Here is a 144,179-nt window from a genome sequence, read left to right as displayed (position 1 = left end):
CGTCTGCCTTCTACACACGTATTTTGCCGGGGATTATTAGTTTTTGTTTCATACAAACAACTCTCTTATAGAGTGGAATGTCTGCACGTGTATAAATTAATGTGTTATCAAATTTTCTTTGCTGCATCTTTTGCGTATTTACGAGTGCACACCGTTATGGAACGTGTGCAGTAAAATAACTGCTGTTTGTTTCACATTCGAAATATAGTACGTTGTGCTGCTTCTTTCCATACCAACAGTTAGGCAACCCATTCATCACTATTGCATGCGGGATACTAATAAGTAGACAGTACGGGGTTGGCGGACCACCTGGTATATATACCTAGATAACGTCCGTAGCTTTAATGTGTGGAAAATGCCTCTGTTTTTGGTGTGGGTAAGCCGGTGAATTGCCACAAACTTCTGTGTAGGTGTACAATCATTTGTATTGTACATGTATACATCTTCATTATACCTCCTTACGACTTTCAGTGTTCAGTCTGCAAGCCTCTGCGAATTAACTATGCGTATTTTCAATTTTCTGTTTACAATGATCTCCTGCCTTATCGCCACTGCCGTTCATTCTTGTGATGGACACCACTACATTAGATCTGCATAAGCACATTCTTCTCTATGCTGATGATGTCACGTTGGCTGCGGAGAAAAAGCTTGATCTCCAGGACTAAAGAAAAGAGTGGAGCAACCGACCACCGCAATACGGCCTGCCCCTGAGCGGAAGAAGACAGAATACATGACATTAGATCTTCTATAAGTTCGAACAATCAACGTTGACGGTGAAGATCTACCACGTATAGCGAAATGTAATTATCTTGGCTCCACAATCTCTGACCAGGTCAACCTAAGGATACACACAGTTTGGCTGAAGTAGCGAATGACAAGAGGCGTCAGCTGGGACTGTCTGCACAATCTGAAATCTAAGATCTACCGCACTGTTATCCGTCCTGTTGCTCTCTACGGCGCCGAGTGTTGACCAGCTATAAAGAAGTTCGTGGACTCGAAAGCTGATATCACTAGAATGGATCACATTTCAAACTTATTTGGAAACGGTTTACCGTTAAATCGATCCAGAAGAAAATGCAGAATACGTTCGCTGGGGCATGTGTTGCGTGCAGACGACAAAGCATTGGCATGGTTAGTGTATAGTTCCAAATTCGCTGGAAAAAAACCAAGGGACGACCAAGACAACGATGGTCCGGTACAGTAAACAACGACCTGAATGCTGTAAATTTCCATCCAGATATAGCCCGAGACCGAACAAAATCGGGTCAACGAATCCACACAGTGGACCCTGCCACCATGCGGGACAAACCCTAAAGAAGAATAAGCAGCTTTGTGGCCGCGTTTAGTTAAACACCTTGTATCATTAAATAAGATGTACAATATTATAGGTTAGGATCCACCTTTCAATACTCCGTAATAAGATGGTAAAAAGTAGTTACAACCTGTTTAATGGGACCGGTTTCAACACATTTTAAGTGTCATCATCAGCCAATTTGCGAAGATCTTAAAACAACTAGCACATTGAATACAGGCAAAAAATTAACATTGTATCATAACGTAGCAATTCAGTAAATGTTCAAAACACAATAATCATTCAAAATTGGGTCTACGATTCGTCGTTATCTGTCCTATCCTTCTCCGTTTGCCTCACATGTTCCCACCACCCAAGCCCGTTTGTGCGTACAGTTGCATCTATTGAGTTTATTCCCAACCGTCTGTCTCCTTGGCTGAATGATCAGCGTAGTCGCCTTCGGTTCAGAGGGTCCCGAGTTAGATTCACGGCCGGGTCGGAGATTTCAACCTTAAATGATTATTTCGCCTTATTGAGGACTGGGTGTTTGTACTGTCCCCAATGAAACTCACACACCACACTAAACACTATCCTCCAACACCACGCAATTTCGCATACACGAAAGATGCCGCCCGCCGTCGTCGGAGGTCGGCCTTACAATGGCTGCACCAGGCTAGAAATAGCCATACGATATTATTATTATTATTATTATTATTATTATTATTATTATTATTATTATTATTATTATTATTATTATTATTATTATTATTATTGCTGTTCCGAGGTATCTGTGGAACGGCAGAGGTGAAATAAGGTGCGGGGGGTGAACAGGTCTCAAAATACGAAATTAAAGTTAAGATAAAATTTAACAAGGTTATATTTTCTTAACAAAATCAAGAAATAACAAGAATGGCAGGTACAGAGTAGCAAGGCACCAAATGTACAATTACAGTATTCACAGGATTTGGGCTTCGAGCCCCGGACTCACAATTCTTGAGCAATTAGCCCAACTTTACCCAAAAAACAAGATTCGACAAAGGGGCAGAAGACCCCAATCATGTTCAGGAGCACTTGCTCATAATTACAAATAAAGCCTCCTTGAGGCACCCAAAATCAATTTTAAAAGAGCAATCCGCTCTCAAAGTTTAAGCCTATCAAAGGCCACACCAAACTCGACTTTCAAGCTGTCCTCCAAGGACACAGACACAGGGGTAAAAAGATACCCAACCTACTGAGGCCTATTAAGTGAAGAAACAGAAATATTACATGGCCTCGACAATACCAATTTGAGAGGAGGTTAAGCTGCACTCCTAATACCTTTTGTTTAAAACCTACTTGGCACTAGGCCGTTAATGCAAGGGCTAATCCCATACTAAAGAGGTGACTTATATGAGAAGACAATTGACATTACGCTAGACTGGAAGAAACAGTTGAGAAAATAAGTTCACCTCAAGGCAATATGAGTGGGAGCTCGAGAGGGTTAAGCACTCTCTATCCCAATTTATAGTTTAAACAGATAGAATTGATACCGGGTGTCTTTACATTTTAAGGGAAAGTTACATGGTAAAAGGCTTCGGACCTGCCCCGAGAGTTAAACTGCTGAGCTAGCAAGAAAATAAGTTATTAAACGGCCATTGCCTTGTAGATGAACTGCTGCCCGAAGAAAGAGGCGCTTCCCGCCCCCTGCTACGTACTTTACACACTGAAAGATGTTATTGAAGTGGCCTGGAGACCCGAAACTCAGCAGTTTATAAACCCTTGCGGAAAGTTCGAGGCGTTTCAGGAATGAGAACACCCTCCCACAAGAATTTTATTGGCTAGGGTTAAGCAACATATCCAAGTTGAAGAAGATACACCTGATTGGTCATAAATTAAAGAAATTCGGGATTGGCTAAATTCAAAACAAGGGGAAGGAAAGGGTTAATATTGCCAACTTAAACAATGACTGAAATAAATTTAACAAAGAACAAACTTTAGAACACAAAATTTCTCCAAAAAGAACAGTTCTTTCACTTCGCACTAGGGTGCACCGTTGTAATTCTTCAGTAGTGTCCTCTAGAAGAGAATGTTCACACTTCTTACTATAGGCAAAACAAAATACGTCGAAAACGACATAGTTCAGAAACTTCAAAATTTCCAAGTAGTGACATCTTCTGAGAAACTTGAAAATTTACGCAGTAGATAAAGTTCAGACTTCCTCCAGTAGAGGAGTTTCAACTGGCGCAAAGTTTGAATTAGCGGCATGGAGGTGTACCACCCTGTACAATTATTATTATTATTATTATTATTATTATTATTATTATTATTATTATTATTATTATTATTATTATTATTATTATTATTATTACTATTATTCTCCAACTTAGCCTCTTTCCCCTCATTCCCCATATTCTCGTGCTAGTGTTCCTGCCTGTTTGTACAAGCAGTCACTCTCGCTACTTTTATGTTTATTACTTTTATTATTATTTATTATTTATCTAGTTAATCCATTTACCCTCCAGGGTGTCCGGCTCCATGGCTAAATGATTAGCGTGCTGGCCTTTGGGCACAGAGGTCCCGGATTCGATTGCCGGCAGAGTCGGGAATTTTAACCGTCATTGGTTAATTCCGCTGGAACAGAGCCTGGTTGTGTGTGTGTGTGTGTGTGATCTTCACCATCATTTCATCCTCAAAACCGCAACCAGGTCGCTTACGGGCGTCAAATCAAAAGACCTGCACCTTGCAACCCGAAAATGTCCTCGGACACTCCCGGCACTGAAAGCCATGCCCCATTTCATTTCATTACCCTCCATGGTTGATTTTTCCCCCGTACTCAGTGAGGAGTCACACCTCTACCACCTCACCGACAGTGTCCTGGAGCATGAGACATTTGGTCTGGGATACAACCGGGGAGGACGCCCAGTACCTCACCCAGGTGGCCTCACCTGCTATGCTGAACAGGGTCCTTGTGGGGTGGAGGAGAGATTGAAAGGGGTAGACAGGGAAGAGGGAAGAGAACGGCCGAGGCCTTAAGTTAGGTACCATCCCGGCATTTGCTTGGATGAGAAGTGGGGAAACCACGGAAAGGCACTTCGAGGAAGGCCGAGAAGCGAATCGAGCCCTCCTCTACTCACGAGGCTGCGTGGACCCCGTTCCAGCCCTCATGCCAGTTTCCAAAATTCGTAGCAGAACCGTGAATCGTAACCGGGTCTCCGAGTGTGGCAGATGATCATATTAATCACTAAACCATAGTGGCAGACCTTGTTTCCTTTAGTTTATGAATAAAACATCTTGATTACACTTAACTCGCACTCCCTTACAGCAAAGGAGAACCGATCTCCGAGAATACAATATTTTCTTAAGGAATTCCGTTAATGCAGTTGCGAGCTCAAAGGATTAACTTGGTTCCATCTCGCTCCAGTTTCATTTAGCCCGTGAAAACTGATATCCTAGGTACTTGAAATGTTGCCCTTGTATTAGTTTCGTATTCCCTAACTGGTATTCAATTCTGTTACATTTCTTCCCTGCTGACATCTAGTTTTAGAAGAGCTAATTTTACCGAGTGAGTAGCTGCGCGGTTTGGGTCACATAGGTGTCAGCTTGCATGTATTCGGGAGAAAGTGGGTTCAGACTTCATCGTTTTCAATGGTTTCGCATGTTCACACCAGGCAACTACTGGGACTATACGTTCACTAAACCTCCGGCACTCGAGCAGGCTACATGTGTAATAGCCAGCAGTGATGGGGGGACGTGGCTTCTAGTACCTTCCTTTCAACCAATCTTATGATGACTTATTGAGCGTTTGCACTTCTAAATAGTTGGATCTGTGCACAATTTCGTGTTCAAGTTGACTGCGCTACACCTGTAGCCTGCGCGAGTAGTTGTGATTCTATGTTGGCGGCTGGCGCTAGTAAAGATGATGTTATCCGATATTGGTTAGAAGAAAATAGTGGTGAGACCATTGCTGTACAAGGTGACGGCGATGATGGAGAGGGAAAATGTGATACGGAAAAGTTACAGTATTCTCGTGATGAAGAAGTAAGTGAGGATGTGAATCACGACGGTTATCAGACTTCCTAAGATGACCAGCAGGCTGATAGTGTTGGTACGTATGATTATGGGACGGAAAAAAATAAGTGGAGAATGATGCACTGCAGATCCCCCGTTTTCGAGCCTAGAACACCGTTCTTCACTTGATAGGACCTAAAGGGCAAGCTAGTGAGTGCAGACTAAGACGGAATATTTAGTACTGTTTCCAGGTGGGAATGCTGAGAAAATTGTTACGACCAGCCCTAATATATGAACTGAAGTGATAAAACATAGACATGGTTGCGAAAGAGATGCAAGGCGTAGAAAGAAAAGAATTTCGTGCCGTTTTTTTGTAATTTTTCTAATGAGGTGTTCAGTTTCGGGAGGAAGGCAACAATGTAGGCCCGTGCTATTTGTGTGGTCGGAGTAGACAGTTTAAGGAGGAGAATCTGCCCTCATCTTTCAGCTTTTATGTGAAGAAATGAATGAGTGACTTATGTTGTTATTCCTGTGTCTCTTGCATTCAAATATAAATATATCATAATAGGCTCAATAAAATATAAAGTAAAGACACTGGCTAACATAGTTTTCAGGCTGGAAAACACCTGTACTTTGTTTTATTATAGTTCAGCTCTTATTTATTTTATTCGATACTTTTGCACGAAACTATTTACAATACGCAGTTGTTCAAACTATGAATGATTTATACAGTTCTGGCAAAGCAAAAATCTCGTATACATCTTCAAAATGTCGCTTTCGCTCGTAAAATTGGAAATTACATGATTTTACAAATGATGGAATTAGGTGTAAGAACCTGAAAAGTGCCTTGAACTGAGTGTAAGATGTATTAGAGTTCAATGTTAATTAATTCCTAGGTATAAAATGCAACATGAAAATAATTTAAATAAAATAAATATTTGGTGTATGGATGTAGCCCAAGCGAGTGTTCCTGTTACACAATTTCTATCGAGCGCCGGAGGGTTAAGGCCACGGCTGCTTCCTTCTCACTCCTAGCTTCTTCCTATCCTGTGGTGCGAGGTAAGGCAAATGGTAAAGGAACCAAGAACATATAACTTTGTATCAAGAAAACTGTGTAATAATAAACTTCGTTTGCAGCGTAATCAACAAAAGAAGCGAAATAATTTTTGTCACATTTTGCTTATGTTCCTTTTTCTTTGTAGCTTGCTATTCCGGAGAGCGCCTCAATTATTAATTTCCTGTTTTGTGTCTGCTTTTCCCTGAAGTTTCCTTATTATCATGCGTATTGTCAGATATGTCTAATATTCAACATTTTAATGTGTGTGACTTCTGCTCAGACGTTGGTTTGTTTCAGTTAAAACCTGTACTTAGTTGGATACATAATTTATGGTGTTCTCTTACTATCAGTTTTAAGTTATGCTCCTGTATCCAAATATCAAAGATTCCATATTCATATTAATATAAGTGGAAAAATAGTTTCTTATTATATTATTGTTCACTAAATGAATGAACAAAAAGGCTCAGGTGGTGCAGCACCGCTGGCTTTCTTAGCTCAAGTTGGCGGGTTCGATCCCGGCTCCATCCGGTAATATTTGAACGTGCTCAAATACGTCAGAATCGAACAGGTAGATTTACGAACAATTAAAACAATAACATATCAGATGTAAGGCTTTTCAGGCGTTTGCTCTATTAACCAGTGTTTCTTCTTAGGTCTGACACTAGACTCATCAGAGTGGGATGTGTCAGACCCTACCCACTGACGCTGAGCTGTATGCAGATGAACTTATCAGAAGGCCTTATAAGAGGCACAGTCTTATAACTGCATACGGGAGATAAATCTCCACAATTGAATTATTGCCCGCCTAGCAATTCCTTTCCACAAGTAAAACCATAAGAAACCTGTTTTCGTCATCTCATCCCTTCCGAAACCGTAGAACTAGTTCGTTCGATGTAAAACAATTAACATTATTATTCAAGGGTTGCTCGGCTCCGTAGCTGAATGGTTAGCGTATTAGTGTTCGGTTGCGAGGTCCTCTCTGTTTTAATCCTCAAATGGTAAGTTGAAACTTTGTGTACGTAATGTGGGATTAATTTTGCTCCAAAAAATCTCATATAAATGTACATATTATAAATGTATGTGAAGAAACCAAGGAAACATTAACAGCGACACTTTGGACGTTATTGCAAAGTGCATGTGTTAACAAATTTGGTGATTTGATTAACGAACAGAATGACAATCCTCTACCAAGCTCGATAAAGAATTGAAAAATCCTAAAAGATACTAATTTTCATCTTTAAAGTGACAGATTATTCAAAACTAATACTGAGAAATTAATATCAAGCCCTGTCCGAGTCTAAATATACAGAAATTAGATTTTTTTCTAATTTGCTTTGATTTGGCAAGTGGTGTTCACATTCGAGGCAATAAGAATCCGGACGGCTGCAAGCGACACGGTGAGTATCGGATAGACCGATTCTGCTTCAGCACTTTCAAAATGAAACTCAGGTTCATTATTCACTGATCTCTTGCATTGCTCACATCGTAATCATAATTTAGTGCACAGTTCATAAACTCTGGAAAACTGGGATCGGTTATAGAAACTCTTTCTTGAGAGCTAAAGCTGAACACAAATATGTGAACTTCAATATTTGCACGAGGAGTTGAAGTCAATTTTGTAAAATATATACGAAAATAAAATACATTATACATACGCAAACTGTCACGTTGGGTCAATAATTGCACGACTATTATTTCAACACTGGGTAGAACTAAGACGGACAACATTAGTGAGCAGCCGCTTCAGGCCTTAGACTAAGGGTAAGGTACAAGGAAAAAAACAGTTAGTGAGAAAAGTGACTAACATGTTAGTGGTGTACAGTCTGACTGGTGCCATAAAGCACCTCACCGTTATGATGTTGATGGAGTGAAAGTACCTCATGGGAATCAATGTGTGTTAAGATTAGAAAATATATTCATTGGAATAATCCCGTAAAGAGGATCGTAAATAATGGTTACTGAGTTCTTCTCGTGGTTATGACGGTATTTAAAGTAATATTTCTACCTACTTTGTTCTATGGCTGTAGAATTTTGGCGTTGACTACCGAATGCCAAAGTATGTTCCAGGAATTTGAAATGAGATTCATTCACTAAATTGTTGGTAAAACTAAAAATAACAAGTACCAGTGTTCAAATCCCAACTAAGCTGGAGAGAGTTCAACCAAGGCAGCTGTGATGATCTGGGCATGGCCGAACAATGTAAGATACCTGACAAGCGAAGGTGGCTATCGACGCCAGGATGCAGGGAGTATGGCTACGTGGAAGGCGTAGAAGAACCTGACAGCAGACGAAGTGAGAGGTGGAGAGTGCAGAAGAGTGAAGGAGTGGGTGCCGCACGTTATTAGATAGCGGACTCTGTGGATTACCTCGACACCGCAAGGTAAAAGATTGAGTGAGACGGTAATAAATTAAGTGTTAGGATGCAGAGGGCTTGTGAGAACCCATTTGGAGTATAGTTCTAATGTTTGGGAATCTCACCAGGATTCCTTGATACGAGAACTGGACAAAGTCCAAAGGAAAGCAGCTGTATTTGTTCAGGGTAATTGCCATAAAATAATAATATTACCAAAATATTGCAAACTTTGGGCTGGAAAGATTTGGAAATAAATAAAAGCGCTGCTTGACTAAGCGGTATGTTTAGAACAGTCAGCCTGGAATGGCATTAGTAATCGAATAACGTTGAATGCAGTTATACACTGTAGGAAAGGTCTTGCATTTAATTTTTTTTTGCTATTTGTTTTACGTCGCAGCGACACAGATAGGTCCTATGGAGACGATGGGATAAGAAAGGCCCAGAAATGGAAAGGAAGCGGCCATGGCATTAATTAAGGTACAGCCCCAGCATTTTCATGGGGTGAAAATGGGAAACGATGGAGAACCATTGTCAGGGCTGCCGACAGTGGGGTTCGAACCCACTATCTCCCGGATGTAAGCTCACAGTTGCGCGCCCTTAACTACACAGCCAACTTGCCCGGTAAAATGAAAAGAGACTTGGAACTGAAAAGGACAAGTGGGCCGAATTTTGGTTTGTAGGAAAAGGAGTTAAGGGTTATAGTAATTTACTACGGAAGATTGTCGATAAATTTCCAACTTCTTTGAAATTATTTTGGAAAAGCCTTAGTAAGGAAATGAGTGGCGATTTGGCACCTGAATTACAGCCCTAAATGGAGGTCGGTGATGACTGATTGATTAATTACTTTCATGTTACAGCTAAGCGCACTTTGTCAGTATTGATGGTCAAATACAGGGCAGATACTGGTTTAACTGGGAGAGTGTACATTTTAATTTCTACACATTCATTTTCTTTCTAGTTGCCAATGTTAAAGGAATACATGAATAAATTGTGTACCTCGGATGGAATGGAAACTTAACAAGGTGTCTGATTTTAAATACCTAAGCTGGCATCTCACGTGTGACTGTGGTACTTTAACGGATGTCCAACAAAAGTTCCCTGCCACCTGGATGAAGCGATGGGAAATTACAGGAGTTCTCTGTGACAGTAAACTCTGAAAATGAGACCTGTGCAGCTCTAGGGGATAACGTTGTCCATTACTGGATACAAGGTAACAGACGTACCGAAACTGAGGAGCTACGTTGTTCTCTAGTTCATACGAGACTTGACCTCATGAGAAACAAAGAGATCAGAGCCCAAATATTGGATAAATTCTCAAAAAAAGATCTGCGATGGCATGGTCTTAGCCTATAATCCTGTTGTCGGAACTGCGATGAACATCCGTCCTCCGGAGTACCGACCAAGAGGATAACATGACCATTTAAGGCCACTACACACGATCCAGACTGCTGGGCCCGATCTGCTGGGTATGTAGGGCGCTAAATCGGCAGCTGCTCTACACACGACACAATTTGCTGCGTTCGGTCTGCAGTAGGCTGTCCGGCTCGCTCTGCTCTGAAAACACGCGTGATCGTGGCTCCTTCATTTTCTAGGAATCTAAAAATAGGAATTGCATTGACTTTGTTGTCACTGAAGTCGATATGAGAGAGAAATTATTTGGCTAAAAAGCGATTATTATAGAGAAAAGCATTTAGTCATATAAATATTATTAAAGAACTAGAACCATTCGATTTTAGAAACTTTCTACGAATAGACATAGATATTTTCAATGAAATGCTCGATGACAAATCGGCCCGAGTTGAGCAATTGCCCTACACACGGCCCAACTTCTTGCAGAGTGTCATACTAGTGAGTTGGGAATTTGTGTTTTCGCCCCGACTAACCACGCGACATGAGCTGTGTCGGCTCGACCGGCCCCGACAAGTCTACACACCACTCAATCTGTAGCGTCCCTGCAGATCGGGCCCAGCAGATTGGGTCGTGTGTAGATGCTTTTCTCAGACTCGGAGTGACATCTGACGACGCCGAAGATCGCGTGAAGTAGCGAGTCATGTGCAGAACAGTGGATCCTCTTATTCGGGGCAAAAGGCAAGACAATGAAAAACAAGAATAAATTCCGTACCTTACACCGAACGGTTGAGATACATACGCACTGACAGACTTTGTAACTACCTAGCTCACGCAACAAGTCATCAAGAAATGTAACAGACTTTGTTTTTCAATCACGACTGAGGCCAGTTTGATGATCTGGAATCGCGGCTAATGAGGACATCGCTGCTGATCAAAGCTCTTGCTGTTCGTTCAATTATTTTTCTTGCTGTAATTGGATGACTCTAACAGTAAAAAGACCTAACTCTAATTGGCCGATTGATGGACGAGAGCCAGCTTGTGGGCTACAGAGAGAAACAAACGAAGTAGATCGAATGCAGCTAATTACGAGGTATACGTGTGCAACATAAAGCTCCTGCTTCCGAAAGTGTTTTTTTCCTAACTGGGTGATTTTTGTGCGCAGTTCTCTAAATATTCATTCACGTATAGCATAGTGCCGCCATTGTATTTGCAATCAAGAATTAATAGACAAGGAGAAAAGTCAACAATGAGCTGGATACAGGTGAAGAAAGATTTAGAAAGAAAAAATAAGAGAAGAGGAAAGTAAAGAAAGAAACTATAAAAATAAAGTTTGAAAAGTGGAAGGATTCCTGGAAAGAATGTAAAGGAAACTCGGTCCAAATTGGTCTGAAGAGAGAAGTGCAATGATGAAGGAATACTAAAAAGAACGGAGGAGGAAACAACAGGGAAGAATGATTTTGAATCGACACGTGATCCCTAGCAAGCCTCATCGTAAAATAGGGAAGGATAAAAGCTACTTCTGAATCAATAAGTTTTTATTTGAGTTTTCCATTTGACTATTAGTTAAACTGTAGATGAGACAGTGTGCAGCTTTGACGAATACTGGTTTATGCTGTCATATTTTTCCCAATTCGAATTTTGGCTGGCTGTTTCCAACATAGATGTTTGATTATTCGAACGACTTTGTCATTCAGGTTACTTTCGCTCAGTCAAAGGCTTCTTTGCAGTCAATACAAGATACAGACATATTTCTTTTGTTCCGTACATCTTTGAAGCAGGACATTCAAATCAAGAAAGTTCCATGCATTCCGAAATATAAACGAAATTCGAACTACATCGCCTCTCTTATTCCTTAGTCTAGCGTGGATTATTCGTAATTCGTTTAGAAGCCGGCTGACATGACTGATGAGTAAACCCCGGTTTTTACGCAGTAATAGGTTAGAATACGAACTTACTGAAGCGAGTAACAAGTATACTCTAGTCCGCATAACCGTTATGCTATGAGTTTCACATAAATATTAGGTGTACGGCCCTTCACATCTCCCAGAATTTATGTTAATCTCGCTACATTAAGAACCAAATTAGTGTGCATTCTATCTGCCCAAACATCCCGTTCCTGCTGTCTGTAGCCAGTACAAGTTCTACGATGCATTTCGTTCGGAACGACTGCAGAAATTGATTCTGACCAGTCATGTGGAATTTCACCCAAGTTATATATCTTATTGTACAAGTGTTTGTTACTTTTATACTCTGCTCATTTATCAGCTTTAGAAATTCAGATCAGACACTATCATGTCTACACAAACAGTATTACTATTTTGTGAAATTGAATGCCGTAGTTTCCATTTTAGGATATCAGGATCACCAGTTCAGTTTCCATTCTGCAGCATCTTGTAATAATCATTAGGGTATATCTTGCGTACTTCCATTATTTCCTACTCTTCAGTTACTGGCTAACGGTTATAGATACGGATGGTTGTGTCTTGAACAATTTCTAACGTTCCCGAAAACATTTCTTAGCAGACAAAGTAGGGCTACGAAAGAAATTAAGCAATTTCCTCAGTTGTGCTGAAAGTTAGAGGACCGAAGAGCCCGGTAAGGTTTCGAATTACGAGTCTTGGATAGCTCTATCAAAGTAAAAAATTCGAAAATCACTTCCGGCCTAAATGAAGTTTCGGAGAAGCAGCCTGTAATCGCTTTTTCCTTTACTCGTTTCCTTTCTGGTTCAAATCCTAGCCAAATTAAATTACTTACATAATTATTTCTGTAATGTGATCCTTGATTCATTTCTCTCAGGAGATTTCTGATTTTTTGAAGAATATCCACTCTGAATGTAGTAATAAGGGCTTTAAGCGAAACTATGAATAGACTGACATTAGCGCTCGTAGTGGTAGAAAAGGCAATCTGCTCTTCTAATCGACCCGATAACGATGAATAAAGAAAGGAAAATTTTTAGGAATAAAGATTATATTCTCATACTTTATTATATTTTATTTATCTAAAAGTCGCAGCTCATATCCGTAGGATGTCTTGAACATTCCTGAAGGGCAAGAACCGTAGAGTTTTAATTCTTCGTCTAAAGGAAATGTGAAGAAAGTATAAACATAAAATCTAGTGATGGTAACCGAGCAAGTTGCATGCGCGTTTCTAGTCATGTAAGTATGAGCTTGCAATCGCTAGATGGTAGGTTCAAACTCTACTGTCGGCAATCCTGAGGATTACTTTCCGCCAGTTTCCTCCTTTCCACACTAGGAGAATGCCTTAATAAGTACTACGTCCATTCCCTTCTCCGTCCTAGCTCTATCGTATCACATCTTTGCCATAAAACATTTCAAATCACTTTAACGGTAGTGAACATATAGGCACATGACATTCTGTAATTTGATATAATCTGAGAATGTTCAGTTAGAAGGAAACGTCATTCAAATAGCGTGTATTTTTGACAGGTATGTTATAGTATTATATGTCTTATAATTAGTATTTTAGACAGACTGAAAATATTACAAGTTAGTTTCACTACGTTACAATGTGCTACGGAAGACTTACCAACGTTGGCGCATCAGACTAAACAACATGTCATAACAACGCATTCTATGTTAGCGAGTAGAAAAAGTTGGAATTACTTTCTTGCCGTGCGGAAACTCACTCAGTACATATCAAATTACCACGAATGAAATAATTAATTCCCTAGAGAAATTATTCTCAATCTGTGATCCGCGGACCCCTGGGTGGACACGACGATAATCCAAGAGGTCCGTATTAATAATGTAAGTTGTATGTATTTAAAGAGCAAATTTTTTTGTACACATACAGTTCACAGATAGTTATTTTAAATTTAGTAACTATGCCTTCACTGTTGTGTGCATACAGTATATGTAATTCTTTGTCGATGAATGGTACAAGTTGGCAGTATCTTGTGAAGATCCCCCTGTGGGTGGGGGCAATAGGATAAGACAAAAGGTATCCCTGTCTGTCGTAAGAGGCGACTGAAGTTGGCTCCAAGGTCTCTCAAATTTCGAGCCATTAGCAAATGACACCATTCTCGCAAAGGTGTTAATGTGGTATGGTTAAGTGCAACGAATGAACGATGTTCGCAGGCCTAAGAAAGTGTTAAATTGGATACCATCAAGAAGACAGAACACAGGAAGACCAATAACAACTTGAGAAGATGATGGTGATGTTAGAGAAGATATGGATGGAACGACTCTTCAGAACGCTGACTGGTTAAATTCACAGCTATGGAAAATAGGAGTTGAAAAAGGAATATGCCAGTGTGTAAATGGAAGCGCCAGTGACTCAGATGGCAGCGCGCTGTCCTCTCACCGCTGTGTTACGTGGTTCAAATCCCGATGACTTAATGTGAGGCCCTTAGCTGAGTCCTGGCATTGCTTCCACTTGCTTGTGCCAGGCTCCTCACTTTCGACTATCCTACCCGACCTCCCTTGGTCAACTCATATTCTTTTCCGACCCCGACGCTATTAGGTTTCCGAGGGCTACGGAGTTTTGCATTTTCACGCCCTTCGTGGCCCTTGTCTTCCTTTGGCTGATATCTTCATTTATTGAAATGTCGGATCCCTTCCATATTTTCTCTCTGATTAGTCTTATATAGAAAATGGTTGCCTAGTTTTACTTCCTCTTAAAACAATAATCACCACCACCACCACCACCTCTTGTTAAGACCTCATATCACAACTCCACGTCTCTGATCGACTTTTGGGTCCATGACATCCCCCATGCTCTACAATTTCTAGAAAGGAAACACTGCGCTTAATGCGCAACATACCTGTGTGGGTTTACCTTTCCTGCTCTCAGACAATTAAAAACGAAATACAGAAACATAGCTAATGTAAAAACTCATCTTCGGTTCGAGTGATTACGCTTATAAAATGCTTGGTCATTGGAAAGCAGCATCATTTCTCCCATTGATCCAACAACCGTAGCTAGTTAAATTTCTCAAGTCACTTTTTAGATCCAGACTGTTATAATTATTAGCCAAGTGACCACTTGTTCTATAATTTCTATGCGTAGAAAAAGTATCTTTATGTAAATGAAGTTAAATTATACGAATACAATCAAATATGGTAACGTTACAAAATTCTATTTTATATTTACTGAATTCTGAATTATGGTCTGTGGCTAGGGGTTCCACAGATATGCCTCAGACACAAAACGTATGGGAAGCCCTGCTCTAGTGTGTGATGAGATGAGTCATCTTTGATAAAATTACCTTCTATACGTCTCCCAATCGTGGCCATCCATCATTACTTCACATCACAGCCTGCAAAATCACATCGACCATCTGTACTCTAATGCCTCTCTTTGAGCCTTTCAGTCTTGGACATCCATCATTGCTTCACATCACAGCCTGCATGGTTGCTAGGTAACATTGCTCCCACACATTTTGTATTGTTAATTCAGTGACGCAGAAGTTGCAGATGACCCCCGTTTGCAAGATATATGCAAGTCAAAAGGGATCTTGGAGGCGTTACTGGCCATGTAAGCTGCGAGACAGAGTATGAAATGAGCATACCGGCCACAGTGTCAACAATAAACATGACACCACTCGCGCAACGTTGTTAAGGTGGTATCGTCAGGTGCAACGAATGAACGATGTCGCAGGCCTAAGAAAGTGTTAAATGGGATACCATCAAGAAGATGGAACACAGGAAGACCAATAACAACTTGCGAAGATGATGGTGGATGGAAGGAGTCTTCGGGAAGCTGACTGGTTAAATTCACAGCTGTGGAAAATAGGATTAGGTAAAGGACTATAACACTGTGTAATCGGAAGCCTCTGTGGCTCAAATGGCAGTGCGCTGTCCTGTCACCGCTGTATTACGTGGTTCAAATCCCGATGACTTCATGTGACATTTGTGCTGGAAAAAGCGTAGGCGGCACAGGATTTTGTCTCCAGGTACTCCGGTTTTCCCTGTCATCTTTCATTCCAGTAACACTCTCCTGTCTCATTATATTTCATCTGTCAGTCATTACACATTGCCCCAGAGGAGTGTGACAGATTTCGGCAGCCGGCACAATGTCTATCCTCACCACTGGGTGGGGGCTTCTTTCATTCATTCCATTCCTGACTCGCTCGAATGAATGGGAACAGGCTGTGGATATTCAAGAGAGTATAAATATCCGAGATGATGAAGATATAAGACGTAATGACTTCAACTAACGTGTGGAGTACCTAGTTATTATACACTGACTGACAGAGCAAATGCAACACCAAGAAGGAGTGGTTCGAAAGGGATGAAAGTTGGGGAAAAAACAGAGACGGCACGGATGAATAATTGATGTTTATTTCAAACCGATATGCAGGTTACACAATGCGCACGGCATCGACTCAGTAGGATGTAGGACCACCGCGAGCGGCGATGCACGCAGAAACACGTCGAGGTACAGAGTCAATAAGAGTGCGGATGGTGTCCTGAGGGATGGTTCTCCATTCTCTGTCAACCATTTTCCACAGATGGTCGTCCGTACGAGGCTGGGGCAGAGTTTGCAAACGGCGTCCAATGAGATCCCACACGTGTTCGATTGGTGAGAGATCCGGAGAGTACGCTGGCCACGGAAGCATCTGTACACCTCGTAGAGCCTGTTGGGAGATGCGAGCAGTGTGTTGGCGGGCATTATCGTGCTGAAACAGAGCATTGGGCAGCCCCTGAAGGTACGGGAGTGCCACCGGCCGCAGCACATGCTGCACGTAGCGGTGGGCATTTAACGTGCCTTGAATACGCACTAGAGGTGACGTGGAATCATACGCAATAGCGCCCCAAACCATGATGCCGCGTTGTCTAGCGGTAGGGCGCTCCACAGTTACTGCCGGATTTGACCTTTCTCTACGCCGACGCCACACTCGTCTGCGGTGACTATCACTGACAGAACAGAAGCGTGACTCATCGGAGAACACGACGTTCCGCCATTCCCTCATCCAAGTCGCTCTAGCCCGGCACCATGCCAGGCGTGCACGTCTATGCTGTGGAGTCAATGGTAGTCTTCTGAGCGGACACCGGGAGTGCAGGCCTCCTTCAACCAATCGACGGGAAATTGTTCTGGTCGATATTGGAACAGCCAGGGTGTCTTGCACATGCTGAAGAATGGCGGTTGACGTGGCGTGCGGGGCTGCCACCGCTTGGCGGCGGATGCGCCGATCCTCGCGTGCTGACGTCACTCGGGCTGCGCCTGCACCCCTCGCACGTGTCACATGTCCCTGCGCCAACCATCTTCGCCACAGGCGCTGCACCATGGACACATCCCTATGGGTATCGGCTGCGATTTGACGAAGCGACCAACCTGCCCTTCTCAGCCCGATTACCATACCCCTCGTAAAGTCGTCTGTCTGCTGGAAATGCCTCCGTTGACGGCGGCCTGGCATTCTTAGCTATACACGTGTCCTGTGGCACACGACAACACGTTCTAGAATGACTGTCGGCTGAGAAATCACGGTACGAAGTGGGCCATTCGCCAACGCCGTGTCCCATTTATCGTTCGCTACGTGCGCAGCACAGCGGCGCATTTCACATCATGAGCATACCTCAGTGACGTCAGTCTACCCTGGAATTGGCATAAAGTTCTGACCACTCCTTCTTGGTGTTGCATTTGCTCTGTCAGTCAGTGTACATGTATTGTTCAGCTAAGTGAATTTAGATAATCCGATATTTTTATTCATAAATTTCGTATTAGGGAAGAAGACTGTGTAAAGTAGTTCTGTACCTTTTTATGTTTCTTTTAATATTTCAATGTCTTTGTAGTTGTTAAAACTCTCGTAATAATCGCTCTTACTATACTTTGATAGTGTGAGAAGGAGTTCTTCCTTCATTCAATAACTTATAGAAGTTCCCAGTTGATGAGATTGCACAGACTTGTTGCTGTCTCCGAGCTAAGTTCCTCCTCAGCAAAACGCGCCTTTTTTATTACTACAGTCGTAGAGGATTGAATGCTTTTTTCAGTACTATTGCGTTCTGTGCCCAGTTAATATAACTTTATAGCTTGTCGGTCTGTCGAGAAATATAACACTATAACATATCTGTAGAAAAATGCGCACTAATGAACAAGGAATGACATGTTTTGTTCTACAAGAACATCCTCAGATTCTGTCATATAACTTTAACAACACTGAATATAAACGCGCATGATTTAAAGTGATTTGGTTAGCACAGGATACGGTGTCATGGAGAGATGCATCGAACCAGTATATGGACTGATGGCTAAACAACAACAATATAAAATACCAGCGTGCAAAATCGGCTATCGTAGGGATTGAAGACGAACAACTAACCAACCATTAAATTAGTTAAAAAGCATGATACATATCCTGCAGCTTCTCTCTTTAAAATAACCCCTTTGAACGAGGACAGTAGAATACTCCCACGGTATCCCTTCCTGGCTTAATAAATGGCCAAAAATCGAACCCAGGGGTTCTCAATTTGAGAAAATTGCTTGACGACTGCGGAGCCATAGCAGGGTCTATTATTAATTTCACTTATGAGTGCCAGGCGCCTTAGGTTAATCTTTCGTATCTTACGTATGTTCAGCTCTTGTTACTTTCTGACCACGAGGGTATTAGATTTGCTAAGCCTACGAAGTCTTTCACCTTCACACTCTTCCATTTAGTTTACCCAGAGTTTAGTTCTTGGAGGTTCCAGAACGTTTCAAATTTTCTTCTGATTAATATAAATTGATCATGGTTGCTCAATTGTATTTCTCTTTACATTTTTTTTTGCTAGTTGCTTTACGTCGCACCGACACATATAGGTCTTATGGCGACGATGGGACAGGAAATGGCTATGAGTGGGAAGGAAGCGGCCGTGGCCTTAATTAAGGTACAGCCCCAGCATTTGCCTGGTGTGAAAATGGGAAACCACGGAAAACCATTTTCAGGGCTGCCGATAGTGGGGTTCGAACCTACTATCTCCCGAATACTGGATACTGGCCGAAATTAAGCTACTGCAGCTATCGAGCTCGGTCTTTAGAATTCAAACAATGTCCGGAGACTACAGTCACCTCATTCTCATGTATTCATTCTCCTTTTCTACGGTCTCTCGTGCTATTCATACAACCAACCAGACCACGAGAATTCTGTTTTAGAGCAAAATCTCGTACGTGTGAATGTTCAGGACGAGAGGGAATACAAAGGATACATGGTATCTCTGTAGGGTCAGCCCAGCTGACACTGGCAGAATATACTTCACAGAAGTAATACATATTTAAAACCTGCCCAAACATAAGTTACAGACCGTGGAAGGTATTTGAATAACGCAGTGTGCCAGAGGAAACTCCACACGCCCGAGCCGAGCTTGTGATATTTCTGTCTCTTCACTTTCTCACAGAGCGTCTGCTCCCGTGATTAGGTGACCCGCCATGCACGTTAGCAAGGGTTTACACAGAAAGAAACCGAGTCTATTTGGAGAGTACACTTTCATTTGAGTACAAATCCTTACAGTTGACATTTTAACGATAAAATCCAGATACAGACGATGATTGATAATCACACGGTTTTGCAACTCATGAAAACTATCTCGACATCAAGCACCACCATCGCCAATTTGTTTGTTACCATGGTGAGCGAACAATATTTCCCCGCCTAAGTTCGCTCTTGATGGACTTAGAAAAAATCTGAATTCGAAAAATGTGTGTCGCAATTGATCGGAAACTGCAATCCCTGCATTGTTTATTACGTACGGCACGTTAAAGATCTATTGCGGGACGAAATTCCGATACCCCGGCGTCTGTTGATCCATTTGCCTTCCTCCAACATCTCTGAAAGTTTGTAACACCATCACAGATACACTCTGTATAGCTGTCTGAATATAAACATCGAGTTTTGAGAAATTCTGTTTCTACCGTCCTAGCTACGCAAAAAATAAAACACAAAATTATGTGAAAAACACACACAAAACAAAGAAACGAACAAACACAAAACACTAAACTGAGTGCGTTGGCCGTGCGGTTAGTGTCACTCGGGAGATATTGGGTTCGAACCCCACTGTCGGCAGTCGTGAAGATGACTTTTCATGGTGTTCCATTTTCGCACCATTCAAATACTGGGGGCTGTACGTTAAATAAGACCATGCCCGCTTCCTTCTCACTCCTATTACTTTCCTATCTTATCGTCGCCACAAGACGTATCTGTGTCGATGAGGCGTAAAAGAATTGAGGAAAGGAGCAAAAACAAAACACTAAACATACAAACAAACAAAGAAAGAAATACGCACGAAATAAAACGAACAGGAAACGAACAAACGAACAAAACAAACGAATACAGACAAAACAAACAAATAAACAAGCTCAAAAATAAACACAAGACAACATACACAAAACAAGAAAACGAACACAAAACAAACACACACCAAATCTAGGAAACAAATACAGAACAAACAAACAATAAAACAAAAAAACAAACACGAAAAACAAATTAACAATCGCAAAACAAAATAAAACAAACTAAGTTAACACAAAACAAACATACACAAAAAGAGACAAAACAAAGAAACAAACACTCAAAATAAAACAAACGCAGTATCAAAATAAACAAACTAAACAATGAATTGGGCAGAGAGGAAAATACAAATTGAACTGAAGCTATTTTCAACTTTTGTAGAAAACATGGTATGGTGTGTAAGTTCTATGATGCAGGAGGAGTACCATCTGATTTTAAAAGTTATCTTGTTATGAATATTCCCAAGAAAGCCGGTTCTGACATTCTGAAGGTTTTCGGGTTCAAATACTGGCAAGGAATATTTACAATCCGGTCAAAATGCAGTCTTTAGTGCTAAGCGTTAAGAGTTATGGAAAATAAAGCAGTAATCCAGAAAGAGTGAAGAAAGGATACCGTATATCACCTCTCTTCTTTATTCTGTACAGGTAGGAAAGAAATGAAAGGGGAATTTGAAAACGCAATCATAAACTAAAAAAGTTAATTTCTGAGATTTTCTGACATCATTATTTTATCTGAGTGCCCTCCTTCGCTTAATGGTAAATGTTGGAACCTTCGGATCAGTTACCAGCCGAGTCAGGGATTTTAATCAAGTGAGATTAATTACTTTTGCTCGGGGACTGAGTGTTTTTGTTTGTACAACAGTCTCCTCTTTGTATTCAAACAACACACCCACTACCAGCCACCACGGAACACACAGCAGTGATTACAACACTCCACAGGCGGTTGGCTTCGGAAAGGGCATCCGGTCGTGAAACAGAACCAAGACCACATGTGTGACTCTGTTCGCACCCACGACCCCAACATAGTGCTGGGGTAGTGATGGAAGAAATTTGTTATTTTACTTGAGTCTGCAGAATGTCTGGAGAAATTGCTGAAGAGGAATTACAAGATGAACATAAAACAAATCGAAATGAAAAAGTAGTGGAATGCATTCGGACGAACTCAAGGAAATATTAGATTAGAAAACGTCTTAAAGGTAGTAGATGAAACTTGTTGTTTGGTAAGTAAAATAATTAACGATACCAGAAGTACGGAGGACAAAATTTGTAGACTAGCACAAGCAAGGAACACCTTTACTAAAACAAATCTATTTATTTATTTATTTATTTATTTATTTATTTATTTATTTATTTATTTATTTATTTATTTATTTATTTATTTATTTATTTTTTATTTATTTATTTATTTATTTATTTTATTGTCTTGTTTTATATGGCAGGACTCAGGCTATGAGCCTGCTATTCTACCCGACCATACACACACCTACATGAAGAGTTAAATATACACTAAATAAATTATCTACAATTTAATATCTTAAGGTATCAATTAAATGTTTTAATTGACCTAATAACTTAGCTATGATATAATCCTTCGTGTGTTATGAATAGTCATTATTTATTAACCAGGTTTGACAGAGTTTCTTAAAGCGGAGCTGGTTTGACACGCTCTTAATTACAGCTGGTAAGGAATTCCAAATTCGACTGGCGGCGACTATAAATGATCTACTGTAGCCGGTTGAGCGGTGAATAATGGAAATGCTTAGTACTGAAGAGGATGATGATCTGGTAGGAATACTGGAAGGTGATGCTAGATAATGGAATTGTGTGGCAAGGTATTCAGGAGTGTTAAGGTTCAGTATACGATGTAACAAAGAAACAGTGTGTAAATTTCGTCACTCTCTTAATTGAATCCATGAAAGTCTATCAAATGGGGGAGAAATATGGCCAAACTTTGGTATATCTGAAATAAATTGAACATATGCGTTATGTGACTTTTGGAGCTTGATGGAAAGTGAGGCGTTCAATTTAATGTATACTACGTCACAGTAGTCGAATATTGGCATTACCATTATTTGGATAAGCAGTTTTCTTACATTTTGGGGGAGTAAGTCTCTGAGTTTCTTAAGGGAATGTAAGGCATAAAACACTCGCTGACATATACCTGTTACATGATCGTTCCGACTATCATTATCATCCTTGAGTTTTTAATTGTTTTAACATCATCACTTCAAACATAATATGCAATATAGGAAAATAATTTGAAGACTTTCTTTTGGAGAGTGGTACTGCATGGAAGTGAAACCAGCTCAGAAGTGAGGATAATAGAAACTCTTGAAATGTGGTGTTGCAGTAGGTGTGGTTTCTAGATCGAATCATGAATGAGGCGAGACTGAATTGGTGTGAGGAGGACGATTTGATGAAATTTGACGGGAAGGTAAGGTAGAATGATTGAACACATCTTAAGAAAGCCAGGACTTTTCAATTAGTTGCTGAAAGTGTAGTGGGTAAGGCTGGTGTGGGTAGACCAAGGAATGAATATTACAAGCAGAGTGGAGTAGATGCAGACATTACGTAGGAAGGAAGTTAGCACAGGGTACAGCGGCATGGACCGAAACAACAATAAAGACAAAAATGTTGGAGAATCAATTAATTTATGGAGCGAGAACTAAAGGAATATTATATAGGAAAATTATTTATCGAGCGCTACACTGGTTTGCTCTTCTCGTGCCTATGTTCAAGCAACATTCTTGCAGTTCTCTGAAATGGAGTTGACTTACAGCATTGAGAACGTTTAATGTGACATCAAAGAGAAAGAATTATACAAAAGAAACTCCTTAATACTTTTGCTCTTTCCATGTGAATGAAAAATACATGTGGCTCGGGATCGCTTTAGTAAGGGGATGTGTGCTCCTTTTGAGATGTAAATATCTTGTGTAAATACAGCTGAATGAAGCGATACGGAAAAAATACAGAATTTGATAAGAACCGATGACAGGGACATTATGGGTGAGGATGACATATCATAACTTCCGTCAGGAGCCATTCCAATGGACACGGGTCAAAATTCTCGTCTACGGCGGGCTGATTGGATCAGGCGGTTCTGAGCACAGATTGTCTGGGTCAGTCCGGTGTTATATGAAGTTGCTAAGATAGTGAACCTCGCATTGGTAAATTTGTAGGTACGTAATAGAATTCATGATTCAAGACATGTATGTACGTCCATCTACTGTGGTGGAAACATGTGACGGTGTTTCCGTGTGGATGTCGGTGTACATGAGGGTTCGGCACTGAGCCGATACTGTTCAACGTTGTCATCAACTCTCTCACGGAGCAGCTGATGACAGACCTGCCGTGGATCATAGTTTATGCGGACGATATTATTTTGGTTGTTGGGTCATGTCAGGAGGTTGAGGCAGTCTTGGAACGATGGCGAGTAATACTAGAAGCAAATGGATTAAGAATAATTCGCAAGAAGGCAGAATATGTTCTCCAACTTTGCGCAGCGAGGGCAAGCGGGCCCACACAACACTGTCTTCCTTACTGGAGGACTACTGACGATGACCAACAAGTTCAAATATCTTGGATCAGTCATCACAACTGATAGTAATATCGATACAGATGTCGAGCACCGCATCAGTGTTGGTTGGATTGAATGGCGGTCCCTTACTGGTGCTCTGTGTGATAAGCGGATGCCAGCCTAGAGGGGAAAGTGTACAAAACGACTGTCCGGCCTGCCCTCATGTATGACTCCGAATGTTGGGCAAGGCAGGAAAAAGCATGACCAGAGAATACATGTCACAGAGATGCGGATGTTGCGATGGTCGACGGGAGTCACTCTGCATGACAAAGTGTGCAGTGAGCATGTGTGAGGATCCTATAAAGTTGTGTCTATCGGCCATAAGATGAAAAAGGGCCAGCTCCGCCGGTATGGTCACGTTAGAAGAACAAATGAACACCATTTAGTACAGAAAGCTCTTCAAGAGAAAAGAGGGCGTCGTAAGGCAATATGGAAACGAACTGCTGAGGCTGCTGTAAGGTAACCGGAAAGTGTGACAGGCTTAAAAATGTCAGTTTTCGTTTTTGAGCTTAAAAAATCTCAATTTTTCCTGAAGAATTTGCTGTATCAATTATTGTGCTAAAGTTATATTTGAGGCAATAAAATTAGGTATAAATACAACTCCGCACGCTGAATATCATTAGGGGCTGCCTGGCCGAGGCGGTAAAGGCGTGCTCGGTTCGCCCGGAAGGACGTGGGTTCGAATCCCCGTCATGAAGTCGTAAAATTTAAGAAATGAGATTTCCACTTCCACCCTTCCACCAAAAATGAGTGTCAGGTTAATTCGTGGGGGAAAAGGTGGCCGGGCGTACAGCTAACCACTCTACCCCATCAGATGCCGAGGTTGTGGATAGTGGAAGCCTTTATCTTCCACCCCTCCAAGGGCCTTCATGGCTTGTACGGAGATGAGTTTGCTTTGCTGAATATAATTAGATGGCAGCTACCAGTCAAATATTCTTTTTGAATTTTCCCTAAGTCATATTCAGAAACTAATTACATTAATGTATTTGGAAATTGGTAGTCTCTTAGCCACTATATATAGATATGCTTTTGGAAGTAAATTTAATCATATGTCTTGATTAGTTCAAGGAGGCCAGCTTAAAGAGTACTGAAAATTTTACAGAAAATTTCAGTTTTCAACTAGGATATAAAGATAATTTCTCAACTCCTGTAAACAATAGGACAATAATTTTACTTCAGCAGCTCAAAAAGGATTTAGGTATTATGCATGCAAAGTTTCTTGAGTCTGGTTTCAGTATTTCTTCAGAAGAATGTACCTAAGTAAAAATAAGTCTTAATAATATTTTTTAAATATTATTTTTATTGTGTTCTTTCTGACACAAAATATTAAACATAGAAGCTTCATATTCTACCCAAATAATGATGAACGTATTCTAAATATGACAAAGGACATTCAAGGAAATACTTATTTTATTTTCTGAGATATTTAATTAAAAATCAGAAAATTTATTTTTCTTCGTTTCTCACTTCCCGTTTCTCTTAAGGAAAAGTGAAGTGTCATTAGATCAGGTGCAAGAACATACTCTCTCCGAGTCAGTAGAGCCGACCGTGTGTGGGTGCCCGGAAATAAGAAGTAAGAGAATTCATGGGGGACAAATGATTTTGTGGAGGGTGAATGTCACAATATTCAGACGGTGCTGTGCTCGTGCCTTATGATCTACATACTTACTAAACCCACAACGAATAAAGCTGACTGCGATTCTTTGAAATATTCATAATAAAAATTATTTGGACGCTTTTAATTGACGAATATTGAAAAGAATGAAGCATGAAATGACTAGAAAAGTTGTGCGCTGAGAATAAAAATACACGATTTGAACGTATTCTGTTTGGCATAATCAATGTGAACTTATTCATGATAAAAACGGGATACCTATGAATACTGTCATTCTCAGAAACTATGCCGCTTATAGTCCGCGAGTACGAACAACATTCCAAAGACTGTGGGATTACAGTCCATTTACATGTTTTCAGAGGAACAACTACGCAACTAGTACTGATCAAATGAGGAAATTAATAATAATGATCGAATGAGTAAGAGAATTGAAAGGGTGAAAAACTGGGTATGCTGTATCTAACAGACTGCAGGAAGGGGTATGTGTGATTACGTCTCTCGCGATGATATGTTAATGAATTCAAATAAAATGTCCCGTGCAAGGCTTAGCGCTAATATTAATCTCTTTAATTGCACTTTTAACTTATTCTTATTACTCCTTCTCAGACTTCCGTATTTAGGGGTCAATGTTCCTAACTGTCCGACTCGTTGGCTGAACGGTCAGCGAACTGGCCTTCGGTTCAGGAGGTCCTGGGTTCGATTCCTGGCCGGGTAGGGGATTTTAACTTTAATTGGTTGATTCCTACGGCACGGGGGCTGGGTATATGTGTTGTCTTCATCCTCATTTCATCCTCATCACGGTGCGCAGGTCGCCTACGGGAGTCAAATAGAAAGACCTGCACTTGGCGAACCGAACCCGTCCTGGGATATCCCGGCACTAAAAGCCATACGACATTTCAATGTTCCTAACTTACCATTTCAATTTCTTGCTGTCGAGTGAGTTCTCCTCTGCTAACCACCCTTCCATCTCTTCTTCGGCCTCCCTCTTGTACGTCTGCCCACCTCTTCCAGACTGTTCATAGTCTTCCTGTAGTCTCATGATGTGTCCAAACCGCAGCAGTCTTTTCTCTTGTATCTTCCTTGATACGTTCACAACATTGCACATTTCTCATATCGTGGCATTACGTATACTTTATAAGCGTGTCTTTCACATCATTCTTCTCAACATCTTCATTTCTTCCACATTTAATTCTTTTCATGTGCACTTTCTAGACTACCACATATCACGACCGTCCTCACAACCGATTTGAATATCATTCCCTTCGTCCTTTTCCAAATCCTCTGGTCACCAAGCACACTTGTCATCTTATTCCAGTTTCTCCATCCAGATCTGCATCCAATCCTCTATTCGATATGATGTACGAGCCAAAATAGTAAAACTTACTCGTGATATCCTTTCTCCTAGTATATTTATATTTCCATTTCTATCTTATTCTCCAAACCACATGATTTCGTCTATATACTCCTCTATATTCATATGCTGCGGCACAGGCGCGCTGGAAGTGCTCGCGTCCTAGTCGACTCACTGAGCCGACTCAAGTTTCTTTCTCTTTCTGTATTTTCTACATCTCTCACTACATTGTACATTGTATTTATTCATGAACATAACAGGCGTTCAGCCCCAAATACATGTTCACAATAAAATAATCCAACCTAAGCCACCACGTTCACAACAATAAACAGACATAGTTAATATACCTAAAACAAATAAAAGGACACCACAGTTTATAAACAAAAAGAAAAGAACACCACATAATAACCTACCGTCCGGCCAAGTCATCACCCCTGGTGAGAAGAAGGCCACCCTCCCAGTGATGACTCGACCGGTCCTTCCCGTGGAGACCTCCTGAAGGCCCCAAGATCTAACCAGATGACAATTTTTCCATCTCACCATTCCACTCCTAATCGTACTCCTTGGACATGCCGTGAAGTCCGTCGGATACTCCGGATATGTGGCCCCTTCAGATAGGGCCACCCAGTAGCCATCCTCAGTGTCTTCATGTCATGTCCAGTATAGGCATTTTGGTCTTGGGCCCTTCCCACCCCGACTTCTTACGGGTGAGTCCATCTTACCCTTTCCCCATTTTCCTTGCCATTTACACCATCATTTCTCCATACTTCTCCCTCATCGCCTTTCAACATACATAATAAAGATATAAATACTTAAAAATAAACATATATTACCACCTATGCAATTCCGGAGCAAGACTACACCATGCCTCCACCTGTCCTTGTTGACACATCACCTTCCATCGCCGCCATTGTTTATCTGTTTGACCTACTCCGGATTGCTGAGTCCAGACAACCTTGCCTCACCAGCCATGTCTGTGTTTACATTAACCATGCTTGATCTATTTCAATACTCAGCCATACTCTACATTAGATTTGCCCTATCGTCTACAAAACTACAATTTGTCAACTCTCACAATTACATATAGACCCCTGCATCTCTCACTATTGGTGACTTTGGGCATGTTCTCCTCCTCTCGGCACGCTCTACCATTTTCTATCTGTCGCTAATACTCCCCTATTTATTTACAATGCATATGCCTTGACATTATTAATGTTTATTTTACAAGTTGCTTTACGTCGCACCGACACAGATAGGTCTTACAGCGACGATGGCACATGAAATCGCTAGGAGTGGGAAAGAAGCGGCCGCGGCCTTAATTAAGGTACAGCCTCAGCATTTGTCTAGTGTGAACGTGGGAAACCAGGGAAAACCATTTTCATGGCTGCTGACAGTGGAGTTATAACCCAGTATCTCCCGAATGCAAGCTCACAGCTGCGCGACCCTAACCGCACATCCAACTTGCTCGGTTTAATGTTTTCTCTTTATTCAACTTGGAATGTTTAACTTATCTGCTTATGATTATTACTGCAATCTAACCTAGTCAGCGTTCGGAGACGGACGTATTGTGTGGAGGTGCCAGGAGAGTCAGCGTGGAATGTGAACGGTGGGTGGTATAGTAATTCTAGTGGGAAGAGGAAGATGATTGGAGTGGAGCAATATCGTGCAGCTATTGGGAGATGACAAAGGAAAGAGGGAAAGGAGATAGCTAGAAATAAAGGAGGTATAATGGAAGCAAGAATGATGGACGAGATGATATTAGCGGCAGCGGTGATATTGGTACTACTAACTATAGGAGGTGTAGAGGTAAACCCTGGCCCAACTTCTAGTGGCAACATGAACTGGGAAGACGTGGAGGTCATAAAAAAGTGGTGAATGAAGTGGTGGAAGAAGTATGCCCGTTTGAGCAGATTAAGAGTATGATGAAGGAGCAAATGAAGGAATTTGAGCATATACGACGGTGGATACAGGGAAAAACAGACGAGATAATGAGCAAAGTGGAATCCAACGAGAGAGAGATTATAACACTCAAGACAGGAATAAGGGAGATGGAAGGAGAGGTGGTGAAGCTGCGATCGGAAATTGAAGACTGTAACCGAGAACGGAGGAAGAAACACCTATTTATATATGGAGTACCGGAAGATAAAGCAGAAGATAAAGTACTGACAACATACAAAGTAGTGGAGATTATCCAGAAAATGATGAGAATTAACTTTAGCGAAGTTGACATTGATGATGTGGAAAGGATAGGCAAAAAAAGGGGTGACAGACCGATAAAACTGAAGCTGTTTTCCACCTTGATGGCGGAAGCAGTGTTAAAAGGTGCAGACAACATACGTAGCACAAAAATTTGGATCAAAGAAGACATTGGCAGAGAAGGGGTAAAGAACATTAACACACTGAAGAAACATTTGGCCAGGGCTAAATTACAAGGGTTGAGAGCCTATATTAAGGGTCAAAAATTAGTTGTGACTAACGGTATATGGACCAGAGTGTGGACTGCGAAGAAATTACGAGAGATGGAAAATGACAGCAAAGACGAAATGGTAGTGGGGAAAAGTGTGGAAGTAAGACAGACCAGAGACAGTAAAGTGGGCGAAGACGGACATGGAGGTAAAGAAAGAACCAAGGACAATAAAGCACCGGATCCAAGCTCGCAGCATGAAAGAAAGAAAGGGATGGATGCGATAGCTGAAGTATTCGAAGTAGCGAACAGGGAGGTATTAGCAGAGATGAGGAGGGAAATAAGGGAGACCAGGGCAATATTGAAGGAGTCCAGAACGGAGGCCAGTGGGAAAGAAGAAAGAAGAAAACAGGGAGCGATTGTGGGAGTAGAAACGCAGGATGTAACAAGAGCACGCAAACGAAGCGAAAATACGACTGGGAGTCAGGAAGAAGAAGCAAGAGGTGCCCTAGTGAAAGGGAGAAATTTGAGCCTAAGAGAGATATGGGGCAAAAAGAACAGAGAAGACGAAGGCATAGTGACAAGAAGTAAAAAAGGTAATCTGTAGTTGGAAGTAAATTGCTGCGTTCTGGAGAATAGTGGAGTGTGTGCATGTTATACATAGCCATGACAAGAGCGGTTAAATGACAAGTGGGTCTGAAGAGGCATGATACCAGATGGTGAAGTGTGTAGTGAATGAGGAAGAGAGTGTGTGTAACTAGGACAGGTGCTAAGGAGAAAGTGAATATATGGAGATGGTTGGAATATGAGCTGGGGCTCTAGTAGCCTAGTGATATGTGAGTTAATATGGTTTCATCTTAGTTGACGAATTGCTTGGGCTTTAAAGGTAACTAATATAGTGAAATACTAGATGCTGAAGTGTGATTACCAGTAGAGAATCTTAAGGTGTAGTAAATGGCACTCAGGCATTACAGTGGAGGTAACACGTAGTCAGGTGTGCAACATAAGTAGAATATAAGAAAGGTCAGTGTTCAAGAGAGAATGCGCTGAATGAGATCCCGGCCGGAAGCGATATACTCTGTGGCCTAAGTGCTGATGCAGCCCGACACAGCATTGTACTCTGCCCAGTTATATGTTGCCAGTTTTAGTTTCCCATTACTAGTATTGCCATATTGTCAAATAGATGGAATTACCTTATAGCAGTAGTTATATTAGTTTTCGTTTTATCCCTTTTTATCAATAGCAATATTGAGATCGTTGATTTCTGAAAAGACATCAGTGAAGCATTGACATTTGATTATTATTATTTTCAATACTATCAGTTTTCGTTTTATCCCTGTTCTTAACAGCAATATTGAGATTTTTTCGAGGTTTGGTTTATATATGAAAAGACAACAGTGACTTATTGACAATTGATTATTATCATTTCCAGTAACTTTTTTTTTTGGTATTAGTTATTTTTACTATACGAGCTTTATGATATGTGTACAGCAATTTAAGCAGACTAGGCTAGGCATTATTATTGCTGTAGATCTGGTAGAAAAATAAAGATTACGATTACGATTATTACTGAGCTGAAATTATGGCCTGGTTTGTTACAAATAGCTGGACACGACAGCGAATGCTCTATCGCTTTGCATTCGTGAGCTACACTGACTCGGCTGTTACATGAACCGCCAATTCGTGCCGTAAATTTCACCGTTCTGCGTATTGCGAGGTGATATCACTCGCTCCAACTCAATGTCACGTTGGATACACTGCTTCTTCGTATGTCGATTATCGTTCATTTCAATGGAATGTAACGTGGAGTTTAGAAATTAGAGCCGTGAAAATATTCGCCTGAAAAAAGTGACGGTCGACATACCGGGAAGGCTCAACAGTACTGGACTGAAGTTCTAGATGAATTTATGTAAAAAAAGTAAACAAAGACACCTTAGACCTTACATACGTAATGATATGTAGATTAAGAGAAGATTAGAATTGATCAAGGGAGGTCGGACAGAAAAGCAGACATTCAGAAGCCTGACATTTGTAAGTGGAAGGATCGCGAGGCTCAGGTAAGAGCACCGTGGTCACCAACCTATACTCGAGACGGGAGACCCTTTTATGACAAGCGGAGTATACGGTGGATGATTCACCACCCCACCCGTAGGAGGATTCACACTCTTGATGAGACCAAACTATTATCATTATGTGGGGCATTAATATAAATCCACCATGTGTGAGGATAGAATACATACGTGGAATGCCCTACGAGTGTCTGGTATAAATGGGGGACTAAATGGTAAGATCTGGAAATCTCAACTTGGAAGGCCTACAGGTATGTGCCAGCCTTCTTAATGTCATCAGTTTTCTTCCATCCAGCCTGTGCAGGTCAACTTTTCTGAACCCGATGGTGTTAGGTTCGTGAGGCCCAGGGAGACTTTCATTTTCACATCCTCCGTGGTCTTTCCTTTTCCTCTGTGAATATTTTCGGAACCGCACTTGGCCTGTGAGCTCTACAAAGTTTAAAAATAGAAATAACACGTAGACCTGAAGTGCGACAACAATGTTTATAAATCACTGTACAGAAGCAATGCACCAGGATCAAGTCACACAAATATCCCTTTATACGACAAATATTTCACGTTGCAAACAATTCATAGCAGACAAAATAGGGGTCTCCATACTCCGAAAAACGTAAAATTAAGCAATTCCTCAATTTTTCCAAAAGTTGAAGGGCTAAAGGGCTCTGGAACGTTACTAAGTATGATCCTTCCACCTTTTCAGTACAACATTTCTGCAATGCGATTTATATTACAAATACAAGTTATGCCCTGCTAGCTACGTCCCACACACCGCAGCGCAAGGTCACTTGTTTCACATTGAACTGCGGATCTTCACCACCTACTTCGTAGAAACAATTCGATCTTCGTGCGCAATATTCGCCTTCAGCTTTAAACTTTTCACGGCATCAATGTACTATGTTTATATATTATTCTCAGCGTGTGCATAATTTATTTTCTAAATGCCACTGCTACTTCGTAACGATTGGTATGCAAGTTTTCAAGAATCTTCAGCATCTAGATAAATCAACATGAATCATTCTTTAATGGCAGTCAAGTGCCTTATTTTAATGCAATTTATTCACAATTTAAAACCCTTATCATCTTTGTGACTATTCTTCATATTCAACTTTTAACTTTATAGTGTCAAACCATAATATTAAAATCTTTCTAATTTTAACTCTTACATGTTACTTATTAATGTTTACGGCATTGCACATTGTTTATGGACCATCTGATATGTTGTGTAATTTGTGTTATTGGCTGATGAAGACCTTGACTTTAGGTCGGAACTAGTACCAAATAAAAGTTTTGTTAGTAATGTAAACCGAATCGCAAAAATTTTGTATTAAAAAGGTGGAACTGTTAAACTCTTCTAATTATCTATGCAATCACAGTTCAATACGGACAAATCAACGTCCCATAATAGCTATATCAAAGTAAAAAAGTACAACTTCGAAAATCACTACTGGCCTATTTACAGTTCCGGACAAACAGATTAAAATCGCTTGCTTTTTACTCATTCTTTATAAAAAATCTATAAAAATTAACTTGTTTACATAATTCTTGCTGTAATGTGTTCCTTAGTTCAATACTCTCAGGCCTGTTCTTGATTTTTTAAAAATTTCCACACCGAATGTAGTTGAAAATCAAAACCTACAACCATTCTTCAGTCAGTGACGGGGTCAGAGACGTAATGAATGAAGCCCCCATCTTGCGGCGAGGATAGGAATTTTGCCGGCTGCCGAAGCCTGTCGCACTCCTCTGGGGCAATGATTAATGAAATGTTACTGGATAGTGTTTCTGGAGTGAAAGATGACAGAGAAAACCGGAGTACCCGGAGAAATACCTGTCCCGCCTCCGCTTTGCTGAATGTAGTTATAATGGCTTAAGTTAAAGTCTGCATTGAATCACATTAGCACTCTTAGCGGTACTTAAGTGAAACAATACAGTGACTCAAATTGGCGTTCGTAGTGGTAGAAAAGAGGCAAACTGCTAATCTAATCGACCGGGTATCGGTGGTTAAAAAGATGATTGTAATTATTAGGAATAAATAAAGAATATGTTGTCATAATTAATTATATTTTTTTTACTGGTACGTAAAATTCGTAGCTCATATTCTTTGGATGTTTTCAACATTTAGTTGCTTGCCTCAATAATAGAACCGTGGATTCTTTTTGAAGAAAACTATGTAGTAAGAGGCCCGAAAAAATATATGCCATGGAAGCCCTGGCCCTAATATATCCTATGAGTGCTGAACGCTTCAGGCAATAAGTATCTACGTAACGTGATATGAAACAATATTTCCAGTTCTAAGATTGCAGCAGTATTTCCACGTCGATGAAATGCGTTAGCACCATGTTTCGTTGTGCACGAGGCTGCTTCCACAAGTTAGAGATAATCCCCCATTGTAAAGCATCATCTTGACTGACGTGACAGTTAGTCGATATGAAATTAGCATAATTCTGTTCTCTTTCTGAGCCGAACAAGAATATCTGCAGATTAACCCAATAACCCGCGCTGCAATATGAGCCATATGGTAATGTTTGTGTATTCTTGGGCATTAATCTTCCTCACACTGTCAGCCAGTTCCCTTCAAGATTCCCTTACTCTGCAGTTCGTGGGGTTATCGGCTAAACAACACAGAGCCATTTAAATATTAATGGAAGCAGGAACAGAACTAGTTCACCCGGATCGTAGAATTAACGTTATTATTGTTATTATTAATTGAAAAGACGGAGGTAATGTCAAACATCAAAGACAACACGATTCAACTGAACACCAAATATGGAACAATAAACCTTGTGTATAAATTTAAATACCTTGGTGAGTGGTGCAAACAAATGGGACTAGATAGTAAAGTCTTACGGCTAGAGCAAGCAAAGAGGAGACAGCTATCCAAACCACTCGAAACATACAGTATATTAAAAAAGGTGCTTTTTTATAAATACCAAAATTTATCATTAAAACACTGTCATCAACAAGGTCTCTCTCTATGCATCAGAATATCCTATCCTGACTCAGAAATGTTCTCTCACCAAGTTAAAGTAGACTCTCTACAGCATTCTTTGTCCAAGCTATAAAAAAATATGTACATAAGAAAATCCTAACAATAAATCTACTGTAAGATACAGAAGTTCATGGACACAATGCACAAACGCAGGCTCACTGCTGCGCTCACTTACGAGGGATGGACGACTCTCGATGAACAAAACGCATTTTTAACAATTTAGACTCAAAACCAAAAATTCCCTGTTCATTAACGTCACGAAGTACCACGAAGAAATAGGCCCAAGACTAGGTGACGCGCACGAACGGGACCTTTCCAGAACAAGCACCGTGACTTTGGGGACTTTTCGGGATGTGAAGTGGACAACTGGTGCAAAGTGGTCGGATGAACGCCATAGTCGACATAGCGAGCTAATCAAAACCTACTGGATCCGACTCGTTGGCTGAACGGTCAGCGTACTGGCCTTCGGTTCAGAGGTTCCGGGTTCGATTCCCGGAAGGGTGGGGGATTTTAACCTTATTTGGTTAATTCCAATGGCACGGGGGCTGGAGGTGTGTGTTGTCTTCACCACATTTCATCGTCATCACGGCGCGCAGGTCGCCTACGGGAGTCAAATAGAAAGACCTGCACCTGGCCAGCCAAACCCGTCTTCGGATATCCCGGCACTAAAAGCCATACGACATTTCATTTTAATTTCAAAACCTACTGGGTCGATCGAAAACCGAATAAACGCCAGAATGTATAATGGCAGGCTGATTAGAGAATACTACAACATTATTATTACTCGTTCGGTATCAGCCACCCAAGGACTACATTAAACAACTGTGTCAGCTTTCTTCTTCATCCACCACTCCTCCTTCCTTTCACTTGCTTGTCTTCTCCTATCCTTATTCCAGATGTTGTTTCTCTCCGTAGACTCCTGGAAAACCTCCCACATTTCGAATCTGTGGTTGTCTGAATCTTACTCTGTTCTCTAGGTCTGCCTCTCGCATTTTGGCTTCTTTCATAATTGCACGTATCTCTAGTATCCAGGTGCCTTTTGTCTTTGTTTTGTTGTTGAAGGGGTTGAAAAATCTCTTGGTTACTCTATAGTTATTCGTTCATACTAAGTATCTGTAGAATATCAGTCCGGTTTTTATCATTATGTCCATTATTCTACCATTCTTTCTACATAGTTCTTTATTAGTTCCCATAACGCACATATGAACTACCTAACTTGCACCTAAATTTATTTTAATATTTCTCTTTCTTTCTTTCTTTCTTTCTTTCTGATATCTTCAAGTTCATTTTTCCATTTCATCGTCAAGCATTCTGGTGCGTATAGGAACTCTGCTTTGATAATCGTGTTGTAGTCTATTTTTGCATTGATTGATAGAGATTTCTTGTTGTAACCATCTTCGGCATTTGGTATGTCAATTGCATTCTTTTTGCTCTCATTTTCTTTACTTGTTTCTCGAAACCATTTGGCTGTATGACCTCTCCCACATACTTAAATTTGTCCACTCTTCGAATTTTCCCATAAAGTGTGTTGATATAGTTTAGTGCGCTTTTGCAGTTTGTTAAAAATATCCTCTGTTCGAAGGAGACGTGCAGTTCTATTTTATCAGATATCTCTTTCAGTGTGTTTATCGGTGTGGTGGCTCTTTTTATATCACCTGTCAATTTTGCAAGATTAACTGCGAAATCAAGGTTGTCGATCATAAGGTTATTTCATGCGTAACCTATCTGTATCCCACTTCTGTTTTTTTCTGGATTTCAAGTGTCCTGCACCATTCACGTTCTCTCCGGGCCGATGACCTTCGATGTTAGGCCACTTAAAACAACAAGCATCATCATCCTTCACGTTCTTCTTTTCTAGTACAAGTAGTAGGGCTATGTGCGTACTGAATTCGCTCAGTCAGCACTACTTTTGCTGCGTCAGCACCCGAGGTCATTGACATCGGTCACGTGACCATGACGTCATGCCCACGTGCTCTTGTTTGTAAACAAAGCCACGTGCTTTTTTGACAGGTGTCATCCGCCATCTTTAAACAACAACGCATCGTTAACCTCAGTGCTGCCATCTTGATGGGAATAAACCTCACTGTTGCAACCTTAGGCACGTGGGGGCGGGCAATTCAAAATCCACGTGCTTTTTTGACAGCTGTCAGCGGCCATCTTTAAACAAGACCACGTGCTCTTGTTTGTAAACAAAGCCACGTGCTTTTTGACAGCTGTCATATTTAAACAACAACGCATCCTTAACCTCAGTGCTGGCATATTGACGTGGCAAAATTCTCATGGATGCCAATTTATTCACGTGGGCGCGCGAAATTTGAAATTCCACGGGTCAATGACCTCGGGTGCTGATGCAGCAAAATGTGCTGACTCAGCGAATTCACTTCGCACATAGCCCTACTACTAGTATACATTTGAACAATATATGGGAGTGCAGCAGTAGTAGTAGTAGTAGTAGTAGTAGTAGTAGTATTTGCATGCAGGTGAATATCTTCTGAGTTCAACCGCGCAACTCTACTCAAAATAATTTTACGCAGAATTCTTAATCTCCTAATTACGAGGAAAGGTTACTGCGTGGGAAACTGCAACGAAAGAGGATCCGAGATATAGATTCAAGAAAGAAGAAGTTCAAGACTTTTGTGCAATAAACAATTTGTTCATGTTTGTTTACAGAGTGAACATTGAAGGCCATAAGAATCTAAATTAAGTGATTTGAAACAATATCTCGAGAAATTTACAGGACTATTTCCTCTTCGATGAAATGCGTTATCTCTATGTTACATGTTAGTTCATTCCAGGAGTGAGAAAAGAACTGATGCAAAATGGTTCGAAGAGGGAAGGACTGCGTTCTCAAACAGGATTGAGGAAGAATGGAAATCCAGAAAGGCGAAAAAATATTAACTGTGGTCCTAAGGGCCCACAAAGGTAAATAATATAAATATTTTTTCCTTAATCCGTTTTATCCTCCAGGGTTGGTTTTCCCTCGGACTCAGTGAGGGACCCCCACCTCTACAACCTCAAGGGCAGTGTCCCGGGGCGTGACATTTTTGTCGGGAGATACAAATGCGGAGGAGGGCCAGTACCTTCCCTAGGTGGCCTCACCTGCTATGCTGAATAGGAGCCTGGCGTGAGGGATGGTAAGATTGGAAGGGAAGGAAGATGAAAGGAAGTGGCAGTGACCTTAACACTGTACACTTATAACATAGTACCACCCGGCATTTACCTGATTGAGAAGTGGGAAACCACGGAAAACCACTTCGAGGATGACTGACCTGGGAATCGAACCCCCGTCTATGCAGTTGACCTCCAGATTCTGAGAGGAGCCCGTTCCAGACCTCATGCCACTTTTGAAATTTCGTGGCGGAGCCGGAAATCGAACTCGGGCCTCCGGGGATGGCAGCTAATCACACTAACCACTACACCACAGAGACGGACAAGAATATTAATAACAATACGCGGTTTGGGGCATAAGCAATGGCAACGTTTGTCTTCACGAATGTGGAATCTTCTAGACAAATGGACATTTAGAGACGGTAGTGGGAAGTGTAAGGTGCTATGGAATGTATGAATAACACGAAGTAACTTTACCACGTGTAGGATATAAAGCGTGGAATCCTTGTGCTACTCTCCTCAGTCCGTATGTAGCATATACTCTACGTGTCATTTGTTTTACTTGCAATAATACAAAACATATAGGGAAAAGATAAATAATGGTAGAAAAATTAACTCTTGAGTCCTGATGTAGCATGTATGCTACAAGTCATTAAAAAACTAGCAAAACGTAATTTTCTGTAGTGAACATTTTAAAGTTATTTTAGCAAAATATAACATATTAAATGCGAGAACAGGTTCGGGACTGAAGAGGCTACATAATGTTTATTCTCCGAGAGTACAGTAACCTATACGGTAAACCCTCGGAGTAGTCCCATAGATTATCTACAACACCAACGTCGGATAACAGACGCCTCACCATGTGCGAGTTTTGCAATGTCTTCTCGTGTCCCAAACGGGAAACAGTTCTTTCATTTTCGGGATGAGATCAAAATCACACGTAGGAAGTTCCTTCGAGTATGGTGGGTGTTCCAATTCCCCACCCCAATTCCCAGTAGCGCTGAAGTTAACCCTGTAAGATCTGGCAAATTTTACGATGTCACGTTGGTGCATGTGGCTGCTTCGTGCATTACAATGAAAGCTCCTGCAGAGGAATGGGGTAGACCACCCATTCTACAGTGGAGTGTTAACCCGCGAGTGGTCGCTATATGAGATTTTCTCTCACATTTTTTTAAATTGTAATATTACTTCGCAGTGATGAAAGGGAGGTAGCTGTTCCCTCTTCTAGCTGAGTTTATAACTATCGTGAGTAGAGCGATTCACATTTGAAGGGTAAGCACCCCCTCCCCTAGTCAGAAGAAAGGTTCCTATATGTCCGTGCGCGCTGCGTGAGAGTTTCTCTCATCGCGCGACCAATGACGTTGGTGTTATTTTGAAGTGGAGCGGGAAACTTACTTCTGTTGTACGCGTTAGTATTTGTATTATGAGCACTTCCTGTTTTTGAAAACGTTATTGTGTTCAGAAACCTTGCTTTGTATGCAAATATTACTAGATATAACGCAAGTATGGGATTTTATTTTTTACAACTTTAGGACGGAAGTTATTTTTATGTACATTGCATATGTTATTTTAAGTAGTAATTTGTGTCTTTAATAAACAGCTAATCATGCCCAGCTCCTTGGCTAAATTGTAAGCGTACTGGCCTTTGGTCACAGAAGTCCCGGGTTCGATTCCTGGCGGGGTCGGGAATTTTAACCTTAATTGGTTAATTTCGCTGACACGGGGGCTGGGTGTATGTGTCGTCTTCATCAACATTTTATCCTCATCAAGACGCGCAGGTCGCCTGCGGGTGTCAAATAAAAAGACTTACATCTGGCGAGCCGAACTTTTCCTCGGACACTCCCGGCGCTAAAAGTCATACGCCATCTCTCTCTGTCTGTCTCTCTCTCTCTCCCTCTCTCTCTCACACACACAGCCAATCATTTCATTTTTATCTAAAATATATAAGGTAGAACTTACGTTTCATTTCAGTAGTATATTACAACCTTACGCCCCACAAAACTGTGAAAATGTCATATTTATTTTATTGTGAGAGAAAGTCTCACGCGCGACCACTCGTGGGTTAATCGGAAACAACGATGCAAGTGTTACATAGAAATGATATTTGCTGGGATAATTTGACGTTTACGAGAAATATACCTAAAAAATCACCAGTATCTCTCTGCAATTCGCATGTCCGACGGAGTATACACAGAGAAAATTTCACCAGTATAGAAGTTATTTTATAATGAACGTTAACATAACACTTAGAATCGTTGACATTAATATCCCTTAATGTGTCGACACTTCATTATACTGTTTAAGTGTTCATATTCAGTCTCCCCTTAAATCAACATAGCATCCTCGCAATAGCCTATACCGAAACCAATTTAGTGAAATCTTCATCAATAAAATCAATTCTACTACTAGTCAGCGACTTACAATTGTGCAGAAAAGAGACTAAGTTTAAAAATGAATGTATTTGTTCCGTGGTAACATAATTAGAAACTGCATTATCATTTGTGGTAAAGGGCACGGAAAATGATAAAATAAGTTACCCTAATGATTGATTAGGAAGGCATTACATGCAGATTTGTCATGTTTTCTCGCAACGGACGTTAAGAAGTACAACTTGCTTGTAATACGAATATAATAAAACTGTGTTTGAAGCGTTTGAAGTAAGTGCTTGTAAAGTGGATTGAGAAGGGGAAGTAGTTGAATTCGGAAAATGTAAATTTGAAGCACTGCAAAGTTTAATTTTTGGCGTTCTACTTGTATTAACTAACTTAGGTGTCCTTTGTGGAAAAAAATCCCACTTCGCCTCAGTCAATGATTTATCAACACAGGTACGGCCAGTTGCGCAGTATGAAGTTGAATGAAAACCATCCGACAAAATCATTTAACTCCATCGAAATGAAGGCATTCCGCCGTGCGGTGGACATCTCTCAGGTACCACATTAAAACGAGACAATTTGATAACAAATGAGTGTTGCGCCAATTGTAAAAAAATGAGAAGGACGCACTTCCTATAGTTTGTTTATTTATTTTATTTATTTATTTATTTATTTATTTTATTTATTTATTTATTTATTTATTTATTTATTTATTTATTTATGTACATGGCGAGGCTCAGGCTATCAAGCCTGCTATTATGCCAAACGATATGACTGTACACCTGCATGAACATATATCTGATACAATTGCCAAATCCGCCCTCCGGTTTGACTCTGATGTCCAACACACCAGAGGACGACCAAAACAGCATAGTAAAGATATAGCAAATTCACACTTAAAAGATCGTTGGTCTAAACAACAATAAAAGACAAAATCGCGCAGAATGGCGTTCAGCGATCCACAAATCTGACTGTGAGCTATGTAATTTCAGTACTGTAATTACATTTTGGTGTCAAATCTAAGAAAGGTTAATTTTCAATTTATGATTTACCTAAGATCTAGACATACATACTGTCCCCTTCAAAAGTGGTAATAATTTAATAAAAGGAAATGATTTATTTCATCAGCGTGTTGGAACATTATTTAATCGCCAAGAGGGTGATATTCTGTATTTCCGTGCTAGTGCGAGCCAGCCACTTGCGGACCGGTTTTTCCCGACCTACTTGGAGAGCGAGGAAGCAGGGTGTAGTTCCTGTTATGTGGCCTTCAAACACATGTGTGCGTACCACGTGACCCGGCGAGCAGCCTGATCTCAATCGATCAATAAATGGAAAGTCAAGTGACGTAAAACTGGAGCAGCCAATAAAAATGACAATCTTCACAGGAATGCAACAAATCCACCAATTAGATGTAATTAAGGGGCGCACCTACGTCTTAGGATAGGAAATTAATGGTAATTCCAGAGGAAAATTATTGAGAGGGTTTTGTACTTCTGGACGCTAAATTTGAGCATTACTCTGACTGCAGCTACGGAAGAGACTGGACGTCGTTTGCTTCACTGGAAGACTTTACATTAGAGAAGGCAGCGAGGACCGTATAAACAGCAATTCAGACACTCGGAAAATTTAGCGACGATTTTATTTAGGGTTGTCCTAAGATAAGTGTCTACATCCAAATTATAAAGCATCGTGAGTGTATCCTGGGCTATTGTTAAGACTTTTGGTTAGTTTCAGCTTTCTACGAGAACTTGGAAGAAGGGAGGTCCTTGGTTCGAGTTCACTGCAAGATGGTTATCCAGTTCCGCGAAGAATACTACAAGTTCCTGTGTATCTTCAGCTCTTCCATGAGTCACTAAACATGTAAGGCGTCGGACATGGGCGAGACTTCGTTCGATGGAAGGTGATGTGACCACGTGCTAGGTCATCAGCCAAAATCCAGTTCACACCAGCCACATGAGTATTCTTTAAGAATTCAATTTCTTTCTATCTTTGTAAAATATTTGTAAGCGTAGCCTTACCTTATTCATTTAGATTTCTGTTAGTTTTGCAGTAGTTAGACTTTTCATTCTTCTTTCTTTGGTGAGAGGTAGTTAGTGCCCTGGAATGAGTGTGTGTTTGTTCTATTAGTTAGAAATGAGTGTATGTCATCGAGAGAGACCTCAACTGTCCTAAGAATTTAGAAGGCAGGAGAGATAAAAAAAATAAATGAACCCCGCGTTAATTTTGATTGGTTTTGAAATAATTTGGAAATTAATTGAGACAAATTAGGACAGTGTTCTAGTGTTTTTCTTAGTGTAGAATATCATTCTATGATTGTACGACATGTTTGTGGGTTCGAGTTTGTTTAGAGTCATCCGAGTAACTTCATACGACAGCTTTGCGAGTCAGATTATGCACGGTCAGGAATGTAATAATAATAATAATGAGTAAAAATAATTAAACCTAATTACGCGCTAAAATGATTTAATAAGGTCATGGGTTTAATGTTAGTTAGTTTTGGAAAAGTATTATCGTGTGCTCACTTTGTGTAAAGTAAGCCTGGGACATGGCAATTCTCCGGACGGAGTACTGACGAATTAGATGTATGTTTTCTGCGCTATTAATGTGAGTATGACTTGCAGATGGGCATTATATTTTGAGTAATAATTTATGCATCCATTAGAGTCAAATTTGGGAAGAGATGTGTCACTGGACATGATTTCTTCGAACTTCAGTGCAGAGTAATCGAGAGCCACGACATTATAGGTGAATAAAAATAAATGCCGCAACCCATGTACCGTAAGCGCGTATTCTAATATTTTGACCTGTGTTGTAGTTTTTTCTACTTGCTTAATTGGGATGATTTCTGTTTAAAATATTCCTTGAACATCGTTGTATAGTTATTTTCTACGTATAAGTGATAACCTTAATTCTATCACATTCTAAATTGATACCTGGGATGTGCGTGAGAGTGTCATCTAGAGAATGATTTCCCTAATTTGCAGTAAATCCTGAATTTAATAATAATGGGTTAGTGTTCGTGTAAATAGTATTATAATAATGCCGTGTACCCATGTGTGAATGTGTGATGTGTTATTTGATCATATTCTGTGTTTTTTTGAATATTTCTTATATGATTTTGTGACGATATTCTCCATTATGTGCGTCAAATTTTTGACCGATTTGTATTATTTCGCGTGTCCGTAATTGGATCAATTTTGAATCTTTAGAAGATTTTATTGTAATTTAAAGTAGATTAGGGCCTAATTCACTAAGTTAAAGTGAATAAGAGAAGGCAACGTCCGTGGACTGATGTCACGAGATTTTATTATTAGTTATTGTACAGTCATTTTCTGCACAAAATTGAGTAAAATTTAGGTTGATATAAGTTCAAGTAAAAATTTATTACAAGACGTTTATTCAATTGATAATTATAAAAATGAAGTCATTGTTAAAGGGAAAGTCTAAGGAAGACTTGCTAACCATAAATTGATGAATTAAATAATTTCCAATAATTTAAATAAGGAAGAGAAAATAATCATTTTCTTGTAAAAATAAGCGAAATCCAGATGGGATATTTTAATTTAAACAATTTGATTATCATCATAGGAGAATGATATCAGATATTATTTTGTTTTTCAATCAATTTTTCAGTAAATTAATGATTCCTATATTTATTATTGCAGAAACGAACAGTCGTTGAACTTTAATTTGAGCGAGATCCCTCATAAAAGATAGCACGAGGAGAAGATATTTCAAGAATCAAACCCAGATTTTGTGAATTTAATTGTTTTATTTAAAAGAGTGTCAGTTTTAATAAATGTGTAAACCTATTTTAGTTTCCTTTCATTTGTCGCTAGTCCTTCATCTATCCCTGCCTTTAAAAATTTCTGCACAGCCGATAGCGAACGGTCCACCACTGAGACCCTCGCTCTCCGGCGAGCTGAGCCCGGCATAAAGGGGGCAGGTATAGATTTGGCGGCCAACGTGGTTAGGCCCGATTTATTGGCTGTACCAATAAAAGGACTCGATCTTGTAGTCCAGAATTTGGACAAAAACAAGATGCGGCGACAAATAAAATTTTCCAGGTTATTTTTGAGACATTTATTAGCCCAAAATTTTGTGGCGAACTACACTCAGGTTAAGTTTAGGAAGGGCCTTGTTGTTTAATTACAAACAAAATCTGGACGATAGTTGTCAAATTTTTTTTTGTAGCGGCTATTTTCCGCATAATTTGGACTTAGGCTGTAGGATGGTATTTTGCGACGTTAATCTTCTCTGAAGGCTGTGACATCAATCCACTTGTGACTGATGAATTGGATTCTGGTATGTGGCCATCGAACTTAGTCCTCCCATGTCTGAATTGCCGTTTATTTTAAGGGAAAATGAGTACTGTAACAATGGAGGATTTACGTAGACTCCTAGACGGAGTAGTAACAGACTTACAAAATAATTTAAAACGGGAAATGAATGAGAAACTAAATTAGAGCAAAAACTCAGTGAAAATAACGAATCATTAGAGCAAAAACTTAGTGAAAATTTAGAGAAAAAACTTAGTGAAAATCTAGAGAAAAAACTTAGTGAAAATAATGAATTACTAGAACAAAAACTTAGCGAAAATAGTGTAAATCTAGAACAAAAACTTAGCGAGAATAGTATGTCGCTAGAACAAAAACTTAGCGAGAATATTGAGTTAATAAAAAGGGAACTCAAAGGTACTATTGAGGAAATTCAAAGCAAGACAGAGGAAAATATCGAAAAGTTACACATGGACGTTAAATTATTTAACGGGAAGTTAGCTTCAGTTCAAAGTGAATTGGTATCTGTGAAGCAAAATTTTTCAAATTTAAAGGGAGAAATCCAGGCAGGAATAGACAACTCCATGTCAGCTATGTCTAATGAATTTAGTGAAAGGCTAGCTAAAGTACAAACTGGGATATTGCAAGGATTAGGCAAGTATAAGGACGAGGTGCAAGATAAATTTCAAGCGATTGAGGAGAAAATCGATGAGAATGCACAGGACTTAACAGCAACAAAAACAGCATGGTCTAGGAAATTCACGCAAATTTTCGAAACTGTGAAACAGGTAGAAAAGGGCGTTATTGCTGAAATAAAAGTAGCTCAAGTCACCAACTCAGAGCGACTTGAATATTTTTACGAAACGATTGAGGAGACACAACAGAGTTTGCAAACTATGAAAACCTCAATAGATAAAGAAATAGGAGAGGTCAAAGCTAGTTCGGAATCTTATAAACAAGAACTACAGAATGAAATTAATGAACTCACTAAAGAGTTACAGTTGCTTAAGTTGCAAGGCAAAAGCCATAATATTGTAACCAACACATTGTTAGAGAGGCAAAGTAATTTAGAAAAGAAGGTATCCGGAGAAATCTTATCTTCAACTCCGAAGCAGGACGACCAAATGAATGTCAATAACAGTGTAAATGTCACCAATTCAGCTCCAGGATATAATAGCGGAGGAGTAAGCCAGCTTAATACGTCAGGTCAAACGCAGATAGTAAATATAATTCGAATGCAGGAAGACCATCCAAAAAAATTTAATAACGTAAAAGGGGTAACTCCCAGGAGTTTTATTAATGAACTACAGGAATATTTTCGGGACAACAAGATACCAGAAGAGCGCCAACTGCGAGTAACGGAAAGATATTTGGAGAATTCTGTATTGACGTGGTTCACAGCGTTCCGATATTCATTCGACAATTTCGAAGGATTTAAGAGGGCTATTCTAGAAAAGTATTGGAACAGAGACATTCAACATAACCTCAAGACAGAGTTGTATGCTAAGAGGTATGCCTTATCCACGCCAACACGATTTTCGGAATTTTTCTCCAGCCAGCTACGTAAGCTACGAGAGCTAGACACACCTCCATCGGAAGCTGAGTTAATAAAGGTTATTACCAGGCAACTTCCAGCAGAGACGCAACGAATTATGATCGCTTCAAATGTACAAACCGCAATTCAAGCTGAAGCCATATTGCGACAACTCGACATGACATCTAGAGAACCACAGAGGCGAAATCCCGGCCAAGAACAACAAGTTTTCCAAGCCAATGTTACCAGATCTGAAGAAAGGAACATTGTTAACCAAGGGAGAAATTGGGGTAGAAATGTCGAAGGAAGACCACCCAGAGACCGATCTCCGAGACCAGAACGCCGAGATAACGAAGAATGGAATTATTCCAGACGTAATGTCCGAAGAAGACCATATGAGAACAACAGGGACAGATGGAGAAGAGAACCAGAAAATAGAAGACCTGAGAGACGGAAGAGAAACTGGAGAGAGGAAGAGAGAGAGAAGTATTTGCGCGAACTCCAGCAGTCTAGTCAAGAGCGTAAGAAATGGCATCGGGCTATACATGAGCAGGACGTCAACCCTGATATTGTTGGAGCGGAGAGTTTGGAGTACCAGAGAGAAAAACAAAGGGAAGATAAAGGACATTCGGAAGATGACGGGTACAATCAAGGTGCCATAAAAAAAAAAACAACCCCTGAATTAGTAGGAGATAGTCTCGACACTAACCCTTATATTAAGAGTGAAACGCAAGAGTGGATTATTGATCAGATTGATTCCTGGATGACAAGATCAGATGACCTACTAGAAGAAAATTTGGAGTCGAACACAAACTACCTAAAAACACTACCTATAATTTCAGCTAGGATATGTGGTGTAAGAGTGAAATGCTTAGTGGATACTGGATCTACAATTAGTGTCATTTCAACTTCTTTCCTAAATGATTTAAAGGACAGACATGATATCCCGATTATACCAGTATCTCACATTAAAATAAAAGGAATTATCCCGGATAAGACTGTGGCATGCAAACTACAGACACTGTTGGATGTTGAAATAGGAAATACAAAATTTCAGAACGTATTCTTGGCTATGTCAAATATAAAATTTAACATCATTCTAGGAGTTGACTTTTTGACATCTTACCATGCCAATATTGATCTAAATTCCAACCAGATTCTTTTTCGATTGGATGAGACATTCGAAACGGCTATGGTTAACCCAGCCGATATGAATGATCAGAGTGTGTTTCTCATTAATAACGCTTCGACATCGTGGGAATCCGAAGACCAGGAGGCCACAGAAGAGGTAAATCAGGCCCTGGATAATATCATAGAAGAGGGCGACGATGCAACACACCCGTATGACATCATAAACTCTAAGGTTGACCAAGCTATAGGAACGGAAGAAGAGAGAGGCCGGCTCCGGGAGTTATTGTTAAAGTATAAATCAGTGTTTGATGATAAACCAGGCCAGATCCCTGACTTTAAATATTCTCTAGTAGTCACAGATTGGACTCGGTTTAAAAAGAAGCCTTATCCGATCCCTGAGAAATTTCATTCTCGTGTAGGGAAAATTATTGCAGAAATGGAGAGAGACGGGATTATCATGAAGTCCAGTACACCATTCATAAGTGCTCTAGTGGTAGTTTAGTTTAGTTTAGTAATGTTTTATTTTACCTGGCAAGATTAAGGCCTTCAGGCCTTCTCTTCCATCTAACCAGGAAGTACATAGTAGTACATAGTAGTACATAAACCAGATGGATCTCTGAGAATATGTTTAGATGCGCGAAATATTAACTCCAAACTGATACCAGAAAGAGACCAGGCGCCAGCAATTAAAGATCTCCTTAGAAAATTCCGTGGCATGAACTTGTTCACATCAGTGGATTTTACCTCCTCGTATTACCACATTCTTTTGGAAGAAAAGTCAAGATTATTGACTGGATTTATGTTTGACCAGCAAACATACGTTTTTAGAAAATTGCCCTTTGGCATTTCCAACGCCGCGGCCGCTCTTATACGTGCCTTAGATAGATGCCTTACAGATGAAGTCAAGAGTTTTACTACTAAATATATTGACGATCTGCTTATGGCGAGTGAAACATTCGAAGAACATCTTGTTAAACTAGAAAAGCTGTTGAGCAATCTTTCAAAATCTGGGTTCCACATAAACCTAAAGAAATCACGCTTCTGCCAGTCTGAAATATTATTTTAGGCCATATTATTGATGGAAAAGGGGTAAGGCCGAACCCTGTAAAAATTGAAGCTATTAGCAAATTTCCAAGGCCGATCCGTGTCAAACAAGTACGGCAGTTCCTAGGCATGGCCAACTTCTTTGCGAGCCATTGTCCCAACTATACCCAAACGGTAGCTCCACTTCAAGATCTATTAAAAAAAGGTAACAGATGGAAATGGAACGAAGAGTGTGACCTGGCATTTACCAAGACCAAGGAGATGCTGTTGAATTACGTTAAGCTAGGATATCCTGATTTCGGAAAACCCTTTATACTACAAACGGATGCATCTGGAATCGGAATAGGGGCTGTGTTATTCCAGGAAGACGGAGAGAAGCCGAAAAATAAAACTTACCTAGCCTTCGTTAGTCGGAAATTACGAAATCATGAAAAGCATTATTCCGTAACTGAGATAGAAATGTTATCTATAGTATTTGCATTGAAATATTGGCAGAAAATCATCTACGGATTTCCGATCATTATTAGAACAGATCATAAAGCTTTAACCTTCATGCTAAAGGCTACTATGGCATCAGAACGAGTATTTCGATGGACAATGTTTGTGCAACAATTCAACATTCAATTGGAACATTGTTCTGGGAAGAGTAATTTACTGGCTGACTGTCTGAGCCGTAATCCTAATGAGGAAGTACTGGAGGTCAACCAACTTGAACTAGTTCCCGAGGATCATGAATTCTTAAGAAAACTCAGATATATACGGCACGCTCAAAAAAGAGACAGTGACTTAAGACCTATCATTGATTTCCTAGAGGATAAAATTAAACCTAGAGATCCTGGATGCCGTAGAATAAGAAGAAGAGCATCCCGATATCAGTATTTAGATAACACTCTATTTAAATTTGTGGATCCGGAAAAATCGAAATTGAGAATTGTTGTACCTTCAAAATTATTTGAACCTTTAATTTGGCATGTACATCGAATTACCGGACATGGCGGTATCGATAAAACACTGGCTACCATACAAGAGAAATTTATATGGGACAAACAAAGATCAATAGTGAGGAACATAGTTCGAACCTGTGACACATGCCAGAGAGTAAAGCCAAGCTCCCATTTATTGCAACATAATCCTATTCCAATCATACCTTCCGAGCCTAAACAGCTGTACGCAATGGATTTGTTCGGTCCCGTTCCTACATCAAAGAGAGGTAACCGACATGTTGTCGTCACCATCGATGTATTCTCAAAATATGTGACTTTATACCCAATTCAAAAGGCCAACTCAAAATCTGTTATTAGGCGAATCACCCGTAATTTAATTCCGCATATGGGCAAGCCTAAAGCACTTCTCACTGACCATGGATCGCAGTTCACATCTGCTGAATTTCGTGAAGCCATGGAACAGCTTGGGATTAAACACATATTGAACTCGATCCGACATCCATCTAGTAACCCGGCAGAGAGAGTGATGCAAGAACTATCTAAATTCTGCAGAATATTTTGTGGAAATGCACACTGGCTTTGGATCGATGTTCTACCCATTATGATGGAATGTTTAAACAATACAGTACACGAGGCTACGTCACAGATTCCTGTTACTCTTCACTTCGACCGACAACCGCATCGACCTTGGGACGATATAGTCCAATGCCCTGGTAATCTGAAGCCTACACTGGAAGAAAACATTCGGAAAGCCGCCACTTCATTGCGCGAGCAAGCTGAGCGGAGACAACGCAGAATGAAGGATAAGAAGTTTCGCCGACCCCTCAGACTCAATGAGCATGTTCTTTTGAAAAAGCCAGCTACGTCAGAAACAACTAGCAAGTATTACGCCAAATTTGCACCTCTTTTTATCGGTCCTTATAAAATTATAAAAGTTTATGGGAATAACGCTTACAGAATCCAGAGTCTAGATAAAAATTATGAAGGTATTCATAACGCCCAGAATTTAAAAAGTTATTATTCTTCTAAACCTATAGATGGTCGTCATATCAATCTCATAATGGAAGAAGAAACGCCGCTAGATATAGATGAGGATCCAACCTACCGCCATGCTTCAACCCAAGTAAATTTACAAGACGAGATCTGTGAAGAATGCCGTGAATTGCAAGAGAAGGTAATGGATCAACTTCGACGGCTTGGTGCTGCACTTGAGGCAGGCAACGCGAGGCTTCGTGCTGGAACAGAACTCTAAATTGACGTGACACATGATTACCACTAAATTTTTCAGGGAACATGTTAATTGGAGATTTCCTGTAATAATGATTCCATTTTCAGATCAAATCATTATTTAACCAAGGGAGAAATATGTCCCCTTCAAAAGTGGTAATAATTTAATAAAAGGAAATGATTTATTTCATCAGCGTGTTGGAACATTATTTAATCGCCAAGAGGGTGATATTCTGTATTTCCTTGCTAGTGCGAGCCAGCCACTTGCGGACCGGTTTTTCCCGACCTACTTGGAGAGCGAGGAAGCAGGGTGTAGTTCCTGTTATGTGGCCTTCAAACACATGTGTGCGTACCACGTGACCCGGCGAGCAGCCTGATCTCAATCGATCAATAAATGGAAAGTCAAGTGACGTAAAACTGGAGCAGCCAATAAAAATGGCAATCTTCACAGGAATGCAACAAATCCACCAATTAGATGTAATTAAGGGGCGCACCTACGTCTTAGGATAGGAAATTAATGGTAATTCCAGAGGAAAATTTTTGAGAGGGTTTTGTACTTCTGGACGCTAAATTTGAGCATTACTCTGACTGCAGCTACGGAAGAGACTGGACGTCGTTTGCTTCACTGGAAGACTTTACATTAGAGAAGGCAGCGAGGACCGTATAAACAGCAATTCAGACACTCGGAAAATTTAGCGACGATTTTATTTAGGGTTGTCCTAAGATAAGTGTCTACATCCAAATTATAAAGCATCGTGAGTGTATCCTGGGCTATTGTTAAGACTTTTGGTTAGTTTCAGCTTTCTACGAGAACTTGGAAGAAGGAAGGTCCTTGGTTCGAGTTCACTGCAAGATGGTTATCCAGTTCCGCGAAGAATACTACAAGTTCCTGTGTATCTTCAGCTCTTCCATGAGTCACTAAACATGTAAGGCGTCGGACATGGGCGAGACTTCGTTCGATGGAAGGTGATGTGACCACGTGCTAGGTCATCAGCCAAAATCCATTTCACACCAGCCACATGAGTATTCTTTAAGAATTCAATTTCTTTCTATCTTTGTAAAATATTTGTAAGCGTAGCCTTACCTTATTCATTTAGATTTCTGTTAGTTTTGCAGTAGTTAGACTTTTCATTCTTCTTTCTTTGGTGAGAGGTAGTTAGTGCCCTGGAATGAGTGTGTGTTTGTTCTATTAGTTAGAAATGAGTGTATGTCATCGAGAGAGACCTCAACTGTCCTAAGAATTTAGAAGGCAGGAGAGATAAAAAAAATAAATGAACCCCGCGTTAATTTTGATTGGTTTTGAAATAATTTGGAAATTAATTGAGACAAATTAGGACAGTGTTCTAGTGTTTTTCTTAGTGTAGAATATCATTCTATGATTGTACGACATGTTTGTGGGTTCGAGTTTGTTTAGAGTCATCCGAGTAACTTCATACGACAGCTTTGCGAGTCAGATTATGCACGGTCAGGAATGTAATAATAATAATAATGAGTAAAAATAATTAAACCTAATTACGCGCTAAAATGATTTAATAAGGTCATGGGTTTAATGTTAGTTAGTTTTGGAAAAGTATTATCGTGTGCTCACTTTGTGTAAAGTAAGCCTGGGACATGGCAATTCTCCGGACGGAGTACTGACGAATTAGATGTATGTTTTCTGCGCTATTAATTTGAGTATGACTTGCAGATGGGCATTATATTTTGAGTAATAATTTATGCATCCATTAGAGTCAAATTTGGGAAGAGATGTGTCACTGGACATGATTTCTTCGAACTTCAGTGCAGAGTAATCGAGAGCCACGACATTATAGGTGAATAAAAATAAATGCCGCAACCCATGTACCGTAAGCGCGTATTCTAATATTTTGACCTGTGTTGTAGTTTTTTCTACTTGCTTAATTGGGATGATTTCTGTTTAAAATATTCCTTGAACATCGTTGTATAGTTATTTTCTACGTATAAGTGATAACCTTAATTCTATCACATTCTAAATTGATACCTGGGATGTGCGTGAGAGTGTCATCTAGAGAATGATTTCCCTAATTTGCAGTAAATCCTGAATTTAATAATAATGGGTTAGTGTTCGTGTAAATAGTATTATAATAATGCCGTGTACCCATGTGTGAATGTGTGATGTGTTATTTGATCATATTCTGTGTTTTTTTGAATATTTCTTATATGATTTTGTGACGATATTCTCCATTATGTGCGTCAAATTTTTGACCGATTTGTATTATTTCGCGTGTCCGTAATTGGATCAATTTTGAATCTTTAGAAGATTTTATTGTAATTTAAAGTAGATTAGGGCCTAATTCACTAAGTTAAAGTGAATAAGAGAAGGCAACGTCCGTGGACTGATGTCACGAGATTTATTTATTAGTTATTGTACAGTCATTTTCTGCACAAAATTGAGTAAAATTTAGGTTGATATAAGTTCAAGTAAAAATTTATTACAAGACGTTTATTCAATTGATAATTATAAAAATGAAGTCATTGTTAAAGGGAAAGTCTAAGGAAGACTTGCTAACCATAAATTGATGAATTAAATAATTTCCAATAATTTAAATAAGGAAGAGAAAATAATTGTACAGTCATTTTCTGCATAAAATTGAGTAAAATTTATTACAAGACGTTTATTCAATTAATAATTATAAAAATGAAGTCATTGTTAAAGGGAAAGTCTAAGGAAGACTTGCTAACCATAAATTGATGAATTAAATAATTTCCAATAATTTAAATAAGGAAGAGAAAATAATCATTTTCTTGTAAAAATAAGCGAAATCCAGATGGGATATTTTAATTTAAACAATTTGATTATCATCATAGGAGAATGATATCAGATATTATTTTGTTTTTCAATCAATTTTTCAGTAAATTAATGATTCCTATATTTATTATTGCAGAAACGAACAGTCGTTGAACTTTAATTTGAGCGAGATCCCTCATAAAAGATAGCACGAGGAGAAGATATTTCAAGAATCAAACCCAGATTTTGTGAATTTAATTGTTTTATTTAAAAGAGTGTCAGTTTTAATAAATGTGTAAACCTATTTTAGTTTCCTTTCATTTGTCGCTAGTCCTTCATCTATCCCTGCCTTTAAAAATTTCTGCACAGCCGATAGCGAACGGTCCACCACTGAGACCCTCGCTCTCCGGCGAGCTGAGCCCGGCATAAAGGGGGCAATACATACATACATACATACATACATACATACATACATACATACATACATACATACATACATACATACATACATACATCATCATTGTAGACCGTTATGCCTTTCAGCGTTCAGTCTACAAGCCTCTGTGAATTTAATAAATATCACAGCAATCCTCAATCTGCAACTAGTGTTGTGGCCTCATTTAGTTCTATACCTCTTATCTTTAAATCGTTAGAAACTGAGTCTAAGAATCGTCGTCTTGGTCTCCCTCTACTCATCTTACACTCCATAACAGAGTTCATTATTCCCCTATATAATCTATACTCCTCCATTCGCCTAACATGACCCCACCACCGCTGCCGGTTAATGCGTACAGCTTCATCAATCGAGTTTATTCCTAACTTAGCCTTTATTTCATTCCAAGTACACTCCTGCCATGGTTCCCATCTGTTTGTACCAGCAATCATTCTCGCTACTTTCATGTCTGTTACTTCTAACTTATGAATATGACCTGAGTCCACTCAGATTTCGCTCCCGTAAAGCAAAGTTGGTCTGAAAACAGACCGATGTAAAGATAGTTTCGTCTGGGAGCCGACTTCCTTCTTACAGAATACTGTTCATCGCAACTGCGAGCTCACTGCATTAGCTTTACTACACTTTGATGGAATCTCACTTACTATATTACCATCCTGGAAGAACACACAACCTAAATACTTGAAATTATCTACCTGTTCCAGCTTTGTATCACCAATCTGGCATTCAATTCTGTTGCACATCTTACCTACTGACGACAATTTAGTCTTCAAAAGGCTAAATTTCATACCGTACTCGTTGCACCTATTTTCAAGTTCCAAGATATTAGACTGCAGTATTTCGGCACAATTTGCCATTAAGGCCAAGTCGTCAGCACAGGCCAGACTGCTTACTACATTTTCATCTAAATGAATCCCTCCCTGCCACTTTATACCTTTCAGCAGATGATCGAACAAGAAAAGTGAAAGATACAGCTTTGTCTAACCCCTGAAAGTACGGTGACCAAGAACGCATTCTACCATCAACTCTCACTGCAGCCCAATTGTCAAAATTGATTGATATTAATAATCTACACTTGGCCCCATAGCCCCCCAGTATGGTGAGCATCATGTCCCGCAGTACCCTGTCATATGCTTTCTCCAGATCTACGAACCATAAACACAACTGTTTATTGCTCTCATAGCACTTTCCAGTTACCTGGCGCATACTAAAAATCGGATCCTGACAGACCCTATGTGTTCTGAAACCACACTGACCTTCATCCAACTTCCTCTCAACCACTGGTCGCATCCTTCCTTACAAGGTGCCAGTGAATACTTTGCCTGGTATACTAAACAATGAGATACCTCGATAGTTGTTGCGATCATTCCTGTTCCCTTGCTTATAGATATATGCATTTACTGCTCTTGACCAATCTGAAAGTACCTTACCAACACTCCATGCTAATATTACTACCCTGTGAAGCCATCATCCCTGCCTCTCCACTATACTTCACGATTTCAGGTCTAATTTCATCTATCCCTGCTGCTTTATGACAATGGAGTTTATTTACCATCCTTTCCACTTCCTGAAGCGTGATTTCACCAATATCATTTTCCTCCTCCCCATGAGCTCTGTTTTCGACTCCAACATGAATATTTCCTTTTGAGTTGGGAAGATTTTCAAAATATTTCCTTCACCTGTCCAGTGATTCCCTGGGATCTATTATGAGTTGACCAGAATTACTCAAAGCATTGTTCATTTCCGTTTCCCCTCCCTTCCTAAGATTATTTATTACTGTCCAGAAAGGTTTCCCTGATGCTTGACCTATCCTTTCCAGGTTATTACCAAAATATTCCCACGACATCTTTTTGGATTATAAAACTATTTGTTCTGCTCTATTTCTTTCAGCTACGTACAATTCCCAGCCCGCGTCACCACTTGTTTGGAGCCATTTCTGATTATCCTCCTTTTTACGTTTACAAGCTGCTATCACTTCATCATTCCACCAAGATGTTCGCTTTTTACCATTTTTACACACAGGTTTGCCTAGCCATTCCCTTGCTGTTTCTACTACAGCATCCCTGTTTGCCACCCATTCTCTTTCTATATCCCAAACCTGCTTACTATCCATTGTTAGGAACTTCTCACTAATTATATCCATGTACTTCTGTCTAATTTCCACGTCCTGGAGATTTTCTACCCTTATTGTTTTGCAAACAGATTTCATTTTCTGTATCCTATTTCTAGAGATACTTAGTTCACTAAATATCAGATAGCGGTCTGTATAATATCAAAAAGCTCGAAAAACCCGTATATTCCTAACAGATTTCCTTTATTCGAAGTCGGTTAAGATATAGTCTATTTCTAATCTAGTACCCTACATTCCCATGTGCAACTGTGAATAACCTTATGCTTGAGGAATATTTTCGTAACTGCTAAACCCATACTAGAACAGAAGTCCAGCAAACGCTTCCCGTTCCTATTAGCTTCCGTATCTTCCCCATATTTAGCAATAATCCTTTCGTATCCTCATGTTCTATTTCCAACTGTCACGTTGAAATCGCTCATTAGCACTATCCTATCCTTGCTGTTTGCTGTTGATCCTAACTACGATGTCACTCAATGCTTCATAAAACTTGTTAATTTCATCCTCATTTGCACCCTCACATGGTGACTACACTGAGAAAATTCTCGTCCTAGTTCCTCCAACTGCCCAATCTACCCACATTATTCCCTCGTTTAAGTGTCTAACAGAAACTATGTTTGTGCAATAATATTCCTGATGAACAGTCCTTTTTCCCTTTTTAGCACCCGTCAAGTACACTTTATAATCTCCTATCTCTTACCCGAATATCACTTACTCCTAGCATATCCATATGCTTCCACTTTGCTGACTCAATCAGTTCTACTTTCATTCTTCCATTAGCCCCATTAATATTGATAACTCCCCATCGAATTCCATTTCGTTCGCTAAGCTGTTACCAAGGAGTTCCTCGCCTGTCAAATGGAAGTGAGACCCGTTACTCCCATAGGTCCGAGGCTTGCTTAAAATGTTCTTAGCTCCGTAAATTCATGAAGCAGGATGATACTCTTCTTACACATAGTCCAAGTGGGGATCTCTCCTCTAACTGGTTGGGGACTTCTGGTGGATTGTACGACCCTAGCCGCCTGAGCACAAGGAGCGCCATTACTCAGAATATGTCCGAGATGCCCACTTTCATTTCATAGCAACTGGTATCCCGACTCTCAGGACCCACTTGCAAGGCCACTCATCCGTTTCCCATGGTTTAGGAAATAGGACGTGACTACAGTAACCCACACCATGAATGTGTAGAGTGTAAAATAATTATGCATTTTATTCTAAATGTTAAAATGTCCCTGCTTTATGATGTGTGCCGTCCTGGAACCTCGTCAGCACTTAATAGTTAAAACGGAGATAAGAAGGCTTTCCCTATCTAACATTCTTAAGAGTAATCTAAACCCTCAACGTTTATTGTCAGACTTACTCCATTTTTGTGGTTTCCAACCTCCTTTCTTGAATGTCAGTCTTTTGGGCTTGCCGGTTGTCATGAGAACCAAACACTCTACTGGCACACAAATGAGAGGCTTGTTTTTAAATTCAGGTAACATCTCACCCTTAATTAATGCATGCTGGTATTTAGTATATATTCTGATAACCAGGACTCTCAGGTATTATTTCAATAATGTGTCTAACTTTACTTGTTTATCCACTGATATTATCTTCCCTATCAGTTGATGCTAAATTGAAGGGTATAAAATTCTATTGGCAGTGTTTAACCATACGTTTTATGGGATAAAGAGTTTCCCAATTCGCTCTAAATGTAATCGCGTGCAGTCCATTGATTTGGAACGTACCATTTAATATAATTAATTTGAGCCAAACAATAGCACATAGGGGAACGAATTAGGTTCTTTAAAGTGGTGTAAAACAAGGGAGTGTTATTTCTAGCTAATTTGAAATATTCAAAGTGTTATTTCAAAACCCACAACAACAGCACATACTCTACAAGGGAGCTAATACAATTGCTGCTATTACGCAGAGAGTTTCATGTTTTAATGAAGCGATTTATATGTTCTCAATACTGTACACCTGACTTTAGTCTCTCCACCAGATGTAGCTACTGGCTAAGTGAGTATACCAGGTGGGCCTCCAGCCCCCCTTTTTCTACTTATAAGTGTCACGCATGCACTAGCGATGAATGGGATGCCTAATCGCTGGGTTGAAAGGAGCGCTACAACGTGCTGTATTTCGGATATGAGACACTTATCAGCCATTTTACTATACAAGTTCTGTAACAGGGTGCCTTTGTAAACACGCCAAGGATGCGGAAAACAAAATACACCAACTCATTAATTTATACACTTACAGATATTGCACTCCATCAAAAATTTGCTTCTATGTGGTATGGGCCTTGACCAATCCAAAAGCTCTTTATTGTTACTATGTTTGGCGAAATAAGTGTACAGAAGGAAGTGGCTATTTGGAAACTCCTATGCATACTGTCTGCGAGCTTCGGCTGCATTTCGACCAGATTCTTCACAGATTAACACTACGGTTGTGTATTCGTCGTTGCTGAACACAGCAGCCATTGTCGACATATATTTGTGGCTACTAAACCAAATACAGCCTACTACTGAGCGTTCAAAAACGAGGCTACTAACGCGAGGGAGCGCATTTGACAGGTAGCGCTGAGAAACGTGCAACGAGCGCCCGTCAAGTAGGCAACACTTGATATTCTGATGTATACAACCTGCAGGCAAGCTGTGAAAATCAGTTATTAGACATCACGTTAATCATTAGTGCATGAGGGCACTTAAAAGAGGAAAATACGGCGCTGAATGCTTTTTTATATTTCAAAACAAATGTTTCTTTATCAAATATCAATAAGATAGCTCCTTTCATCATGGCCAAAGGTGAGACCCTCCAATATGCAGCTTCAAATTTTTTCACTTATACCAATACCATTACACAACTACTTCACACCTAAACTCTTCTCTGCCGGGCTGAGTGGCTCAGACGGTTGAGGCACTGGCCTTCTGACCCCAACTTGGCAGGTTCGATCTTGGCTCAGTCCGGTGGTATTTGAAGGTGCTCAAATACGCCAGCCTCGTGTCGGTAGATTTACTGGCACCTAAAAAGAACTCCTGTGGGACTAAATTCCGGCACCTCGGCGTCTCCTAAAACCGTAATAGAGTAGTTAGTGGGACGTAAAGCAAATAACATTATTATTAAACTGTTCTTCTCGAGACATTTTCTAATAAACTTTCTGGCACAATGTGAACCCACTACCTACTACTACAAGATCTATAAAGGGCAGTCAAATGGAAACCGAACACCCATTACAATATGGCCATGGAATATATTTATTAAAAGTAATTACCAAAAGCGTTCATACATTTATCCCACTGGGAGACGAGATGATCATTTCCAGTTTTGTAGAAAGAGATAGGTCCCTGACGGATCCACAACTGCACCCACTCCTACACTTCCTCTTCCGAGTTAAACCGACATACACGAATGTCCTTCTTAAGGTCGCCAAAAATGTAAAAATCACAAGGTGAATGATCCGGGATATACGGAGGATGTTGAAGTGTTTCCCAAACAAATTGCTGAAGCGTTGCCTTCGCTAGATGGAGGTATGGGGTCGAACGTTGTCATGCTACAGGATGACGCCATCCGACAGCATTCCATGGCTTTTTGAATTTATGGCGTGTCGCAGTTTCTGCAAAGTGTCTTCATAGCGCTGCGCCACCAGGAAATGAATTACACTTCTCTGCTCTCCTTTGCTTGCCTCCATATCTACAGCTAAACAAACACACTAGACCAGTCCGCGCACCAACAAAGGCAACACCCAACAACTGCGTGCACCTATGAGGTGTCACTATGGAGTTCTCCTGCCTCAGCGATGGCAGTATCGATACGTAACAACAGTGTTGCCACCTTTCGCGTGGAATGTGTGCTATGGCAGGTGTTCGGTTTTCATTTGACTGCATCTTATGCATTACGTCCCTATTTCGTGGTTCTGGGGCCACACTGGGGAAATTAAACATCAGCCATCCTCGCAAAAACAGCCTCCTCATCCCATATAGACGCTACTACCAAAAATTACGTCAAGATTCGCAAAATAACAAATCAAAACATATTTAATAAGTTAGAGGAACAAAAACTCAACTCACTTACAAAGGGATCTCTCACAAGGAAACTATTCTTTTCCAACACAGTAGAATCTCGATAATCTGAGATAATTTGGAATAGCTTCGACTACACAGAGCAACACAGGGAAAATCGTAAAATATAAAAAGTTTGGGCAACATTGAAGCTAAGGTCCAGTGCTGTCATTTCTTACAGTGTTATGGCATGGATTAAGCTAACCTCTGGAAAAAGTCTTTAATTGTCTCCTGATTCTGAATGTTGCATTGTTTCTGCGCAAGAACGTCACGCCATCGCATGAAGAGCAGGGAGTTGGTGGGAGTTGCCTCTGGTTTTTGTTCTACAGAGCGTAGATTCGCCGCCACCAAAGTGAGACCCTCGCAATGAGAGATATTTGTCATCGTCTCAACTAAAACTTCTTCCCCGCTATCTTCTGTTGTTCATTCAACATTTCAATTATTGATGCCTGTATGTTCATAGCCTACTGTTCATCATTATTCATCCATTCCGAAACTTCAGTTTCACTAGCATTTTTACACACGTGTATCTGTGAGATTAGAGCTGGCAAGTTTGGTATTTCATCATCATTGCTGTCATCGGAGTTACTGTCAGTAAGCACATGATTCTGACAACCAATACACTACGTCCTTAACGGTTATCTGTTTGAAGAAGTTCGTGACGTTTTCCTCACGTTCCGTTGCTTCCAGGTGTGAATGTAGCAGGCGATGCCGGTACTCATTTTAGACATTCCAAAACGCCCTAATTCATAGGTTGTATCAAACTAGTTACGTTTGGGGTCAAAAGTAAAGCACGAGTTCCTGTTCATCTGGACGTGACCTAGCGTTGTCCAGCAATAAAACTACTCTAATAGGTAGAGCCTTCTTTTTCAAAAATGTTTTAGTTTCGGGCAGGACTAACAACACGGGCGTGATCTTAGTATATAGGAGCCACAGTAGGATGATAGGGCGGGAATAAGCAGGGAATGATATGCTGTAGAAAATTCATTTTAAATTTATGTAAAGAAAAATTGAAATAACGCTCGGCTTTGCGAGACTCTACTATACAGTGAGATTCGGCAGCCCCTTCCAATATCGTTTAATGCAGCCCAACTAACGTTCACATTGCTATAGGGGTGCTATTCCCCTGCAGACGTACTGTATGGTACTAATGTCCAGTGAGCACATTTTGCATACGATTCTGAACCCTAGCGAAATGCTATATAATTCGTGCGCAAAATATGACGCCTTGAAATCATGTAGCAACGTCCTTTTACCATGTACCTGTGTCGATGTGTCGTGCCTCGTTACCGGATAACGAAGAGGGGAATATATGCATACAGCTAGTTAACATTGCAGTAATTAATGCTTTAAACACCAAACAGGATGGTATATGTACTCTTCTCTCGTCGTATACCAGCATGTTTCCAGCAGTGTAGCGTAACGGATATGGTTAGACGTTCGCCTAGCAATCGACTGAATATGCCAGTTCGAATCCTGTATCGTTCAAATATTTTTGCATCGGTATGATATTTGAATACGTATACATGGGCTCAAATTTGCCACATTCAGACGATAGCATGAATCTGTTATTCATTTTGTGCCCTTGCACATACTCCGCTGGTTAGAGCCTGATTTTACTGTAATCTCTGCTGTCATTCGACATATTTCCGACAGAGGAATACATTGACATGCTCCGCATTTATGGCGAAGAAAACGAAACGCGTGTGGGGCACTAATTCTGTGCTAGGAACGTATCCCGACAGGTGACACCCGGCTGCCACGACATTCCATCGTGTTGAAAAACGCCTAAGGACAACAGGCGTGACTTCCAACCAGCCACCAGTCGGTGACAGGCCCGTTACATGGTGTGAAACAGAAGATGCCGCTCTGGAGGTAGCTCGTAATAATCGACACATTAGTACAAGGGCAATTGCACGACTGGTAAATACCAGCCAGCCATTCGTTTGCCGAATACTGCATGAACATAAATTTCACCCATACCGTCTTGAGCTGCACGAAGAGCTCCATGGCCGGGATTTGGAAGCTCAAATGGAGTTCTGTCGGTGGCTATTAGGCAGGCTGGACAATGATGCAGCATTCGTATCACATATCTTGTTCTCGTACGAATCACGCTTCCACAATAATTCGCTACAGCGTGCACTATTGGAGTCCGGACAATCTTCACTGGGTGCGATATGCGGTCCATCAAGTACGATGGGGAGTGAATGTTTGGTGTGGAATCTTGGGGGATCACCTGATTGGACCCTATTTTTAGAGGGCCATTGGACAGGCCAGCACAGGTCAAATGAGTAGAGGTGGGTTCGATTCCCACCTCAGCCATCCTCGAAGTGGCTTTTAGTGGTTTCCCACTTTTCTTCCAGGCAACTGCCAGGATGGTACATAACTTAAGGCCACAGCCACTTCCTTCCCTGTTCCTTGTCTATCCCTTCTAATCTTCCCATCCCTCCACAAGGCCCATGTTCAGCATAGCAGGTGAGGCCGACAGGGCAAGGTACTGGTGCTCCTCCCCATTTGTACACCCCGACCCGATGTCTGACGCTCCAGGACACTGCCCTTGCAGCGGTAGAGGTGGGAACCCTCGCTGAGTCCGATGGAAAATCCAATCCTGGGGAGTACACAGATTAAGAAAGAAAGAGAAGAAGCGGTACGTATTAAACAAATATTTCAAAAAACTTTTAATCTTCGCCCCGGACTCGAACCTCCCATCTAACATGCAAGCCCGCTCCACCACCCCTTTACCAACTATACTAGGGTTCCGTACGGTACACTGGACAGCTTATAGCAAGCATTAGGTTTACTGTATTCACAATATTTATTTATTGTTTCGCGGGAGTGTCAGGTGAATATGATTTAGAAGGCACACGCATGTCTTACAGTGTTTAATACGAGTATAAAATTATGGCGTCCTGTCATCGTGAGGAGGTAAATAGAAAGATATCCGGTTGTGTTGTCTGAGCACACCGGCAGGGCAGATGTTTTCAGGACGGAATGATTATTGTGTGTTTCATAAAACTACATTGGAAATGCCGGCTGAATCACGCTGTATACACAGCCGACTGCACTACAAAACATTAGTAACCGCGTTCATTCCCACTCAGTTTCTCTCCATCCTTGCAAACTTTAAGGGCTACTTAGACCGCTTTGAAAATACAGTGCTTTTTGTGGATCATCACCTTTTACTGTTTGACTGTGTCATGTTCGGATCTCGAGTATCTCCCCAACAATTGTAATGTGGAACCCTTCATCTATTCAAAAAATTCTGCTACAAAGCGTTCCTAAAATTCATTCACCACGTTCCAGTAAAACAGTTTCCTGATTTTAGTGTTAAGGACCAGCAATAAGTTAACTGATTTTGAACTACAACCACAATATATTCCTTTAGAACAGAGTTCCAGATATTAGGATGTTCAATAAATAGATAAACGAATAACGAGATAAATAAGTAGATAAATAAATATATAAATAAGTAAATACATAAATAATAGACTCTTTTCATATCTTAATTAGTTACTATTTTAATCTTTATTAACATATAATTTTCATTGTGTATTTATTCTCTGCCTTTTCATCTCTACTCACAGAATATTTATGACAACAGTTACATAAGTAATATAATCACCAACTCACTATTCTTCTCAGTTTATTTCATACAATGCTCTTGCTTACAACTTTTTAATAAATTTAATTTACAATATAACCATTCTTTTATGTTCTTCACAATTTGTATATATCTATTATTAACATAACCTTATCTCGCTCCATAAATCGCTATAACTAGTAGAAGAACTCACTTCGAGGCCCGGTAAAAGTACTTAATTATGGAGATGGGTAAGCAAAAGAGAAGTTTGTTCACCACAACGTGGCAAGCCGCCGTTTTCAAGTATAAGCCCCCGCTACTTGAAGGCCTGATTATGGTACTGTAATTAAGAATAACTTTGCTGCTTTTTCTACTAGCTGGTGTATTTAATTACGTGAGTGAACGAGTTTTACATAATAGGTTTTCATTTTCATCGATTGTTGTAATTTCAAATCCCCTTGTGTGAATAATTTTCCTTATTTCATTCCTATCCTGCAGATTTGGTGATCCTAATTCAGTGAGGTCTTTCTCCACTTGGTTATACCATTTTGTTCTCGTACGTTTGATTTGAAAAAAAAGTTGTGTATTTTACAACGGCCGAAGGACACAAAAAGGAATACAGTAAAACAACAAGGAATAACATTAGAGCACAAAGTTACTCACCTTGGAGCAGTTGCATACAAACATAAAGTGTGGAACAGGACCCAAAGAAAGGGGATTAAAGGCCGGGATCTTAAATTAACTAAGCGTACCAAATTAAAGCACCAATTTAAAATTGGAGTGAAATATTTCATTTAGAAGAAAATTTAAAAATTCATAAATAAATCCCATTAGATAAAAGTAGAACATACAGAAAATCTGGAACCTACTTGAATTATAATAATGAATTGAAACATAAGGAAAATGATACTCAAAAAAATTAATGAACAATATTAACTTATACCTATTCTTAAATGCTTACAATGTATTGACAAATGAGGAAAATCGTGTTTATATCTTTAAATGAATAAATAATCAATACTATGTTATACCTTTTAGAACAAAAACTGTAATACTGGCCAGTAACCTTAACTATGCCGACTAATAAAATTGAAATTTGTTTCTAATTAGGTTTTAAGAAAATCTTTACACAGAATCGGTCATACACACTAAGCACAAAACGTTACAAGAACAGCAATAAAAAACATTTTACACGGAAAATAATAAAGTGAAATAACAAATAAATTGCAGAAAAATTCCCCAAAGAAGTTACACATTACAAAGGAAAAACAATATTAATGTTCCTCAATTAACAGAACAACACACGAACTGAAGCTTGCAACTACCCAAGCCAAGCTATAATTAATTATAATAACAGGAAAGGCCTGCCAAGATCAAAGCGCACCTACGAGATAAGATAAAGTGTGACGCAACAAAGGATTAATGCAAAGAAAAAACAAAACACGGATGTGATTAAGACATGTGAGCGTTAACAAAGGAGGTTTAAGAACGGAAGGAAAACTTTCAATTTTCAACAACGGCGGTATTTCAGAAGGTAAATAATAATTTTCATTACATTAATCATAGGCTATAACTGATTGAATATGAAATTTAACTTAACAGAGGATTTGACAGATAACCAGAATTGGAATTTTTAAATTTAAAGGGATTAGGGTTTGGACACGGCATACTTGCGTATGACGTATAATTTTAACATGACCCCAGGATCCCATTACAATAAATTGCCAACACAGGGCAACACACCAAACATTTACAGAATAATAGGACAGAATGAAATCCACCAGGCAAAAAATAATAATAACCAATAATATATTATAAGGATCATACAATTTAACACGAACGATCATCTCAAATAAATTGAACAAATAGAACAACTCTTACTCTCATAGGCCCATATAACGAGCTTTCAAATTACCCCATGATCACATTAGTTACATGTGAAAATCTTAACAATACAGTTTTAACATCACTGATTTTAAGTACCGGAGAGAAAGTAGTTGTGATTAACTAAGAAAATCATTGCCGAAAAGTCGAGAAGGCCTAATTTTTAATTGCAGTTGCAGGGTTGGCTTGATAAAATCTTGAAAATATTGCCGAAAATTCCATGAATCAATAGGGTTAATTTTAATTACATCACATGGCGACGGTTGTAGCTAATGTCTTCTCCAAATAATCCACGGCAGTAGATATTCATCAAATATTAAGAGTTGTCAGTATTCACATTTTCATCGTAGAAGGTCAAAATCAAGATAATTCAATGGCACAAAACTTGCGATACAGTTAGAAGTTAGGCACACAGGCAGCGCTTAACATTCATATCATTAAATATTTCTAAAATAAGAAATTTATAGTTAACTTGGAGAACCCAATTAAAATTTTAAGGCATAGCCTTAGTTTTCTAACATCCTAGTCTGAAGTATTTAATTCCATCTCGGAAGCTCTCCAATATGTCTTCCAACGAACACGACTCGACTCATCCATGTTGGAGCCCGGCTGTAAGACAACCACGCACTAGCCGGAGCCCACAGTTCAGAAACAAGTTGTGCGCGTTAGCATTGATTTATCAAACGAATGGGATAATCGCAGCTATACGCAATAATGGCAGATCATAAATTTAAATATATAGATGTTGTCGATCATACCATTGAACATCACTTCCAAATAATGGACAATTAGAAGGGGAGTAAAATCCCAGTACACAAGCTCTTTAAATTCAAATAAATGCCTTTGTCATATTCATGTCACATATTTGATAAGTAAGTCTGTTGTTATCCATTCTTTCCAAATGGCTTAAAAATTGAATTCGACGCAGGCGCATTGTGTCAGTAAGCTTGATACATTTTAATATATTTCTGAGTTGGGTTTGGGATGATGTATTCCATTTTTAATTCTTGGCCCTAAGATTTTTTTCATGATTTTCTTTTCTTTAATCTCTAATTGTTCATTTACATGTTCGTGATGTAAATTGAGCGTTTCTGAAGCATAAAGAACTACAGATTAGATTACTGTTAATTAATGACGAATTTTACTGTTTCAGGACAAGCATATTTTGTTACAAACAATCTTTGTGTGATGAAAAGCAATTTTCGTTTTCTGAATTCTTGAAGCTACTGTTTTGTTTTCATTGCCATTTTTAGCGATCCATTCACCTAGGTACTTAAATTCCATTACTCTTTATTCTTTGGTAATTAATTGTGTTTGTCAAAGAAAGGCACTACGGGAACTTCGCCTTTTTTCGAAATTTAGAACACATAAACCCTGTATTTAAGAGAATTGTATGAATGTAAAGATTATCCATGTCAATACCAAGACTAATCGCTCGCCAATTAACGTCGGTGTAGCAATACTTTGACGAATTTCCAGTAACAGGACAAGAAAATGCTCTCAAAATAGGCACGATGTTTAGGCAGAACTATTGAGGAATGCTGAAGGTTCAATAGAAGGAGATTCTAAAACGCAAGGAAGGTCTACAGAGTGGTGATGACGTTGCCGTACGAAGTAGAAAATGTAATTCAAGAAATGGTGCGTAGCTCTCGGGAAAAGTGACTTACGTTTCAATAAGCGAGGCGGGGGCGGGAAGAAGTAAAGTGGAAGGAACTGTCAAGAGCATGTCGCTCGGCTTTAACAGAGGAGAGAGCTAAGAGCAAATATTGATGCTCCTTAATGGAGGACGGTCATGTCGGTACTGGCGTCCTATTGTCGCAGAGACAGAACACATGCAGAAATTAAAAAGACTGTGAAATGACACCATCTCAGCAGTAAATCACGGTATATTACCAGAACATTTAGTTTGATTTCAATATGAAATATTACACAAATTATTGTTTACTATATTTGTGAAATTTCCTTAGCTATAACTTTGAAACAGTCGTCCATGAGATGACTCCGACCTGGAAAATATAAAAATAATCGTTTCGAAATGAAAACATAGAATTGAGTACCCCGTTTAATTTCAGATGCGAGGACTGGGCTAGGAGGAAAGGTACATAGACATAACAAAATTATTTAATCCTTAAATATTAGTTTCATACTTATTTTTGCACATAATCACCAAAACGATTTAGGCATTTTCGGATCGTGACACCAGCTTTCCGACGCCCTCTGCAAAGAAGTCTGCCGCCACTGAGGTAATGTGCGTCTCGACAGCCTCCTGAACTTCTTCGTTTGTACGCCACAAATGGATGTTTACGATTAGTGAAGTTTTTGCAGCAATCCCAGATGTTTTAATATCTTTTCCGTAGTCAACTGTGACTCAACACTGGGGATACCGAATACTTCGTTCAAGTTGAGTCCCGACAATGTTGACTGACTATCAGAAAACTCACGGCGAATGGCGTCAGCCGTAATGTTCCTCACGCTTGAACATAGCGAAGGGGAAGAGTTTTTGAAGTTTATCATTACCGGCGATGAAACTTCGGGTCCTGTATGACACTCCAGAAACCAAATAACAGTCTAAACAATGGATGCATCCTTCTCCAGACAAGGCAAAATATGTTAAAACTGACACTGTGCAACAGGAAAACAATTTCTACCCTTTACTCGGACCATAAAGGTGTCTTGTTGATGGACTTTATTGAGCAGAAGACTGTCCAGACGCACAATAACTCACTGGTGGAAGATATCTTTGCCGAGAGCACTGGAAATCTGGTGTCATGGTACGACAAATGCTTGAATCGTTTTGGTGGTTATGTAGAAAAATAAGTGTGAAACAGGTAAACTTTTAGTGATAAAATAATTTTTTATGTCAATGTGTCATTTTTGCCCGTTGGAGGTTGAAAAAATGCAGCCTTCGCAGAAATCACTACAGTAGCCTATCTGATTGGGAAGTGCACTAAAATATTTTTTTAAATAAGCGTTGCAACTGGTGATTGAATGTGGTGAAGCACTACGTATACCAGATATAAGGAATGCAATTATATTTTTAAATTTATCGCTCCTGCAAAAACCACAGTGTAGCCTACATGGGGGAAATTTATGGGTAGTACATACATATCCATGTGGAGTGTGGTGACGAGCCTGTTTGAATAAGGAGGGAAGTATATAAAGTTCATTTGTTTGCCTACACGTTTGACTTGATGCTGTGTTTAGAGATATCATGTACTTTATCACATCAACATGGGAAGAAATACCGGTAAAGTGTGACAATCAACAGGTTACATAAGTATGTTCTTCTGAAAAGAAATTAGGTGATCTTGAACAGACTTACGAAAATTAACTAGAAAAGTGTGACAACATGCATACGAATGAAGTAAGTAATGTATTGTAAAACTCTTGTCAGTGTAAAGATAAAACTAGCCGATGAAATGGACCAGGGTCCAAATAACCCCACATACGGAGCCGGAATGCACTAGAATGTAATGCTGTTCTTTAAAATTTGATTCCCGAAAGTTAAACTTTTCCAATTCACTGCACTTTTTCTCTGAAACTACTGAAGGTACGAAACTAAGAAAATTTTACCACTTAAGAACAGCATCAATTTACACGCTTTAACAGGGGCTTTTTTCGTATATTAGTTTAAAAACATATTATATATGGAAAAGTGCACATTATTTATACAAAATGTTGACAGTTACAAAAATTATTTATTTCAGGAAATAATAAAGAAACTCATAAATAACAAATATATGGTGTTTATTGTAAAACTGTATCTGTTTTGAAATATCCCATTGGACTAAGTATAAACTCAAATTATTTGTAACATGAATTGTGTACAATTTGATGTACAATGTGATGGACTAAAATTTGGCACAATTTAGTCAGCACCATTTCGTCTGTAAATATTGAGATAATCTGAATTTCTTCCGAAACTATTCAAATAAGTTCGAAATAACACCGCGAGTCTCGATTTTAAGCCTAATACGTCCAGGTATTTCAGAAGTACCAAATTGTTGGCTCGTATATGTTCTTCTTCTCAGCATTTACATCTTCTGGCTGATTTCTTCCAGTTCAAGTCTAATTTTTGAGTTTATAATAGATCCACTTCGGGCGACCACTGATTATCCCGACATGTCTTTTCGTCTAGTGGAGCAGTTTGTTGCAACACGGGCAGGCCTGCAATGCAGGTTGGCCCGGGTATTTAAGGGGGTCCACAAAAAAAGAAAAATATTATATCCTAGCCACGAAATGATGTGGATGGTTTTGTAGAATCAGTCGAAATAGTTGGTTGTTTTTACAATTTTTACGTGTCAGAAGTGCCACTTGGTTGCATCTATACTCGTAATATTGAAAGAAGCATTCTGATAGATAGGACTGGAGGGAGGAGTATTGGACGGTGTTGCCACATTCCTGCATTCCGTTCTCCTTCCCGTCGTTTCCGGTTCACTTGTTCGTTTGTTCAGGCTGCTCAGAAGTGAGAAGTTTGGCAACTCCAAGCAACACGACCCGGCCAGCAGGCTTATCTAAATGATAACCGCAGTGGGCACGCCCGTGTTTCCATGGCAACCATACCCTCTACTCCCTTCATCCCACCCAGGCAGGCAGTGAACGGAACTCCCTCTAAGACCGTCAGAATGTATCTTTCAAAATTAAGTCCATAGCAGCAGTTTATTTTGTTGAGTGCAACACAGCAGAACTATAAAAAATACTTGCCTTTGCCATCTCTCGCACTGAACTATTTAAAAATAATTACAGCAATGAAAATTGATACGAAATTATCATATTTTTCAGCTAGGAAATTATACTTTCTTGAGGCGTAGCGCGCCTAAGATAATACTATGCGCAAATTTTGTAGAACGTTTAACTTTTGTCACACATTCATTAGACAAGAGAGTATAAAGCCAGTAGGAAGTTGGTGCAGTAGCAATCAGTCAATTCAGTTTCGAACGAGTTCTCTTTGCGCCAATAATAATAATAATAATAAAATTAATAATAATAATAATAATAATAATAATAATAATAATAATAATAATAATAATAATAATAATAATAATAATCCTTGGCAGATTACGTGAAAGGAACATTAATTTACAGTGTTTGGGCTTCGCTGATGACTTAGCAGTGTTTTCCAATAACAGACAAGAGGCGATTGCATCCATTGAAAAACTCCATGAAATTGCGTCCAGAGCAGGACTCCAGATCTCATATCAGAAAACTCACTACGTTGTAGGATCCCTTTAGTACCTGGATGGACAACCAATGAAAACCCAATATGGCAAAATATCCCAAGTGTCTAAATTCAAATACTTGGGAGAAGTCATCCAACCTTGAGGACTCAATCACGAAGCAAACAAAAAACGATCTCTAAACTACGAAGAGTATACAGACTCACTTGGAGCAGATATAATAAAAAAATCTATATCCCGAAATGCAAAAGTGAGACATAATAACATTGCAATCAAGCCTGAAGCACTGATCATTGGCGGATGATCAATGATTAAAGATGTAGAAAAGGAAGAAAGAAAAATCTTAAGGAATATTTTTGGACCAGCCTGTACAGGGGGAATTTGAATGCTATAGAAATCTCATGACCTGTACCAACAATGAAAGAAAATCTCAGACACATTGAGGAAAATACGTTTGAAATTTTATGGACATATTCTCAGAATGAGTAATCAGAGATGGAAGAAAAGTGTTCTGAACTTTGCCCTATCAATGAAAGTAAAAAACACTTGGCTGCTCGAATTTGGAAAAGATCTTCAGGAAATATGCATCACAGATGATTGTGAGTTAGATAGATATAGATCTAAGTTCAGAAAATTAGTCGACAATCACTGCTTTAAACACCATCCAAGCAATACCTCCAACAAAACTTGGTCAGAAGATCACAAGAGAAGCCACAGCGGGAAAATGAAGATATTTTGGAAGAAGAAAAAGCTACATAAGTTCAATCACGCTCCTTAGCTGGGCACAACGAAGAAATGAGGAATAATAATAATAATAATAATAATAATAATAATAATAGATGACGTGTGGCATCCGGAGGGTCCTGGTGCAGTTTCTTGGATTTTACGACTGTTGGCGACCTGATTATGAAGATGGCACATATACCAAGTCTCTGTGACAGGAGAATTAACCAATTATGTATAAAATTCCCGACACTGCTGAGAATAGAACCCAAGACCCCTATGGCCAAAGGCCAGCCCGCTAACCCTTTAGCCATGGAGCCGGAGATAATAATAAAATAATACGGTTTAATATTCTTCAAACTCAATTTGAACTGTTCATGATTACATTTCATTCCTATATTTTTCTATATTGTAATCGAATATAACGTATTTTATCCGAGACTTCGGTATGGGTTACACACTACAGTTTTGAGTTGCTGAAAAAACAAATTAATAAAAGTACGAACGTAAAAGTGGTTCATGACGGTTACCTCAGCAGCTTGGCAGTTAGACCACAGAGGCAGTCAAATAAAACCAATTAAACGTAACATTTTAATGTTACTACAATAACGAATAATCCCTTTGTTCATGTAACGACTATATATTGCATTATTTCCACCTGCTCTAATTAAATTTATGTTAAATTTGTTCGTAGGTTTTACCTTATATTTAATAGGGCCCGTACAGACAGACAGACAGACAGACAGACAGACAGACAGACAGACAGACAGACAGACAGACAGACAGACATGGCGGAAAATTAAAAAGTGCATTTCTTTCTTACTGTGTACACGACCGAAACAGAAATAACATGGTTTTCAAATTTTCAGCAATGAGAGAACAAAATTCTTATTTTATATATACAGGGTGGCCTGAAACAAGTGAACCGAGTATATGAGTGTTAGAACGTTGGTCATAATGATAGGCAATTTGAAAACATTACGTCGATATCTCGAGCCTTTATTATTGCTGAACTTCGCCAATCATATTGCTTCACGGGCGAATTCAAGTGGCCTTTACAAGGCGGTGTTGTTAAATCTGCACGTGGCTTAGTCGGGCTTGAGAGCCATCATCAAACACTAACACACCGTGGGTTTCAGCCACTTGTTATGGGCCGAGCCTATCAGCAGGAAGGTCCTTGTTCAAGTCGCTCCCCTGGAGAAGTTTATTTCTTATATTGGCGCTCTCAAGCCAGTCAAAAACCACGTGCAGGTTTAGCAACACCGCCTCCCAAAGCCCATCTGAAGTCAACTGCGAAGGAATCTGACTGGATAACTTTAGCAGATGATAACATTACAACGGCGTCAGATATCTAATTATTTAACAGTATGACCAACAATTTAACGCTCATATACCTAGTTCACGTTGTTTTTAATCACCCTGTATAGACGAACGGAGTACAGCATATACAGTAGCTTCCGCACTTCACCCACAGCAACACCAACTATGTATTCCGTATATACGGAAAGAAAGAGACCAAATTGCTTTCCTTTCTTTAGAGTTGAGGAAGCTGTTCTAAGTGGCTTAGGTGGTGACTTTTGTTTCAAGAGGAAGTAAAAGTAGGAGTATTACCCGCAGAGGAAAAGGACCTTACTGGAGTTTGAATGTGGCTGAGCTTTTTGACAAAGTAAGAAGGGTTCACTATAGCTGTACCTTGTATTGTGTTACTGAAATAATTGGGAGAGATACAGGAGTGACAAAGTCACTGCATGTTCACCAAGGTGAACTATTTAAATGGATTTTTGAAATAAAATGCCACCTCTTGTTGGTTCGGATTCTAAGAAAATCTGGACGTCCTATATCTGCGATTAGGATGTCAATAGCGTCATATAACTACTGCACAACCTTGCTGTGCACATAAATAACTGAAATTAAAGCCATGCGGGGTTTAGTAGTATACAGTAAGTAAAGTGCAATCACATTACTCTTCTGTATTCTCATTTTTACCATCCCCAGGGCTCTGTATCATACTTCATTTAATGGTGCCATAAACAAAGCACTTCATGGCAATATACCTTGTCTCCAGTAACATCGTTGTAAATCTTAAACGGGGTAAAACAACTGATGCGTAACATTAGACGGAACAAAGAGAAATACGTTGACCATGTGACTATCTTATTGGGAGGGATCTCACTTTCTAATATACAGGTTTCGGGATTGTGTCCCGACAATGAAAAGTTCATATTTTAATATCCTCGTCATTAGCCTTTCCGGTAGTTATATTAATAATAATAATAATAATAATAATAACAACAATAATAATAATAATAATAATAATAATAATAATAATAGTAATAATAATAATGATAATGATAATAATGATAATGATAATAATATCGTGTGAATCTGGAAAGGCTCGATCCAGGTGTTTCGATTTGACGCGTCATAGGCGACCTGCTGGCCTGTGAGAACGGAGCGCTACAGGTGACGAATTGTAATATTGAAGAGGGCACACACACCCAACCGCCAATGTATCGAAATAAACCAATGAATCACACCCATTGAACTTGGACCAAAGGTCAGCAAGCTATTTATCCATGGAGCCCGACTGCTGGTAGTTTAGAGACCTACTTTTGAGGACAGAGTACTGGGCTTCACGTCTCTTACAATAATAAAAAGTAATAATACTTTTATTGTAGCCAAATAGCCATAAATGAAGAGGAAGGGTGTACTAATATTGCGCACTTATGCCTTGCTTTCATAATCTTTCAATGATTTTGTTCTCTTTGTTGAAGAGCTCTAAGTGGTACCGTCCACAACTATGTTTAATTCACACATCTCTGTTGGTTCATGATAAGATGTGTTTGTACAAATAATATTGTATAAACCATTTACTGCCAGTCTTCTAAACACGTGCCCGAACTCATAGTTGGATATTGTTCATGTCCGTTCTATCATGGCCCCAGCTCTATTGAATTCAGGAGGTGTATCACCTCTAATCTTGTTCAGTGATGATAGTAGTTTTTGTGAGGCTTGAGTAGAGGAAAAAGTGTTGTGAGGTCTTCAACGACGAATGATTCTCGTGCGAGCCGGTAGACTTTGATACTACGATCGCTCTTTTGAATTATTACGATTTCCCAACTTCTAGTCCCGACAGGTTCTTTTCTGTGAGGTATGGCCGCATGATTTCCATCCCATACGTTAGTATAGGCATTACTTTAGTTATGAACGGCGCCGTTTGTGTCTAAATGCTGAAGAATCTGAGCCCTTACAGTAATTGAAGGAATGGTAAACATGTGCCTTTTTTAAGCCATATTTTCTAAAAATGGGAGCGAAGTTTATGATATCACTTTGTATGACTCCCTTTGCGTTTACCTCTTGAACGGATGTTCTGATAATGATAAAACATTTTGTGAACGAAGTATTCCTACTAAGTAGGATGCCCCAGCTGTCTTAAGACGTGCCCAAAGATATGTAAGAGCTGTTATCTTGTGAGACTGGCTTGAAGGTGATGGGGCGAAATCCATGCGTGGCGTTGATTACTATTACTTGTGTAAGTTTCATCATACAAACGAACTCTTATCAGTATCGAAAAAGACGTGTATGTTAATTTCGGACTTTTCCAAGAACTCCCTTTGTTCAAGTCCCCATGGGAAATTATCGTCACAGTCTTACTGGTTATCTGCTACCTGCTGCAGACATGTAGCTTCATAGGGATCATTTCTTTGAAAGATTTTCTCATTCGTTTTCTTCCTTTCTCACTCCGCCTTCTTAGAAAATTACTGATTCCAAGCTGGCCAGATATATTTTAATACAATGCTGTCAAGTAAGTGTAAAGGATATCAAATTAAAACGGGCCACCTGGCAGAAAGTTTCGTACCGGTACCTGAAAATTAATCACCAAAACTGTAAAGAGATTTATCTCACTGGCTGATGAGAAGGTCATTCCTATGCTTGGCTTTCTCTGGAAATTTTTCATCAAATATTACTGCTCTTTGTTTTTAGATTCGTTCCTTTTAAAATGTTGAGTAGTTCCAAATATTCTTTGGTATCTTTAAATAAGAGCTGGTTTGGTGTTTCATTTGTATAGTGTTGAACATTTTGTTTTGTTAATCTGTCTTCGTACATTCCGTTCAGGTTACCAAAGAATCTCAACCTTCATTCTTTGAATTCTTGCTGAGTCAGCATTTTTTGGTGCAGGCAAGGTGATTGAACCCTAGTCAATGACGTCAGGTCTATGTCATTGTGTTGTCAAACCTTACCTATGTGTATATTTTTTTCTGATGCTTTGTATAAATATTGTTTGGTCTCAATTTACATACGCCGTTCTTCCAAAGACTTTTCCTTAGGATATCTTTTCTGTTTTCCTTGTTCTTCCCTCTGGGAAGGTATTCAAGTACTCTGTTGTATATAAAGTTGCTAGAAGTAATGCAGCTTTGTAGTGTCACAATTTGCCAATCTTGGATACTGATGTTTTGTTATGTACAGAGTGGTAGGAAACAACGTGAACCAAAGTAGTAGGTCAAGGTGTGTTCTAAAACAATAGGTGCTACGTCAGCATTTTCCCACGCTTTTGGCGGTAAATTTGAATTTTTGCGGAGTGAGCATTTTTTGGTGCAGGTGAGGTCATTGACCCCTAGCCAATGACGTCAGGTCAATGAAGTCATTGTGATGTCAGACCTTAGGGGAAGGTCGGGAGGTATCGGACAGCGGGTGGTATCGGACAGTCACAGAATGTCTTTGTTAGCAGCATGTGGCAGAACCTGTTTAGTTACTCACAGGTCCGCCCGCATGTTTGAAGGGTGGGTACATTCTATTCAGTCGAGAGGCAGGGTCGTTTATGAGTGGTGGTGTATTTCTGTTCATTGTGTGATTTTCGGCCCGCACGGATTTATTTTTACCAAGAAGCAGCAGCAACAAGGGTTTGTTGTATTGAGTTTTAAGTACATTAGCAGAAACAGTACTCCTTACTCTGTAATATCGTGCTTTTAGAATCCGCTTCTTTTCGAACGTTCTCGTTCAGTTCCAGTTGTTTCTTAAGGGAGTCATTCGGGCGGTATCGGACACGAAACTGGCGGGCGGTATCGGACATCATAGGTTGCAGTTCCGTCCAGGTTACTTATGGTACTATCCTTTGTTTTAGGTAAACATGGGGAAGATACGAGGACAATGGGAAGAAGGCAATATGATATTAGCCGTGAATAGTGTCAGGGACAATAAAATGAGTATTAGAGAGGCCAGTCAACGTTTTTCTGTTCCAAAAAGCACGTTAGGTGATAGAATTAAAGCTTTTGGTGCTGGTAAAGAGATTCCTATCAAAGTGTGTACGGGGAACAGTGGGACGTATCAGAGAACGTTCTCAGATGAAGAAGAGAATGACCTGTTCATGCATATAAAAACACTGGACAGCCAACTCATGCCACTCAACAAAACTGAATTTTTAAAACTTGTGTATCAATTTGCTGAGGAATTGAGAGTTGAACATAGGTTTAATAAAACTAAAATGATGGCAGGAAAGGACCTTTATTATGATTTTATGAAGAGTCACCAGGACCTCAGTTTGAGAACGGCTGAGTCTACTAGCTTGCAGCGAACAGTAGGCTTCAACAAGGAGCAAGTGGACACATTTTTTGATAAATTAAATGATCTTGTCACAAAATATTTCTTTATTCCATCAAGAATCTTCAACGCTGATCAGACGTTAAATTGTTTGTATTATGAATGTGAAAAATATATTTTTGTTCGAACGATTGACTGTCCGATACCACCCTCCAGGTTTCTAACATGCGAGTTTGTAATGATCTCGTAATTTGTTAATATTGTCCGTGTTTTTCATTATGATTTAATATATTCAAGTGAGTACGTTAATATAAGACTATAGATGCATATAAAATGAATTACACGTTTTATTTCCTATTCAATAAAAAAATTATGGCAAAAAAGTTAAACTGTCCGATACCTCCCGACCTTCCCCTACCTACGTTAGCAGGCCTAACCTCACGTACGACAGGTTATGACATCAAGTTGACATCTTAACCTAACCTGCAACCACGGACGCTAAATCTAACCTCATTCGGTTAGGCTAGGGACCGAGGTTTTGGTTTCTTGGGAGGGTGGCTTGGTCGGGCTTAAGAGCCATGTCGAGAAATGAGCATCAAACATTAACACACCGTGGGTTTCAGCCACTTGCTCTGGACCGGGCCTATTGCTCAAGTCCCTCCCCTGGAGTAGTTTATTTCTTCTATTGGCACTCTCAAGCCGGTTATAAGCCACGTACAGATTTAGCAACACCGCCTCCTAAAGCCCATTTGAATTTGCCCGCGAAGCGATATAATTGGCTAAATTCAGTAGCTGAGAAAATGACAATGGCGCGAGATATCGAAGTATTTTTTTCAAATTACGCATTATTAAGAACATCCTTCTAACGCTCACATACCCGATTCACGTTGTTACCGACCACCTTGCATATTCATTCCTCGATATGCTTTCTCTAGTTTGTGACTTCGTACCTTCATGCTCTCCTCCTCTACCGCTGCTGCTGCTGTTACTTCGCCTGAGTATTTGCATTTGTAGACGTTTATTATTATTATTATTATTATTATTATTATTATTATTATTATTATTATTATTATTATTATTATTAGATGAACGCACCAGTCCTTCACGGGTAATGTTTGGTGATATGACTAATCACTACCATGATTGATCATTTTAGTGGTTGGAAGTCCTTCCATAGTTCCCGGTCTTCAGCAGGTCGTATCGTCTGTTTTCTGCCAGGTGGAGCCTTATCCTTCTTCTCCCTCTCCTTCCATTGCACATATCTTTAGGCAGTCTCCTCGCATACAGAATCCAAGCCACTTCATCTTTCGTCTTCAAATCTTTAGTATCATCTTCCTTTCTTCTCTCTCTTCTTAGTACCTCTCCATTTCTTACTCTTTATTTCCAACTCCCCTACCCCATCTTTCTTCAAATAAAAAGCTTCTATCTTTCTTGCATCATCTTTCCTAAGTTCCCTGATTCTGGTCTCTCCATTAATACACGCTCCAAACTTGGTGAGTCTCCTTTATAGATCTTCATTAAGTGGACCACATAGAACCTGCATAATTCTTCCTTTGCTATAGCAATTACAGTTTTTATCTTCTTTGAGCAGTACGTACGTTTGGTAACGTATCTCGGTAGGTGCTTAAAACTGTCCTCCTCGTCGATTCCCTCATCTTCGAATGTTACAATAATATTTTCCCGTTTTTCTCCCACCTTGCGGAGTGGCCGGGCTACGTCTATGGAACCAAGCTGTGCCCTTGCAAGACACTTGGGTTCGAACCACACCGTCGGCTGTCCTGAGAATGTTTTTCTGAGGTTTCCAATTTTCAATTCCAGACAATGCCGGGTCAGTTCCTCTACATAGGCCACAGCCGATTTCTTCAACATCGTTATTCAATTTCAATCACCGTCATTCATTTAATCTGCATTAGCTCCTCAGCTGAGGTTGGCGTCAGGAAGCGCATCAGGCCGTAAGAAAGCCATATAAATTCCTCTCAGCCGTTCAAGAAACAGAGCTAAGGAGTATGCAAACAAAAACGTAATCGTTTCGTGCTTTATTTTTTAAATTTTCATTCTATCTTTACACAGGAGTTTGCAGGGTAATTTATTTTTTACAATTTAGTTTACGTCGCACCAACACAGATAGGTCTTATGGTGACGATGGGATAGGAAAGGCCCAGGAGTGCGAAGAAAGCACTGGAGTTAATGAGCTTTTCTGTGGCTTCCTGATAGAGCCACTCGCTGTTCTTACGATAATGGCATGGACGACATCTTCCTGAAGAAGTCGACAAAAAAGACATTAGCACCGACCATACGTTCTGCGACTCCAAGGTTCTTAAACTGATATCAATGAAGATAGTACAGGATAAAAGGGTCGCATCGGTTCCCTGTATCACAACCCTCACGAATATGAATTTCCTTTTGAAACGATATTCAGTACACTCTTAGTTATCTACAACATATCAAAACATAGTCAGCCCTGTAAAACTGTCTATCGTCATAGTCATTCCGCGAGAAACAAGCAATTGCTGGAGTTTGGAACGTCCTGAACGATCGCCCATTAATGAGATCATTATTTCAGGATCTCAGTTTGAAATAAGGTTGTCCTTTTCGCTAAGTATCACGTTGCATAAACCCTAACAAGAGAAAGAGAAGAAAGGGAAATGATACGAAAGATCCGAAGACGAAAGATGAAGTGGCGTGGACACTGTATGAGAGGAGACTGCCTGATGATACATGCAATGGAAGAGCGGCTGAAGCTGCCTCTGTGCATCAGTGGTAGTGTGTCGCTCTCCGGACCTCAAGATAGTGGGTTCAAACCCGGCAGAGGTAGACGGATTTTTGAAGGGTGGAAACAAGTCCCTTCGACACTCCAGGTCATACGATATCGGCAAAAAATCTCTGGTGACATATTTAGTGTTTGCCCGACAAAATTAATTTAATTTCAGCCTTACACGTACAAGGGAGATCCAGTTTACTCGGTCTGCCATCTAGTGGGCCTAGAGTAAAACGGAACGTCGAAAATGACGAGTAGACAGCCAGGTAGCGTCAAATTGAAATGTCTGCACACAGTAGCTGAGGCCATTCGGATATTACTAACACTCAAATGGTGAGAAGGGATCATTTGTGGTTCCATTCAAACTGTACACCTATACCACATCCTTTATTTGACTACCATGACTTTACCTTGTACGTAAACTTCAGTCTATAGCTAATTCCTGCGTGAAGAGGCTGTTCACTGATGTTGTCCATCTTCGCATACCTAGTTTGGAATACTAGTGGTGCCATTATTGATCCCACCTCACCGTTTAAGTATAATGTATTTTCACTTTCTTCTATATTTTATGAATTTAACACCATGAACTTCAACTCTTCGTGCAAATATTGAAGTATACACGTTTCTATTTAGTTTTAGTTCTAGAGGAAAAGATTCCATTACTGACTCGGATTTTCCAGACATAATGGACAGTGTACTAAATGATGGTTATGGAGTGAGCAATGCAGGAGTTCTTGGAATCACCTGTCTCTTTAAAGATGAAAACTAGTGTCTTTTAGGTTCTCCTAATCACTTCTAGAGTTTGGTGGAGTGTATCATTCTGTCCTTTATATATAACAAATCTGTTAACACATTCCTATGGGCTCCGGGAAATGTCGCTTTGAATGTTTGTTTCTCCATTCCACATACAATTAGAATGTTGCCTCCGTGGCTCAGGTGAGAGCGCCGGCCTCTCGCCGCTTGGTTGTGTGGTTCAAATCTCGGTCACTCCATGTGAGATTTGTGTTGGACAAAGCGAGGCGGGACAGGCATTTCTCGGGGTACTCCAGTTTTCCCAACCATCTTTCATTGCAGCAACACTCACCAGTATTATTTCATTCCATCTGTCAGTCATTAATCATTACCCCAGAGGAGTGCGACACGTTACGGCAGCCGGCATATTCCTATTCTCGCCGCTAGATGGAGGTTTCATTCATTCCATTCCTAACCCAGTTGAATGACTGGAAACAGGCTGTGGTTTTTTTCATATATTTAAAATGTATATATTTTTATAAATATTCTTATGTTGGTTACAGTTTTGACCCTACTTCACCATTTAGGGTCAAGCAAATACATTTAAATCGTGGGATTTTCAGGGTCACGGTCACCATAAATTTCAATAGATGTTCACCTGTAAAGGACTGAGCAAACCTGCCTAGAATTTTCACCTCAGTGACTGCGTGGAATCTTTGGGGCGGTCGAGTAGAATGTGGGGATCACATGTTCGGCAGGTGGTTGCCAGTCTCGAATTAGGTTGGCCTTTGTCTGCTTAGTTCTTTTGGAGCTTCCAGCGTATTCCGATGAAGATAGTTACCGTTACTGGAGGAAAGCCAGCAAAACACGGCTGTGGTTCACGTAATGTTTATGAAAGCAGGAATTTCATGCGTACGTATGTTGAAAGTCATGTGAGGGCAGGCAAATCATACGCCAATGCCATATATCATGAAAATAGAATACTGTTTCAGAACTGAAGATTTCCTCGGAATAAGGATGAACCAACAAATTTTTGAAAAGTGAGATTTCAGTATAAATAGGGTGTACCAACCCGCCTCTATGCTGTGGTGTCATTTTATGTGTTACATTTGAACTTCAATCTGGTTTACATCCAGAAGAACTTCGTCCTCCGTGGGGTAAGGATGGAACATCAGTAAAATGTTCATTAAAGGTTTAATAAATCATTTTGCTAGGGGCTTTACGTCGCACCGACACAGATAGGTCTTATGGCGACGATGGGATAGGAAAGGCCTAGGAGTTGGAAGGAAGCGGCCGTGGCCTTAATTAAGGTACAGCCCCAGCATTTGCCTGGTGTGAAAATGGGAAACCACGGAAAACCATTTTCAGGGCTGCCGATAGTGGGATTCGAACCTACTATCTCCCGGATGCAAGCTCACAGCCGCGCGCCTCTACGCGCACGGCCAACTCGCCCGGTAAATAAATCATTTAAATGAAGGCCACAGACGGAAGCACATCTATAATTTGACATATTTTCTTGGCATTTTTATTTTTATTGTTGTTCTTATTGCCGTTTGGGCGTACTGGGGACAACGGGGTTCGTACCTTGTCGTCACTTGGACCTTCCGTTTTCTCCTCTTCTATTACTCCTTCATTTTCTGGCAGAGAGCCAGCTTTTTCTCCTCCATCCACATATGTTTGCCGGTCACAGTGTTCTTCCTACTAGTAAGTGATGTAAAAATTCCCCGCTGGATGGCTTGCCGAAACTGTGGCCGGTCATGTATGGACTAGTACGGGATTCCCGGCTGTTCCAGATCCGACTTGACCGAAGAGATCCATTTGTTCCTGGATGCCTTCCCTACCATTTATGTTCCAAGTAAATGTACAGGATTTATGGCCAGTTTGATACAAATGTATTACAAACTTGTAGAGTATTTTCCACGGCATCACTTTCATTTGTTAGAAACAATATTTTATTTTTATAAGTTAGGGTTCTATAAATAATTTCTTCGACATCCTAGAATAATAGATAAAGTTTGTTTTCATTTAATAGTAAATTATGACTTAGTATATATTGATGTAGTCTTTCTATATCTAGATTTATTGTACTCATACTTTCATCGAGACGATTCACAGGAAAATGGCAATACATCTGTAAACCATCGGCATATATATTTGTCTCGTTTGGCGTAAAACTCCAGGCAGATCGTGTATATACAGTAAAAAAGGGGACCTGAGACGGAACCCTGAGGGATGCCAGAATGTACACTAGACCATTTACATAAAGTTTGCTTGTCATACACTACACGCTGAGACCTCCGTTTCAAGAACACTTCAAGCCAAGAAAGAGCTGATAGAGATATGCCAAAAGTGTGTAATTTAGTCAGAAGGCATGATATATGAACTTTATCAAATGCCTTGCTAAATGTAAGAAATACTTGCAGATTATTTTCCATTGTATCACTTGTAGTTCATACATTATTTTTAAAACCTCTAGTTATAACAGTAATATATTGCCTTTAATAGATGAAATTATTTGCAAACATGCAATTGGTTCATGTTGTGTACACCATGAAATAAACCCCAAAAATGTTTTTCCTCACTCCTAAAATTTACTGATTTGTCGGTTATTCCGAGGAGGTCTTCAATTATACAACCACCTAGGCTGCTATGCTGAATATTTGCATAACAAGTTGGATTTCATTTCATTGACATATGTTCAAACAATCTCAATAATTTGGTGTTATTTTACCAACAAGAAAATCTTGTATAACTTAAAAATATAAAGGAAACAAACGTGTGATAAATCTGTGTATAAACAGCGTATGAGTTGATTACTGAGGTCATGGATACACGACTACCGGAATATCTGCTCCCCCTCAACTCACTCCTAATCCTATTATGCTAATGTGTGGGATGGTCGTATGCTGATTACACGAATAATGGCCAGAAGCATCAAGTTACACGAGGGTAATAGGCAGGAAATATCTTTAACATTCTACTGACCGGAAGAGTGAAAACGTTTGTTATAACACTTGTATGTAAAACAGTCATGGCGAAATTAAATTGTCCTCTGCATTAGACAGTTGAAATCAGGAGTAGACCTTCGTACAGTTAATACTTTATTCAATCCCTCACTATAATGTATTCGTAGGTATTACTTTGTTATTGGATTTAGGAAGCAAATTGTGCATTTATTTTTATATTGTGAAGTATATTTTATGTAAAGTAATATTTGATTTTTTCATGCCACTTATACTGTATATTCACTGGTTAAATGCAAGACATGGAAATGTGTTTCTAATATAGCCAGTTAAAACACATCGTTTATCTGCGCGTGAGTACACTCATAATATATCCCAGCCATCGTAAGAGACGATAAAAGGGCCACCTACAAACAAAACATCAATCCATGGTCAGTGTGATGGCATTCTTGGTGTCTATAGATAATAGGCAACTTGATGTCTTTGGAGTGTACATACCGGGAAATGGTAGGGTTGACGCTGATTCAGAAGTATTTGATAAGATAATAAGCTATGTGGGAAACGACATGACACAGGAATGACACTGTAGTGGGAGATCTCAATTTACCAAATGTCAATTGGGAAGATAATGCGAAGGACAGGAAGCATGACCAAGAAACGGAAATAAGTTGATGTGGGAAGGACGACTGACTCAGGAAGTGATTGAACCAACTGGAGGGAAGAATATACTGAACGTGGTGCTGGTAAAACCAGATGAGATCTATGGAGAAGCAGATGGTATTAGTAATCACGAAGATGTTTTGTGGTAGTTAAAAATAAATGTGATAAACAGGAAGGTCTTAAATGTAGGACTATTAGGCAGTACCATATGGCTGATAAATAAGCATGAAGGTATTTAAATAAAAGTAACTACGATCGGTGGAAAACCGTAAGTAAAAACGTAAACAAACTCTGGGATGGGTTTGAAGCAATAGTTGAGGAATGTGAAAACAGCTTTGTACGTTTAAAGGTGGTAAGGAATGGTAAAGATCCCCTATATTATAACAGAGAAATAAAGAGACTAAGAAGAAGGTGCAGATTGGAAAGAAAGAAATAGAGCTAGAAATGGCTGTGGAATTAAGGAGAAATTCAAGGAAATTACTAGGAAATTGAATCTATTAAAGAAGTCAGCTAAGGATAACATGATGGCAAGCATAATTGGCCCATGTGTAAAAGAAAATTAACCTTACTGTACCGTACTATAAGAATGTATGTTTGCATTACGTGTTTACGCACTCCTAGTGTATAATGCATGTAAGGTTCATTTTCGTTTCCTCGTCGGCATAGGAAAACGAACACAACGGACATTGTTCTGATGAACTGCGTATCCATACGTGGCTGGGAGGCGTGACCAGTCGTAAGGAGAATAATGGATAGTTTTACCGGTGTAGCGACGATATATATATATATATTAGTTGAGTAAACAAGTGGAGTCAGAGATAAGGCATTTTGCGGATGATGTTATTCTGTATATAGTTATAAATACGTTAAACGTTTGTGAGCAACATCAAAGTGACCTCGGTAATGTTGTGAGATGGACAGTACGCAATTGTATGGTGATAAACCGAGTTAAAAGTCAGGTTGTGCGTTTCGCAAATAGGAAAAGTCATCTCAGTTTTAATTATTGCGTTGACGGGGTGAAAGTTCCGTATGAGGGTCACCTCATGTACCTAGATATTAATAGGAGGAAAGATCTTCATTGGGGTAATCACATAAATGGGATTGTAAATAAAGCTTAGAGTTATGTGCACGTGGTTATGAGGGTGTTTAGGGGTTGTAGTAAGCATATAAAGGAGAGGTCATACAGTCTCTGATAAGACCCCAAGTAGAGTATAGTTCTAGTGTATGGGACCCTCAACAGGAACACTTTATTCAAGAACTGGGGAAAATCCAAAGAAAAGCAGCTCAATTTCTTCTGGGTGATTTCCGTCAAAGGAGTAGCATTACAAAAATGTTGCAACTTTTGGGTTGGGAAGATATGGGAGAAAGAAGACGAGCTTCTCGACTAAGTGGTATGTTCCGATCTGTCAGTGGGGAGTTGGCGTGGAATGACATTAGTAGACGAATACGTTTGAGTGGTATCTTTAACAGTAGGAGAGTTCAAAATATGAAGATAAAGTTGGAATTCAAGAGGACAAAATGGGGAAAATATTAGTTTATATGAAGGGAAATTAGGGATTTGATTAACTTACCAAGGGCGATGTTCAATAAATTTCCAATTTCTTTGAAATCATTCAAGGAAAGGTTAGGAAAACAGCAGACAGGGAATCTGCCCTGCCTTAAATGCAGGTCAATAGTGATTGAAGATTGATTGGCAAAATCTTTTCCTTCTGTGGTTTTGTTTATGTACCGAGGTTGTCAACACTTCAGCTGGTTCCTCCTCGATTGTAATCAACCTATCAGATGTTGGTAAATATTTTCTCTAGCCAATTAAAACCGGGGGTGTGTACAGGATTCCAGACAATCAGGAAAGCTTTCGGGAAGTTTCCCCTTAGGGTACTATGAAAGCAGGGAACTTCAGTGCCGTCATGTGTGAATCGCTCCATAGCTTGGGAGTGCGACTTGACTGATGCGGCAGGGAGGCAGGGGCTAGGCCTGCGTGAGAAGTATACAACGGCACAAGGTAATGGCATAATTTACCTATACGTGTAATAGCTTCTTCGGGTAGTTTGAGGGGAATGTTTCAACCTCTATTCTTTTAATGTAAGTGTGGAAACGGGTGGTTTGAATGTAGAATTTTCGGCAAGTCTGAGGACTCTGGTTCTATTCCCTATAGGGAAATATGTAATGTAAGAAACAAAGAGTGGTGATCCTCTGTTTTTTCCCATTCAAGCTTGCGTTGTGTGACTAAAATTTTTAAAACTTGAAAATTGCTTAAATCTTATCCAGGCCTTAAAAGTTCCTTCCTGAATGACACCTTATAGTATAGGATTAGCCTCTGCATCATTGGGCCCTAAGCCCACTTAGGGTTATAACAATTTCTATAAGAAGTGCAGGTGTTTCGCCTTCTTGCATTTTGTTTATGGCCGGTTATGTGCAACCATTCCCTTTTTTCATTGAGGCCGTGTAGTATGGACAATTATGATCCCTCATAATTCAGTACCTGTTTCCGTTTCTTGCTTCCGTTCAGGAACAGTGCTTAATGTTGTTGTAATTGTGGAGTAATTGATGAACTCTCTAAAGTGAGGTCACACGATACGTTTCCTAGTGTAAATTTATCTCTATGCAGGGAAACTGACTGCCTCTATGAGGCTAGCTCATACTCCTTAGTAGTGTAGCTTCTTGGAGAAAATCGTGCTCTTGTAAAATATTGTACCGATCAAGAGCACTAATAATGTAAATTAATTGCCTGCTAATTATTTCATTTTATGTACCTGATTTTCGGACTTTTAAGTCCCTGATACTGTTAGAGCTGACGACCTCATTAATGACCTGTGCTAGGTGTTTGTTATTCACTCAGATTTTCTATCTCGATTTTAACAGAACAGAAAAAATAAAATTTCCAAAATTGATGTGTTAAGTTCTAGTCTAGTTAATTCCTGGCGATTCTGATCCCTCTGAGAACTACGGAAACCCCGCATTATTATTATTATTATTATTATTATTATTATTATTATTATTATTATTATTATTATTATTATTATTATTATTATTATTATTATTATTATATAGGTAAGTGTGTAGAACCTAATGTTTCTTAGAAATATGCGTTCAAACCAAGCTTCAACAAGATGGAAATGGCCCACTACCTCACCAAAGATATCTATAACAAATGGGTAATATATTCCAAATTCAAGCTAACACATTACTGTGCAGTAATTCGATCTGAAAGCTCTATATGCAGCAGAATGCATCTTAGTGAATAAAAAAAGGTGTGGCGGAACAACTAGAAGCCAAAGAAAGGAAGAAACTAAGGAAGATCTTGGGCCCAGTAAAGGAAAATGGAGAATATAGGTAAAGACCAATCATGAGCGACATCTGCTTATGTAGAAAATAACAGACACTATTAGGAAAAGAAAGATTTCTTTCTGTCGTCACTTAACATGAATGAGACCTTAAAGATTGCCGAATCGCAACTTTGCCTACTTTCTAAATAAGAAAACTAAAGTTGTCTGGTTCACAGAGGTGGAAAACGATTCACAAGATTTGGGGACTTTACGTGATGACATCTTGCACCGGGACCCTTTAAAGAAGAAACTTGAAGGTCTACAGAGTTCTCGAAATGATTTTGAAACTTTCTCCTCAAACTATCTTTCTGAGGCTATTACATTATTACAAAATGCCTGCCATTACCTTGAGCTGGTGGACGTTCCGGGGATGAGCAAGGCTAGCTTCCAACCTAGCCTACGAACGCACACTGACTGGAGCGATCGAAAGACAACATGGCCCAAAAGGTCCCAGCTTTTATAGCGGATAGGAAGATTCCGTGCCAGAGAGTTCTGAAATCTTCCTATCCGCTATAAAAGCTGGGACCTTTTGGGCCATGTTGTCTTTCGATCGCTCCAGTCAGTGTGCGTTCGTAGGCTAGGTTGGAAGCTAGCCTTGCTCATCCCCGGAACGTCCACCAGCTCAAGGTAATGGCAGGCATTTTGTAATAATGTAATAGCCTCAGAAGGATAGTTTGAGGAGAAAGTTTCAAAATCATTTCGTAATGTAATAGTAATTTTTTCTGTAAATAATCAATCAAGTCAAAACACCTGAGTCTAATTTAGGGAATAAAAAGTGTGAACCTTCTTTTATTCCCCTTCAACTTGGTATTGAAGTGACAATAACTTTTGTAAACTTGAAAATGTATCTGTTTAATTTGTAATTGTCCCTCCTCCTCGTCGCCTCCGTAACTTCGGGCCATAAGCCCACATAGGGTTTAAAGAATTTTCAAGTGAAGTTGAAAGGAGTGCAAGAGCTCACCTCCTAACATTTCGATTTTCTGCCAATAAAGGTAATATTTTATTTTCCCACTAAGGTCAGGTAGAATGGGCATTTATTGGCCCTGTTAAAGTTTAACTTCCAACTTGAATGTAATACTGTTGAGGGGTAAGACAGGGGAACTGTTTGTATTGACCTTACGTTAAAGTTAGATTGTGCCTTGGAGAGGCTTGAATCTTGTAAGTTTGGAGCTCAGTCTCCTAGAGGATCAGTAGTGCTCTTGTAAAATTTGTAACTCAGGAGCTTCAAGCTCATTCGTTTAAATCGTTGTTCTCTGATTGTTCTAGGCTTTTCTGAAAAAATGAAAATGAAGTGCCGGGAGTGTCCGAGGACATGTTCGGCCCGCCAGGTGCAGGTATTTTGATTTGACTCCCGTAGGCGACCTGCGCGTCGTGATGAAGATGAAATGATGATGGAAACGACACATACACCCAGCCCCCGTGCCAGCGAAATTAACCAATGATGGTTAAAATTCCCGATCCTGCCGGGAATCGAACCCGGGACCCCTGTGGCAAAATGCCAGCACGCTAACACTTAGCCATGGAGCCGGACCTAGGCTTTTCTAATATTGTTCCTCGAGATCACAAGCTAACCGTTATCTATCCAATTGTTATGTGTTATTGTTTAAAAATGTTTACAATCTGAAAAGAGAGAAAAAAGGAAGGAAGTAAAATTTAAAATTTTAGAGTTTTAAATTAAAATATGATCTTTTGTCTATCCAGCCATTCATGCCCGCAAATTACTACACCTCTGCGTTCCACAGAATCGCCGGTACAATAATAATAATAATAATAATAATAATAATAATAATAATAATAATAATAATAATAATAATAATAATAATAATCTCAATTTGTAAATTTTATATTCATTTCTCTATTAATTTCATCAATTCTATAATATTTAATACGTTTATAAATGCGTGCAGCCTAATGTTTCAATTGCGATGGAAATTTACATTAGCTGCGTAACTGATATACAGAAGTAGTTAAAAAGGTATTATGTTCATCGTTCTGAGATATTCAGATCGTAATAATGTAACTGGCTTTACGTCCCACTAATTACTATTACGGTTTTCAAAAAAGCCGACGTGCCGGAATTTAGTCTAGCCGGAGTTCTTTTACGTGCTAGTAAATCCACCAACACGAGGCTGACGTGTTTGAGCACCTTCAAATACCACCGGACTGAGCCAGGATTGACCCTGCCTAAGTGGGGTCAGAAGGCCAGCTCCTCAACCTTCTGAGCCACTCAGCCTGGTGATCTTCAAACACTGTGTAAAATAATCCCGTTTCCTCTCTCCTCTGAAGACGGGGATTTCGTCTTTGTCACTTTCGGCGACGATGAAATTACCATAGCGCAATAATTTGTTCACGATTCATTGCAAGGCTCTCTTGTGCGACTAGCATCAAGACATGCATTTAGCATACACTAGGAGGAAACAGTCGCAGTGTGAAAACAACATCTCCACGGCAAAGAAACGTACGGCTTTTTGTCATGCGGTCGAAAACGTGCAGTGTGGAAAAGCGTTAGTTAGCTGTATTCACATCGTATTTAAAAATTTGAAGGCATTTGATCGACGGATCATTAAACAACCCGATTCCACTAAGTAATTGTTTGATTTAATTTATCATTTACTAACTTTTCGTTCCCCAATTCGCGCGCCTCCGGGTATTTCCCTAGTCTTCCCAGTTATATCAGCGACACTAGTTCTATCATAATAGCGATGTTAGAAACAACATCGAACATTGCTTGGAAATACTAAGGAACATAATTTACTTCCCGAAATAAAGGACTGCGTCATGAAACAACAGAGTAGATTTGAACAAGTCTGAACTTAAATAGTTTATAGAACCGTCTGGGGACCTGTAGTCTTTGAGCTTGTTTCGAGCCGTCCCTCGTGTCTAGAAAGTAAATAAGGGGCTTTTATGGGCCACAGAGGTGTTAAGATGTATAGCACAACGTCTGCAGCCAAGGGAATTACTGCTATCAGCCGCTACAGGTAGTCGCAGTGTTCATGAGGGAACCATTCACAGGGCTGATAAAGCACCATGAATATTTAAGTATCACTACAAACGATTCATCACCGAGGTGTTTGTTAGTTCACTTGCTATGGACATGGCCGGAGGAGCTGTTGACTATAGACAGAAATATTGAATCCCAAGAGTTGGGGCAACGAGAAAATAAAACAATCTTCACTTCACCAACAGCCCAAATGCGGGAGTGAGTTGCCTGTCAATAGACACGTTAAGCCCTTTCGTATACATATCATTAGCCTGGCTGGCATGAGCTATATATGACTCGGGGAAATTATTGAAAAAGACGACCGAGGAATTATCAAAGGCCCTAACCAGTGCCGACTCGACCTAAAATTTAACTGTGTGGCACAATAATCAAATAAGAAACTGAACATTTTTGTTAAGACAAAAGCCATATTTTCCAGTGCCGACTTTGTTATTGTAAGTTGCAAATTTTCACTGTCTCAAAAATACTAATTATAACACATGTATCACATATCGTTGCTGCACAAGTAATACCTCCTAACTCCCAATGCAATTCCTCTGTGTGCATTATCGTTCTTAAAACTGGTCTCGCCTCCCAGCAACATATGGATATGCAGTCCGTCGTAACGACTTTCAATGTCTTTATTTTCCTGTGCTTAAGCGTAAAGGAAAATCAACCATAAATACAGTACATGTAAGAGTGAGGAAATACGTCATTAAAATATACATTACTATAAACAATGGAATAGGAAAATGAACGCAACGAACATTGTTCTGATGGACTGCATATCCGTGTCTAGCTGGGAGGTGTGACCAGTCTTAAGAAGAGCTTAGTGGGATACGCGCACTGTCGATATACTGAAAACAAGAGTTTGAACATGAATTTATATTGTTGTCAGCAGTCCGCAGACGAGTAACAAACAGAAATCAACATTGGATGTTGTAGTTCACACAATTATCGGAATATGTAATACAAACACGTCGTTTTATGCGATGTATCGTTTTAAGCGCGTTTTTAAATACACTGTTAATAAATAATAATAATAATCGTATGGCCTCAGCTACCGTGTGCAGACATTTCGATTTGACGCCATCTGGCTGTCTGCTCGTCAATTTCGACGTTCCTTTTTACTCTAGGTCCGCTAGATGGCAGACAGAGTAAACCGGATCTCTCTTGGGCGTCTATGGCTGAGATTTAATGAATTTTATCGGGTAAAATACCAAATGTATCACCAGAGATCTTTTACATGTCGACATCGTACGACATGGAGTGTCGAATGGACTTTTTTCCGCCCTTCAAAAATCCGACTGCCTCTGCCGGGTTTGAACCCGCTATCTTGGGATTCGGAGACCGACACTCTACCACGGATCCACAGAGGCAGCTAGACTGTTTATATAGAAAGCAGACGGGGCCGTTAGATTTCACTATAAACGGTTTGAATTGTATTTAAAGAAAAAGAGCAGTATGTGTCATAATTCAATAATTCGAGAAAAATATCCTGACGTAGGTAATACATTTTCCTGCTTGTTTTTGCATATAATGCACATAATTTCAACGCTATCAATAAAGTAGGAAGTAATGCAAAATTATTTAACTTTGATCTCAATTTTCCAAGTTTCCAAGTTCGTGCCCTGTAGTTTATTTATTTAATCGGTTTACGCCCTAGGGTTGGTTTTCCCCTCGGACTCAGCGAGGAGTCCCACCTCTACCACCTCAAGGGCAGTGTCCCAGATCGTGAGTCTTTTGGTGGAGGGTACAACTTGGGAGTGGTCAGTTAATCACATTAACCACTATACTATAGTCATAATTTTGAAAGATAAATTATGACAGTTCTTAAAGGGAGGTCCATTTACTGCCTGCCTGGGTGGGAAGAAGGGAGTAGGTGGTATTGTTGCCATGGACACATGGGCGTGCCCACTGCTGTTGTCGTGGAGATAAACGTGTTGCTTGGAGTTGCCAAACCTCTCACTTCTGAGCAGCCTCAAGAAATGAACAAGCGATTCGAAAACGAGGGGAAGGAGAACTGAATAACTAGGGCAATACCGTGCAATGCTCCTCCCTCCAGTCTTATCTGTCAGATTGCTTCTTTCAATATTACGATTATACTGAGGCGATGCCCTTAGCATGGCAATATAGCAAGGAGGGACTAAGCATCCCCAACGTCGTGTGCGAGTCTGGATGCACGCAGCATGTTTACATGTACTGTTTACATTTCTGCTTGATATCACAGTTTCTCTGCAGAATTTCAGCGCGCGGTCATACTGCCGAAGACAAGCGAGCATTTCAGAGCTTTCCGTCAGTGTCTTTCAGAAAATGGCGCATACGGCTAAGGGAATAACAGTTTGTTATGTGAGATAGAATCTCGAGTGTGCTAGTCCACCTGACCATTATGATCGTTAAGGCGTCATTTATTTAATGGCCTGATACCGTCATTAACCGGTTCGAGTCTCTTTAGACAGAATATTGGTCGACAGATTAAGAAGAGATGGTGCTGTACAATTTATAATCATTAGATTGCAAGCCTAAAGACTGGATTCAACTCCAACCCTCTCCACAGTGTTCGTATAGAGAGGTGGAATATAACGCCCTTAAAGGTGATTCGCTGTCGGCTGGAGACGTTAAGTCTTGAGCGGATCCCTTAGTGTTCTTTGACAGGCAAACACCAGGCTTCACCCTCTTCCTATCTCATTATCAGGGCGAGGATTTTGATTAAATATCATATTTTAATTTGTTCACAACATATATTGCTAATTATACAGGAATCCTGATCATAGATCTCACATTATAGAAATCCTAATTTATTAGGCCACTCTTTTATCATTTCTTGCAATTTTTTATTTGTATGTTATTTTATGATATTTTATGATATTGTAATTTTTTCTGAGACTGCAGAAGATCTCAAGAAGATGCTGAATGGTATGGACAAAGTCTTGGATAAGGCGTACATGTTTAAAATAAATAAGCCCAAAACAAAAGTAATTGAGTGTAATCGTACGAAGTCAGATGATGCAGGAAATATTAGATTACGAAATGACGTCTTAAAGGAAGTGGATAAATATTTTACTCGGGTAGTAAAATAACCAAGGATGGCAGAAGTAAGGGGGACATAATATTCAGGCTAACACAAGCAAGGAATGCCTTTCTTAGGAAAATAAATTTGCCCACTTCGAATATTAATATGGGAATTAGAAATTTTTTTCTGAAAACTTGTCTGGAGTGTGGCATTGTATGGACGTGAAACATGGACGATAACTAGCTCAGAAAGGAAGAGAATAGTAGCTTTTAAAACGTGGTATTACAGAACAATGCTGAAAGTGCGATATATAGATCGAATCACAAATGAAGAGATACTGAATCGAATTGGTGAGAGGAGATCGTTGTGGCTAAATTTAACGAGAAGAACTGATAGAATGATAGGGCACATCTTTAAGACACGCAGGACTTGTGCAGTTGGTTTTTGAGGGAAGTGTAGTGGGTAAGAACGGTAAGGGTAGACCAAGGTACGAATATGACAAGCAGATTACAGCAGATGTAGGATGCAGCAGTTATGTAGAAATGAAAAGGTTAGCACTGGATAGGGTGGCATGGACAGCTGCATCAACCCAGTCTATAGACTGATGACTCAAACAACAACAACAACAACAACATGATGCCACTTTCTAAATTTATACTTCATTATTTGGTCACTTTGTGAAATTTATTTTGCCAATTTATACTTTTCGAGTTATTTTCTTACATGTTTGAGGATTTTAAACCATTTACGCGTGTGGTACGGTATTGGATATTATCACAATTTTAAGTGAAAATAAAAACGGAGACTTGACAATCTTCACAACACTTTGTCAATCTGGGCACTAAAGAACATTTCTTCTTGGAAATGTCCACATTCCAGGAGAGACGTCTCCAATTGGTGAAGTCTTCCTCGAGATTTTCTTCTGAAGATACGGAGGGGGTCCACCTCTGTGGTGTAGTGGTTAGTGTGATTAGCTTCCACCCCCGGAGGCCCGGGTTCCATTCCCGGCTCTGCCAAGAAATTTGAAAAGTGGTACGAGGGCTGGAACAGGGTCCACTCAGCCTCGTGAGGTCAACTGAGTAGAGGTGGGTTCGATTCCCACCTCAGCCATCCTGGAAGTGGTTTTCCGTGGTTTCCCACTTCTCCTCCAGGCAAATGCCGGGATGGTACCTAACTTAAGGCCACGGCCGTTTCCTTCCCTCTTCCTTGTCTATCCCTTCCAATCTTCCCATCCCCCCCCCCGCAAGGCCCCCGTTCAGCATAGCAGGTGAGGCCGCCTGAGCGAGGTACTGGTCATCCTCCCCAGTTGTATCCCCGACCTAGAGTCTGAACTCCATGACACTGCCCTTGAGGCGGTAGAGGTGGGATCCCTCGCTGAGTCCGAGGGAAGAACCGATCCTGGAGTGTAAAGAGATTAAGAAAGAAAGATACGGAGGGAAGTTCTCTGCGAAACGTAAATAATTTTACCTTGTTTGTTGACATAGGGGCTGCCTGGCCGAGGCGGTAAAGGCGTGCCCGGTTCGCCCGGAACGACGTGGTTTCGAATCCCTGTCAGGAAGTCGTAAAATTTAAGAAGCGAGATTTTCATTTTCAGAGGTGCACATGGCGCTGATGTTAACTCAGCTTACATCAAAATGAGTATCAGGTTAATCCCTGGATAAAAAGGCGGCCGGGCGTAGAGCTAACTTCTCTACCCCATCAAGTGCCGAGGTTACGGAGAGTGGAGGACTTTATCTTCCACCCCTCCAAGGTCCTCCATGGCCTGTTGCTTTCTTGACATGGAAAGAGCCGTTATAATATCGTCGCTGTACGGACAGTAACTCGTTCTTCCTTTACACTGGTCACGCCTCCTGGCCACACATGGATATGCAGTCCATCAGAACATCTTCATCGTGTTCATTTTGCTATGCTGGTGTGTAAAGGTCCGCCTCTGTTGTGTAGTGGTTAGTATGATTAGCTGCCACCCCCGGAGGCCCGGGTTCGATTCCCGGCTCTGCCACGAAATTTGAAAAGTGGTATGAGGGCTGGAACGGGGTCCACTCAGCCTCGGGAGGTCAACTGAGTAGAGGTGGGTTCGATTCCCACCTCAGCCATCCTCGAAGTGGTTTTCCGTGGTTTCCCACTTCTCCTCCAGGCGAATGCCAGGATGGTACCTAACAAGGCCACGGCCGCTTCCTTCCCTCTTCCTTGCCTATCCCTTCCAATCTTCCCATCCCTCCACAAGGCCCCTGTTCAGCATAGCAGGTGAGGCCGCCTGGGCGAGGTACTGGTCATTCTCCCCAGTTGTATCCCCGACCAAGAGTCTGAAGCTGCAGGACACTGCCCTTGAGGCGGTAGAGGTGGGATCCCTTGCTGATTCCGAGGGAAAAGCCGACCCTGGAGGGTAAACAGATGATGATGATGGTGGTGTGTAAAGGACAATGAACTTCATTGTACCGTGCTCTACGAATGTATGTTTCCATGACGTATCTACACACTCAGTCCGCCTCAGTAGTGTAGTGGTTAGTGTGATTAGCTGCCACCTCCGGGGGCCCAGCTTGGATTCCCGGCTCTGCCACGAAATTTGAAAAGTGGTGTAAGACCTGGAACGGGTTCCACTCAACCTCGGCAGGTCAGCTGAGTAGAGGGGGGGGAGGGCGCGATTTCCTTCTCAGCTATCCTCGAAGTGGTTTTCCGTGCTTTTCCACTTCTCCTCCAGGCAAATGCCGGGATGGTACCTAACTTAAAGCCACGGTCGCTTCCTTCTCTCTTTCTTGTCTATCCATTCCTATCTTTGCATCCCCCATCAAGACCCCTGTTCAGCATAGCAGATGAGGCCGCCTAGGCGAGGTACTGGTCATTCTCCCTAGCTGCATCCCTCGACCCAAAATGCTCACGCTCCAGGACACTGCCCTTGAGGCGCTAGAGCTGGGATCTCTCGCTGAGTCCGACGGAAAAACCAACCCTGGAGGGTAAACAGATAAAGAAACAAAGAAAGAATCTACGCATTCCTACACTATAATGCATTTAAGATTTTTTTTTACACACTCGCACAGGAAAATGAACACAACGAACATTGTTCTGTTGGACTGCATATCCATGCGTGGCCGGGAGGCGTGACCAGTCCTAAGGACGATCATGGATATGAAGAGCATTGTGGGTTACGAGATTTTACCTGTACAGCGACGATATTATTATAATGTCTATAACATAAATATAGCCTATATCAACTCGATTCGTAAATTGATTGTAAAATTTCATTTAAAATGTTCGGATCATTTTACGGTATTTTTGCCCACGTTTTACACATAATTTCTTAAACATATTTAGGTCATTATTATCATCGTCTTCTCACACTCAGACGCGCATATTGCCCACGAGGCGAGAGGTTGAATGTTTGGGGTGGCAAGTGTTCATGGGGACGCGAACCCGCCAGGCTCGTTATGACTGAGACGCCTCAAGTTCCACTGCAACAGCTGCAAGTTAAACCTTAGCTTGACGAATTGTTCAGAAATGTGCTCCACTACTTGCGAATGCCGTAATGAAATATTTATAAAAACTCAATGTGAGAGTGGAACATATAGAATGTAATTCGGACTTGTTCGCCTTGTTTCGTGAATTAATGAAAGAATACATTAAAACATGAAGTTACTATAGAACACAGTTGTCTATTGGTCTCGAGGCGATGAGAGCTCCAGTGTTCTATTTACATTAAATGTTCCCGTCTCACCTGCTGCTTTATGTTCTTGTTAGCTGTTGCCTGCATCTCTACCTCTGCCTCAGCCGCGGGAGATTTAGGTATCTGATGAATTTTATTTAACAACTACCGTACATCGAGGGAAGCCCTCACGGACTCAGTGTACCCACATAAATTTGATACTGTATAGAATAAAAAGTGTAGACCATACAATATACAAATATTTGTTACAAAACAATAATTATACTAAAAGAGTACATTAGTGAGAAAATAGTACATTTTAATTATAATTTCGTGTGGCTATTACAGGCCTAGTCCTGCCCGCGTAAGGCCTCCTCCGATGAGGATGGGTGGCATCTGCCATGTGTAGATAACTGCGTGTATTGTTGTGGAGAATAGTGTTGTGTGTGGTGTGTGAGTTGTAAGGATGTTGGGGACAGCACAAACACCCAGCCCCCGGGCCATTGGAATTAACGAATGAAGGTTAGAGTCTCCGACCCGGCCAGGAATTGAACACGAGACCTTCTGAACCGAAGGCCAGTATGCTGACTAATTCAGCCAACGAGTCGGACACATTCATAATTAACACTAGTACATAAGCTTGTCTTCGACAGTAAAAATTGCTGTCCATAAAGAAACTGGAAATTCTGAATCGACTATTAATTTATCTTATGAATAAAAGTTACAATTTCCAGGTTTTAGACGGCATTAGAATGGAATCAAAACAGGTATTGTAATATTTCCTTACAAACCACATTGAACGCATTTGTAGCACGGAGTTGTACTTTGACGTCTATAATGGATCTGCGTACTGTTGAGAAAGCTATATACGACTCTCCAAAACGAATCACCATCAACAGCGTCATATACCCTCACTCCTTATGAGAACTGCGGAGTTCACATTCTAGTGATTAGGCATTCTATCGCACCACTTCCCCTACCCTCCGATGGTAAAAATATTTTTAACGAACGGGACCCGAACGGGCTGACTACTTTGACAGACCATAATAGAACTGACGCCTTGTCGACTATGCTACCAGGTAAGCAGCTCTATCCCGCTCTTATCGATACAGATAAACTCAGAATGGAAAAAAAAAAATATTCATTTCACTGAACGATAGTATTTTCTACAGAACAGTTCAATTATGATGGTATTCATTGCATTGTTCTTGTAACCCACAACTGGTATCAGCTTAAATCTCCCAAATATATCTGTGGAAGGCAAGAGAAACCAGGATGTACGCAGTTCGAAATCATGCCGATAGATATAGCTGTGTACCTACGTCATCATGGCGAATATGCAACAACTAATTCGCTGATTGAAATATATTTTTTCCACAAAAGAGTACAGAAATCGTGGTTGTGAGAGGTTTATTTTATTCTTGTTTTAAAGAAGACACGGAAATCTATAACTGGTACGAATTTGAGCTGTTGAAATCTTCTCCTTTTCTCAATATCGCTGTGAATGACAGGCAGAATTAAGGATTTCATATATAAAGATAGATTTGGCATGACTTTTGTTAATAACGTGATAGCAATTTCATTCCGTAGATGTAGCTTAAGCAACTTTATTTCCAAAAATATTATTTTTTATTATTTATTATATTAATTATACAAGGCAACTGCACTAATCACTTAATGGGAGTAAGTAATGAGTCGATCGCAACAAGACTACCTGGAGATATAGGTACAGATTGTCGGCTAACAGGTTCTTGTGGTGATCACCGGTCGACTTGTGTGGTAAGGTAATCAATGGTCCTAGGGTAAAGCTTAGCGGGCAAGGCCACCTCATGCTGTTTCGCCAGTTAAGAACTCGGCTGTCAGTGCGGCGCATTAGGAACGGGATTCGTCAATCTATACAACACTCATTAATGCGTCCATTGTCTATTGACCCCTTTATGGGTTGCGTGAGTCGTTGCTTGAAATTCTAGAGCAGGTATGAGTACTGGGCGCCTGTTGAGGGGACGTAAATGCAGACAGCTTACGTTGCAAGCGTACGTCACAGTGAAGCGAGAGAGCGAACTCACTTGGCAGTGAGGCGAACATTGACGTTCGATTGTGACGACGAAGTTCTCCTCCACTACTCCTAGAAATGTTGATTGGGGTATAGTATTAAGAACACCCGCTATAATCGCAAGAAAACCGACCTTTGCAAGAGATTCGGGTTTGATTTATAATGCGCTCGATATAGTCATTATTATTCTCTTATATTTATTTATTTAAAGAAAGCTAACACGTTACAATTTTTCTGTTACAATAGGTGCAGGGTTTAAGCGTATAAGCTACGATTAACAATTGCTTGGGTGCGAATGACAGCTTTCCCATTTTTAAAAATAAAATTCCTGTTATTCATTCAGCAAAAAGTAATCTTATAAATAAAGTTGTAGGGGGTCCGCTGTCTGTAATTTCGTTTGTTTTGCCAATTTTTCAGATATTTATCCGTTTTAGGTCAACTCAAGACCGAATCGGTGGTTTTTACTTTTCGTGTCTGTTTGTCTGTTTGTTTGTTTGTTCCACCATCACGGCAAAACGGCTGAATAGATTTCAACCAAACTTCATATTTGGAGTATACTCACCCCGAGAAAGGTTTCTATACGCATTTAATTTTAAAATATTTCATTAGACGGGGGGTTTATAGGAAAACGAGAACGGTTTTCCTCCATTTATCTTATACTATTGATTTCCTGTAAACTCCGTGGACCGTATGTGAAACGGCTCTTCATTATAAACAACTTTCGTTATGTTCATAATTTACCTTACTATTCTAATGACGGAGAAATTTACTATTTTCTGCAGGGATCATGGCCTGCGTGTGTGACCGACGGACCGACAACGAACCTACAGGTTACCATGACAACGTCTCTGACTGCTTGCCAGCAGGGAAGTAACGTATTGCCATTTTCCTCATCATACCTTTAAATTCATGGTTGTTCCTTGGGTAGAAGGCAAGAGAGGGTGTCAATCGGCCATTCTGCGGGACATTGGCGGAATATCGTTGGAGTTTATAACCGTCCTCGAATAGGTTAAGTAATAACACCATTAGTCATCTTATCTGTTGACCTAAGAATGCCTGCGCCTAAATTTCTCCTCTGTTACCCCTTTCTTGTATCCATAACTCACACCAGCATAATTTATTGAGGGGCATTTGATTTTCCAATACATTCACTTGGTATTTACATATTTGTCGTCATCCGGCTGTCCTCAGTTTTAATCCATTTTCTATTAATTTCAACTTTCTTTACTGAATTATTTTCTTCCTTAATTACACCGTATGCATGCGAGTGCTAATCCCGAAAGCTTGACACTCTTTCCTTTGAGGAAATATTCTAAGCTATGCAAATGTATAACTTTCGGCCCCGGAAAATATCGAAATATGGATGCAATTTTAACGACGGTGCACACCTTCGTTTCGGGATAATTCCGTGGCTTGGTTCTAAAAGGGCCAATGTCATTTTTTATCGAAATTGAGATATTAACTGATACAAATGCGTTTTATCCTGGCTTGCAACATGTTAAAAGGGCCAATGTTTCTGTTAAGTACTAAACGAACAGTTAACGTTTAATTAAATAAGCTCTTGACAATAATGTTAGATTACCAATAAAGATTAGAGACCTGGAAATTTTTTAAGAATACGATAGAAAAGATTAGCGTTTAATAAGGTGACTTCCACAAAGAAAGTATAAAGTTATTTAAAGTTAGTTGTTGAAAAAAATAATTGGAAAACTATATGCAATACTTCAAATGCTCATAGCTCAAAAACAGGTTTTTTTGACATTGGCCCTTTTAGAACCAAGCCACAGAATTGGTGGCTAATCTGTAAGTCTTATCACAAATCAGAAAGCACAATCGCCTTTCATTTTGGAGAGATCTACAACTTTGGTCCTATGACTTTTTATCGTATTTCTATTCCTTATACGTTAAATAGAGCTGTATTTCTCGATTTCAAGTTAATTTTGTACTTTCACACGTATATGTTAACATTAATTTGGCACACTTATACGAAAGATAGAATCATGACATTCGGGTCGCACATTGGCATGACCAGTGGCAATGTGATAGCCAAATTTTATGATTCTATCTGTCATATGAGTATCACAAATATAAAGTAGTATGCGAAAACTGTACAAAATTTCACACCCAATGATTCTAACTCAATCTAACCCATAAATATAGGAGATACGAGAAGATGTCATGGGACCAACCATGTAGAACACTGAATGAGGCGTCTGATGGTGAGGTCCGTTTGCAGATATGTCGCAGAGTTTCAAAGCAGTAACTCTCTAAATAAATGTCTGCACTTCTAGAGTGTGTTTGTACATTGACTATTTTGGCGACATTTCTTTTCAGTTATCCGTTTCAGGTGTAATAATGACGATCTGCATATTTTTAGCTTTGGTGTCTGTTTTTCTGTTTGTCTGTTTGTCTGTTTGTCTATAACTTGGAAACTACTGGATATATTTCCACCAAAATTCATATTTAGAATCCACCTGTTCTTGGGTAGGTTCCAGGGTAAATATTGTTTCTAAATCCATGAAATGAGGGTAGGTTTATACGAAACCGAAACCGTCATTTTGCACTCCCACAACATATACACAACCAAACTTAATAGAAATCTATCTGTCTTAATGGAAATTAATTTTTAAACATTTTTTCTCATGTGCATCATTTCGGTAAGAGGATTTATAAGGGAGATATCATTAACCGGACTTAAGAACGGGCGCGTGTAGAGCGTATTTCTTACAACTTTAAAACTATTGAAGATATTTGAACCAAACTTTATATTTAGCATCCACCTTTCCAAAGATAGATTTTAAAGGTCAATAACATTTCCTGTTCCTGGAATGGACTGGCGCTTTATAGGGAACCGAGATGGTGATTTTACTCTTCCACAATATATACAGTACATGATCAACCTGGCTGGAAATTGACCAAATTTGTTGGAAATCCATTTCTAAAACTTTTTTATGTGTATTTTTTCGACAGAAAGATTAATAAGGGAGATATCATGATATGAATGGTCGGTTTGCAGGGTAAGTCCAGCAGACATAGACCAAAAGGTGTTGTACGTGGAGCAGATTCCTTATCTATCTATATAAGTAAAATCCTAACGACTGTGTGCCTGTACGCAGACTATTGTGGCGAAATGTTCGCACAGCTACGCGTTTAAGGGGTAATAATAACAACCATATGCATAATTTTTTGGTTTAGTTTCCTGAAAGTCCTAATTTTAACCCTCCTCGCCTAAAATCCACATTGCGGCATAATCTGCCAGACGAACAAGAAAAGAGATATTTGGCAAAATTATACTTTTTAGCCTGTAACGGACAGAACATTTCCAAGAGCTTTAAATCTTTCACTTTTTTCCCCGAAGAATATCGAAATATGGAGGCATTTTTAATGATGGTGCAGATCTTCGCGAAGTCCTATCACATAAGGGAAGGCACAATCTCCGTTCAATTTGGAGTGATCTACAACCTTGGTCTTATGACTTTTTGTTGTATCTGTATCACTTCTACGTTTGATTTTTGTCTATTTCTCGATGTTAAGTAAATTTGGACTTTTCACATGCGTAATTCATACTTTCAATCACTTATAAGAGAGATAGAATCATCAAACCCTACACGAAAATTGGCCCACCCAGTAGCTATATGTGAACCAAATGCTATGTATGTAGCTGTCACATAATTATCTGAAAAGTAATGCAATGTGAGATAATCTTACAAACATTTTACCCTATTCAACGTTTCTAACTCAATCTGACCCATGAATAGATCAGATATCATACGACCAGCCATTTAGCCCGCTAAATCTGACGTCTTATGGTACAATCCTTTGTCGATATGACGTACCGTTTTGCAGCAGTCAATCTGTAAATGAAGGTCTGCAATATTTTAAGCATGCATATACTTTCGTATGTCGATCTATATATATTCACTGATGTCGTCTTGTAGCGATCGAGAAAGGGTGTGTCTGCTATTGTAATCAGTACTCCCCACACCGACTTTGACCGGCAGTAGGAATGGGGTCCTTCTCCAGCACCTGTGTAACTGGCATTAGTAAGGAAGACCTACCGTTGTAGTGAATAATTCCCTTCTCGATTTGACTTGCAGAAGGCAAGGGAGCATGCATTTTTGTTTAAAAGTCCCCTACCCGATTGTCTTTGGCTGTAGGCAAGGGTACCCGCCCTTACAAACAAATGTATCCATCTAAAATGTAACTGATATTAGGCATAGTGGCCTGCTATTTTGATGGAAACTCACCAACTTGGTGTGACTGGTAGTAAGCTGGCTGGCTGTAGGAAAAGGGGCCTGTCATTATAATTATAACTGCACAACTCAATTTGACTGGTAGTAGGGAAGTTGCCAAACATTCTAATGAAAACTGTAATCTGTCTGGAAGTAGGAAAGGGGGCCTGCCGTTGTAACGAAAACTCCCAAATCGATTGTGACCGCGCAGTAGGCGATGGGGCCTGCAATTATAATGAAAACTTCCCAACTCGACTGTGAATGGCAGTAGGCAAGTGAACCTGCCGTTATCATCACAAATCCGTAACAAGCACATTACATTGGAAACACCGTATTGGGAACCTCCCTATGCTGTTTCTCGGATAACGCTAAGAGATATGCCATTTTAAAACAATCTTATTTACTGTATGTATATTCGAATACAATGTAGAATACCGTAGCGAAGCACGGGTACATTTGCTCGCAATGACATAATTCATTAAGTTTACTGGTTAATTTTGCACAGTTTTGTAATGTTGTGTGACGTTCCTTGCTCATTGAACTTCTGAAAATATTATTTAAAACTTAAGAAGCGTTCGATGTTAATAATTAGCCTCTAAATGGCGAGAAAGTTTCATCACGAGTGAGGACATAGATATTTACGATCCCAGATTAAAATGTAAATGTATCAACCAGATATATATACCGAACTCTTTATTGTATCCGGTCTAAATACATAAAGAGCAATGAACACAAAGAACTTTCTTACAACGTAATGTGAAAATGACGTGTATTTCTGCCCTCCTTCTTTCGGTATCGCAGCAGTGTTCGAGAGTGTTTATGAGAACTTCGCCCAACCTTCACGACCTGTGACGTAACCACAAAGTCACTGTGTTCGAATTGTATACGCTTATCGCCAGCCTGCCTGATCGCCCGCGGGACGGAATGCCCAGCGTGAGGACCTTTGTGCTAGAGGATAAACCTTGTTGGTCTACGGCTACCTAACCATAGTCAATGCATAGTACGCCGCATGTCCATTTTGGAAACTTGACGTACCTGTTCTCTGTTCTAATGGTGGTTCATATGTTCCGCCGTGGAGCGTCAAAGCTGTAATATCAGACGTGACACTCATTGCTCACCGCAATCACTCTTGGCCGGCCGCAGTTTGATCTTTAGCAGGATGTCTGGGTACCTACACTCTTTACACTCTCAATACCGTGGTAGGGGAACAGCCAACAAGACCGGCTAATGTCTAGAAACTTCCGGGTCTCGATTATCGATGTACCGGGAGGTACACCTCAACGCCGCGCATTCAAACTAGCGCCTAAAAGAACTCCTCTATTGGTAAAACAGTGAAACTGAAACTACACCTTGCGAAGTGAAAGAACTGATAATTTAAAGAAGTTTTGTATTTCTAGGTTTTTGTAACTGATTGATGTTCATTTATTTTTGAGTTGGCATTATTTCCTTTTTATTTCCGCCAGTTTTGAATCTATCCAATTACCTATTTTTGTAATTAATTTCCAATCAATCCTATATTTCTTCTTCACTTTGGATCTAACCAAAAAAATTGAGAGGGTGTGGCTGGCTTAGTCGTGAAAGATCTCGAACCTTCCCTGAGGGTTTATAAACTGCGGCTTTTCACGTCTCTTGGCCATTTGATCGTCATCTTACTGAGTGTGTCTGTCAAAGCAGGAGGCGGGCGGCCTCTTTCATCGGTCAGCAGAACATCTACCAGGTAATGGCCACATAACTTCTTTCTTTCTTGCTACCTCCGCAGTTTAACCCGAGGAAAAGGTCCGACTCTTCCGTTATGTAACAAGCTTTTCTAAAATGTAACTTTCTTCTGGCTAATGTAAAAACCTTCACAAAATCTTTAACTGTTAACCGGGGATAGAGAGTGAATTACCCTCTCGAGCTCCCCTTCATCTTGGTCTGAGGTGAATACGTTTATAACGATTTTTCATTCTGTAATGTGGTAAACTAATTTCTATACGAGTCACCTCAGTAGTTTGGGAATTGCCCCTGTTTCATCGGCCTAGAGCCCTTTAGGATTTTAAGTTTTCACTATCTTGGAGCGCTATACGCCTCCATTCAGTTTGTGTTTCGGGCCATTTACTTAACCAATTCTTTCCGCGAAGGCCCTATAGATTGGGTACGAGATACCCCTGTTTCAATTTGTAAATTGGGCCATGGAAGGCCAACGAGTGTAAGATTTTTGGTGTTGCCTTCAGTAGGCTTGAAAAACTGAGAGCCTGTTAGCTCTTTTTCAAGTTTCATAATTGTAAATAATGCCTCTGGGAGGCTTAATATTTGTATTTTGGAGAGCAAGTGCTCTCAAATTAGGGGATTTCTGCACTTGAAAAATGTGTGCTCTTTTGTAAATTTGGGCTAGGAGCTCAGGAAACGTAAAGCGAGGGGCTTGAAGCAGAGGATTTGTTAATACCGCTAATCTTGTCTTCTCATAGACTTGTTTTATGATTATCACTGTACCTGATGTTTCATGGTTATGAAAAAATGTTAAGTTTGAAGTTCTGAAAATATAACCTTCAGTTTAAGTTTTAAATTAAGTTTCATATTGAAGTTAGACCGATTCACCCTGGCACCTTCTTTAACGTCTTTCTGCTTCACGGGTAACCCCGTAACAATTGATATTGTCGTTCTCTACAGATTGACAACCGACAGCACAAAGGGCCGCCTAGAAGTGAGTGGGTTGGGAAGTGGAGGAAGAGGGGTTCGCAGTTTCCTTTCTCCAGTGCAGTGTTTATTTGTTTGAAGCTTGCTGCTCACTTCATATTTTTATAATGGTTTGATAATTTGAGTTGCTCGTTGTGAGTTCCTGAGTACCTAAATCAATTACATCGAACTGTAAAACATGCAATAATGATACGACAACATATAGCAACACAGCGCGCCACTCCACGCGGAGTTGACACGTCAATGTCATGCAGCATTCTCGAGTTTCCATTGGATACCGTCACTGGTGTGACTTGAGTCAAAGAATATTTCTCCTAATCTACTGAGCTGTCATTGGCACGACACTAGGCAGCGAACATCAAAGCCTCACCGCATGGTAAACAGTGATGGCTGGTCTTTAAGGGCATAGGGTCACGTGCCCTACCCCTTACTGCCTTTCAAGTAGATATTGAAACGAGAAAATAATCAAAATGAAGGCATTTAAGTCATCATGGCTTAAATGCAGTGAATTACATGTATCATATGCTTCTGTTCTGCTTGTCCCAGTGCTAAATGCCGCAGCTGGGCATAACCCGTCTGTGACTGAAGGAACAATGACCTTCGATGTTAAGCCCCTTAAAACAACAAGCATCATCATCAATCAGGAACAATGTATAAGGAAACCTTTCCGCTACTTTGCCGCTGGGCTCTGGACGAGGGGAAACACTGCAAATATTACAGGAGCCTTGGTCGCACACTCGATGTGCCCGGAGCTCACTGCTGGCACTGTTGGGGAAGGCAGATTCGGGGTTTCTAACGGTACTATCTTTCCACCCGGGAGTGCTGTATGGAGGATTCAAACTTGCTGCAGTAGTCAGTGTGTTAGTAATTTCGGAAGCTAGTGCGAGTGTGCAGTGTAATATTTATAAATCCAACAATTTAATAGTTATATTTAGTAGTTTCTTCGTAAGGATGAAAACAGTCCAAATGATGTTGGTCTCTTCAATTCAGTGTCAATTATTTACTATACAAACTACTCTGTTCTGTGCACTGCAATTCACTTTCCTGTGTATACATAACACTGTTATAAATTTAAACGATCCAGAGGATGATGATCATAATAATAATATTAAAATAGGCTGAGTACTTCAGCTCAAGCTGGCGGATTCGAACCCAGCTCAGTCCGGTAATATTTGAATGTGCTCAAATATAGTACGTCAGCATCGTGTTTGTAAATTCACTCGCGCGTAAAAGAACCCCTGAAGGTCAAAATTCCGGAACTTTGGCGTCCCCCAAAAACCGTGACTGTTCAGGGGAACCTCGTGAGGTACGAATTTATTTATGCATTTAGTTAGTTACAGAGGTCTGAAAATTTCGATTAATAAACTGAAAGGAGATGATAAGAAATAAAACTGCCTTAGTTTTAGTTTTCCCTTTCACTTGTTCTTTTAATTTATACCATGTAACTCCCTGTCTTTCAGTCAAATACTAATCCGACTGAATGATGGTTATGAAATACTGTATTATTCACAATGTTTAAGATATTACGTAATTACATCTTTCTGTTTGGTTGTTGACAATTGTACAACATCATTTTCAGAGAATATGGTTAGTAAATAGTACAAAGCACACTAAATCATATCATCCTCAAGTAGACTTATAGGACAATATCACACCACCACCTCATATGATTCAATTCTATCTAATTACACACAAAAGAGGAATCAAAAAATCCTCAACCTTGGACTTTAATATTGATATAGGAGTCTAAATTGGCTATAAAATAACCACTGTTGCAATTTCAAGAAAATATAATTTGTGTTCTAGAATTTACTTTAAACATACGACAAGAAACACGTGGAAGAGCCCCATGCAGCACAAAACGTTTTGCTTGCTTGTTGTTTTAAGGGGCCTAACATCGAAGGTCGTCGGCCCACAAAAATATTTCACTGTCATGTTCATGGGCAGGCAGTAATAAGTAATCAGACAATGAAAATTCAAGAAAATAGTGTTGAGTCTAATAATGTCCACACCTCTGTAGTTTAGTCTGTGTGAGCCCCTCAATACACACCTCAGAAGCCGCCACTGAGCACAGTAATACCTACCCGCGTTCAGAGTAACTTGAGTCGTCTTGTTTACACATTCACTGCTGAGCGTTATCGTCTGACGTGCAGATGTCACCACATTGTGGGTATCGTCTCACTGGTCACGAACTCTTACGGCTCAGGTTTTCTTAATTAACTTATCCTTCAGTGTGAGTTAAAAGAAGTCGAGAGAGGATACAATCTTGTCTCAAAATGTTTTGTACCGTGACCTCCTCAGTAACGTGATCTCCAATTTTGACTTAAGCTCTTTGGTTCCATCACTTGATGATGTTGACATCTTTAGTGTCATGCCCGATATGTTGCGGGTATATTATGCCTTAGGATGTCAGTACGTTGTTCATAATCAATGAAGCAAATAAAGACAGTTTGTCGTTGTTCAAGACATTTTCGAAGTGCATGGTAAGACAGCTTTCATATTAATGAATTAATTTACGTACCTACTTATTTGTGTAATTAGCAGTGACAAAGGTAGAGCTCGTTGCCCTCTCTTACACCTAAAGAATGGTAAGAGTATAATACTGTTCTATTATATGAGGGCCATTCAAAAAGAAACGAGCCGAAGGCTATAACATGAAAACATGCACCGTTATTTAAAAAGTAATGCCCAGCACTGTTGAGGCACTTGTCCCTTTGCGACATAAAAGCACGAATGGCCGTCTCGTAAAATTGATGATACTGCGTTTAGAACCAGTTCCGAATGTACTGCTTGACGTCGTCATCCGAGGTAAATCGTTTGCCTCTCAGAACTTTCTTTAGCTCACCTTCGATTTTTTGGTTGCTGTGATCCTGCATGCTTCCACTGGAGACTTTGTCGTTTTGACTCGGGTTCGAAGTGATGACACCATGTCTTTTCTCCAGCGACCTCTTGTGAGAGGAACTCATTCCCTTCCTTGGCAAAGTGCAGCAGATGTTCAAGAGAGAGGTCATTCCAAAAGCTTCCTTTGCTGGTTGGTTACTGTGAGGCACCTATTGGGCGAACTTTCAGCGAAATCTCAATCTGTCCTTAATGATGGCGTGCACACTTGCGATGTTCAACTCCGACCTCAGAGGCAATGGCTGCTACCGTAGTAACTCGACCATCTTACATAATGAGGACAATGGCATCAGCAATGCGGTGTGGCGTTCCAGATCGTGCATCATCGGCCAACGACATTCATCCATCCCTGAATCGCTTCCGCCACGCATTGACAATTGCAACGGACATGCAGTGCTCTCCGTAACCCTGCGCCATTTTTTGAAATTTCGTACCCCTCACTCCTTCAGCCGTCACAAAACACTCTACAACCCTTTCTCTCATTTTTAAGCCTTCATTTCACTATTTTCAGCAGTGGACAACCAGCGGGTGTGCGTGCTCGCTCTGTCGTCACGCGGTGGCCACCCATGTCCATCGAGGACCCAGTTTAGAACCTCGGCGCTCTGTTAGGGACCGCAGCTTCTTCCGCAGGCAATTGCATTACGATTCTTTCAGCGGTTTTCATTGTATAGTCTCCGGCTAGTTCTTTTCTGAATGGCCCTCATACAATCAAACATAACTAAGTGAAATACTGGTGAAAGATTCGGAGAACACATGGCGAAGAAAGAAATGAAAGCTCAGCGAGCAAAATGAAACAAGTCTGAAGTAAGAAAGTGAAAATAAAGAGAACAACAATACATCATAATGAGGAAAAAGTAAAATACAAACTGTAAACGTAAGCGAATGCATAAACAGAAAACAAAATGTCGATAAAGTCTGATATACACTTTGTATATGACAAAAAACTAAATGTTATGTAGGACTACATTTACACTGTAGGGCTAATAATAATAATAATTTATATATTGAACTCATAACCTTTCAGCTAGGATGGATCAGAGTCTGGAACCTGAGTGGTGAACCAGAGTCCGGAGCCGAGGAATTTTGAATATCGTCGTTGCCGGGACAAAACCTCCTATGTGAAATATTTTAGCTTAGAATATTTGCCGGTAAGGTTCTGTCACCTAAGGCTAAATATTGTGAGAAGATAGTCAAGGCGTTCTCGCTCTTCATAATGTATGTGCTGCGGGTCAGTATATCTCCAAAAATATTATCGCATAGGAGGTTTTGCTCCGGCAACGACGATATGTTTGAAACAGGCGGGCAAGTGCCATGAGGAGCTCGACTCGCATTTATTTGGTCAGGTCAGATACATAGGGAAATGAGGAAGCATATTAGCTTTCCTACGTATGTTTAATGATGGCAGGTACACGTGTGGACAGGGCGTAAGGATACGGAATGTTATGCCAGTCGCAGTTAGTCTACAGAGGAATTGGGACGAAACTGACGGTAGGAAAGTTACAAGGCCTGCAAGTGTAATTAATTCGTTGTTAATGATGAAAGTTTGAAGTCTCTAGTTACTCAAATAAAGATATACTGAAAAGACGAGTCTGATTGTTAAAACTCTGTGACATCGTCAGAAGCGTAGTGCTTGAGTGAACTTTCAGTTTGGAAGGTAAAGACTGCTGAATTAAATACCTTAATCCCTGGACGAACAGAAAAAAATAACAGTGTATATTTACAATACTGTATGACGAGTGCCGGTGAAACTTACTAGGACATGAAATTTTGTCAGTGGCTGCTTTTTGACATCGCCACGATACAATTAATCAGCTTCCGCCATCCTAATTTTGTAATTTGCGTTTGGTAATTCGGAGTGATTCCACGTCGCTTTGTCGGCTCCCAAATAAACGTTTATAGAAGACTACGGGACTTAGTTTTTGACCGTGCAGGTTAGCCTGGAACATAGTCTCCAGTTGAAGAGGAGAATATTTAGCATTTCTCTAGCACTAGCGGACTTTGTCTTTGTTAAGTGCCGCTCAGTCAGATTACATTTTGGCAGTAGCCAAAGATTTAGTAAACACTTTCAATTGCAAAGCAAATGGTCAGTTAGAACATTAAAAATTATTATTGTTATTCCAGAGGTGTAATAATGTTGAAGATTCATAGACGGTAAAACTGACTGTCGTACTTACGCCGAAGTTCCGAACTGCATCACAACAGAAGATACCTTGTACATATAACACAGCGTGTGCAGGGAACATTCGTAAATATTGAATAAAAATGTATAATAATTCCATGAAGGTATTTACGAAGGCCGGCTAAGGCACAGAGAAGAAAGCAATAGCAAACTACCTCACACCTCGTCTTGCCTCGTACGCCTCATTTTGGTACTGCCATTCGTTTTTGCGGTTTCCCTATAACTGCATAGCCTTTGGTGGTGCTATTTGAGAACCCAACCAGCCTCTAGGCTGATGACCTGACAGACATGAGTTAGGTAGTCCGCCTATGTGATGTAGTGGTTAGTGTGGTTAGCTGCCACCTTCAGAAACACGGGTTCGGTTCCCAGCACTGACACGAAATTTGAAAAGTGGTACGAGGACTGGACTGGGGTCGACACAACTTCGGGAGGTCAGCTGAGTAGAGGGTGTTCGATTCCTACCTCATTCACCCTTGAAGTGGTTTTTCATGGTTTCTCACTTCTCCAGGCAAATGCCGGGATGGTACCTAACCTAAGGTTACGTTCGCTTTCCTCCCTCATCCTTCCCTGTTCTTTCCAAGCCTCTTTCCATCCCACACAAGGCCCCTGTTCAGCATAGCAGATGAGGCTGCCTGGGCAAGGTACTGTTCCCCTGCCCAGTTGTATCGCAGACCAAATTTCTCCCGCTCCAGGACAGTGTTATTGAGGCGATAGAGAAGGGAACCTCGCTCAGTCCGAAAGAAAAACCAACCCTGCAGGGTAAATGGATTAAATAATAATAATAATAATAATAATAATAATAATAATAATAATAATAATAATAATAATAATAATAATAATAATAAGTAGGTTTAAGATGTGAAAATCACCAAAATTATACAATAAAGTTTAAAAAATTTGGACAATGCAGGTAATTTAAATTTGGAAATTTTCAGTGACAATTTTAGTGTTTCACTGAAATATTTGAGATTAATTAACCTAATTTGTTAGTTTGAATGAGTTTCCATTGCAATGAAGGTTGATCGTGTTGCACGTCGGACGCTTTTAAGTAAATATTTACTTCGAGCAATAAGAGAACAACGGTACTGCACTTTTTTGGTGAATTAGTAAAGAAGCATGGCTATTGGTTTCCCGGCAACATCACGAGTGAAGTGGATGTTTTAGTTATTGATGGAACGTTCTCTGTTTATGGGTAGCCTATAGCTTTCTTGAAACTTACAGTACATGCTCTAGTTCGCTGATGGTGTTCTTAGCCCGAAGAATTTACGAATTCCTTGCATAAATACAAGACACGAACATTGGCAGTAAACGTCATTTGTGCTATAAACAACATAAGTAAGTGCTACTAGTCCGGGATATTTTTGTTAAACTGAAATATAATATACTATTATCTCGTTGAGTTTAGGGAATTAAATGAATTTTATATTAATAATAGCAGTAAATGAGGGGGGGGGGGTAGTGGTTAGCCCAGTGATTTAGCTGCTGGCTCCCCACCTGGAAGATTGAAGTTGGAATTCTTGTCCATCTTTTGTAGAGATTTTAATCTCGAAAATCACTAAGCTTCAGCGCATCCGGCCTTAGATCCCGTCCAAACCGAAATGAGCTTGGGTGTCTCCGGTGACCTCAGAAATAACTGGGATAAGCTGAAGAAAGTTGGTCCGCTTCTTTGGTTGAATCTTCAATGTTGACGCGGTGGGGTCGGGGAGTTTAATCGGATCTGGATAGCTCCTCTGAATCGGGACTGGGTGTTTCTGTCTGTCCCAATACTCTCCCCTCTACAGAGGGTTGGCGTCAGGAAGGGCATCCGGCTCTTAAACAAGGCCAAATCCAAGTTTGCGATACAGATCGTATCTGCGAACCACCAGAGTGTGAGAAAAGTCGTGGTATAAGAAGGAGAAGTACGAATGAAAATGTGTTTTAAGAAAAAGTTACAGATAAATGCAAAATTAGATTTTTTAATTCTTAATTAATGTACAGCATGTCTGAGACACACACAGCTTAGTAAGCTGACCTAAAGTAACAGATGCTTTGGAAAAAGAGATTTTCCTATCGAACCTTCGATATCTCGACGAACCTTCTGGCTTATCAGTATGGCGGGACTATCTACCAAAAGAAATTTTCACCTTCACCGCAGGGACCGACCAAAGATTGTGTCTCTTATATATTTGAGACTGAGAATGTATATCAATAACAAACAGTGAACGTAATATGGGTAATTTTTCTGCAGGTTGAAATTTTCACCCCCATAAAACCCCAACTTGCTGTGCTAATTTCGGTAGTGATTTTTTTTGGCGAACGTTAAAGTTGAGCGCCAATTTAATCCAATTTCCTTTCTGTGTACACTGTACGACCTGGTTTAGTTATTAACCAGTAGTTTCACACTAATTTACAAGATCATGAATTTAAGTTGTGGAAGGAGGCAATTGTCCACAGAATCTCGTGATAAATTCCATATGAACGCGACAACCCGATTCGTGTTTATAATATCATGTACATACATTGCTCTCTTCTCATATCTTCTCATATAGGCAGAAGAACGCGGACTACTTGTGGGAAATAAAGGTGAGGAAGCGAGCCTGACAGTCAGGTGGCCCATGGATGTGGGGGAAGATAGCCAGCCGACCTAGGCTTAGCCGCGCGCGAGCGGTCATGTTTTATATGAAAAAACCTGGAATAAGAAAAGAGACAGTAAAAGCGAGCTTCTACTCCGGAGCAGTAGTATTCAAACTTTCGGTAGGCGTACACTCAAAATCCAATTGTTTAACTTTCGTACCAGAGAAATGCGAGTACTGTCTATAGCAATTATACAAGAAATAACAAATAATTGTTGCTGGGTGCCAAATAATAAGAATAATAATAATTGTTCCGGGGATTCTGTGGAACGCAGAGGTGAAGGAAGGTGTGTGCATGATTGGGTTGATATAAAAGAGTCAGAAAATTAATTTAAAACTTTAGAATGAAAGCTATAGTTCTTTCCCTTTTTGTTTCGTGTTTTCAAATTTTAGACTTTACAATTTAGGTAAAAAAAATTAGCTCATAAGCTAGGGTAACAATTTTAAAAAATCAGAACAATCAAGAAATAACGAACTAGGAACCTCGAGCGTGAAGCTCTTGAATAACAATTTTACCTGAGCGCAACTCCTCCTTTCAATCAACAGTCAAGGAGACGCGTCTCCTCATTTCTATTACATCAACATGAAGAGCATCATTGCACTATCAATTTACGCTTTCCAGGCCTATCATAGGCGCGACCTACATTTGAAAAATTTAACGGTTTTCACTATCTTAACTGCTCAACAGTGTGATATCCTTAACTAGAAATGAATGAAATAGTGTTTAACAGGGGTAACAAGTACCCATTCTACATGGCCCTCGGTGAAAACAAAAGGTTAAAGTTACTGGCCAAAAACCAAAACGCTAAGGAGGCGAACTCTTGCTCTCCTTGAAATTTACATGAAATGCAGATAACCCTATTTGGGTTTATGGCCCAACGTCACAGAGGCCAAGCTTATACTACGGCGGTGACTAGATGGAGACAAATATTCAAGTTACTGAAATTACAATATAAATTTTAAAGGTTAAAAATTCATAGTCACCTCGAGATCAAGTTGAGAGGGAATACAAGAGGGTACCTCACTCTCTATTCCCTGATTTCTGTTAAGTTCTTTCGGGTTGTTTGAAATTTACATTTAGAAAATTACATTTTCGAAAATAATGATACATTACCGAAGATTTGAAACCTTACCCTGTAGCTAACTTTGAAAGAATATCACATGCTGAACAGGATCTGCTATTACCTTGAGCTGGTGGAACTCCTGAAGATGGAGGAGGCAGCTCCCGCCTCCCTCACGAACACACTGTAGACCGGAGCGATCACTAAGACAACCTGGTCCGAAAATGCTTGCTAGTTGCTTTACGTCGCACCGACACAGATAGGTCTTATGGCGACGATGGGGCAGGAAAGGGCTAGGAGTGGGAAGGAACCGGCCGTGGACTGAATTAAGGTACAGCCCCAGCATTTGCCTTGTGTGAAAATGGGAAACCACGGAAAACCATTTTCAGGGCTGCTGATAGTAGGGTTCGAACCTACTATCTCCTGAATACTGGATACTTTCCGCACTTAAGCGACTGCAGCTATCGAGCTCGGTGGTCCGAAAATATGTCAGCTTTTATAGCAGAGGGGAAGGTTCTAGAAAACTCTGGGCCAGGCCCTGACACACTGCCAATTCTCATTGGATAATCAAATAAATATCAAAATGATATCATTGGTGAATAAATAAATGTACAACATTTTTGATTGGCCAAAGCCTAAAGTTGGCGGGAAGGGATAGAAGTGCTGATAACTTTTGAACATCAAAAACAAGCACTAAACATTCCAGTTTAGGAAACCTTAACACACAAAATTTATCTTGAATTTAGTAGTTCATCTTCACCCTAGAGAACGCGACATAAGTTTATAGTAGCGACCTACTAGTAGTTTCAAAGTTTATGTTGCAGATGGGCTTATCCAAGGCATTTAATTTAAATGTGCGGGGCAGGTGTACCTTCGGCATAATAATAATAATAATAATAATAATAATAATAATAATAATAATAATAATAATAATAATTGTTACGGGGATACCGTGGACCAGCAGAGGTGAAAGAAGGTGCCGGGATGAATGGGTCTAACTACGAAGTCAAAGTTAATTTAAAATTTTAACAAAGGTTATATTTTCGAAAAACAACAACAAAATTTTAACAACATTTCACTTAGTGAGATAACAATGACATAGCAATTTAGAAACAAGAATTAAAAAGATCCAAGATTCCAGAACTTTAACATTCTTGGGCTACAGGACCCTAGTATTACAGTTTTCGAGTTCCCAGATCAAATTTTACAGGCGAACACAAATTTGTTCAAAGGGCAGAAAGCCCCTAATACCTGGAGCACTTGCTCCCAACTTCAAATATCAAGCCTCCCGGAGGCACTTTTACAACACTTGAAAAGAGCTGACACGCTCTCAGTTTTTCAAGCCTATTCAAGGCAATATCACAAAACTTACAATTACTTGCCATCAAGGCACAACTTACAAAAAATGAAACAGGGGTATCTTGTACCTAACCTACTCGGCCTTCATGGAACACGAATAATGGTTAAGTAAATAGCCCGACACACAAATAAAATGGAGGCGAGTACTTGCACTCCTAGAACAGAATTCTTAAAACCTAAGGGGCACTAGGCCGATGACACAGGGGCTATTCCCAAACTACTGAGGTGACTCGTATAAGAAAAAATGAAGACTTTGCGGAAGGAAGCAAACCAGTTACGAAACGCAGTCACCTCTAACCAACATGAAGGGGAGCTCGAGAGGGTGCACCACTCTCTATCCCCGATTTACAGTTAAAGATTTATGAAATTTTTACATGAGCCGAAAGGAGATTTACATTTTAAATAAGTTGGTTACATGGTTAAAGTGTTGAAACTTTCCCTCGGGTTAAACTGCGGAGCTAGCAAGAAATAAAGATGTTAATTGGCCATTACCTTGCTCAAGAACTACTGCTTGATGAAAGAGGCGCCTCCCGCCTCCTGCTTCCCACACACACACTTAGTTGGATCTTGATCAAAAGGCCAAGAGACGTGAAAATCCGCGGTTTATAAACCCTCGGGGAAAGTTCGAGACCTTTCATGAATAAACAAGATACACCCACAAAATTTTATTGGTTACATTCAAAAGTTACACTCAAAGTCGAAGAAGAAATACGGGATTGGTTGGAAATTAATTACAAAAATTTGTGATTGGCTAACTTCAAAACTGGTGGAATGAAAAGATAACTATTGCCAACATAAAAATGAATGAACGAAATTTAGTAAAGAAAAACTTATGAATACAATATTTCTTCAAAAACGTTCCTTCACTTCGCACCAGGGTGCATGATCATAGTTGTTTTTTTAGCAGTGACATCTATGAGAGAATGTCCAAGCTTCTTGATCAATTGAAAACAAAACAAGTAGAAATTCCCACAGTTCTGCAAACTTCACAATAACAAAATTACGTCCAATTACTGTAGTGACATCTTCTGAGTAAAAGTTTAAGTAGGTCTAGTTTCAAGTTCGCTGTTCCTCCTGTAGAGGAGTTCTCTTAAGCGCAAGATTTAAATGTGCGGCGTAGAGGTGTACCTCCCGGTACAATAATAATAATAATAATAATAATAATAATAATAATAATAATAATAATAATCATCATCATCATCATCATCATCATCATAAGAATTTTCCGCTTGCTCAGGGTCCCTACACGCGCTGAGGCCTGAAAGATTTGTGGCCGGGGATTTAAGGTTGCATGCCCTCTCTGACACCTGGAATCAAACCACGGTCGCCAGGTTGGCAGGCAAGCAGCTAAGCTGCTTCACTGCCCTGTTCCCCAATAACACAAAAATGTATTGTATATAGTTATCTTGCTGATGAGCAAAGAAAACCTCGTAAGTAGGTCGGAGTAAAGTTTACGGAAGAAACTTAAAACTGAGGGCTGAGCAATGGCCAGAGAACTGTTCGTGGCTTAACGATGGCCCTGTTATTCGACCATTGGAGTCTTCTGTTCCCATCTCATGCAAAGCAGCAAGCTTTCACAAGTGACATGGAGGAAAATGGTTTTCTCGTGAGTGGAATTACTAGGTCTTCAATGCCAAGCAAAGATATTTTTACGGTAATGACTATTGTACTATACACTACTGCTGAGAAAAGAGAAGTGAATGAATGGGCTTCAAATAAAAAAAATAAAAAAACAACAATGCAGCATAAGTATTCACTTTTACACACCTAGTCAATGGGAGGTATAAATTGACATATATCCTAGAAAGGATAGTTCGGAAAGAGGACTCTGTGAATAGGCAGATAAAAACATAAATCAAAAGATGATTTTGTTGAAAATGAACATACTATACTCTGTAATGAACTACTCACTGAATACAGAAGTCAAGATAAATTTGGGCAACCATTGAAAGAACCTGGTAACCGTGCAGACAGTGATGTAAGGTATGGATGGATGGTCACACAATGCTACCTATCAGCCGTGCAGACAGTGATGTAAGGTATGGATGGATGGTCAGACAATGCTACCTATCAGCCGTGCAGACAGTGATGTAAGGTATGGATGGATGGTCACACAGTGTTACCTATCAGCCATGCAGACAGTGATGTAAGGTATGGATGGATGGTCAGACAATGTTACTTTGCAACCGTACAGACAGTGATGTGAGGTATGTAGGGATGGTCAGACAATGTTACCTATCAGCCGTGCAGACAGTGATGTAAGGTATGGATGAATGGTCACACAATGCTAGCTTTCAGCCGTGCAGACAGTGATGTAAGGTATGGATGGATGGTCACACAAAGTTACCTATCAGCCGTGCAGACAGTGATGTAAGGTATGGATGGATGGCCACACATTGTTACCTATCAGCCATGCAGGCAGTGATGTAAGTTATGGATGGAGGGTCACACAATGTTACCTGTCAGCCATGCAGACAGTGATGTAAGGTATGGATGGATGGTCACACAATGCTAGCTATCAGCCGTGCAGACAGTGATGTAAGGTATGGATGGATGGTCACACAATGCTACCTAACTGCCGTGCAGACACTGATATAATGTATGGATGGATTGTCAGACAATGTTACCTATCAGCCATGCAGACAGTGATGTAAGGTATGGATGGATGGTCACACAATGCTAGCTATCAGCCATGCAGACAGTGATGTATGTATGGATGGATGGTCACACAATGTTACCTATCAGCCATGCAAACAGTGATGTAAGGTATGTAGGGATGGTCACACAATGTTACCTATCAGCCATGCAGACAGTGATATAATGTATGGATGGATTGTCAGACAATGTCACCTAACAGCCGTGCAGACAGTGATGTAAGGTATGGATGGATGGTCACACAATGTTACCTATCAGCCATGCACACAGTGATGTAAGGTATGTAGGGATGGTCACACAAAGTTACCTATCAGCCGTGCAGACAGTGATGTAAGGTATGGATGGATGGCCACACAATGTTACCTATCAGCCATGCAGGCAGTGATGTAAGTTATGGATGGAGGGTCACACAATGTTACCTGTCAGCCATGCAGACAGTGATGTAAGGTATGGATGGATGGTCACACAATGCTACCTAACTGCCGTGCAGACACTGATATAATGTATGGATGGATTGTCAGACAATGTTACCTATCAGCCATGCAGACAGTGATGTATGTATGGATGGATGGTCACACAATGTTACCTATCAGCCATGCAAACAGTGATGTAAGGTATGTAGGGATGGTCACACAATGTTACCTATCAGCCATGCAGACAGTGATATAATGTATGGATGGATTGTCAGACAATGTCACCTAACAGCCGTGCAGACAGTGATGTAAGGTATGGATGGATGGTCACACAATGTTACCTATCAGCCATGCACACAGTGATGTAAGGTATGAATGGATGGTCACACAATGTTACCTATCAGCCATGCAGACAGTGATATAATGTATGGATGGATTGTCAGACAATGTTACCTATCAGCCATGCACACAGTGATGTAAGGTATGTAGGGATGGTCACACAATGTTACCTATCAGCCATGCAGACAGTGATATAATGTATGGATGGATTGTCAGACAATGTTACCTATCAGTCATGCACACAGTGATGTAAGGTATGAATGGATGGTCACACAATGTTACCTATCAGCCATGCAGGCAGTTATGTAAGGTATGGATGGATGGTCACACAACGTTACCTATCAGCCATGCAGGCAGTTATGTAAGGTATGAATGGATGGTCACACAATGTTACCTATCAGCCATGCAGGCAGTTATGTAAGGTATGGATGGATGGTCACACAATGTTACCTATCAGACATGCAGACAGTGATGTAAGGTATGGATGGATGTTCAGACAATGTTACTTTGCAACCGTACAGACAGTGATGTAAGGTTAGTAGGGATGGTCAGACAATGTTACCTATCAGCCGTGCAGACAGTGATGTAAGGTATGAATGGATGGTCACACAATGTTACCTATCAGCCATGCAGGCAGTGATGTAAGGTATGGATGGATGGTCACACAATGTTACCTATCAGCCGTGCAGACAGTGATGTCAGGTGTGGATTTATGGTCAGACAATGTTACCTAGCAACCGTGCAGGCAGTTATGTAAGGTATGGATGGATGGTTAGACAATGTTATCTAGCAACCATGCAGACAGTGATGTAATGTATGGATGGGTGATCAGACAATGTTACCTAGTAACCATGCAGGTTGTGATGTAAGGCATGGATGGGTGATCAGACAATGTCACCTAGCAACCGTGCAGATTGTGATGTAAGGCATGGATGGATGGTCAAACAATGTTACCTAGTAACTTGCAGGTTGTGATGTAAAGCATGGATGGGTGATCAGACAATGTTACCTAGCAACCGTGCAGATTGTGATGTAAGGCATGGATGGATGGTCAGACAATGTTACCTAGTAACCATGCAGGTTGTAGTGTAAGGCATGGATGGATGGTCGCACAATATTACTTAATAACCATGTAGGTTGTGATGTAAGGCATGGATGGGTGATCAGACAATGTTACGTAGTAACCGTGCAGATTGTGATGTAATGTATGGTTGGATCCTCAGACAATGCTACCTAGCAACCGTGCAGATTGTGATGTAATGTATGGTTGGATCCTCAGACAATGTTACCTAGCAACCGTGCAGATTGTGATGTAATGTATGGTTGGATCCTCAGACAATGTTACCTAGCAACCATGCAGGCTATATCTTAAGGCTGGTTGCCAATTTCGGGAATTCGACTTTGCCTCAGTACACATGTTGTTGTTTGAGTCATCAGTCCATTGACTAGTTTGATGCAGCCCTCCATGCCACCCTATCCTGTGCTAACCTTTTCATTTCTACATAACTATTGCATCCTACATCTGCTCTAATCTGCTTGTATATTCATACCTTGGTCTACCCCTACCGTTCTTACCACCTACACTTCCTTCAGAAACCAACTGAACAAGTCCTGGGTGTCTTAAGATGTGTCCTATCATTCTATCTCTTCTTCTCGTCAAATTTAGCCAAATCGATCTCCTCTCACCAATTCGATTCAGTATCTCTTCATTCGTGATTCTATCTATCCATCTCACCTTCAACATTCTTCTGTAACACCACATTTCAAAAGCTCCTATTCTCCTTCTTTCTGAGCTAGTTATCGTCCATGTTTCACTTCCATACAATGCCACGCTCCACACAAAAGTCCTCAAAAACATCTTTCTAATTCCTATATCAATGTTTGAAGTGAGCAAATTTCTTTTCTTAAAAAAGCTCTTCCTTGCTTGTGCTAGTCTGCATTTTATGTCCTCCTTACTTCTGCCATCGTTAGTTATTTTACTACCCAAGTAACAATATTCATCTACTTCCTTTAAGACTTCATTTCCTAATCTAATGTTTCCTACATCACCTGCCTTCGTTCGACTGCACTCCATTACTTTTGTTATGGACTTATTTATTTTCATCTTGTACTCCTTACCCAAGACTTCATCCATACCATTCAGCAATTTCTCGAGATCATCTGCAGTCTCAGATAAAATAACAATATCATCGGCAAATCTCAAGGTTTTGATTTCCTCTCCTTGGACTGTGATTCCTTTTCCAAATTTCTCTTTGATTTACTTTACTACCTGTTCTATGTAAACATTGAAAAGGAAAGGGACACCTAGTGTTTACAGTGCACTATGTCTTCTGGTATGGGCTAGAGCAATTTTGTTACTTTCATTGATCTGTCTCGGCTTTATCCTTGGCTTTGACAAAATGAAAGTGACTGAGGTATGAGTGATACTAGTAATGCCATTCCTTCTGCAGCCAGTCCCTGCTATGAATGGTGTGAAAATATTGCTCATAGGGTCGGTTGGTGCATGCATTTCAGTGGACTTGGCAGACTGATATGTAATAGCAACGTCTGGCTCGGTGAGGAAAGCAACGGGAAACTACCGCACTCCTCATTTTCCCTAGTATGCCCCTTCAGTGATGCCTAGGCCATCTATGACAGCTGATGGCAGCGCTGATGAGGATCCCACCAGCGGAATCGCTGACGGACTGAGCAGTTCACATAAGGTCGATATCGAATCAATCCGCGGTCCACGTCCATGGTATCAATTTCCATCAATTTCCACGTTTACCCTTCTATGATCAGTTGTGTCAGACCGAAGTATGCTACTTGCCTACGGTTTGTGTGATATTTGGGTGGGTGACCATAGGGATCATATCTGTGTCTGGTATCGCTTCCATTTAATTGTGCTAGATTCCTCACTTTCGTCTCCCCTTCCTGTGTCAACTCATCTCTTTTCCTGCCTCGACAGCAGGTTTGTGAGGCCTAGGAATTTTTTGATTTTCTCCCACTTCTTTCCCTTACAATTTGCTTTATGTCGACAGACGCACCTTATCGCGACGATGAGATAGGAAAAGGGAAGGAGTGGGAATTAAACTACCTTTTTATTGAGGTATAGCCCCACCATTTGACTGGTGTAAGAGTTGGAAACCACGGAAAATAATCTTCGGGCTTGAGACTTTGGGGTTCTAAGTCACTATCTCCGGAAAGAAAGCTGATAGCTACGTGATGCAAGCAGCACAGCCACATGCTCGGTCCTTTCTTCACTTGTGCTTATTACTTCATTCTACGAAGTGTCAGACACTTTTCCATTTTCCCTCTTATTACTGTTAACAGACGATGGTTACCAGTTGTACTTCCTCTTAAAATAATAATCACCACCATCACCGGAGTTTCTCTTCTTGTATGATGTGGTATATTCACTGGATCTTGAGCGTCCTGTAATAAACCGTCATTCTAAATCCCTCCAGTCTATTCATTGACGAAGACTTGATAGTCCACCCTTTAGCATCGTAAAGCACCGCATGCAAACCACCAGCTTATTTCTCTTATTTAATTATCCACATTAAATTTCCTCATCATTAGATATTAATACAGTTTGATATGGGTGTTCACTTCCACCATGGCTAAAATCCCTGATCTAGTTTGGAATAGAACCCAGGAGTCTGAGAACCCAAATGCCTTAATACAAACCATTCGCACCACGAGCAAGACAATAATAGTAATGAAGATTATTAATAAACATCGTGCGCTTTCGGAGTGCAGACAATTTAATTGACGCTATTGAGGCCGCTTTATTCACTCCACTAAACGGGAGACAGACGAAATCGCCTTCTAGTGATTGGAATCCTATCTCTTAGGCCAAGGTTTCGTGTTCGATTTAGAGTAGTCTCTGACCAAACAAGAAGACCATAGATTAAATGAAATGGTCTGACGCCTGGCAATACCGGCAGACCGCGAAACGTCTCTGTGAAGCAGTATTATATACTGCAACGGAGCATGTTTATACTGGGTGAGCCAAATAAATCTGTCCAGAAAAAAATATTTTTAAGACGGACGCGGAAGTGACACTTGTTAATAAACTGGAGAACTGCACATTACAAGAAATGCTAAAAAACAGTGATTTTGATGCACTAATTGGTTGCTGTCGTATGTCTGCGTATGCACATCTCTCACATGCTCTGTCCCAGGTTCGTCACTGTGTCATTACGTGTGAGTGAGTGAGAGTAGTAGCAGACGTGTTTAGTAGATCCTCAGCCTGTCACGGCACGGTATGTGAACTTACAGAATATGCGCCAATACGCTGTTACCTGCGTAACAATTTTTTCCCCCTTTGGAATTATTTTTGAACTAGCCTAAAGGCTGTGGAAAAACTGTGTCTTTAGAAGTGGTTCGCCGCTTCTTTATTTCTTCTTTTCAAACCTTACCACTGACTGTATGCACGTCCTATCGGTGCCTGACCGTATTCTCCTGCACTCTAGTGGCGTAGGTATGTACTACCTCGCGAGCTACGTTACCACTCAGGCGCTTGGCCTCTGCGCACATGTGATCGTTGGAGCACTGCTGAATCTTGGGAAATCGCCATTGCTGTTTGGTGACATGGAAGAGATGGACGTGTGTGGTTTCTCTCTCCCTAAGGAGATAATTTCACCGAAAATGTTCGAGCCTGGCTAAGTTATATATACGGGGCTTTGCCCTGGGGATTTCTGCAAGCTTTCTGGTTAATTTTTTCCTCGTCTGGAATTTACATGTTATGTTTTATTATGGAAGTAAGTAACTTAGCACTACCGAAGCTGCCCTCACAACTTTCATCTGGAAGAAACTGTAAGTGTTGTTACAACTAAAACTTTACTGATTTTTGGTGAAGACCTGAAAATTTTCCTATGTGCAGAAAGTGCGCGTGGTACCATGTAACTGGCGTCATCTAAAAAAAACTAAGTCTTGCCTTGTGGAATTTTAAACTTTCGGCTTGTTAATTGGAAATTATACCATGTGTAATTATGTCTGTTAATTTGGGGCTTGCGTACCGTGTGAAAGTAATTTTTGGATTCTTCAAAAATGTAATTGGGTAACCTAGGGTTTATTGATGACCTTTCTTGGCTTAAAGGTTTTGTGCTAAAAAGGTATTATTTAACCTGAATAATTTAACAAGCGAGTCGCTTCAGGGGTGTGGGTGTTACGTGTACCTTGTGTCCCGGTTCCTTGCTTTCGTGTTTCTCGGGTTGATTTTATTTTAATTTAACTTAATTTAATTTAATTTACTGGTTTCTGGGTTATTTTCTGCGTCTGTTTTCTTGGTCCTTTGTTGCTTTACGCCTATTGTTGTTTGCGGCCTGGATTGGTCCGTTCCTTCCCTTGACCCATTGTTGGTCGTTGCGATGGGAATGCTAATGTTGTTGATGTTGGTTGTGATGATTGATGATTTGTATTTGATGTGCCGGTGATGTATTCTACCTTCTCCGCGGATTTCCTTGGTCCTTTTCATTTTTCCTTGTAATCTTAATTTTTCCTTCTGGTCGTTTTCCCTGCCGGTGTTTCGGTGCTTATTATAATTATTATTTTGATTTCTTGAAAAGTGCACGTAATACCTACCCATCCTTGCAGGGGGTCGTTTGACACATCCTAAAAGGTGGTTTTCTGTTTAAAGGAGGTTAAAATGATGTTAAAAAAGAAAAACTTTGGTACTGTACTAAGAAAACTTTTGGTCGTAACAAAACTTGAGAGTTGAGGAGTGGTTTCACAAATCTGCATTATCTTAAAAGGTCCTTTAAGAACTAAATTATCATTACCTTAATAAACGGTCGACCGTAGGGTTTTGCTTTGAGTTTAAGTATTTTCCAATTTTTAATTTTATTATTTTCCAGCGAGGATATTACTTTCTTGTTTACCTCTTTATTATTTTGATTAAATATCTTTGTTCCCCAAGGTGTTGGTGTTTTCCTTTTAAAAGGGGTGTTAATTTGGGGTGACCAGGTGTATTTTATCCGCTCCTTTGGGGGCCCTGTTTAATTCTCTAATGGTAAGTGCCTTTGTTTTTCCTTCATTGGTCTTTGTCTAGCACGTTTCCACCTGTCTGAACCGTGCCTTTCGTACACGGTCAGACACTTGGTGCTGTCACTTGGGGTAGTTATGCTATTAATTGCTCTAAGTGTAACAGTTCGTGGTAGCAGAGCGTGGTTAATTGATTTGTGTGCCTCTTACTTGGATCTACCTGTAGGTCTGTTGCATCCTCATTAAATTTATTTTGGCACTGTGTACTATATGCTTTATCTCCCTTTCATTAAGCTTTTCTATTTTGTTGGTGCCTACCACCTGAGTTTTTTTTTGCATTGTCCCTTTAAAAAACCTGGTCATTGGGGAACTTTAATTTATTTGAGGTTTCAAAGAGTGTAAAAAACTGAAACTTGTAAAGTATCTTACTGTGAAAGGAACGCTTTTATTTGGATTAATTATTTTTGATTTATTGTTTCATGTACATCAACTATGGCGAGGGCTGTGCTGTTCCCTTTCCAACTCAGGAAGTCAGAGCTAGTTTATGAGCTCACTATCAGGGGTATCAATCCTGCTAACACTGTTGCCGAGTGCGCTGCTTTGCTGACATCGCATGTCCAGGTTCCTATTAATCTTGACTCTGTAAAGATGTGCTGCAACTTTGGTGAGTCCTTAAATTTAATTACTGACTCCCTTACTGAAATTGAGGTTGTCAGACAAGAATTTATTGAAACTTCCCCCACTAAGGGGCAGATTAACAGACTTAAGGCTAGGGTGTGGCATTATTTAGGCCGCATCCAAGATTTGATTACTATGTGTCCCCAACCTAGTCTTGTTTCTGAAAGCACTAAGCTGTTAACAATTGCTTCTAGCATTTCTGCTGAACTAGATATTATGCTAGCAAGTAAGGATATGGAGAATTTATCAGTTGTTGAGAGGGAAACCTCATTGCCTTCTAGTCATGCTGATGCCTCACTTAATAATCAACCTTCATGTTGTGCTGCCTCCCCAGTTCTTGAAAATTTGTTAGCCCGTTTAAATTGTGCTCCCTCTCACTCTTCACTGAAGGATCTTTTCAACGGAGTTAAAAATTTCTCCGTCAATTCTATTGAAGAAAGTACCAGGTTTCTGAGGTTCCTGGTAGAAATGACAGAGTCAGGTAGCGTGTATTCTGTCGATGACTTGGGAATTTTCCGAGCCCTATTCTCTCATTGTGAGGGAATTTTGAAACGTGAAATTTCTGAAGCAATTTCGAACAATTTAACCATTATGGAATTTCATGAACTGGTATTGTCAAAATTTATTCCTTCATTAGCATTGCAGAGTTTGATTCCTCAGTATTGCTTTCGGACTCAATTGCTCCATGAAAACCTTTTGAACTATGTACTAGACTTGCAGTTTTATTGCAAGGTATTTAGAATTTCGGTGCCAGAAGAGGAAATGGTGGCCCGTATTCTGAAGGGTATTTCCCCTGCCTATCGTTCATACCTCTCCCTCACAAAGAGTCCGACTAATTTTCTTGAATTGGAAGCTGCGTGTACATTTGCTGAAGATGTAAAGCACGGGGATGCTGCAAGACCTATCTGCCACCCTCCTCCTACTGTCACCCCTGTTTCGCCTCAAACTAGGGATAGTGGGTCTTCTAAAAAATGTTATAATTGCGGGTCACGTGATCACCTTAGGAACGCTTGCCCCTCAGTCAAGCGTGGCTCTGGTCCTTGTTGTTATTTGTGTGGCTCGAGGCAGCACCTTAAAAATAATTGCCCTACTTCGTTCCGAAAACGCAGTCAATGACTAAGGCCTAAAGGTAACTCTGGTGAATCGCTTGCGCTAGAATTTTTCGTGGATTCTGAAAAGGTTATTTGCCCGCGGGCATGCAATAAGATTTCTGCTTTGGTTGAGTCTAAAAGTACCTTCGCGAAGGTGGAACTGAATAATGAACCCATTGTTGCTCTTATGGACTCGGGTAGCGTCGTCACCTTAATTGATGCTAATTGGTATAATGAAATGAGGTCCCCTTGTAAACTGCCTGAGTTGAAGAAGGTCAATGTTGCATGTGTCACGGCTAATAAGCATAATATGAAAATTTTGGGGTCCGTTGATGTGAAATTGCGTATTGGTAATTTTACTTGGAAGGTTCTTTGCTTGGTGACTCCAAAGCTAGCGTGTAGCATGATTTTAGGTACGGACTTCTTGTCAAGAACTGGTTTAATTTTGGACCTCCAGGCTAGGAAATTTCACTTTAAATTTTCTCCAAATTGTAAATTCGATATTATTGATGCTCCTTTGGGTACCTTCAGGGTTTCTTGTGTAGGTAAAGCGCTACCTAGGGAGAACAACGAAATAGATCAGTTGGATCTTAGTCATTTGGATTATCAGCAGGCTGATTGTGTGCGTGACTTGTGCCACCAATTTCCCGATGTCTTCACTAGCAAGTTAGGAGTTACTGATGTTCTTGAGTATCAGATTGAGCTATCTGATAACACACCTGTTAGATCTCCTCCTTACCGTCTTTCACCACCTAAGATGTTAGAACTCAAAAAGATTATTGATCAGATGCTTGCCGATGGGGTCATCAGACCGTCCACTTCTCCCTATGCATCTCCTGTTTTCCTAGTACCTAAACCCTCTGGGGGCTATCGTGCTGTAATTGACTACAGGGCTTTGAACCGCAAGATCATCTTGCAATCTATCCCTTTACCGGATTTGCACACTTGTTTTGGATGGTTCTCAGGAGCCAAGTTTTTCACTGTGTTAGATCTCAATCAAGCGTATTACCAAGTCCCGTTGTCTAAGTCATCTATTCCACTGACTGCTTTCATTACTGATTGGAACCTTTACGAGTTTCTGAGACTTCCGTTCGGGATCTCTTGTGGGGCGGCCGTTCTTACTAGGCTGTTAGATTCGATACTTTCGGGTATTAAATTCAAGTTCGTTTTTCATTACCTGGACGACCTCGTAATTTTCTCAAATTCCTTTGATGAACATGTCGAACACGTTAGAGAAGTCCTGCATCGCTTGAGAAAAGCTGGACTAACTGTTAAGTTGTCTAAAGTAGCGTTTGCTAAGCCGAGTATGTCTTTCCTTGGACACGTGGTTTCCTCTGATGGTGTCTCCATCGACCATTCTAGGACCCAGGCTATTAGGGACTTTCAACCCCCTAAAGATGTCAAAGGCATCGCACGTTTCGTGGGCATGGTGAACTTCTTCAGGAAGTTCATTCCAAATTTTGCAGAGATAGCAGCTCCTCTAAATCATCTCAGACGTAAGGATGTCAAGTTCATCTGGGGCCCCTCCCAGCAAGAAGCCTTTGAGACCCTGAAGCTTGCCTTGTCAAATGCTCCTGTGTTGGCTATACCCGACTTTAGTAAACGCTTTATTGTACAAACCGATGCCTCTGGAAAAGCAGTTGCTGGTGTACTCTTACAGGAATATGAGGATGGTCGTAGACCGGTTGCCTATGTGTCTAGGATCCTCAATGATCTGGAGAGTAAGTACTCCATCTATGAATTAGAATGTTTGGCCGTGCTGTTTGCTCTTGAAAAATTCAGACCTTTCATTGAACATGTAAATTTTGATCTGGAAACAGATAATCAGGCTCTGTCGTGGGTCTTGAACCGTCCCAAAAGAACGGGCAGAATCACTAGATGGGCGCTTAGGATCTCAGCCTTCAGTTTTCAAGTAAAGCATATTAGGGGGTCGGAAAATGTCATCGCTGACAGCCTTAGTAGAATGTTTGACGGGAGTTTTGGTCTTGATGAAAAATCTAAGGCTGAAGAATATGATGAAACTAATGTTGCTAGTGTGGGTGCCATTCTTTCGGACCTACCTCTGTTGTACCATGAGTATGCAGATCATCAAAAGGCTGATCCTGATTTGAGAGAAATCATCAACAAAATTAGTGATGGTATTGTGGTTAAGCCTTATTCTCTGGTGAAGGGTGTTTTATGCTGCAAAGGTCGAAGGGACACTAATTTCAAAATTGTTGTACCCAAGGTTTTAGTGCCAATCATCTTCAAGTACTATCACTCTTGTCCCATTGGTGGCCATTTAGGCACCTTTAAAACTAGGCAGAAAATTAGACAGTTCTTCGTTTGGAAAAGAATGGATGGTGATATCCGAAACATGATTAGGTCCTGTAAAATTTGTTCTATCAGCAAGCCTAGTTTGAACAACCGTGTAGGTCTATTATCTTCTTCACAAGCTTCTCGCCCTATGGAACGGTTATTCATCGATTTCGTTGGTCCGCTCCCTCGCTCTACCTTGGGAAACACTCATATCTTCGTTGCTATTGATGCGTTTTCTAGATTCTCTTGGATTTTCCCCACTAGATCTACTACTGCTCGTACCACTATAAGTTGCCTTAATTCTATTTTCGCATCCTTTGGCCCTCCCAAGTTTCTGGTTTCTGATAATGCCAGTGCTTTCACTGGTCACTTGTTTAAGAAGTACCTTTTTGAGCTAAGCATTTCTCATGTCACCACTACCCCATACTATCCTAACCCTTCTTACGCCGAGAGGATGAACAGGAACCTCAAATCTGCTTTAATTGCATATCATCACAATAACCAATCCAAGTGGGACTCTTGCCTGCACTGGTTGGCTCATGCCTTCAATTCTGCCACACATGAAACTCATGGTAAAACCCCCATGTCACTTATGTTCTGCTACACCCCGTACTCCCCTATATCCAATGTTCTGGGTATTGATGATCTTCTTCCAGACTTGTCTAAACCAAATGACGTTCAGAAAATCTGGGATGAAGCAAAGAAGAAGTTGTCTGTATCCTATGAGAAAGGTAGGGTTAAGTATAATAAGGGTAGAAAGTCACCTAGGTTGAAGGTTGGAGATCAAGTTTTTGTGAAGACCTATCCTATTAGCAAGGCTATTAACAAGTTTTCAGCCAAACTTGCTCCTCGGTATCATGGTCCCTGCACTATTTTACAGTTTTTATCTCCGGTGTCGGTACTGGTGAGTGACCCCATCGCCAAGAGGATTAGACGGGTTCATTTGTCCCAGTTAAAAACAGGTTAACGCATGTTTGGACTTGCGGATGAGAGCTACCTTTCAGTGAGCAAATTTAATTGGTCTCCGTGGGTTATTATGCAATTATTCTGGTCTAGTGTGAAGTTAATCATGTAATATTTTTCTCCCTTTTCTCATGTACTGTATTTGTTTTGTGGAGTTTTGGTATTGCTTGTCGTACCTAACTTCTTTTCCTGTCAACCATGGTTGCTTAGTTGGGTGAGAATTTTTACCACGTGTTTAAGCTTTGGTGCCTTATCTGCTGCGTTCGCGCCTCCGGTGATTCTTGGCATGACCATGTAGTACTTTCTAGGGTGTACTTGTCTAAACATTGTATTTTGGAAAGGTAATTGTGGTTTGCGAGAAGTGTCTGTACTTTCTCTTGGTCTATTGGCACCCAATTTCTTAATTGTTAATATCTAACTACTCTTTGGGTCTGGCTGCAGGTCTCTCCGTCTTATCATAATTCGATTATATCCTGATCATTTACGTTTGCAAAATTTTGATAATAAATTTATTTATTGGCTCTTTTACTGCTGTTGGCTTGTTTTGGAACTCATTTGGAAAATTCTGGGCAATTTCTGCTCTGTGCGTTGTTGTTAATCCGGTAGGAAATCTGTTAGTCTCCTAACCCCTATTTATCTTGCCCTGTCTTGGCCTTTGGTCCTAGTTCTTGTTATCTGTTTCCTTGCGGGTAATATTTCGGTTATCTTTTCCTATCGTGGTTTGTTAGGTGTGCTTTGTTGAAACGAATTAGCTTTTGGTTTCCTTGTTGGTGTAAGTTGACTAGGATCTGGATATACCCGGTGTTATGGTCCTGTTGGTTATGTTTTGGATTGGATGTGGGTAATGGCAATGGCGGGACTCTGTCAATTGGAAATGGTGGTGGTTGGTTGTTTGTCTCTACGGCATGGACTTCACAGTCTTCACTGCCTTCTATCTCCAATTTCTGGTGACTCGATTCCCTAGGTTGCGAGTGCTCTGATGTCCTTCTCTGGGGCATTTCTGTTATCTGTTGTGAATTCCCGGTTTACTGAGTTATCCTTTCCTAACCATTCTTGTACCTTTGGTTTTCAAAAAAAAATGCCCCGGCTAACCTATTTTGGTAAATTTTTCTTTGGGTTTTCCTTCCTGGTTGTGGCAGTTAACTAGGTGGTTTCTTATGATATTTCTGCTTGCAAGTGGTATTAGTTCTAACCTCTTCTGAAGTCCTTACTTCCCTGGTTTTGTCTCTATGTGGTGTATTATTCTTGTAGTATGTTATTTAAACGAGTCGTAACTCCATGTTGTCCTGCCCAGTCTAATTGTTATTGTGGTGTTTTGCATGTGTTGCACTAATGGATCCTGAACCTGAGGAGTGCGGTCTCCTTTCGTGCCTTGTAGGTTTTGGTTTTGGTCCTGTCTTAGTAATGTTGTAAACGGTACCGTGGTTTGGTTTTAGGTTTACCTTGGTGAGGTAGAATGACGGCTCCACGACATGTTGTTGAGGGTAGTTGTTTTTTTTTCCTCCCTTTTAGCTAACGCATGTCCGTTGTGGTCCTTTATTGTTGTATTGTTGTTGCGTAGTATTGGTCACTTATTATGGCGCTTCGGTATGGGCGGTGTTGCCTTTAATTTACCCTGTGTCCCGGTAGATTGGGAAATAAACCCTGGCATGGAATTACTTCTCTCTGTAGGTGTGTCTTATCTGCTTGAATATAATGTGTGATTTCTGTACGACCTGGTCTATTTTTAATTTTAATTTTCTGCATACCCTAGTAATCTGACGTCATCATGCAATTATCCTATACTGTAAGGTTCTTCTCGAAATAACCTGCCAGCCTATTGGTCCTTTTTTTCTTCTGGAGTGTTTGAAAACCTTGATTATCGTTTATCATCTTGTCGTCCTACGGTGCTACAGTTGAGTATGGGATCAGCTGGTGCTTCATAGGCGGCACTGAAATCTTCCCACTATCTGGTGATGTGTTGGTTTGGTGGTGTTTCTTATTTCTCTGTTATTTGAAGTGTTTTCTAGTTACCTGGTTCGTGACCTTCCTTTCATACCTTATTTCCCTTGTACTATTGTTGGCGAGGTACCTGTGACTCTGTGGCCACAGTGTGAGTCTCAGTTATCACTTTGATTTAGTCTGGATTGGTCCGAGATTTCTTGTGGATTGTCGGTAGGGAATCTTGTCAGATCTGTGTTCCCATATTCAAAGGGGTTGGCTTGATTGAGGTGCTTTATTGAACCTTTTAATTGATTGAGTCGCCCATTGTTAAGGTATATGTTTGTATGTGTAGTAAAATTGTGGGAAATATGATTTTAGATTGGGTAACACTCCTATTTCCTTTCGGCCATTTTCTGTCCCGTTTCATCATGGTGTTAAAGATTGTGTTTCATAAACTCTGCTACCCTCCTATTACTCTTTGCTTGGTGTTGTTTTGGCTCGTTGCTGATGACCAACTATACGCGTACCCTCCATCTGAAAGATCTTGAAGTCTCCAACCGCAGCCTGTACATTCATCTTGTCTTGAGTAATTATTTACTGTGACCCATGAAATTTTGATTCTTACCTTGTATCCTGTTTCTGGAAGTTTCTTTTAGTGGTAATATTAAAAAGGGGTAAACTATTTCCAATCCTGTTTCTTGTTTATTTGGGGTTTTGCATGGAATGTATACGTGGTATTAAAATTGATTTATTGCTAAATTTTTATTTCTTGTCCTTGGGCATGTGCTTAAAGGGGTTAACTCTGGTTAATTGACTCACTGATTGGTGGTTCTATTCCGTTTTAAATTTAACTTAAGGGAGGTTGTAAGCTTAATTAATTTGTAGTTCTGTGTAACGTTTTTCAACATCCTTTTCCTTGGTCTGGTCTTGGTTTCGTAATATTATGTATGGAAGGGAGTTTCTCTTAGCTTTTCCGTTATTGCAATTTCTCAGCACCCTTGAGTTGGTGCTTGTCTGTAAGTTTTTCTATGTAAAGTTGCCTCCTGGTTTCTGTTTGTCAATGGTGACGTTATTGTGTAACCTTCCTGGTAGGATTGGTTGTATGCTTTGAAAGGTGTTTTGTGGAGATAACTATCTTGGTTTCACAGGTTATTGTTTTCCTTGTGTATTGAAAATTGTATCCTTGGCCATATATTTTAGTTGGCATGATACCTTGAAAGTAATGTAATTTGGTTTTTGGGTATGGTTTGTTTAAATAATTATCGTATTCTGTTGCTGTGCCATACCGTAATCTTAAGTCATGTTAATCTAGGTTAAGGTTAGGTTAAGTATTTTCCGGTTGTACCTTGTGATTGTGTTTTACGCTCACCAATGTTGTTTTCTCTCTTCCCTTCCCTTTCTGGGCGTTTTTCCTTTTTGGGGTTGTCGTTACCATCCAAACCAAAGGGTGGAAAACAAATGAAGGCGTTTCTTATCTAACGCAAGTCCTATAATATTACAAAGTTAACAAACATGTATTAATTTAAGTCTAGGTATGTGATCTGGTGCAGTTAAGACCTAGAAGGTCTAAAGTTCTGAAAGCAAATAGTTATGAACTTTACCTAAAGGTGTGTATGTACCACAAGGTAGCGTAACCTCCGATCAGATGACGCAAACGAACTTGCGGAAGATAATAGTTCGCATTAAAGTTTAGCAAGAAATCTAGAGAAGAAGTGTTACCTGTGATCTGGACCATTAATAATTTTCCTGCGACTTGGGTGTTGCACAGTTTGGTGCATGGAACTTCATTATTATTGAAAGTGGATAGACATTTGGTGTCGTCTAAGTGAACTGTACTGTTCCTTTAATTTAAATCACATGTGTTTGGGTTCTTAGTGACTGTTGGACTCGTTCTGCTGGTGGTGCATAAACTGAAGCTGGCGATTGGTGGTCATTTTCACATTCGGACTATTTTACCAAAAACTTAGTTTGCTTCTAGGCCACCGCCTTATGATGGTAAACTTGTGCTGGACATGTCAAGTTTCGGGGAGGGAGACTGTTACCTGCGTAACAATTTTTTCCCCCTTTGGAATTATTTTTGAACTAGCCTAAAGGCTGTGGAAAAACTGTGTCTTTAGAAGTGGTTCGCCGCTTCTTTATTTCTTCTTTTCAAACCTTACCACTGACTGTATGCACGTCCTATCGGTGCCTGACCGTATTCTCCTGCACTCTAGTGGCGTAGGTATGTACTACCTCGCGAGCTACGTTACCACTCAGGCGCTTGGCCTCTGCGCACATGTGATCGTTGGAGCACTGCTGAATCTTGGGAAATCGCCATTGCTGTTTGGTGACATGGAAGAGATGGACGTGTGTGGTTTCTCTCTCCCTAAGGAGATAATTTCACCGAAAATGTTCGAGCCTGGCTAAGTTATATATACGGGGCTTTGCCCTGGGGATTTCTGCAAGCTTTCTGGTTAATTTTTTCCTCGTCTGGAATTTACATGTTATGTTTTATTATGGAAGTAAGTAACTTAGCACTACCGAAGCTGCCCTCACAACTTTCATCTGGAAGAAACTGTAAGTGTTGTTACAACTAAAACTTTACTGATTTTTGGTGAAGACCTGAAAATTTTCCTATGTGCAGAAAGTGCGCGTGGTACCATGTAACTGGCGTCATCTAAAAAAAACTAAGTCTTGCCTTGTGGAATTTTAAACTTTCGGCTTGTTAATTGGAAATTATACCATGTGTAATTATGTCTGTTAATTTGGGGCTTGCGTACCGTGTGAAAGTAATTTTTGGATTCTTCAAAAATGTAATTGGGTAACCTAGGGTTTATTGATGACCTTTCTTGGCTTAAAGGTTTTGTGCTAAAAAGGTATTATTTAACCTGAATAATTTAACAAGCGAGTCGCTTCAGGGGTGTGGGTGTTACGTGTACCTTGTGTCCCGGTTCCTTGCTTTCGTGTTTCTCGGGTTGATTTTATTTTAATTTAACTTAATTTAATTTAATTTACTGGTTTCTGGGTTATTTTCTGCGTCTGTTTTCTTGGTCCTTTGTTGCTTTACGCCTATTGTTGTTTGCGGCCTGGATTGGTCCGTTCCTTCCCTTGACCCATTGTTGGTCGTTGCGATGGGAATGCTAATGTTGTTGATGTTGGTTGTGATGATTGATGATTTGTATTTGATGTGCCGGTGATGTATTCTACCTTCTCCGCGGATTTCCTTGGTCCTTTTCATTTTTCCTTGTAATCTTAATTTTTCCTTCTGGTCGTTTTCCCTGCCGGTGTTTCGGTGATTATTATTATTATTTTGATTTCTTGAAAAGTGCACGTAATACCTACCCATCCTTGCAGGGGGTCGTTTGACACATCCTAAAAGGTGGTTTTCTGTTTAAAGGAGGTTAAAATGATGTTAAAAAAGAAAAACTTTGGTACTGTACTAAGAAAACTTTTGGTCGTAACAAAACTTGAGAGTTGAGGAGTGGTTTCACAAATCTGCATTATCTTAAAAGGTCCTTTAAGAACTAAATTATCATTACCTTAATAAACGGTCGACCGTAGGGTTTTGCTTTGAGTTTAAGTATTTTCCAATTTTTAATTTTATTATTTTCCAGCGAGGATATTACTTTCTTGTTTACCTCTTTATTATTTTGATTAAATATCTTTGTTCCCCAAGGTGTTGGTGTTTTCCTTTTAAAAGGGGTGTTAATTTGGGGTGACCAGGTGTATTTTATCCGCTCCTTTGGGGGCCCTGTTTAATTCTCTAATGGTAAGTGCCTTTGTTTTTCCTTCATTGGTCTTTGTCTAGCACGTTTCCACCTGTCTGAACCGTGCCTTTCGTACACGGTCAGACACTTGGTGCTGTCACTTGGGGTAGTTATGCTATTAATTGCTCTAAGTGTAACAACGCATCAGAAGATCCCCATCAGTTCGTCGAAAATCCGTTGCACAATCTCAAGATTGGTGTGTGGTGCGCAATGACTGGGGTCCGCAGGATTCTTTCCCCAGCGGTATGTTAACCGGTATGTTTAGACACTGTTCAATCCACATGTGGATCAACTCAAAGAAGATGAAAGACTGTATGATTTTCAACAAGAGTGATCGACCGCGCACACCGCCTGGACAATCTTATCACGAGTACACCAGGTGTTTGGTGAGGAGAAAACAATCAGTAGAGACAGTGCAATTAACTGGTCACCTCAATCCCCTGATCTGTCTCCCTGTGGTTATTACCTGCGGGACAAATTGAAGGGGCAGGTTTACTATAATAATCCTCACATCCTGGAAGAGCTGCAGGAGAACACTAAGAAAGCTATTGCTGCTATCATTCAGGCAGAGCTGCTACGCGTGTCTCGCAGTTTGATAAATCGAGCACAGTGCTTCATCGACGTCAACGGTGGTAATTTCCGGCACCTTCTCTGATGTTCATTAACCCGTAGAGAGCCAGACAACGATATATCATTGTTTTGTATATACGCGTAAAGTGCCAACCGCGATATATCGTTGTTTGGATAGTGCGCAATTCTATACGAGTTAGTACAACTTGGGCCGTCAGATTGCAACATCTTATGTGTCGAGTCTATACAGAATTGTCATTAGATTTTAACTACGCCGCTAGTTAGTGCGTAAATTCATTCGCTATCATGCACTGAATTTCTAAAGTCCGTGTTCATCTACGACGTTTGATCTCCATGCCGCGTTAGTAAAATGGCGACTAGCGGGAGAAGTTATTTTGTTAACGATCACGAACTGGCTGTATATCTTAATAATTTTTAGTGAAGAAGAGGATGATGAAGATTTTGATGAGGAATTCATTCCTCCAACAAGTGAGGAAGGGAAAGGTGAAAGTGTTATTGGGAGTGATAACGGCGAGTTTTCTGTTAACACTCAACCACGTGCTCATTGTCCGAGTGTAAACATTGAAAGTAGTAATGACCGTCTGAGTGACGGTACTGATGATGATGACGGCTATAACAATATCCAACAGCAACAATTTCCTGTTTTTCGTGTAATTCAGTTAGGTCAAGATGCAAAATACCAACCCTAACCTGATTATTATGACACTCCTGGTCCGAGACACGCCCCTTCGTCAGACGCAAAGCTATAGCGTATTTTTATTTTATTTTTCACGGCTCAATTATTGAACCTCATAACTACAGAGACAAGCAGTTATGAGAAATCATATCTTGTCAGCACATGCCAGAGCACAGCAGTGGCGCCTGGTTACATTGACGTTTTGTTGGAAATGGGTATAACTACAAGGCCGAGCATATTTTCTTATTGGGTCAAAACTCCCGTTATATTCTATGGTTTGGAAATATGCTCTCAAGAAACAGATTCCAATTTATCTTGAGATTCTTTCATCTTGTGAACAATGATAATGTATCGCCATCTGGTCACCCTGACTACAACCCATGTGCCAGGTTCGATCCCATTACTGAACATGCCAATTGTATATTACGATACCATTGTAAATAACTCTTAAAATACTCTAGATAAAAATGTGAAACTTTACGTGTTTATTCATCTAAAATAGGACATTGCAAAGAAGTCATCAATATTTACCGTTGAGTTGAATTTTCTATTTTATTCTGTTTTGTTTCTGATTTTTAATTTTTGGTGTTTTAAAATTGTTTGGAAAATATTTTTTCAAAATATCCAAGAGCATTTTAGTGCTGTAATTTAGTTCAGCACTAAGAATGTCTTCTTGTTAACATTTAATAAAAATTTGAAGTCATAATTATAATATTTGTGAACTATATAGTCCAGAGAGTGAGAACCTGCAAAATTCTCCAAATCTGTCTGGCACTTTTGGCATACTGTGAGCAACCGGGCCTGGCACTAAGAGGGTTAACAAGGGTGAATCCAGCCCTATTGCAAATGTTTTCCGGGCCAGTTTTTTAACCGCTCGGTTAGGTATGTTCTGTAATATCTGTCTATGCCAAATCTGTTCCTTCAGGTAATTCCCTTTTTTAACGTAGAATCGTACTTTCGCCAGCACGATCACCATCACCACCAACAGTACTGTCATACGATAACGTTTATTTTCTCTTTCAATTACTATTATGAGAGAGAAAATAATTTTGTTTGATTTACCATGCACTAGTCATTGATTAATGTAATTAATTTTGTAAACACAATGAGCATACAAAGACAATAAAAAAGTTAATCATTGAAATCGTGTATAAAAAGAATAGAACTCGCCAGTTATAACATTAATTTTACATTAAAGAATTACGAATCGCAAATGCGTTTGGGCAAAATATACATCGTCACCACACTAGAAGATAAATAATATGGTCCGTTAGACTCAGGATTTTTTCTATGTCTGTTGCTCACGGTAAAATTTTCTGTCAAATTTATTGTACAATAATTTAATTTTATAAAATTTATGTTGCTCACGGTCAAATTCAAGTTTATAAAATCTTTTATAAAACTTTTCGTAAAATAGGATATGTTCTATTCCGTAAAATTAATTTCATGAAACGAACCAATCTGCGAAGCTGACATCACGATGATACTGGCGCTACATCGTGAGAAGATTGTGAAGCTCGATTGTAAACAAACATTTCTTTCTAAAATGGCAGGGTCCGGGTGGACTAAGGAAGCTGTTAGTGTTTTACTGGACGAATGCCAGAAATATCCTTGTTTGTACGAAGTTAAAACACCACTTTACCACAACAGAAATGCAAGAAGAGGGGCAGAAAACACAATCGCCGAATTCTTATATGAATGCTGGTCTTCTAACCTCAACTAATTTTCGACCAAGGACAGCAATCCTCTACTTTCTTCTCTTCTTTTGATCCAACCCGAATCCAACATTTCCTGGCATTTCTTTTCTTCCTTTTTACCACTGTACAACATATAATTGCAGCTAAAGCAGCAAGTTTTGCTGTGTTTGTTGGAGTAATACTCTCAAACACACTGTAAGTTGAACAGCTGATTCTTGGTTTAAGAGTTTATCGATAGATGGCAGCACATGCACATCCTAGTTCAGGAGTGAGTTCATAGATGGCCATCCTTATGCTTCAACGGATTTTATAAAATAATTTTACCGTGAGCAACACAACTGGTTTTCACCAAATTTTTATAAAATTAATTGTACAACAAATTTTACGAAACATTTTACCGTGAGCAATAGGCTTTATAGTGAAATAACTCTACTAATGTAATTTTTATTTAAAAGATAGAGGCATGGTTTTAGTTCATATTTGTCCATGTTACTTACGCGATATTGTTTCTTAAGCGACAGTCACTGCCTGCTCGATCTGCATCCGATGGCTGCTTAAACTGCCTGCTCATTCCATACTCAAACGTGTAACACGCCTTACAAACAATCTGCCGCTAGATGGCAGCAGCAAACGTACCCATTTACCGCGTGAATACAACTAGCTAAGCATACCAGCAAAATTTAAAATCTGAAAGTAAGAGAAATATTAAAGAATTTTACGTATAAAGTGGTGCTCTAGAGAGTTATAGTTTCAGCACTTTTCGAGAAAGAGGTTTCGACGAACAAGAAAACCTGGAAACTTTGTCTGTATGGTACTTCCCTACATTACTAAGTAGAGGTTTCACGACTTTGGCCAGCACAGTTTCTGACACAAGTTCCTGGTGCTTATTGTTACTAAAACACTTTGAAAACTTACATTGGCACAAAGAAGGTAGAACATAGTTTTTTATAATCTGGAGCAGACTTGCAGATTTCTTGCAGTACGGTAGAGCCGCCTCAACAAATTTCTGAAGCCTCATAATTAGGCCAATAAATCGTTGCTAGGGCTAGCGCAGCTATCAATGGGGATGAATTAAATGAGGTAGAAACGTTATTCAAGCACGTGCTGCATTCTGTTTTTTCTTCGATTACACGCACTAAATAACCACACACTAATCCCTGGTAAGCAGTTTCCGAAGTGACACACACTGACTCAGGGGGCTCACGAAAATCTTCCAGTAAATCAAGTACATACTCAGGGAATAATAATAATAATAATAATAATAATAATAATAATAATAATAATAATAATAGACGGCCTATTAGGCGACTTGCATATCTGTGAAGATGAAAGCCCTACCTAGGATGATTCTAATGCTGAGGATGCCATACACACCCCAGCCCCCGAGCCACTGGAATTAACTAATTAACTGAATAGGCCCTACTTGCGTAAATAATAATAGTAATAAAAAGAGCAGTATATTGACACGATATTATACTGCTAGCAAAAGACTCGTAATGGAATCTTAATCTGCTTACCCTCCAGGGTTGGCTTTTCCCTCGGACTCAGCGAAGGATCCCACCTCTACCGCCTCAAGGGCAGTGTCCTGGAGCTTCAGACTCTGGGTCGGGCGGATGAAACTGGGGAGGATGACCAGTACCTCGCCCAGGCGGCCTCACCTGCTATGCTGAACAGGGGCCTTGGAAGGGTGAAGGAAGCTCCCGGCATTTGCCTGGAGGAGAAGTGGGAAACCACGGAAAACCACTTCCAGGATGGCTGAGGTGGGAATCGAACCCACCTCTACTCAGTTGGCCTCCCGAGGCTGAGTGGACCCCGTTCCAGCCCTCGTACCACTTTTCAAATTTCGTAGCAGAGTCGGGAATCGAACCCGGGCCTCCGGCGTTAGCAGCTAATCACACTAACCACTACACCACAGAGGCGGACAATGGAATCTATGACAGCATATTATTCCGTTTTGTACCTTCACATTTAACAGTACAGTGTCCCCAGATATTATATTACTTAGTATGTAATACTTCAAACCTTACGCTTACCATTTTCTGCAATGGTGTTTGAAGAGCTCTTGTTAGACGTCTCTGTGCTTGAATCCCTTCTCTTAATCATCGCTGAAATTAGCGGTTGTTTATAAGCTGGATAATCAGGGAAAGGGCTGGGTACAGATCCTGTTTTTAATTTTCGTGTTTTGCTGGTCACTTTGAAATCGTCATTTACGAAATGTAGACTGCAAACCACGGAATAATCAGAAGGAAACCATTTACTGCCCTTGCTATTTCCTTCCCTGGATATAATACTTAACCACTTTCGATGCAATTGTGTACTTGAAGGTATATCATGGAATGAAATATCACGGCATTCTGGTTTCCCTTTCTTTGATTTGCAGAAAGGCACGCAGCAGTACACCATTTTCACTGAAAACAAGTACAGTCTATCCTATTTCCCGCTATTTCATTCCGACAGGTCTGGAGCCGGTTAGTGCTGCCACCTGCTGTGGGTATTTGTAAATGGAGTGTTTCATTTAGTGCCATGTTAAAATGTTGTAATGAGCAGGCAGTATAAGCAGCCATCGGATGCAGATCGAGCAGGCAGTGGCGACAGTATAAGCAGGGGCAAGGGAGGAATGAGGAGTGTCTCTTCATAAGCAACTATGTCTAGCCTAAGAAAGTCGTGGCAAAACACAAAGAAATGTATAATATAATGCACATGGAACGTACCCATGATCAGGTATGGTACAACATTTAAGGAATTATGTCTTTCTGGTCTGAATTGCCTGTGGCGTTCGATACTATTCAACTACTGCAATGCGTGCGGAATACAACTGCCACATTACGTTCGCTAGCCAGCAAAAGTCAAACTGAGTCTAAAACAGCTTTAAAAAGAATTTTAGAAACTTTGATCTGGATTTGAGGACCGATTCGAGGTAGACTCTGTCCACGAACATTTTTAGGTGTTACCGGATGGCAAGAAAACGTATCCGGTATGGAAAACCAAGGATAACGACCAGCAATATTCATGGAACTGATCATGTGTCAATTTATAATCTGCACGACTTCGGGCAGAGCAGCGGTCAGTGTTACTGTAGACGCTATGCTGTGGGAACATGGGGTAGAAACTGTAATTCTATTGCGTGACTTATCAAATAACAAGGGAGTGCCAGAAATGGCTTTATTCAGGGATGATTCTTAATTTAAAACCTCTCAGAAGGACATATCTTCAAAAATGTTGATTCTCCTACCTATGAGGAAAAATTCAGGTATTACTCCTTTTCTTGCAGTCCGCCGTACATTTTGGTGGGGCTCTTACTTGACACACCTGATGAGGGTGCAGGATGTCAAGCGAACGTTGCCTCTGACGTCGTACCGTCTACCAGAAAAGCAAAACCACTATTTCCTATTGTTGCAGCTTCTGCTAGTTCGAGCCCGTAGAAGGGTTTCTCCCAAACTTTCAACGACCGATGCTATTTTAGTTCTGAGAGGGTTAACCCCATAGGGCGAATTTGACGTGCGATTCGGGGCGCGCAGCTGTGAGCTTGCATCCGGGAGGTAGTGGGTTTCGTACCTCACCGTCGGCAGCCCTGAAGTTGGTTTTCCGTGGTTTCCTATTTTCATACCAGGCAAATGGTTGGCCAGTGTCTTAATTAAGACCACGGCCGCTTCCTTCCCACTCCTAGGCCTTTCCCATCCCATCATCGCTGTAAGACCTATCTGTGTCGCTGGGACGTGAAGGCCATTGTAAAATGAGCGTTAACCCATTTTCCTGCAAGGACGGCTAAAACTGTCATCATGTTATTGAATCGCAAATGCATGACTTTTCAGTGTTAACTCACTTGTCATTTCTTGAGTTAATTTTACAATTGCATGAAGTGGTTGTGCAATTTTGGACCATATTATTATCCTAAGGCTCTTTCGCCAATGTATAAGGACTATGTTGGTTTTATTAAATAAACTATTTTTATCATAGGCTATTCTTTATAGACTTTCTATTCTTAGAGATTGTACCACGATTTTTCGAAATTCAAAAGCAATTCAAAAAAATCCCTTTTCCCTTTGTGAAAGTCAAGTGCTCATATACATGTCTCCCGATCATGGCCATCCAACAACGGCTGTTAATTTCTGATGGCAACCAGCCATAAGACACACCCTGCAAGTTTGCCAGGTAACATTGTCTGACCATCCATACCTTGCATTACTGCCTGTCCGCTTGAAGCGGTCGTGACTTTAATTAAAGTTGAGCCCAACATTTGCATTGTCTGAAATTGGGAAATCACGGAAAAACATCTCCAGGGCTGCCAGCGGTTTCCAAACCCACCATCTCCCGAATGAGAGCTCAAAGCAACGTGGCCTTAACCTCACGACCAACTTGCTCCTTGTTAATTTGTAGATTGTGCCTTAAATGGTTATTAATACGTTGTAAAGAAATCATACCCCTTGAAGCCTTTTGAAGAGAAATAATTCTAAGGCAAAAGTTTAATATCGGATAACCCGGTCTTCACACACGAACTTTACTATATAAATTAACAGCTGAGAAATTTGTGGTACGTATTGTTCCTTGAAGTGAACATTTCGCACAACCTCACGCCATATTGCAATCCTTTTAAATTCGCCACAGTAGGTACTAACCAAACCTATATGCGCTTTAACTACAAGCGGTGTCACCATGGGCTCTCTCGCAGACCAGTTACGACGTGTGCTAGCTCAATTGCCAGTCCTTGGTCAATAATACTCCACACGGTAACACCTTCTGGAGCAGCTGAATGGTGTAGGAAATGAGGGTTTGAATATCACTACAAACTACGAGCTGTACTCCACAGTCCTGGTTACACACGTAAACATACTGTTCAAATAGGTATTTTTTTCAGATCACTGATGTTTAAATTTGTGTTGCTGACAATTAAATTATGGACATTGTGGTTATAGTCTCGCGTACTTGGGTTGTATAGAAAACAAGATCATAGCCGTTACGGTTGTTGGTGTCTTCTATTGTGCAACAACACTCAATACTCAATCTTCTAGGGATGATATCAGAGACCAAAACACGTATGATTTTTAAGTAAACGCTGGTCAGAAATCCCATCAATGGCACCTTTACCTTGCGAGACTGCGTATTCAAATTATTCTTACATAGGTGCTGGCGGTAACTTAACTACTAATAGTGCCTCCCTAGTCGGAAGACGATAATCTAGACCAGGGCCTCTCAAACGCCCAAAATCTCACGCGTGCAGATGGAGGCGCAAGAGCTCCGTGCGCTGTGCATCGCTGCCGCTCGGCATGGCTCGGATCAACGCTTAGTCTCTGGGCTACTCGGCTAAGCTCGGCTCAACTCGTCTATGCTCGGCTCAAGTCAGCCTGGATTTGGAGCGCTACGGCGCAAGTGGGGCAGAGGGAGACAGGCGGAGCGAGCGAGACAGGCGTAAGGAAAGAGAGAGTAAGCGCTATTGCTCCAAATCGAGGAGTGGGGGGTCTGCACTCTGGTCAACCAAGCCAAGTCATCTCTTGCACTGTGCACAGTGCATGCACCACGCGCATGCACCCTGAGAGGCCCTGATCTAGACCAAAGAGGATAACCTGGTCCTCCCGAATGGGACTTGGATTAAGGACAAAAAGCTCTTCGTCTTACAGCTGGAAGCAGTCGAATGACGGGCTTTGCCTCTGATTCAATTGCAGTCTCACACAAAAAGAGCTTCAAGTTTCCACATACACAAAAATATTTACTTTTACTATTTGCTTTACGTCGCACCGACACAGATAGGTCTTATCTGGACAATGGGATAGGAAAGGGCTAGGTGTGGGAAGTAAACGACTATGGTATTAATTAAGGTGCAGCCTGGTGTGAAAATGG

Source organism: Anabrus simplex, chromosome 6 (genome assembly GCF_040414725.1).
Source record: "Anabrus simplex isolate iqAnaSimp1 chromosome 6, ASM4041472v1, whole genome shotgun sequence".
NCBI lineage: Eukaryota > Metazoa > Arthropoda > Insecta > Orthoptera > Tettigoniidae > Anabrus > Anabrus simplex.
This window is presented reverse-complemented; position numbering follows the sequence as displayed.